Source organism: Oncorhynchus kisutch, linkage group LG8, assembly GCF_002021735.2.
Source record: "Oncorhynchus kisutch isolate 150728-3 linkage group LG8, Okis_V2, whole genome shotgun sequence".
Taxonomy (NCBI): domain Eukaryota; kingdom Metazoa; phylum Chordata; class Actinopteri; order Salmoniformes; family Salmonidae; genus Oncorhynchus; species Oncorhynchus kisutch.
Genome location: NC_034181.2, coordinates 33,859,980 through 33,968,811, shown reverse-complemented (window position 1 = coordinate 33,968,811; position 108,832 = coordinate 33,859,980). Strand labels below are relative to the sequence as shown.

Here is a 108,832-nt window from a genome sequence, read left to right as displayed (position 1 = left end):
CAAATACATTCATAATGTTAAATAAGTATTTTGCAAGATTTTCCAAAAATTCTGACACAAATCTACATTCAAAGAACAAGTGAGACAGATTCTCACCTTATTTTTCACAGAAAATGCAGATATCATCAATATCCACAAATTTGGACATCATAGAATTACATGGATATATCTTTTGTCAAATTTTAAAGTGCCCTTCCTTAACTTTGTTTCAATATATAATTTGTCTTATATATTTATTACAACAAGATTTCTCAAGTAAGCCCACTTCTTCTAATCTGAGTTCTGGATAAATTTTGTAATCATTACCAAAGCTAAAATGAGTTTTCATTAGTGTAGTTAGACCACTGGGAAAGGCTTTAATCACAGAAATAAACTCTCTGAAAGGTATTGGAAACTCTTTCAATGTTATAAATTGTTCATATGTGAGAACATTACCCTTGTTGTTGAAAACATCAAGTACAAAGTCAATATTGCTCTCATGCCAGCTGGGGTAGAACAATGACTTATTCCTTAAAATTATGTCTGAATTATTCCACAAAAGAGCTTTATGTGGGGAAAAATTGTGTGTGAAACATATTTTCCAGGGCATTAAAGTTTGTTGGTGAAACCTAGCCAATTTAGCAGGAAATCTTTCAGGAATATAATTACATTTCAGTAAAAATTGAAAACCTCCCAACTTATTAAATACATTATTTGGAATGAAATACCATATTGAATCAGTATTGATCAACCATCTTTTCAACCAGTCGATCTTGAAAGTATTATTTATGTCAACAAAATCCAACACTTCCAGACCGCCTTCAGCTCTTTGGTTAGAAAGGACTGACTTTTTTATTTTGTGAGACTTATTTTTCCAGATGAAGTCAAGAAAGGTCTTATTGATCTCTTTACAAGTAGCAGGATTTACACATAAAGATAATGAGGGGTACACAAAACGAGACAGTCCCTCTGCCTTGGACAGAAGTACTCTCCCAAGTATAGGAAGATCTCTTTGTAGCCAATTATTAACTATATTTTAGGTTTTCTTAATTTTAGGAGAGAAATTCAAATGTTGACTGACTGAGTGTTTTTTGACAGATGTATTCCTAAATATTTAACACAGTCTTTTACAGGAATATTTTCTATTTCTTTATCATCAGAGTCAAATAAACATAAGATTTCACATTTGGGTACCCTGCCTTAGTGTGCCCTGCCACTTCAATGGAGTGACGTCAGGGTTGGCCGCCCCGAGGATCCCTTATAGAAGTTTCAATCTATTCTTTGAAGAACCGGAAGCAGTTCCGTTTCAATGGATCTGAACGACCCTGGACCGAGGTTGATTGACAAGATTTTAAACCAATCAACAGTTTTAAATAAAATACGATCCTCTTTGTACATCAACAGAGAATAGAGGGAGAGTTTCTTAGTAAAGGCGCTTTCTAGTACCTCTATCAATGCTTATTCTAAAGTTTTTCAAAAAAACTAGCTATAGCCAATTGAGTATCTCTCATGCTTCTTTAAAATATTGAGTGTTTATATTCTTTATTCCCTAAAACCAAGTGTGAAACCTTTCTATGAGTCACACAATAATACTTAGTCATGAGCTATGACTATTCAAAATATCATAGTATATTTTATCTCTATCTCTACCTACTAATGCCTCACATCAAAACATGCCTCCTCTATACTGTAGATCTGCATTTGGTCAAATGTTCTGTGGAGCAGCTGGCGTGTGTAGGCTAGAGGACAACAGAAACATCCCACATAATGTAACATATATTTTAATCATTCTTACACAATATTCTCATATGAAACTGATTTTGGCAGCTCGGTTTTGGTGAACAAAAATAACATACAGTCAAAATAATTACAATATTTTGCAATATAATTGCAATATAATTATAATTTAATATTCAAAAGGTGCCTAGTCAAAAAGTAATTCGGAAAGCTGATACCATTTTCATTGAATGTAAAAACAGAAATAGGTTCATTCAAATGTATAGCCACAAGGCAGTCATAAAAAACGAAATATTAAAACCAACCACTCCACACAAAACAAACCCCCCAGATTTATACAAAATCTTACTAAAAATATAAAATACAGGACAGGTTTTCTGTACTGAAGTTGAACCTATTTCAGCCATTTATTTGCCTCATCCACAAGCCTATACATTACTGATCATTCACTAATATTTGTGCAAAAACAGACAAAAGCATGCAGCTCGATGTGGTGCTCGCTGAGTAAAATGACCATCTTGCTGGGAACACTGGGAAAGAGTGGCTTGAAATTTGACACTCTTTACAGAAGATTAAGATCTCGACAATACAGTAATGACATTCTCTGACAAGTTCCTAACAGTTTATGAATAAGTCTATCATAAATGTATTTGTGCTACAGTGGCTTGTCAAAAACATACACATTGCTAAAAGCAGTTTTTAAAAAAGACAGTCAAATAATCTGCTACAAATTGGCAATACTTGGTCTTCACTTTCTCTTACACAACTTTCCAACTCCCGAAAATGATGCATATTTTTGCCTCCAGTTTAAAGCTGCAATTTGTAACATTTTGGGCGAAGACCAAATTCACATAGAAATGTGTGTTATAGATCTGTCTGACGTTGTCATTGAAAGCAAGTTTAATACGCAGTAGATCTGTTCTATGTGTGCTATTCAGCCCGTTCTTAAGTTTCGTTTTTGTGTCTTTTACTTTTGGTTTTGTACACCAGCCTCAAACAGCTGAAAGTACAATATTTTTGGTTATGGAAAATATTTTTCACAGCAGTTTAAATAGTACAATGATTCTCTAGACTATACTTGCTTCTTTTATTCCATAAACTGAAATGGTGGAGCGATTTCTGCATAGTGCATCTTTAAATATAACACCAGCTGGTACCAAAGATATTTACCGAATTCCCTTCTATTATTGAGTGCCACCTTCTGTACATTAAATTACACTCTCAGACATCTATTTACTCTCAAACAACTATTTCAAGTAAAATGAGCTAATTTGAGATGAAAATAATAATTTTGTCCAGTGATGCCTGATAAATCCAGTAGATTAACAGTAACATAACACACACTGCTCTCAGAGTGGAGTCCGACAGAACCAAACCCACTCTTCTTCTCCTCTCTTCTGGTACTAAAAATGTTTAGTGCTAGGCTGTGGGTTGATAGCAGCCATATCAGTGGCCTTGTTACTGAGCATGTTCAGTTCAAAGTGCTTATGTGTGTCAACAGTCCAAGGAGCTCCATCTTCACATAGGACAGAGGGACATCAGAGGGACATCAGAGGTCTGGAGGTGCTCTAACCAAGCTCAGAGGTTCAGCTAATATTGTAGCTATAGTCCAAAAGCCTTAAGCTCAATCACACTGTGCAGTCTGCAGAGCAGAGAGGAGGCGTCTCTCAATACACTGTTTACCTGAGACCAAAACAAAGGGAGAAACACAGTGAGAGACATTCCTAATTCATATCTTCAAATAGATGTGTGTGTGTGCACATGTTGGCACGTGTGTGTGTGTGTGCGCGTGTGTATCTATAAGCTACTTACATTTACTTATGTTGTCGATGTCTACCTGCTCTGTGATGGTAAGGGACAAGCCCTCCATGAGCAGAAGGGCTTTATGGTATCTCTGTATGGGCGCCTGGCCACGGTGGAACATCTCATCTAGGGCTGCTGACTGCACCTGGAAAATAGCAACACACACACTCAGCTATTAACATTGCTCTTACAATATTATAACCACATCATAAATACTGCAGTAAAAGTAATGTCATAAAATGATATTTACTCTATCTAATATTCATCGTATATCATACAATATGCATGTCCAATGAGTATGTTACACAATACTGAAGACCACTAGACAGAGAAAGAATGGGAGCACATAGAGAGTACCAAAATGTACAGTACAGTGCAGTGAGAGAGAGGAGGCCTTACCATGGTCACGGTGTGACTGTAGATGAGTTTCTCTGCAGTGATGTTGCTCATGTGGTCCATCAGTCTCTGCTTGTTGAGGAGGAAGCTCTGCAGGCGGGCGTTGAGGGACCGACAGGACGTCACACTGCTCTTATACAGCTCATTCATCTTCTTCATCACTACATACAGGAGAAATGACTTTCATTTAATACACTTTATAAAGCATTAGCCTCCTACAGTCTAAACCCTGTCAAAGCTGGGGACTCAGTTTGTTCTGAGGTGTCTGTCCTATATCTGAGAATTCTAGGACACGATACATTTCTTGGGGGACATGTATTTATTAACCCTTTATTTTTGGCACTAAACTACCTCCATAAAAACTGGTACCAGGGGACCTTCAGACGAGTCTTGTGAGGCTTGTGGGCGTCCTAGAGCAAAACAACTGACATGGACGTGTTCGGGAGAGACTCACCTTTCCACAGAAGGTGTGTAGCCCAAATTGTTCGGACACTACAGACAGAAGTTGGAAGATCAGCTGTACCGATTTCAAAAGAATCCCAAGACGCTTGTGGGGGTCGTAGAGCAAAACGGAGAAACACCATCGTGATCGTGAGAGTCTCATCTTTCCAATAGCCTGTAGGCCAAACCATTTGAATGCTACAGACGTTTTCGTGAGAAGACCGATCATCTAGCTCTGCAGATGTGGAAGTGCAACATCTGCAGATGCGTTGGATTGAGACGCATCCAATGCAAAAAAAAACAGATATCTATTGCTTAAACTGACCGATTTTGATGGGGATGTAAAAAATTATGCTAATTAAATTTCCACGGGGCCGCGGGGAAATCGAAACTCTCGGGATTAACAGGATTTAATTGCCTTTTTTTTTGCACACATCAATGAGAAGAGGAAAATATGGTCCCGTGTCTCACCTTGCTTGACTGTAGAGGAGGGGAAGAGTCTGCCTTCTTTGATGTCCTCCATAGCAGTGTGTAATGCAGACGAAAGATATTCTGCAGCCTTCATGTACAGCACCAACTGCTCTGCATAGCTGCGATAAACACATTGTGAGTACCAACGTTAACTTACACAAAAAGATTACTCCCCAAAATAAAATAAATACATCTTGATGTACTAAAAATACATCATTACGCTGTGATTTTAAAAATAAATTGGTCCAATTTAAAGCTCAGGGAATAAATAACAGAAATGCATCCTCTCACCCCCACTCCCGACTTAGAAGACTGATCTGATCAGCCACCAGGCTTTGCTGCAGGAAAGACACATCAGGAGCATCCTCACTGGTCTCACTCTCAAGTCCAGTGTCTTTAGAACTGGCTATCTCCATGACACAGTGGACAAAGGCAAGAGTGAAGCGCAGGTTTCTCAGGCCATCCGTATGCCACTGCTGTGAAGGAGAGCCAGAAAGGATTGCATTTTGTCAACAGTCTAGTTTCTGGCAATGTGCAAACTGATGAATCCATTCATGTACAGAGATCTAATATATTATAAAGGAGTGTTTATGTGTTTACCCCCATCAGTGTCTCCTCTGGGAGCTCTGGAGGGTCAAAATCTATGGCCCTGTCTGGGCTGGCTGTCTTGGGGTGGGTAATATGCTGGTAGTTAGGTACATCTCTATGGGTTCCTCTGCTGATTGACCAGGATGGGCTGACATAGCTGGGGGAACCCACTGCTAAGAGGAAATATCAAATATGAAAAAGTTATTTAATAGGATTCAAAGCATTTCTCCCTCTGCACATCCCATTACATAGACCCTGATACCATGCTGGAATTCTGAATGTCTAATCAGACTATACTGATCTACTATGAGAACCAAATAAGAAACCCTTCTAAGGTAGTTGAAGATCCCTATGTACCTGAGAACGTCCTGGTGGGATTTGGTGGGGTCCCGGCATTTCCTCTGGATGGAGATCCCCCAGTGAACACGACTGAGGTGGGACTGCCTGAGGCTGAGGTTCCTGCAACCCTCAGAGCACCACTAGTTGGAGCTGTAGGAACACATCAGGGGGGGAAATGGTGTCTACTGGCTGAAATGCCATGGACATTGATCATGGACCTCCAATGCAAATGTATGGTCATATACCCACTGACTTGCAGTCAGGAACATTATCAAACATTTACTTTTCTTGTCAAGCCTCACATGGGTTATAGATAAGGCTTGTCCAGGATAGATTAAGACCCTACCTAATATATGAAAAGAGTGGGCAGTGGCACAATTACATAAAGTCTAACCCAAGGGCAATAACAGGCTTACACAATTAGAAACAAACAATATATTTTCCACAGCTCAAAATCCAATCCCCTTGGTTTGCCCATGGTGCCCTGGTACCTGTGGTGTCCATGGACCTCTCAGTGGGAAGGCTCTCGTTACTTCCTCCATCCAGCAGCTGAGCTCCAAAAGCAGCCTTTAGCATCATGTCAGACAGACGGCCTGCACTCAGAGACCTGGAGATAGGACACACACACACACAGATACCTTCAGAGGGCGTCAGCAGACACGTTTAATCATTAATCAATCATACCTTAAGATGGAGCCCACTACCCCACTTATGGATATCAGATAGCCAGTATCTGTAGAGCTGGTTTTAACCTTTTGAAGGGGCCCTTCCTCTTCCCTGCGGCCCTGCTGATGTGGCTCAAGTCTGATACCGTCCGTGTTCGGGTGGGAATGATGGGCAAATCCTCAAAGCTGGTGGGCCGGGGGAATTCATGTGGAGGCGTGGCCTAAGCAGGAATCAGGAAAATAACAACATGAGAATGTTGTATTATAGAGTAACGACTTCACTCTTGAGCTTGCAGAAGAGACCACTAAATGTGACATTGTTTAGTGGATGACCTGAGGGCTCTGTTGTCCTGTCCAGGTGCTGAAGAGGCCAGTCTGCTCTGGGGTCTCTGGGATAGTGCCCACTGTGGGAAGAGAAGTGAAGAAGCACATGTTACAGTGAGTATAGTAGTCATGCAGTAATGGAGGTCTGAGGGGATTCCTACTGTACCTTGTGGAGAGGGCTGGTAGGGTTTGGCCCCTCCAGCTGATAGCCTGCGGTGGATGAGCACTGCCCCCCCGGGGCCTGATGGGAGAAGGGAGGCTCCAGTCTTCCTACTCCCTGGGGAACTGCCACTACTACTATCAACACAGCAAAGGGTGGCCCTGAAACAGATGTGTAACGTGTCATCAACAATTTCCAGAATACACCCCCACGGTAGAAACGCCCCACAGAGAGAGAAGGGAGAGAGTGAGAGAGATAGAGATATGTACCTGGTTGAGCCATGCAGGCCAGCGGGGTGTAGGTTTTGTTCTATGCGCTGGTAGTTGTGGATCTGTGTTGGGACAGGAATGGGTACAGACTGGCTGTAGTTACTCCCATTGAACTCTGCAGGCCTGCTGCACAGACAAAAAAGGAGGGGTGAGAGGAAAAGGATGAATACACCTCAGTGATTTTGTAGGATTGAACACAGCGGGGGTTGAAGGGAAACACACACAGTAAATGCCTGTAAAAACACTACTTGTTCCCTCATAGATTTGTATCTCTAAGTTAGGACAGGTCCATTCTCCCACAATGTTTGTAGTATGACAAACACTAAAGGATGTTATTATTTGTTACCTATCAGCTAAACAGCAGTGTGCTTTATACTAAAGTCTGGTCAGATTAAATGAGGGTGAGATGGACAAATGCTGTGAAACTTCTAATAGCCCAGGTTTACTCCCCATCTGTCCCCCTCAGTCAGCCCTGCTCTTACCTAACAGGATTAGGGGGGCAGAGGGGTGAAGAGGGGGGTGGTGTCCTGCCTAGACTCCCAAGTACCCCAGCAGCCAGCAGAGAGCTCCTTTATCATCAAGATAAAGGTACAGGACAGAGTCAGTCAGTGTTACCCACTATCTACTTGCTGCTATAAGGACCTCTCATAACCATCTCCATTGTACAGATTTCTACAGTAGGACTATACATTTCCTGAAATTAAATACAACAGAGTATTATCATTCTCCTGTGCCCAACTTACCCACTGTACAACATGCTGCCCTGGACAGGTGACCCATCTCCCATGTCACATGTGATCTCACCTGGTGGTAACAAAACAGGATCCAGGGACATATCAGTCACATGCGTTTACAGCATTAATCAAACCCATATCAAGAACACAATGCTGGTAAAGTCAGAGCTAGAGAGACAAAGAGAGAGACAGAGACAGACAGAGACAGACAGACAGACAGACAGACAGACAGACAGACAGACAGACAGACAGACAGACAGACAGACAGACAGACAGACAGACAGACAGACAGACAGACAGACAGACAGACAGACAGACAGACAGACAGACAGACAGACAGACAGACAGACAGACAGACAGACAGACAGACAGACAGACAGACAGACAGACAGACAGACAGACAGACAGACAGACAGACAGACAGACAGACAGACAGACAGACAGACAGACAGACAGACAGACAGACAGACAGACAGACAGACAGACAGACAGACAGACAGACAGACAGACAGACAGACAGACAGACAGACAGACAGACAGACAGACAGACAGACAGACAGACAGACAGACAGACAGACAGACAGACAGACAGACAGACAGACAGACAGACAGACAGACAGACAGACAGACAGACAGACAGACAGACAGACAGACAGACAGACAGACAGACAGACAGACAGACAGACAGACAGACAGACAGACAGACAGACAGACAGACAGACAGACAGACAGAGAGATAGGGTGTCTTACTGGGGAACTGGGCAGGCACCATGACAAAGTCATCCATCTCAGAGGAGGTGTTCCTGCTGTAGTGGAGGGCTGTGTACCGGGAAGGGGTGGGCTCGGCCTTGGGCTGGAGTCTCTGCAGCACCGCATCGGAATGCTGAAGGGGAAAATATCTAATATTAGACCCTAGGTGACTGGTATTGGTAGCAGATCATTTCCCCTTCACATTATAAAGCATTGGGCTGAGCACTTGGAAAAGTGCTATATAAATCCTATTCATCATCGTTATCACTCCCCAGAGAGGAGGGGGGACTCACTTGAGGGGAGGAGGCCAGGTGAAAGGTGGAGGAGCTGCTAGAGGAGCTGGCAGACCCAGAGCTGGGGTAGGAGGGCATGGGCACCGGAGAGGCTGGAATGATGAAGGACACAGTCACTGTGGTACTAATCCCAACCTCATACTGGGGGCATGCCATGGCTTTGGTACTCTTTATTTAGGTACTAAATAACTTGAGTTGTACATTAGAACTCATTAATAATTCACACCCGTCTAAAATGCAGTTCTAATCCACAGAGCAATTTGCCTGTATGGCCTATAGGGATACTCACATTTCTTTGTGGATGAACTTGACTCCAGGAAAGAGTGATGGAAAAACTCATCTGTGTGGGTAAACAATGTCAAATAAATTGAAATAAGACTGACATTGCGAGGACTGATTGCAGTTCCATTCCAGTGAAAAAGGCATCATATCAGACAGGGCCACATTGTCTCCCAACCCCTCCTCTCTCAGCATCCAGTATTTATGCTGCAATAGTTTACAGTGAGGGGGAAAAGTATTTGATCCCCTGCTGAGTTTTTACATTTTCCCACTGACAAAGAAATGATCAGTCTATAATTTTAATGGTAGGTTTATTTGAACAGTGAGAGACATAATAACAACAACAAAATCCAGAAAAACGCACGTCAAAAATATTATAAATTGATTTGCATTTTAATGAGGGAAATAAGTATTTGACCCCCTCAATCAGAAAGATTTCTGGCTCCCATGTGTATTTTGTACAGGTAACGAGCTGAGATTAGGAGCACACTCTTAAAGGGAGTGCTCCTAATCTCAGTTTGTTACCTGTATAAAAGACACCTGTCCACAGAAGAAATCAATCAATCAGATTCCAAACTCTCCACCATGGCCAAGACCAAAGAGCTCTCCAAGGATGTCAGGGACAAGATTGTAGACCTACACAAGGCTGGAATGGACTACAAGACCATCGCCAATCAGCTTGGTGAGAAGGTGACAACAGTTGGTGCGACTATTCTCAAATAGTATTTCTCCTGTCTTAGCCGGTGTCCTGTGTGAATTTAAGTATGCTCCCTCTAATTCGCTCTCGTTTCTCTCTTTCTCCTCTGTCTTTCTTTCTCTCTTCTCTCGGAGGACCTGAGCCCTAGGACCATGCCTCAGGACTACCTGGCCTGATGACTCCTTGCTGTCCCCAGTCCACCTGGTCATGCTGCTGCTCCAGTTTCAACTGTTCTGCCTGTGGCTATGGAACCCTGACCTGTTCACCGGACGTGCTACCTTGTCCCGGACCTGCTGTTTTTGACTCTCTCTCTCTCTCTCTCTCTCTACCGCACCTGCTGTCTCTAACTCTGAATGATCGGCTATGAAAAGCCAACTGACATTTACTCCTGAGGTGCTGACCTGTTGCACCCTCGACAACCACTGTGATTATTATGACATCTTGGCCATGTTCTGTTATAATCTCCACCAGGTACAGCCAGAAGAGAACTGGCCACCCCTCAGAGCCTGGTTCCTCTCTAGGTTTCTTCCTAGGTTCTGGCCTTTCTATGGAGTTTTTCCTAGCCACCGTGCTTCTACATCTGCCTTGCTTGCCGTTTGGGGTTTCAGGCTGTGTTTCTGTACAGCACTTTGTGACATCGGCTGACATAAAAAGGGCTTTATAAATACATTTGATTGATTGAGACAGCAGTGCAAATGTTAGTGAGTGAGAGAGTGAGTGAGGCTAACCAAAGTCCATGCGCTCCTTATGGTTCCTTTGCAGCAGGCCCAGGAGCAGGTGTCTCAGGTGGACTGACGTCTCCCGTGGAATGCTGGGAGAAACACAGGTTTACAGGTTTCACTTTGAAAACATATCTTTAATGACCTTAAGACAAAACAAGCTGCGTGTTCAACAAGGACACAGAGTAATATCACACATTGGACTGTTTTGTGTTTGTGTGTATTGACTATTTATAAGATTATGTTTTGAGATAGTTTATAATAGCAATAAGGCCCGGGGGTTGTGGTATATGGCCAATATACCACGGCTAAGGGCTGTTCTTAAGCACGGCGCAATGCGGAGTGCCTGGATACAGCCCTTAGCCGTGCTATGCTGGCCATATACCACAAACCCCTGAAATGCCTTATTGCTATAATAAACTGGTTACCAATGGAATCAAAGCAGTAAAAATAAATGGTTTGTCGTACCCGTGGTATATGGTTTGATATACTAACGCTGTCAGCCAATCAGCATTCAGGGCTCGAACCACCCAGTTTCTAACGTGTCGTGGAACACACCTTCCACGTCATGCATTATTTTCCACAGAACGCATAGCCCTCATTGATTATCCCTTACTAAGCAATGTATCAGGTTGTTATGACACTCTGAGCTGTAATGTGGTGTGTGGTTGTGTTTTCCTAGCACTAAGAGCAAGACTGTGGGGTATGATACTGACTGAGTGTGGCCGTGTGCCTGTGTTTATGTTTGAGTGACTCAGGGCCTTTTGACACCCTGACCCTTACAATAAAAGGTTGCAGTTTTGAAAGTGCAGTAACTGCAGTCGACTGTGGTATTTTGGACGCAGTATTTGCAGCATACTGCAGTTAGACTGCACTCTGAACGCAATCTTTTTTGTAAGGGGAGCCGTGGTGTGTGTGTGTGTGTGATATATCTGGGTCATGTGGAAAGTGATAGCGGTGCAGTAGCAGGCAGCTAACAGCTGTTATAAATAGTGAAAAGCAAATACTAAACCCTGTAACCCACACAAACATCCACATCCTTATCACAGGCTTTATCAGAGACAGAGTTCTACTAAACTGGTATTCCCCTGAGTGACACAAATACACAAGCTCACAAAGTAAAAGATTAAAATATAACAAATGCATATGGCTGTTTTGCACTTCAAAGGGCATGGATAGGGGGATAATATTTGTGACCCTGAATAAGAGATACACAATTCTACAGCTGCACCATCAAGAGCATCTTGACCGGTTGCATCACTGCTTAGTATGGCAACTACACCGACCTCAATCGCATGGCACTACACAGGATGGTGCGGACAGCCCAGTAAATTACTAGGGCCGAGCTCCCTGCCACCCAGGACCTCTATATCAGGCAGTGTGAAAGGAAGGCCCGGAAAATCATTAGACTCCAGCCACCCAAACCATAGACTGTTCTCTCTGCAAATGCTCTAACCACTAGGCTACCCTGCCGCCCCAGCACCTGCCATTGTCTTCCAGCAATTTCTCCAACTGTCAACAATTTCAAATGAATAGAGGACATGTTCTCCGAGTCGCGTTGGTTGGGAATGTTGGCGAGGTGTACGTTTGGACTGTGCATCCCCCACAGATGTTGGTCTGAGAGCCGAGTAGCTATGTGTCACAATGGGATGCTGGACTATGGACTCTGCGTCTGTGGACTCCGAATTACGATTTAGTATGAATAATATGATTGTCATTTTTTTTTGCCCATCTTTATCAAGGGGGCCAATCATTTTGGAGGTGACTGGACATTATAGGGTTACCTAAAGTAATCTGCCAGTAAGCTGATTAGACACATAAGACAGATCTGCCTGTTTATGCTATCCTCACACCTAATCCTGTGTGTGTGTGTGTGTTTCGACTCTCAGAGCAGAGGCCTGCAGGTCTCACTACTAACCTGGGCTGGAGGTCCCTGTTTCTCTCATAGAAGAGGCGCAGCTCCTGGGGGCTACTGGCCTGCATGATGAACACACAACACAGGACACACACACACATCCTGTCAGTAACTGTCTGTTACAGCTGGAATACACACCTACCTGTTCACTTACAATCACATGCAATCACTTTATTTATGAAACGTTTAACGCTTTGCCGCAAAATGAAATGATGAATGAAAAACTATTTGCAATAAAGAAAATTGCCTTTAAGAAATCAACTGTGATTTTACACTTCGGGTCAGAGGACATACAAGTTGTCATTTTATTAGTTCTCTTTTGTGGTTGATTGTACACTGGATGTTTAGGACTTGTCAACTAAAACCAGGTGACATGGACAGTCTAAGTGAACACTACACCATCACATGATCACCCTGCCACTGACCCTGTCTGCTCTGAACTCACTGGCCTGTGCTGGCATGCTTCTCTGGGGGTAATTGCTATTCAAATAATTTAATGCAGGAATAGCCCTATACCAAGTACAAAGGTTCAAATCCTTGAATTTCAGACAGCTTCAACCTAAAGCTAAATCATTGCTGACTTCCTAATAAACAGGCAGATCACTTAGCCTTTCAAGGAAACATGAACATAAGTCAAACTATTCTCGCTTGGCAAACTTGCTGACAGCTCTCTAGAACTCTCTCAAAACATGATTCAGCACAGCATCAATCAACCCTAACCACATATGCCACAGTCCACCGCATAGAGTGGCCTCCTAGATGTTAGGGTGATAAACCCCCTGCCTGCCCTGGCTGTTGTGAAACAATGTTTACCCTGGTCTCAGCCATTTCCTCATCCACCTGGCAGCTTGGCTGTTTGTAAACAGGGATCTTTCGGAACAAGTGGACACACTGTTCAGACCCCCAGGGGTAACATAACAGCAGGGGAACACACAGAGAGGCACACAGTGTGCTGTGTGTGTGTGAACATGCTGTTTATCACAGGCTCGTGATGTGTTCTCGTACTTTATGCGAACAGCTGTCTTTCATATGATCTATGGTCAGTTCTTTCATAATATAACATGAACCACGGTAGTCAACCTGTTCAGAAAGGCATTAGAAATCGTAAAAGACCTATTAGAAGTTTCTTATGCAAGAGCATTCAGAGGTTTTAGAAAACATTTTAGATTAGCATGAGTAAGTAATGTAACTATAAAGAAAACTATAAGTTTCCTAACATTCTTGTTTCCTAAAATTGTGAGAGTGTGTGTTTATCACTCACCTGAAAGGGAGCTTTCCCAGTTAAACACTGGTACACTATGGTTCCTATGCTCCACAGGTCGGCCTTGGCATCATAGTTCTGGGACATGATCACCTCCGGGGCCTGAGCACAGACAGACACAGCACAGTGGGTTAGGGTCACATGTACAGTATTTGACCATAAGGTGGGTTAGGATGTGTACGTGTATGGGCAATAGGAGTTTCTCACCATATACATTGGGGAGCCACACAGAGTGGCTGCCATAGTGTTACACTGGAGGTGACGTGCAAAGCCAAAATCAGCTGGAGAGAGGGCAAAATCATCAGCCAAAAACACATCTCAAAACACATGTTTTCACTTATTTTCATTCTCTAAACCCACGATGAGAAATGTTTCTTTCTTTCAGAAGGGAAAACTGGAGGCTAAATTATGGACTGTTTCCAAGTGAATGATTTAAGAGACTAGGGTAGCTGTATCCTTTAAGTGGCAATATGACAACTAACCGTCAACAAACAAATCAGTTCTCGACCACACCCTGCAGCAAAAACTGTCCAGCTTCTCTTTTGTGTACTTAATGTGCAGTATATTACCCAAAACATCCCAAAACACAAACCTATCTTGATGCAGGTGTTGTTAGGGCTGGACTTGCGTCCCTCAGGGTGACAGAGGAGGATGTTCTGAGGTTTGAGGTCTCTGTGGAGGATGCCCTTTTCTTTCAGCACCTTCATGGCCCCAGCTATCTGCTGGAGGAAGATCCGGATGGTGTCCTCACTCAGAGTAGCCTTAGCTGCAGTCACGTCAGAGGCCAAACAGGAGAACATACACGGGAAATAAAGTTATTAGGACAAAGGTCATGAGATCTGACAGTAGTACGGTTACGAATATATAGCTAGCTGTAGGAACTTCTTCCAAAATGTGTAAAGGACAGGAATAACTAACTGACAGCATAATCCCTCAAGCACCTCGGCTGTATTTTTAGCCTCTGTGTTTTTCCACCCTAGGAGAGGAGATAAGTCAGCGACAGATGGATGAGGTCATGTTGGTACTACAGAAGCCTTGCAAGGCGTGTCTGGGTGTTGGATGTGCCAACCTAATGGCAAGGGCGAGCAGGCACAGGAGATGCAGGCAAATGTCTTGTCTGCAAAACAAGACAGCTTGCACGAAAGCAAAATCAGGCCACAACAGGCCTTCGATCTTTAAATAGACTCATCGACCTACGCACACATGGTAAATTTAGTCCATGAGACATCTGTATGCCCTCGGTCTAGTCACTGTTTCTGAAGGAGAGAGAGTGTAATAGAAGGAGGAGATTGTGCGTTGATATTCTGCTAAGAGTATGAGAGGAGAGAATTTTTAATTCTGTTGATTTATGATGGTGTCAGTGGGACAATTATTATCCATTTTGGCTATGAGAGAGCAGGCAAAATAGGGAGGTATATTCATTGCTCAATATTGTTATGTTACTCTAGGTCTGTGTGTGAAGGAGAGATATTTTCAGTGGCCTTGTGTTTCACAAGGAAATCACAAAGAAATCCTGTTCTCTATGTTGGGCTTAATTTGGGCCAAGCTCTAAGTATTTGTTGTACAGGCCTAGGCATTGTGTCAGCATGTAACATACATCTAAATTATATGTCACATTGTTTTGCCCAAAGATGATTATGGTTCTACTTTTCATGATCTTTTAAAATGATTACAAGTACTCAACAAAGGCCGCAACGAAGTCCTCAACAAAGTCTCTGGCAGATTTGATTACTATAACAACAATAGCTTATCACAATAACCTGCTACCAAATCTTTGTTAGGTTGGTCTTCGTTTGACCCTGTTTTCACACTAGCCAATGGTGTTTGGTTCTTCACTCTAAGCAATACAAATGGGTATTAATACAGGCACCTGAAACCCCTACAGTACAATCACAACGAAGGTGCTAGAATGCTTAAGATGTTAAGATGTTTCAATTCCTTTTGAAGTTCAAACATGAGTTAAGAGGAGAGACACATTTGTCAAAGCACTGATTGTGAGGTGACAGTATACTCACAGTGGAGGTATTCTGCCAAATCTCCTCCATTGCAGTACTGGGAGCAGAAAATAATGGAACATTTCATTAGATATAATTGAATTGTTTCTTTCTACAACCACTGTTAATCCACATACTGTATACAGTAGCCTATACATAAAGCAAACCAGACTTCATCTTACCTCCATGACCAGATACACACACCCAGCCATTTCCTGTTGGAGAAAACATAAAAATCATTGATTGTGGTGACATAATATATCCATATAGATTTTTAAGATCGCAAATGTTGACTAAAACTGTGTATGTTCAAAATATATTTACCCGGCAACAAGGGGAAAAAAACCTACAGCCTTTGCAATATATAATTATTACTTTTGTTCTGTTCATTTTCCCCCCAAGGCAAATTAATTCCATCCACGGTTGTTTTAAATTAGATATGCACTACAGTCCCAAGTGGGATGGGCACATGTAGTAGGTTTGAATAATGTATAAATGTAGAGACTATCCCATAAGAAACAAACGACACCACTTCATAATTTAGAGTGGGCTGGCTCCCATTTGGCCGATCATGCAGGGTTGAGCTGGCAGCAAGGAAGGTGAGAGGGTTAGGCTGTCAGTCCAAGCTGACTGCTATTGAATGGATTATAAGGGTGTGACTGGGAGGTGAGTGAAAAAGTGGATTCAGGTTTCACTTGAATTTATAAGGTTTTAGTAGAAACCAGTATCCTTTATCCTCACTGGGTACAGACATCAATTCAACATCTATTCCATGATGTTTCAACGTAATTTCATTGAAATGACATGGAAATAACGTTGATTCAACCAGTGTGTGCCCAGTGGGTCTTTTAATAATTAAACAAATATTGCTCAGTTACTCAAAGCAAATGGTCCCATTTAGAGATACAATACATTGTATCAATCAAATGTCACCCAAACAAAATGGAACTGAGATAAAATGGGCTGAGTAAATGTTAGATACATTACATGACAGCTAGCGACATTACAGTAGGACAAAAGCCCTTCCTTTCATGTCTCCATATCACCTAGCAGGTGTCAGGTCATTAATGATCATTACTCATTAAGTTGCTGAAGACTGTTCCTGGGGAGATTTCTGCTGACTGAGCTCCTTGTCTGTTGTCTTAAGCCATTATTTAGCTTGCAGGCCGGCTGCACCCTGCCATCTGTTTAAGACCAGTGAACCCAAACAGATCAGCAAACCATCTAATGTCTGTCTGGTGACGGGATCATTTTACAACCACATAGGGCCTTTAAGGGAGGACAGCCAAATACAGCTGCAGCTGAAGCCCCATACAATACCTGAGATGGAAACATTGAGATACTCACCTACACGCACATTTGATAAGTTGATTCATTAACCAGATGCCAACTGACAGTAACAGATATGTTATAACAATGTATCAGATTAGATGTCTCCCATTTACTGGAATTGGATTGGCTAGTAAAGAAATCTATAGATTTATTGTTCTGGTCCAACAGCTGGCTTCAGCAACAGCTCTTCTTCTAAGGCCAGCTGCCACTTGGGACAAGAAAGTCTTACCTACTGTACGGTACTGTAGCACTCAGCCATAAACTGGTCTACACGTGAAAGTTGTTCTTCTGCTTGGGAATGGGAATATTTTTTACAGAAACCTCTAGGCCCCTCAAACTCAACTTTGGACCTCAAAGCCAGTCCCACTGTGTTTAATCAATGTTCCCCTCTAATCAGGGACTGCTGATTTAGACCTGGGAAACAAGGTGTGTGCAATGAATGATCAGGTAGAACAGAAAACCATCAGGCTCTGGACCTCGTAGGGCAGGGATCATCAACTAGATTCAGCCGTGGGAAGATTTTTTCTTCAGTGGATGGTCGGGGGCGGAACATAATTACAAATCATTTGTAGATTGCAAATTGACTGCAAGAAGCCCAAACAGATACAATATTTCAAACCTTGCTTACATTTGTATATCCCTTCTCTCTGTAATGCGTGGGAATACTTGGGAACAGATTTCCAAAAGGAAAATCACTTGGAGATGATTTCCTGGTGTTTTTACAATATTTTATGTCCAAGAATAAATATACACTGCTCAAAAAAATAAAGGGAACACTTAAACAACACAATGTAACTCCAAGTCAATCACACTTCTGTGAAATAAAACTGTCGACTGTCGACTACATTTCACATGCAGTTGTGCAAATAGACAACAGGTGGAAATTATAGGCAATTAGCAAGACACCCCCAATAAAGGAGTGGTTCTGCAGGTGGTGACCACAGACCACTTCTCAGTTCCTATGCTTCCTGGCTGATGTTTTGGTCACTTTTGAATGCTGGCAGTGCTTTCACTCTAGTGGTAGCATGAGACGGAGTCTACAACCCACACAAGTGGCTCAGGTAGTGCAGCTCATCCAGGATGGCACATCAATGCGAGCTGTGGCAAGAAGGTTTGCTGTGTCTGTCAGCGTAGTGTCCAGAGCATGGAGGCGCTACCAGGAGACAGGCCAGTACATCAGGAGACGTGGAAGAGGCCATAGGACGGCAACAACCCAGCAGCAGGACCGCTACCTCCGCCTTTGTGCAAGGAGGAGCAGGAGGAGCACTGCCAGAGCCCTGAAAAATGACCTCCAGCAGGCCACAAATGTGCATGCATCTGCTCAAACGGTCAGAAACAGACTCCATGAGGGTGGTATGAGGGCCCGACATCCACAGGTGGGGGTTGTGCTTACTGCCCAACACCTTGCAGGATGTTTGGCATTTGCCAGAGAACACCAAGATTGGCAAATCCGCCACTGGCGCCCTGTGCTCTTCACAGGTGAAAGCAGGTTCACACTGAGCACATGTGACAGACGTGACAGAGTCTGGAGACGCCGTGGAGAACGTTCTGCTGCCTGCAACATCCTCCAGCATGACCGGTTTGGCGGTGGGACAGTCATGGTGTGGGGTGGCATTTCTTTGGGGGGCTGCACAGCCCTCCATGTGCTCGCCAGAGGTAGCCTGACTGCCATTAGGTACCGAGATGAGTTCCTCAGACCCCTTGTGAGACCATATGCTTTTGCGGTTGGCCCTGGGTTCCTCCTAATGCGGGAGGCATTGATGCTATGGACTGGCCCGCCTGTTCCCCAGACCTGAATCCAATTGAGCATATCTGGGACATCATGTCTCGCTCCATCCACCAACGCCACGTTGCACCACAGACTGTCCAGGAGTTGGCCACCTCATCAGGAGCATGCCCAGGCATTGTAGGGAGGTCATACAGGCACGTGGAGGCCCCACACACTACTGAGCCTCCTTTTGACTTGTTTTAAGGACATTACATCAAAGTTGGATCAGCCTGTAGTGTTGTTTTCCACTTTAATTTTGAGTGTGACTCCAAATCCAGACCTCCATGGGTTGATACATTTGATTTCCATTGATAACTTTTGTGTGATTTTGTTGTCAGCACATTCAACTATGTAAAGAAAAAAGTATTTAATAAGAATATTTCATTCATTCAGATCTAGGATGTGTTATTTTAGTGTTCCCTTTATTTTTCTGAGCAGTGTATTATATATAATAATACTAATTTGTAGACTGCAAATTGACTGCAAAAAGCCTAAACATATATAATATTTGACTAAAACAATCATTTCAAACCTTGTTTACATTTGTATCTCTATTATGCATGAGAATACTTGGGAACAGATTTCCAAAATTAAAATCACTTGGAGCTGATTTCCTGGTGTTTTTACAGTCTTTCATATCCAACAATGAATTATTATTATTATTAGAATTCTTTTTGCTCAGGAAACATGGGAGGACAAATTGGCCCACTGGCCTCCAGTTGGGAAACCACTGTCACGCCCTGACCGTAGATTGCTTTGTTTGTTTCAATTTTTTGTTTGGTCAGGGTGTGATGCGGGTGGGTATTCTATGTTGTAGGTCTAGGTTTTCTTTTTCTATGTGTTTGGCCTGGTATGGTTCTCAATCAGAGGCAGCTGTCTGTTGTTGTCTCTGATTGAGAGCCATACTTAGGTAACCTGTTTTCCCATTTTGAGTTGTGGGTGATTGTTTACCATTTCAGTGTTTTCACCATACGGGACTGTTTCGGTTTTCCTTTATTCTTTTGTTAGTTTGTATTCAGTGTTCAGTTTATTAAAATAATGATGAACACGTACCACGCTGCATCTTGGTCCTCACCTTCTTCTACCAACGGTCGTTACAGAACTACCCACCACCAAAGGACCAAGCAGCGTGATGAGGAGCAGCAGAGCTATCTGGAGAAATGGACATGGGAGGAGATACTGGAAGGCAAGGGACCCTGGGCACAGGCTTGGGAGTATCGCCGTCCACAGGAGGATTTGGAGGGAGCTAAGGCTGAGCGGAGAAGGTATGAATTAACACGGCTGGCAAGGAAGCCCGAGAGGCAGCCACAAAAATGTATTGGGGGGCACACGGGGGAGTGTGGCTAAGTCAGGTAGGAGACCTGAGCCAACTCCCAGTGCTTACCGGGGCGAGAGGTTGACCGGGCAGGCACCGTGTTATGCGGTGAGGCGCACGGTGTCCCCAGCGTTCACGCATAGCCCGATGCGCTACATCGCAGCTCCTCATATCGGCCGGGCTAGAGTGGGCATCGAGCCAGGAGGAATGAAGCCGGCTCAGCGCATCTGGTCTCCAGTGCGTCTCCTCGGCCCGGGTTATATGGCACCAGCCCTACGCACGGTGTCCCCGGTTCGCCAGCACAGCCCAGTGCGGTCTGTTCCACCCTGCCGCGCTTGCCGGGCTACAGGGGGTATCCAGCCAGGACAGGTTGTGCAGGCTCGGTGCTCGAGACCTCCAGTGCGCCTCCATGGTCCGGTCCATCCGGTGCCTCCTCCATGCACCAGGCCTCCTGTGGCAGCCCCACGCACCAGGCTGTCTCTCCGTCTCCTCCCTCCAGGTGCTCTCTCCTGTCCGGAGCTTCCAGAGCCTCCCTCCTGTCCGGAGCTGCCGGAGCCACCCGTCAGTCAGGAGCTGCCGGAGCTGCCCTTCACTCTGGCGCTGCCGGAGTCTCCCGTCTATTTGGGGCCCGCTGCAAGGGTCCCCAGTCCGAGGTCGGCGGCTTAGGTCGCCGCTCCAAAGGCGCCACTTAAGTGGGCCAAGACTATGGTGGAGTGGGGTCCATGTCCTGCGCCAGAGCCCCCACCGCGGACAGATGACCACCCAGACCCTCCCCTATGAGTTTAGATTTTGCGGCCGGAGTCCGCACCTTTGGGGGGGGGGGGGGGGGACTGTCACTGTATGTTTCTATTTTTATTTTGGTCATGGTGTGATGCGGGTGGTTATTCTATGTTGTAGGTCTAGGTTTTCTTTTTCTATGTGTTTGGCCTGGTATGGTTCTCAATCAGAGGCAGCTGTCTATCGTTGTCTCTGAGAGCCATACTTAGAGCCATACTCATTTTGAGTTATTTTCCATTTCAGTGTTTTCACCATACGGGACTGTTTCGGTTTTCCTTTATTCTTTTGTTCGTTTGTATTCAGTGTTCAGTTTATTAAAGGCATCATGAACACGTACCACGCTGCGCTTTGGTCTACTCCTTCTTCCACCAACGCAAAACCACGTTGTCACGTTCTGACCATAATTCTGTTATTTTATTCTTTGTTTTAGTATGGTCACGGCGTGAGTTCGGGTGGGCAGTCTATGTTGTTTTTCTATGTTGGGGTTTTGAGTTCGGCCGAGTATGGTTCTCAATCAGAAGCAGCTGTCAATGTCACGAACCCCGCTTCCTGAGTCTGTGTTTGCCTGTGTTTCTGTCCTGGAGTGTGTTTCCGGTGTCCTGGAACGCACCCTGTCTGGTTGCCGGGCAGATTAGCTTGTTGGGAGATCGATGTTCACCCGCACCTGTATCCCATCAGTAATCTGCACACCTGTCCTGATCATCACCTCTCCCCTTCAAAAGCTCTGACCTGACATCCATTCCCTGCCGGATCGTTAGCCATGAACAGTATGTTGTGCCATAGTATCAGCCTCAAGTTGGATAGAATTTGTTTTGTTGTTTTGTACGTCTTGCTTGCCTTCAACTTACCTCCGTTTGTTCTGTCTTCAGTTACTCACCCGGATCATTTACCCCATTCCCGCCTGGTCATCGGAGGATTCCGCTTCCCCATTGGATCCACCTATTTACTCCCATCAACTGGATGTATCTACCCACTCACATTCACTTGTAAATAAATACTCACCTTCTTCCTACTCTCCTTGTCCTGGTCTGCTTCTGGGTTCGATTTTGAAGAAACGTGACAGTCAATCGTTGTCCCTGATTGAGAATCATACTTAGGTAGCCTGGGTTTCACTTTTGGTTTGTGGGTGTTTGTTTCCGTGTGAGTGTTTGAGCCACACGGTACTGTTTCGGTTTTCGTTTTGTTCACATCGTTTATTGTTTTGTATTTCAGTGTTCAGTTCGTTTTGAATAAATCATCATGAACACTTACCACGCTTTGGTCCGTTCCTTCTTCCACCTCTGAATGCCGTTACACACGTTGCAGGTTAAGAGTTGAACAGCCCTGCTCTAAGCCAAAAGTACTCTCTGGATCTTGTAGTTTGTGGACGTAGGGTACGAGGGGGTAACGAACCCCCCTAAGAACAATTTCTAATTGCTGACACAAAAAGCAACGTTTAGAAAAAAATTGTATGTGGATCAAGGTCATGCTAAGGTGACGAAACTATAAAGAGAAATAAATGGCTACATTAGACTTTTTTTGGTTATTTAATGAAATGTTGTTTTTAGAAAAGGGGCTTTTTTTTTTAAGTCCCGGGGTAATTGGGGGTGCCAGTTACCCGAGTAGAAGATTATGGCATAGGGTTTCACACAAGTGTGTTAAAATCCATTTAATCCATTTTATTTAGAAATGTCTTTAAGTAATACTTAAAAGCTAAGTCTAGTTGTCTAATTGTAATTATTAAAATATGGTGGGTGGGAGGAGGTGTTGCACATGTGACCATTAATATCTGCACTATGAGGAGATTTTATGTAGTCCCTCTTAACTCTGCACATTCATTTCCTTTGTTCTTTGTTGTTCCTTTTCCATACAATCCATTATGTACAATTGCACTAAATATTATTTGAACAATGCAGGATTTTAAATCCCAGCAGTCTTTAAAATGACATTCAGGAGCAAAAAGTTTTCAATAGCTGTTTTTAATATAATATTGGAATGGAATATAACATTAAATAACATTGGAGTGTAACATTGATGTGGCAACTCTCTTATGCTCTGCTATTGCAAGATTCTAATCTGTACGTAGGTCACAAAAAAAGCTATCCCCAGTCAAATTGGAGCACAACTCACTAGCCCACCGACTGCACTGCTCACACCTACAGTAATCCAGTCCCCTCCTGTGACTGAAAACGGGGAGAGATGCTAATTTAAAAGCTCCCTCTTAAAAACGTAGCTAGCGATCCAGCAGTATGACATAAAATGCTGTGTAAAATAGCTAAAAGGCTATAAAGTAACATTAACTGTAAAGCTATCAGCCACTAGTGGAAACATTTACAACTGCAATTTAGTTACGTTATCTTTTATAATGTATTTTACCTCAGACGATCTGGTAGTAAGGTTGCCCCAACACACTCATCCGACATATGAATACTTAAAAAGTAAATACATTTTTCTCTCTAAACAGGTGGATTATTTATCTTAAGGCTTTCCTAATTGTATATATTTTTTAAACTTGGTGACATCTTGTGGTCTTTATGTCAATTACATGGGGGGGGGGGGGGGCAGCTACTCCAGTGGGCTAGTTACCCCCTAGTACCCTACGTGTTATCTATATCAGTTCTTAATAACATACACGCCTATCAACAGAGTATGAGCGAATGAGATGCAATGTTCTGCACATCGAATGTCAACAATTGCGCATGTGACAGCAGGTTTAGGAAAAGCTGTTAGTCAGCTTATTGTGTAGAACTAGAACAGTGTGTGATGATACCGACATGTACAGGTAGGCTCCATGTGTGTCAATAATACATAACGATGTTGAAAATCGACGCATACCTGGAAGTCAAGTAGTCCAACGATATTCTCATGTTTCAGTTCCTGTGTAGGGGAACAACAATTGAATTGTTCATTTGTCTAGGTCTGGACTTACAATAATTGCATAAAGTTTCGTCGTCAAATTATTACCTTTAATATTTTAATCTCTTTTCCTAACAGGGAATGGGATTTTGCCAAATTCTTCTTGTTAATACATTTCACAGCTACTTCCATGTCATGCCTCTGAAAAAGGCAAAGGGAAAGACAGAAGATGAACGGTTATACAATCTCTCAATAAAAAATGTATATAGGACTTATCTCACCCTGGTTATAACATATGTATAATAGCATACAAATTACCTCCTTATGTCTCCCTTTGAACACCACGGCAAAGGCACCATGTCCAATCAGGTCTTTCCTGTTGAACTCGAATTTCCCAATAGTCTCCATACTGTTCAATTATAATAACAACAGGTGCTGTGTATATCCAGGTGGAAGCAGGATGTTGAGGTTACCACCGGAACAATTTGGAAGTCGCCACCGTTCAACTCCAGACAGCAAGAGAGGTGTCTAGATCCTTCAAGTCTCTCCCCGATTAAAAACCCTAACACTTCTTGAATCATGACGGTTTCATTTAAAATATCAATATCCTATATTAGAAGTTGTTGTCACCATTATGCCTTTATATAAAAAGCAAAATGACAGATCTCATATAGACTTAAAACTGTTTACAAAAGAGAAGAGTAAATTTCCCGTCGTTAGTTGGATATAAGCTCCAAAGTAGTCTATATGAATTCTCAAAATGTACGTTTTCTTTACAGATAAGTCACCTTTATCCAGACACTGTCGGCTATACTGGTTACATTTGTTGCGAGTCTTCACCTATCACGAACAAACGATCCCACTGTAGTTATTCATATCCCTGGGTGTGAGCATGCGCAACAGGAGTTGTAGCAGTGTCCACCTAGTCAGAAACATGAGTGCCACTGGCGCGCAATAATAACTTGTCTAATCATCATGGCCACAGGTTGCTTAACCTAACGCAACGCAATATCAGTGTATGTGTATATGTCATTTTCACACATGAAATAATGCCTTGTCTACCACATCCTTTTCTTTATTTTAGCATTGCCACTTCTTAGGCCTACTGCAGTTTCAATACTTCCAATAGATAGCGCAGGTGAGACGGTATTCTTTTTATTCATTTTAACATACAGTAGGAAGGATACTGCGGTCTGTTGAGAGAGGAATTAATTACATACAATACGTTTTCATGTTTGTCTTTTTATTCAACAAACTTGAACACAGAAAGTACCTTAGAAAACAAGCAAAAGACACGCCATAAGATGATGGTCTGTTCTGAAATACTGAAAAAATACAAGTCATGGGAAGTGTTTTTAAATGATTTCATACAGCAAATCCTATTGTAGGAGACTAAGTGTTGGTACAGTGTCAGAACCATCAACATCTCATCAGACATTTCTCTCCAATCTCACAGTGAAACTCAACAAAATACAATTTGCTGTGCTCAATTCAAAGTCCCACTCTTGTGTTTGTGAAAGACATGAATATGCTAGCCTATAACTATGTATCCTCTACTCGAAGATAAAGCATAAAACATCTAACGATCTACGTAATTTGAAAAGTTAACTGGAACACTGATAAAAAAATTCACAGAATTGTGTCTAACACAATTAATAATTCTCTATTTTTCAAAAAAGCATGAAATACTGCAGCTTTACAGAGACATGATGTACATGATGAAATACCATTGTCAACTCATCTTCATCGTAAGATGAAACAACACACAAAGAAAACATAAAAGGAGAGACAGGTATCAAACATTGTGAGTATTTTGAGTGACTTTGCAAAAAAAAATAAGAATCACAAAATCCATAAATAAATACATTAAACTGTGTTTTTTTCTTCTTCATTTGATTACACTTTTTACATTAGTGAAAGTATTATTTATTGTATCAACTATCTCTACACTAAGGCACATGTTTTTTTGGGGCTAGATTTAATGTTCTGCACTTTCTGGAAATTAAATATTTCAAACAGAAAATAATTGTAATTGATTATTTTCATTGGTTCAACACATAATGCTTAGTGTGCCATGCAGCCAGGAGCCTGTGATAATCATGTATTAGAATAACCATTCTGAACCAGAAGTAACCAATTACCAGGCAGCTATTAGCCTCTTTGTCATAACCATAATACATACTGAAAGTAACTATAACACTCAACAAAGTAAAAGCTACACTATGTTTACATATCACAAAACATTGGATAGCCTCTGGTCAAATGGATCATTTGTCATCAAAAATACTTGGGTAGAAACATTTCAAGACATTATACACAATATGGTGGACAAAAACTATCTAAAACAGTCAATGGAATGCTTTAAATCCTCAAGGTTAACAGCCAATATAATCTCACTCTGTTCCCTAACCATGGGTCCCCTCAGAAATCCCTTCTCTAAATGGGTCTGGCCAGCTGTCTTTTATAAGAGAAAGGCACAGTCTGAGTCTGTTTGTCATCAGGGGGAGATTACATTATGTTCCATTTGGGGTTACAGCATTACATCAAATCATTGTATAGTGGAGGAGTAAGGGAGCGGGAGGCTGTGGGCTATGGAAGCTAAGCTCAGAGATGCCTGTAAGAATGGATACTCACTGTCATTGTGTATAGAGGTCTGAATGAAGACGCATGACATCCTGACTATGCAGCTGAACCACAGCATACCCCCTTATCTTTTCCTTCTGAGTCATATATCACATATAACAGTGCACAACAGCACAATGCTTTAGCCAGTGTCTGTCAATGAATCTACACTAGTCAACCACTGGTTGGCATGGCATCCTATTTCCGCCCTTACTCGAAGTGATGCCCTCCAGTTTTAGACAGCAGAGAGGTCGATCCGATTGGCTGAGTTGGTGCTTTTGTCCCATGTGTTCATCTTTGTGGGGCTCGCCCCTCCCCTGTTTCCATTCATCTACAAGAGAAAAAGGAGAGCACACACTTGATCTCACATTCAAAGTTATAAGTTGAATTCACTTCTTTCTTCTTAGCCAATTAGACACCTCTATCTTGGTACTCACAACGTCAGAATTGAAGGGTTTCACATTGATGTTGCGAATGGAGCTGCTGGTTAGAGACCACACCTTGGTTTTGTGCTTAAAGGCAGCTCTGACCTACCACAAAACAGCACAACCATGAGTAGGACCAATAACAGATGCAATGTTTCATAAACCTCCCCGGACATATTAGAAACAAAACAAACTATATCAACACTATAACAACATGAGGGGTGTGCCTTACCTCAGAGTTGAGAAGGCAATGGAACAGGAAGATAAAGAATCCCTTTAGAGAGAAAAATCCACATGATTGTATTCAATTACTGTAAATAAAGGCTATTGTTAAAGATATTTTATGAAATGTATTAGATTGCATAATGGCACATTTACAGTACGCTACTTACCTGTAATGAGTTGAAAACAGCAAACATGTACTGGAACATCAGTGCGTGATCGTTGATGGCCAGTACCCCAAAGATCCAGGAGATGCCCAGAATAGGAAGGAGCACAGCCACTGCCTTTGCAGTCAGCCTATACACACAGAGAGACACAGAAACACTAAATGTCAGCATTCTATAGTGTATTAATGTCAGTCTGACTGAGTCAGAGTTTGGATAGCGACATCACCATGATGGTTTCAGCCCTAAGAACAGAGATGATGACTCACTTGACTGCGTTGGCATCGCCATGAACCTTGTAATTCTCTGAACTAATACGAGAGATGATCCTCGTTACAGATATAAGAATCACAATATTCACCTAAGTAAGAGAGAAAACAACACATATCAGTTAATGTCTAAATATCACTTTCATGAACAAAAAGCTTGAGCTCCAGTGATTAATTAGCTGTAAATTGTAAAGTAAATAACAGAAATAAACAAACAGTTAGTGGTGATTTCTTCAGTTCTCTTACCACAATGACAAACAGTGCTGGTGCCACAAACGCCCAAATAGCCCCATTCTTCAAGGACAGCCAACAGCTGAGGGAGGGAGGAGAGAGATAACAAGCTTGGTCGACATCTCTCACATTATACTTCCCATCTCCGTTTACTCTGTAAACTACTTATACAGTACATAAATATGCCTAGATACATATCTCTTAATTCATGGCAGTTTCATGGCACCAGTATTGATATTTGAACTATATCCAATGGAACAAAGTGCTGCCAAGTGGTTTTGAATGTCCAGGTTGGAGTGTGTTGACTCAGTGACTTACTTCCCAACCTCTCCATAGCTGTCCAAGGCTGATGTCATAGAGACCACACATATCACCAATGGAGACCCTGGGAGAAGAGAGGACATGTTAGTTACAAGATAAAAAGATATCACACACATCATGACATCTCTAACATTACATTGTTTAGTATATGCTTCCTTATACAGTATTGACTTCAGTCTAATGTTTTCTAAATCAGGTTTGGCAAGGAGTATGAGATGAAAGTTAGCAAGACCGACATTAGAGGACACCGGATGTATTTTAATTCCCACCAACATGGTTCAAGTCTTGCTCATGCGTTCATCTGTTTTAATGAGTTGCTAAGTCCACAGCGATTTACAGACTTCCCCAGCAAAGAACAATTCAACTGTTACGCTAAAGGAGGAAATGAAGAATAAAGGGTCAGGAGCCTGATTTCACTGCTAACAACAGGAGCTGTAAATTACCAAATGGCAGTGTAAAAAAAAAAACTTAGGCTGGACACATCTACACTCCTTAATTTGCTGTTGGCCACAAATCGCAGCATTACTTTGGCCAACAACATAGGAAATGATAAAAATGGTAACTTATTTCTATGAATCACTCCAGCATGTGGAGGAGACGCAGTGTTCCCAGAAAGCTAAAAGAAACACACACACACACACACACATTCTCCTGTCTGTCTGTCCACTCTGGCTAACAGAGACCTGTGAAGTCTGAAGACCAATCTAGAGGTCTGCTAAAACCAGACCTTAAAGGTCAACATTTTAATTGTGGGAAACATTGTTCATGATTAGTCTTTTGAAGCACATTATGTAGCTGCAGGTGTACGTGGAAAACCGATTGATCCAGTTTGAGATGAATAAAAACATGTGGATCATTAAGACATTTGTGCCTAAAAAGGATCATTGATACAGTTACAAGATGTACCCCAGCCAATCCCGTAGTAGTAGAAATGCTTGCTGCCCTCTGAGCCGAAAACCTTGATGACCATGCTGTAGAGGTGCAGGCCCTCCACCAGCATCCAGGCAAACGCACTCAGGAAGAAGAAGTGGAGCAACACAGCCATCACCTTACAGGGTAGCTGGGAGAGGAGAGGGGTTAAAGGTTAAAACTAGGGCACAGGGTGCATCATTATCTCTGTTGGCACGCTCTGCCTCCTCTTCTTTATCATCACCATCATCATCATCATACAGTAAGTGCAAATCACTTCCTGCTTCTAGCCAATGAGATCCTCTGACTCTGTTTATGAGGTGCTTACCGTGCCTGGGTCAAAGCAGAAGCTGATGAGCAGCAGGATCTGGGCCACCAGGATGGCAAAGGACAGGTTGGCATGGATGTGGTAGCGTTGGTTACGGATAGTGCTCACTGACCTGCAAGGCCAAACACAAATAGAAACATTGAATATTACAAGAAATGTATAACATAAGTTTGATATAACATTTCATCATAATGGGGCGAATACCACTCACAAAGAGCATGTGTGACACACAGCACATGTGAGGTGCTTTGATACGTTTATTTTGATTGAGTCAGTGAACACTAAAGATGGAGGGATACTCACGACAAGATTGCAAATGTCACCAGTGTGATGGTCAGACAGAAGATAGATATAGAGCAGCCAATGTAACTGATGGTTGATAACGCCACCTGGTGGGCCTTGGTTAGCTGTGCAAACGTGAGAATCATCACAATTCAGTAAAACATTCCAGACACAAGTTTGATGTTTAGATTCATGTTCGGGCTGATTCATTTCAAAAGGATACAGACCAGAATACATTGCATTGAACACATTACTAGAGAAATAATGTAAAGCTGAACTGAGAAGAGCATTAAAACAAAGTAGTGATTCTCTAGAAGGGACACAGTGTTTAAACTGAGCTGAGGTTCACTATGAACCAACACTGCCCTCTGTGGGATATTTATGGTAAGTAGCCAAGTTTGTGGTCATACACACATCCTTTAAAAACGTAGGTGCTGGGCTAATAAAGAATACTTGTGAAGAACAGGAAAACCCGCACACTGTTTATGCTCCCAATTCACCGCGTTATTGACGACGTTTCGATCCAAAACGGATCTTTTTCAGGTCTAAAAGACGGAGCTCTGTTATACACATTTCACCACACATGACCATTACGCACATGGACGTGTGGAAACAATTCAATCAACTGTTGTGCACAGTCAATCATAATTAATCACGGAGGTACATATGGTCATAATGGATTATATACATACAAATTGGTCCGAGTTAAAAGCTAGGCAAAGGTTTAAAAAATATTACATTGGAAACTTTTGGAATACCATTACGCGCAGGACACCCGGTGGCCGTAGATATAAATACAGTGACCTATTTCAAAACTTGTGTACCTCTTAATAATTTAATATCAATGAGATGGGCACATGTAGTAGTTACAGAAAATCTAATAGATGCATATGTACAAAATTAACAAGTGGCGAACTGCATGTCAAGACTATTCAACGTAACATATCCGTGTAATAAATGGTCTGATATCAAATTCTTGGTTCAGACCTTCAGGAGACATGGTGGACAAACGGTGAATCCAATACAATTATATTTTCAGTGGAAGATTATCAGTATCTCCCTTTCCTAAGAGCCTTGACGTGTTCGATAACAGCGTATCCCAGAGAGATGATGTTGTGACTAGCCTCCATGAAATGCGCAGCCCTGAAATTACTCCTGTGTTCTGCTATCCTTGTTTTCAGAGCATAGCATAGCATAGACCACAAATACACTTGATCAGGTATACCATTTATTTTGTAGAACACGTAATGATGCCTTTGCCCGTGATGGGGTGATTGGACGTTGTGCATGTGTTCGTAAAGTTACAATGGGTACATCCGCCACATATGTATTTACCTTCCGGCACATTGTCGGAAGGTAACATTGTTACCGGCACATTGTGCGCGTCTGAAGACTACCTGCGGGTCAGTGATCATGATGTGAGAGTGTTTTTGAATGATATGGAGTTACACCGAGGTCTTCTGGAGAAATTCCAGACATTGGCAGAACGCCATGACTGTGCCTTGAATACATTGCTGGAGCAATTCCAGAGGATTATCTGTGAGGCTGCAGGCCATGACAGTAACCTCCCAGCCCCCCAGTAACACCGCTGTCAGCAGTGCGTCTCTCCAGGGCACCCGGGCTTCCCAAGAACCCCGCTTACCACCTCCGGAACGCTTCGCTGGAGGGTCAGGAACCTGTCAGGCATTTCTCTCTCAGTGTTCCTTTATCTTCGAGCTGCAGCCCTCGTCCTTCCCCTCGGACTACTCGAAGATAGTGTATCTCATAACGCTAATGTCCGGGAGGGCTCTCGCCTGGGCTACAGCAGTGTGGGAACCACAATCTGCCATGTGTTTCAGTTTGGAGGAGTTCGTGGCTGAGGTGAAAAAGGTTTTGGATTCTTCGTTGTCCGCGAGAGAGGCTGCCCGGAAGTTAGTCAAGCTTCGCCAAGACTCCCTACAGTGTGGCGGCCTATACAGTTGATATTTGCACATTGGCTGCCAAGAATGCCTGGAACCCGGAATCCCTGTTTGACACATTCCTTCATGGATTATCGGAGGAGGTTAAGGATGAGCTCGCAGCCTGGGAGCTGCCTACGGCTCTCGATTTGCTCATCGCCTTGACCATCTGGATCGATGGGCGGCTACAGGAACGTAGGAGGGAGAGGTCTGATTCTGGTTCCAATCGCTCGCCAAAGGATCCCACCTTGCCTCCGAGGAACTCCGGAAGTCCCCAGCGTCTATGTCCATGAGAGGATTCGAGTTCCCCCGAGAGTCTCAGAGGTCTGCCGACTCTCCTTTTTCGGAGCCAATGCAACTCGGCAGCACTAGGCTGTCACCAGCCGAGCTCTTACGCAGACATACCACCCAGAGTTGTCTGTATTGCGGAACTGTCGGTCATTGTGTCTACCTGTCCTTTAAAGAGGCCAGGCTCATCAGTAGGTATGAGTACTCTGGTGGGCCTCCCCTTACTTGCACCCCTCTTCATGTCATCCTACTGTGGGGCGACCAGTCTAAATCTCTCCGGGTTTTCGTTGACTCTGGGGCTGACAAGAGTTTCATGGATGCCACCCTGGTGTCTGAGCTGGGCATCCCCACTCAGCCCCTCTCCAGTTTCCTGGACGTTAGAGCCCTGGATGGACGCTCTATAGGCAGGGTTACCCACAATACTACTCTTATCTACTGGCGTGTGTCTGGGAACCACAGTGAGTCTATGCAGTTTATGCTCATCAAGTCTCCTCAGGTCCCTGTGGTATTGGGGTTGTCTTGGCTCCAGTTCCACAATCCCCTTATCAACTGGGCTGCTGGTACTATCGTGGACTAGAGCCTGTTCTGCCACGCCCATTGCCTGAAGTTCTCCCGGGCACTACACCACCCCGGGGACGGTTGTATTCACTGTCGGGTCTGGAGGCCAAGGCTATGGAGCCGTACATCGAGGACTCCCTGGCTGCAGGGGGTATCCGTCCATCTGCCTCCCCCACCGGTGCAGCGTTCTTCTATGTGGAGAAGAAGGACAAAACTCTACGCCTGTGCATCGACTACTTGGGGCCTCAATGACGTCACGGTTAAGAACCGCTATCCGCTACCACTCATCTCCTCGGCTTTTGAGCCTCTCCAGGGGGCCACTATCTTCTAAGTTAGACCTGTGGAACGCCTACAACCTGGTACGGATACGGGAAGGTGACGAGTGGAAGACAGCCTACATAACTGTTAGCGAACACTATGAATACCTGGTGATGCCATTCGGTTTGACCAATGCTCCTGCTGTATTCCAGGCCCTGGTTAATGACATTCTCCGGGATATGTTGAACCGGTTTCACCTACCTCGACAACATACTCATCTTTCCCTGCTCAGCCACTGGGCTCTCGTCCTTCGAGTGCTCCATGTGTTACAGTCCCCCGCTCTTCCCAGAGGAGGTCAACATACCCTCTGCCCAGATGTTCGTCCGCCACTGTTGGCGTACCTGGAAGAGAGCTCGGTCCGCTCTTCTCAAGACCACCTCCAGGTATCGTTGACAGGTGGATCACCACCGGATGCCGGCTCCCCGCTTTTGTCTTGGGCAGAGGGCATGGCTGTCTACTCGGGATCTGCCCGTTTGGGTAGAGTCCCGCAAGCTTTATCGGCCCTTTCCCTCTGCTGTTGCCGGCACCCTCCGTATACATACCACGTCTCATGTATCAAAGATTAAACCTCTGACTCACTGCACAATGTTTCCTCTTTCCAGGCCCACCCCTCCCCCGTCTCATCTCCTGAGTTTGGAGTTGGTCATTCTAGCAACTGGTTGACTGGTAGGGTTATGGTTCAGAGGAGAGGTGCAGGGTCCCCGCTAGGAACATCCTGGACCCAGCCCTCATCGCTAAGTTCCACCGCTGGCATCCCGATCAACCAGGTATGTGCCCGGGTAGGATGCCACACCCTGATCTGTTTCACCTGTCTCGTGCTTGTTTCCACCCCCCTCCAGGTGTTGCTCATTTTCCCCATTATCCCATGTGCATTTATACCTGTGTTTTCTGTTTGTCTGTTGCCAGTTCGCCTTGTCTCGTCAAGCCCACCAGCGTTTTTTCCCGTACTCCCGTTTTTCTCTCTAGTTCCTGTTTGGACCATTCTGCATGCCCTGACCCTGCCGTTCTATACCTTGTGACACTACCCTGGATTACTGACCTCTGGCTGCCCTTGACCTGTCGTTTACCTGCCCCGTTTTTGTAATGCACTTTTACTTCGAACGGTCTGCATCTGGGTTTTATCCTGAGGTCTGATAAATGTTGAATCCCTTCATACAAACATCACCCAGTTGTTTTCAAAATAGGTCAATGTAATTATACTGAAGAGAAAAATAACATTCAACGATTTCACAGTTCATATAAGAAAATCTGTCAATTTAAATAAATTCATTAATCTATGGATTTCACATGACTGGGCACCCCCACGGGTGATGAAGCCAGATGTGGAGGTCCTGGGCTGGCGTGGTTACAAGTGTTGAGGCCAGCTGAATGTACTGCCAAATTCTCTAAAATTACATTGGAGGCGGCTTATGGTAGAGAAATTAACATTAACTGATCTGGCAACAGCTCTGATGGACATTCCTGCAGTCAGCATGCCAATTGCACACTCCCTCAACTTGAGACTGTGGCATTGTGTTGCGACAACTTTTTAGTGGCCTTTTATTGTCCCCAGCACTTGGTGCACCTCTGTAATGATCATGCTGTTTAATCAGCTCCTTGATATGCCACACCTGCATGCATTCTTAGCACAGGATAGATGCTCACTAATAGCGATATAAACATGTGTGGACAAAATCTGAGAGAAATACGTTTTTTGTGTGCGTATGTAACATTTCTGGGATCTTTCATTTCCGCTCAGGAAACATGGGACCAACACTTTACATATTGCGGTTCCATTTTTGTTCAGTATAGATCTACAGCCAACGCACGTCCTGGATGTAATGGTCTTATGGGAGTGTATTCCAACAGTTTTTTATTTATTTTTACCGATTTTGTATGTACAGTATACAATCCTTTATGTCCATATGTACCTCTGTGATTAATTATGATTGACTTTGCGCAAAAGTATCTCTACGCACATCATCTTCTGATCATTTATCCCCCCAGTGTTAATCTGCTAAATTGTAATTCTTCGCTACTATGGCCTATTTATGGCCTACCTCCTCATGCCTTCTGCACACACTGTATATAGACTTTTTTTTTCTTCTACTGTGCCACTGACTTGTTTATTGTGTTATTGGCTTGTTTATTGTTTATTCCATGTGTAACTCTGTTGGTGTCTGTGTCACACTGCTTTGCTTTATCTTGGCCAGGTCACAGTTGTAAATGAGAACTTGTTCTCAACTAGCCTACCTGGTTAAATAAAGGTGTTCTCAACTAGCCTACCTGGTTAAATAAAGGTGTTCTCAACTAGCCTACCTGGTTAAATAAAGGTGTTCTCAACTGGCCTACCTGGTTAAATAAAGGTGTTCTCAACTAGCCTACCTGGTTAAATAAAGGTGAAATAAATAAAACCTTTGTTTCCACACCCACCATGCGTCGTGTGTGTGTGTGTGTGTGTATATGGTCATGTGAGGTGAAATGTGTATATTTTGGGATGTGAGAACTCGAAGATCCGTTTCGGAACGAAACGTTGTAATAAAAAACCCAATGTGCAGGCCTTCCTGTTCTTTACATGTTCATGGTAAGTGACATCGTTACATTTAAAAAATAAACGTCAGACACTCAGAAGATCCTGAGAGGCGCAGTGGTCTAAGGCACTGCATCTCAGTGCAAGAGGTGTCACTACAGTCCCTGGTTTAAATCCAGGCTGAATCACATCTGGCTGTGATTGGGAGTCCCATAGTTGGTACACAGTTGGCCGGGGTAGGCCGTCATTGTAAATTCGAATTTGTTCTTAACTGACTAGTTAAATAATAAAAAAATATCTTGCCCATACTTCTGATCATGCCACTCTTTTGGATGTCATTTTATGGCTTTTATTGCATGGCTAGCCTCTACGGCAGGAAGTTACTTCAATATGTCTGACCTCCTTAGTGCTTAGTGTCCTGTCCAACCTCCCTGGCCAGTGCCAGTCCCAGTGCCAGCCAGTAGAGTGGTGTGATGTCGAGTGCTGGGCTTTAACAGGGATCAGTGACCCTCATTACTAGTGTTCTCACTGGAGGACCTCTGTGCTGGACTGGACTGGGTAACACTGTCACCATTTTAAAGCTGCTGTGGCATGGTAAAGAGAATACCCCTGACCTGAATCTCAATGAGGTCCACTCTCAAACAATGGTGCTGCACATATGTCTTGTCCTTGACAATTGTATATCAAGGATGATTCCCCTTTTCTCTTCCTCTGTGTGTGTGTGTGTGTCTAGTTACAGGTAACTGCCGAAATAATGGAAACGCTTGAGCAAATTAGGGATACAATGTACTGTATATTGAAAGTAGGGGCTTCCACAGTGGTGTGGTTCCTGAGTTAATTAAGGAATTAACTAATAGGATGACAATGCCCCCATCCACAGGGCACAAGTGGTCACGGAATGGTTTGATGAGCATGAAAGTGATGTAAACTAAATGCCATGGCTGTCTCAGTCACCAGATCTCAACCCATCTGAACACTTATGGGAGATTCTTGAGCAGCACCTGAGCCAGCATTTACCACCACCATCAACAAAACACAAAATTATGGAATTTCTCAAGGAGGAATGGCGTCGCATCCCTCCAATATAGTTCCCCAAACTTGTAGAATCTATGCCAAGGTGCATTGATGCTGTTCTGGCTCATGGTGGCCCAACGCCCTATCAAGACACTTTATGTTGGTGTTTCCCTTATTTTGTCAGTTACATGTATATGACTGTGTGTGTGTTGTACAGCATGTTTCAGTTTTTTTATAGCTGAGGTTATTTCTAGACATTGAGGTTTGATTCTCCATTAACTGCAGCGTGTGCCTTGTCATTTGGCCAGTGGAGCAGTCACAGCCTTCCAGAATAGGGATGCGTGGGATGTTCCCATCCAGCTGAGGGATAAGGCTGCTGCCCACTAATTAGAGAGGGACTTGAGGAAAGTACAGCATCAAGGAGACGACTGCCTCAATACATTACTGAGTAACGCAACAAAAAGGATGGTTATCCTTTTCTATTTTGGGAATCTATTCAGGATGGATGGTCAGTCACCACACTCAGGGTGAATATTGCTGGCCTTTTGATAACAGAGGAGGGTTATTGTCTCTGGCCTCTATTGCCTTGGTTACCATTTAGGAGAATACAATGCACTAATGGTGATGAACTGTGATGTGATCTGGACTGTGTTCCAATAAAAGTTTGGGGTACAGGTTTATGAAGAAAGGGAGATTGTGGCCTTCATGGTATGATATTGACATGTAGTTGGTTAAGTAGTGTGCATACATCTATTACAAAGAGGGAGGTATGCACTCACCGGACAGTTTATTAGGTACCTAAAAGGTGTCGGAAACATTTGTATCGCGTTGGCATCAAGGGACCTAACGTGTGGCAGGAAAACATTCCCCACACCAGTACACCAACACCACCAGCCTGTACCAGACCGGATAGGTCCATAGACTCGTGCTGCTTACGCCAAATCCTGACTCTGTCATCATCATGATGCAACAGAAACCGGGATTCGTCGGACCAGGCAATGTTTTTCCACTCCTCAATTGTCCAGTGTTGGGGATCGTGTAAACACTGGAGCCGCTTCTTTTGAGTTTTTAGCTGATAGGAGTGGAACCTGGTGTTATCGTCTGCTGCAATAGCCCATCCGGGACAAGGATCGACAAGTTGTGCGCTCCGAGATGCCGTTCTGCATACCAATGTTGTACTGGAGCCGTTATTTGTCTGCCTGTTAGCTTGCACGATTCTTGCCATTCTTCTTCGACCTCTCTCATGACCGAGATGTTTTCGCCCACCTGGTCTGCCACTGGCTGGATATTTTTTGTTTGTATCACCATTCTCGGGAAAACTCTATCGACACTGTCATACGTGAAAATCCCAGGAGGGCAGACATTTCTGAGATCCTGGATCCGGAGCGCCTGGCACCGACGATCATACCAAGTCCCTTAGGTCACAAGTTTTGCCCATTCTAACGTTCAATCGAATAGTAACTGAATGCCTCAATACCTGTCTGCCTGCTTTATATAGCAAGCCATGGACACGTGACTCACTGTCTGTAGGAGCGACCCATTTTCGTGAACGGGGTGGTGTACCTAATAAACTGGCCAGTGAGTGTAGCTTGAGAATCCCTGAGCCAAACAGACTGTGGGAATAGATGGTCTTTGAGGCATGGACCATTGCCTCATGTCGAGACCCAAAGAAACCACACCTAATCATGGTAGTCTGCAGCAATGCCCTATTAAATCACTACAGAAAACAACGTTGTTACTTAGGTATGCTGAAAATTCAAGCAGAACCAGGACCTCTGAATGGGGAAACGTTACTGTGTGGTGAACCACAGACCCCTGTGCAAATATACTCACATAAATCACTGGTGCACTGATGGATAAACACACACACACACACACACACACACACACACACACACACACACACACACACACACACACACACACACACACACACACACACACACACACACACACACACACACACACAGACACACACAGCAAGGTTCTGCATGGGACTGCGTGTTGTGGAGGAGAGGAAAGGGATCTTACCTCCATGGGAACCACCTGCATGAGAATGGCGAAGTTGGTGAGATGGTTACACAGACACACCGAGTAGGAAATGTTCCCTCCGGAACGCACACAGCCCTCATTGGACCAAACACCCACCTTTGAACTGATGGAGGACAGACAGACAGACAGACAGACAGACAGACAGACAGACAGACAGACAGACAGACAGACAGACAGACAGACAGACAGACAGACAGACAGACGAGACAGTCAGTCAGAGAGAGGACAGACACACAGGAGACAGCCAATCAGGTAGAGGAAGGAGACACACACAGAGACACAGGAGTTGAGACAGAGAGATTGTCAGACACATATGCAAGCACACACATAAACATGCCTTTCAAAATAGCAGGGATAAATCTACAATGGCACATACTCCCTAAACCAGATTATATTCTAGGTAAAACGATTATGTGGGAGGCCCTTTAACACATATGTTTTGCAGAATTAGATTTTTAATAGCGCTGTCAAATATTTCATTTTTTTCATGAACCACAGAAGGAAGGGGACAGGAAGCATAATGAGTCCAAGTAAAACAGTCACAATTCACAATGATTTATAGCATTTAAACAGCCAAAACATTGGCTTATCAGATGGCAGTGTTTTTACTGAAGGTTGCACACTCCCTCCCTCAATATATATACTGTACCAAATGTATTAATGCTATGTATCAAGGATGTAATGTATATGATGATGATGTTTTGGGCAAAATGAGTTATTTCAGTGATAGACATGAAATAGACATATTTCAGTGTGGATATGTAAACCCAACCTGTAGTCGAGGAAGGCACAGTAGAGGAACACTTTGTTGCTTTGGTTTAAGGCTTGACCCTGCTGATCCCTGTTCTGAAAAAAGAAAACAATGTCCTAATTTCACAGTTACAGCTCTACTTCACAAACCTCTATTGTGAGATGGGCATGTGTGACATTTTGATATTCTTTGGCATTTGTATCTTGTCAAAATCAAATCCCAAAGAAGACCTCATTTTATATTTCTGAACAGAATTCAGTTGATGAACCAGAAGTCCAGGTCTCCCTTGAAAAACGGGTTGCTTTACCTCAAGGAGACAACCTGGTAAAATAAATAATTAAATAGAAAACAATTGACTTGATTGTATTAGTGAGTTGGAGTGATGGCCAACCCTGGCTTTTGTTTACTCCCATAAACCAGAGCAACCTGTTAGGAAAGTTACTGTAATCACCATGAGAGGGGCATGGGATCATTTGGAAGCTTTGGAAATGAGTAGCTCTCTCGAAGACGGCTTTCCATGACTCCAGTTGGCTCTCTCTTCATAAAATAAGCTTAACAACACCATTAGAGCTGGCTCGATGCGCTCCAAAAGTAGCAATCTCTTTTGAATTTGGAAGAATGAACCACCTTTTTTCTTTTTGTTTTGTGAAATCAAATAACAATGTCCCCTTCACTGGTGTTGAGAGACCAATAAACATCTGAAGAAGACATCAGCTTAACAAGCTAGAGCAGAGGTGTCAAACAAATTCTGCCCCGGGGGCCGCATTTGGTCTTCAATGAGGTCCGGAGGGCTGCAGTGAAAATTGGTAACATTTCCTTGTGCTAAAAATAGTCCTCTATCCATCGTTTTAGGAACTGTCAATGCTCCCTGACTGTCTAGCTGGACACAGTCAAGAAACTGTATGTCCATTATCATATCTACACAGTTTAGATTTGGTTTTAGCCATTTTAAAGTACAGTTGAAGTCAGAAGTTTACATACTGTACACCGTAGCCAAATATATTTAAACTCAGTTTTTCACAATTCCTGACATTTAATCCTACTAAAAAGTCCCTTTCTTGGTCAGTTAGGATCACCATTTTATTTTAAGAATGTGAAATGTCAGAATAATAGTAGAGAGAATGATTCATTTCAGCTTTATTTCTTTCATCACATTCCCAGTGGGTCAGAAGTTTACATACATTCAATTAGTATTTGGTAGCATTGCCTTTAAATTGTTTAACTTGGGTCAAACATTTCAGGTAGCCTTCCACAAGCTTCCCACAATAAGTTGGGTGAATTTTGACCCATTTCTCCTGATAGAGCTGGTGTAACTGAGTCAGGTTTGTAGGCCTCCATGCTCACACACGCCTTTTCAGTTCTGCCCACACATTTTCTATGGGATTGAGGTCAGGGCTTTGTGATTGAGGGAGTTGAAAGTTCGTGTTGCCCAGCAACAGCCCCAAAACATCACTGCTCTAGAGGAGATCTGCATGGAGGAATGGGCCAAAATACCATCAACAGTGTGTGAAAACCTTGTGAAGACTTACAGAAAACGTTTGACCTCTGTCATTGCCAACAAAGGGTATATAACAAAGTATTGAGATCAACTTTTGTGATTGACCAAATATTTATTCATTAAATTCATTAAAAATCCAAAAATTTTCAGGATTTTCTGGAATTTTTTTTCTCATTTTGTCTGTCATAGTTGAAGTGTACCTATGATGAAAATTACAGGCCTCTCTCATCTTTTTAAGTGGGAGAACTTGCACAATTGGTGGCTGACTAAATACTTTTTTTGTCCCACTGTATATTATTTTACATTATGATGAAGTGAAAACATGTTTTTAGACATTTTTGATAATTTATTGAAAATTAACTACAGAAATATCTATAAATCACACCTGGGTCAATACTTTGTAAAAGCACCGTTGGCAGCGATTACAGCTATGAGTCTTTCTTGGTAAGTCTCTGAGATTTCCACATCTGGATTGTGCAACATTTGCCCATTATTATTTTCTAAATTCTTCAAGCTCTGTCACATTGAATGTTGATCATTGCTAGACAACCATTTTAAGTTCTTGCCATAGATTTTCAAGTAGATTCAAGTCAAAACTGTCACTGGCCACTCAGGAACATTCACTGTCTTCTTGGTAAGCAACTCCAGTGTAGATTTGGCCTTGTGTTTTAGGTTATTGTTATTGTTACTGAAAGGTGACTTAATCTCCCAGTGTCTGGTGGAAAGCAGACTGAACCATGTTTTCCTCTAGGATTTTGCCTGTGCTTGACTCCATTCCATAAATTTTTTTATCCAGAAAAACTCCCCAGTCCTTAATGATTACAAGCATACCTATAACTTGATCCAGTCACCACTATGCTTGAAAATATCAAGAGTGGTACTCGTTAATGTGTTGTATTGGATTTGCCCCAAACATTATACTTTGTATTCAGGACAAAAAGTGACTTGCTTTGCCACATTTATTGCAGTATTACTTTAGTGCCGTGTTGCAAACGGGATGCATGTTTTTAATTATTTTTTATTCTGTACAGACTTCCCTTTTTTCACTCTGTCAATTAGGTTAGTATTGTGGAGTAACTACAATGTTATTGATCCATCCTCAGGTTTCTCCTATCACAGTCTTCAAACTGGAACTGTTTTAAAGTCACCATTGGCCTCATGCTGAAATCCCTGAGCAGTTTCTTTCCTCTCCGGCAACTGAGTTTGGAAGGACGCCTGTATCTTTGTAGTGACTGGGTGTATTGATACACCATCCAAAGTGTAATTAATAACTTCACCATGCTCAAAGGGATATTCAATGTCTGCTTTATTATATTTACCCATCTACCAATAGGTGCCCTTTTTGCGAGGCATTGGATAACCTCCCTGGTCTTTGTGGTTGAATATGTGTTTGAAATTCACTGCTTTACTGAGGACCTTACAGATAATTGTATGTGTGGGGTACAGAGATGAGGTAGTCATTCAAAAATCATGTTAAACACTTTAATTGCACACAGAGCAACTTATTATGTGACTTGTTAAGCACATTTTTACTCCTGAACTTATTCAGGCTTGCCATAACAAAGGGGTTGAGTACTTATCGATTCAAGACATTTCAGATTTGAATTTTTAATCCATTTGTAAAACATAAAAAAAAAAATAAAGAATTCCACTTTGACATTATGGGGTATTATGTGTACTGTGGGCCTGTCAGATAAATTCTCAATTTAAATACTTGAATACTTTCTGAAGGCTCTATACAGTATATATATATAAAAACAATTCTTACCCAAACCACCCAGGCCGTATTGGACACCCTGACTGACGGGTTTGACACCCCCGAGCTAGATCATAACAAAGGCTCAACCCCGCAGCAAAGGTGATTATTACATTGTGTGAGACTCCTTACTGTCATTTTATTTGATTATAACTCACTTTTTACATATAATTCCTTTAATCAGATTTAAATGGAGTCCCCAGAGACAGTGAGCTAATGGTTGAAGGAATGTGGTAATTAGGGCCTGGCTATGGTTTCAGGTTCACCCTAACGCTCCATCCAATCTTTCCTCAACACAAAACAAAGTATTCATAGGCTGGCATGGTGTAACATCTACAGCAGACCCACCTCTCCTTATTCCCTGGGCCTTAATGGAGAAATTAGATCAGAGTGTTGAGATGAACTGTCTCTATTCCCTTCTGGAAAAAGTGAGTGAGCGCGAGAGTGAATCTGACAGTGAGGCACGATGCCTTGTGCATGTGTCTGTTTCCTGGCCCTACCATACACTCTCTGTTTCATATTACCTTATAATGTTAGCTATGGGCCAAACTCTTGCCTTCATAGTATATATATTTTGTGTGTGATTTTCGCCTTACTCACACAATAGCTAAGTCTGTACTTTGATCAACCTGTGTAGAGCAGTGTGCTGCTCACCTGAACATTGTGCTTTATGTACAGAAAGGACTCATGTGTAGGACTGTGTGCTCCATAGACAGGCCTTGAGAGCAGCACACATGCAGCCCATCAGCATGGGAAACGTCTGTCTTTGACGAGGTGCGAGAGACCCTCTGGGAGAGTTTACAGGGCCCTGTGGGGTTTAATAACTCACTGGTTCTTGGTGGGTGTAAATAGAAGCAGATGGGAGGGTGAGGTACAACTAGGATCCATTCACAGTCCAGGAAGAGAAAGAACAATTATACACTGCCATCAGGCATTCCTTTACTCTGGAACATGTGTTCTCTTCTATCGCTGAAACTTTGATGCTATTATGTTAGTGAGAAAACTAGGGGACTAATTTTCCACATTGAGTGATTACGGAGAGGGAAAATGTTACAAGCTCTGACATGACCAGACCCCCTGATGAAAAGGACAGTCACAGATGGGAGATGTGGTATTATTCAGTCACAATGTCTCTGTGGCGACACAGTCGTTGTTGTTCTGACATGTCCGTTGGGTGTTTCTGAGCCCATATCTGGGGAGAGCGAGAGTAGGTAGAGTGATGTGGAGTTGAGTCTCTCCTCAGTGTTAGAATGCAGAAAGAAAGCGAGAGAGAGAGAGATGTCATCTGGTCTGTGTGTGTGTGTGTCTGTGCGTGTGTCTGTGTGTGCGCGTGTGTCTATGCGTGTGTGTCTGTGTGTGTCTGTCTGTGTGTGCGCGTGTGTCTATGCGTGTGTGTGTGTCTGTGTGTGTGCGTGTGTCTATGCGTGTGTGTGTGTGTGTGTGTCTGTGTGTGTCTATGCGTGTGTGTGTGTCTGTGTGTGTGTGTGTGTCTGTCTGTGTGTGTCTGTGTGTGTGTGTGTGTGTGTGTGTGTGTGTGTGTGTGTGTGTCTGTGTGTGTCTGTCTGTGTGTGTCTGTGTGTGTGTGCGCGTGTGTCTATGCGTGTGTGTGTGTGTGTGTGTGTCTGTGTGTGTGTCTGTCTGTGTGTGTCTGTGTGTGTGCGCCTGCCACTGCTCCCTCGTCTCCCTGGTGCCCTGCAGCCTCACCGTCTGCCAGGAAAGAGAGCTCCGCTCCATCAATTTATTAACAACAGAGGGCTAGCAAAATTAGCCTTGGAAATCACTTCAAACCTCATCTGAGGGAGAGAAAGAGAGCGGAGAGAGAAAGAGAGCGGAGAGAGAAAGACAGCGACAGAGAAACAGTCAGAGAGAAAGAGCCAGAGAACGGAGGATAGAGAGAAAGACAGAGACAGAGACTGGAAGGCAGATTGAGGGGAAAAAAGAAGAGAATGAGACTGCCAGAGGAAGGCAGAGAATAAGTGGCAGAGTGAGAGTGAGAGAAAGGGAGTAAGAGACACAGATAGTAGTAAACTACTGTAGTTCCCCTCTCTCTTTCCTCAGAGATCATTAAATGAGTAGCGAAGAAAGCAGTTCGTCTCAACTGTTCTGTCAACCCACTAGACCTACATCATATACAATGAGAGACCAGTGACATCCATCTAATCATTGAATCAGGGCATACAATAGAGTATGGATTGAGAATCCTGCAGCTCAGTAAGGAGTATAGTTAATGATTATGCAGCTCTTTAAGGGTGAACGGGGTATTTTTCAGCTGCCATGACATCATGACAACACGCCTATCATGTGGCAGCGTGTTGCATAACAACATTTGGGGGAGATTCGTAGGGAGTGTTATGCTTCAGGGATGAGTGGCATATGCTGGTGATTAACGAATAGCCCCCCCCCCCCATCTGTCGTCATGGTGAAAGAATGGCCTTCCACATCTGCCCTGCCAACAGGATAAATACCGGCTACATTCTGATATGTCTATTCTGGTCATATGAACAAATGTTGTGCTTTAGCTAGTTAATGTCAATGCAAAGCTTGACGTCTTTGAAGACAATCTCACAATGTCCATGGACAGAATGACAAGGTAAAAATACAAACTCTCACACATAACATCTGCTTATAAGCCCCCCCCCCCCCCTACACGACATACCCGCCAAACTCTTCGAGCTCCTCTCTGCACTGCGGCATCTTTCAGACCTCCCATGATTGCCAGAGTTGGATGTCAAGCCCTCTCTGTGGTTGAACTAACCTCCCCATCCACTGACAGGACATGCCTTCTCAAATCCAAAGACATCAGACTATTCCAGGCTAAATTGAATACTAGCTTTTGACAGCTGGTTCTAAGACAGAAAGAATAAAGTGCAAAAGATGGAAGGGCGTATGGATGGTGGCTCACTCTCATGTGGACCTCTTGTAGGCTTCAATGCAGTAATTCTGACACATTGATACAGGAATACTGTATATACTGTATAGCAACCATGACACTACCTATCCATCAAAACTAAGCCCAACACCACCATATGTTCTTTAACGTACAGACAAATAGCGGACTAACACACAAACTCCCTCTGCACACTGTCCAGCTCTACCACACTAACCCACATTCTCTGGGCTGGCATTGCTAGTCTGTAGTAAAGACTTATTTCAAATGCAATGCAGTCTATATATATATTATGGACAATACATTTACAGCCAATTTTTTATCTCAATATAATAATTTCTGGGTAACAATTGAGTACCTTACTGTGATTGTTTTAAATGAAAATGGTCACAAGCAAAGAACAATTTCTCAATAAATAATTTTGCTAGGACTGTCTGAGAGTGGTCTGAGTGGGGCGGGGAAATCTAAAACTAGCTGTTGTTAGCAGAGAGGCTTGAAACTCTCTTTCTTATTGGTCTATTAACTAATTTACCACCTGGTGATGTCACCAGGCAGGCCAAAACTCCATCCCACAAAAACAGGCTGAAATTTCAGGCGGTCTTATCAAACAGTTCTTACACTATAAGGACAACATCATTTTCAAAATGTTCACAGAATTATTCCAAAATCATAGTCAGGAAATATATATAAAACACAGAAAAATCACATTTTTGACAGCACTGAGCCTTGAAATTCATGTCTTATGTAAAACACAATTAATAAAAATAAAGTCACCAATATCTTTTCAATTTCCCCACGTTTCGACATAGCAATCTAATTGAGGGCATGGAGAGAGACAGGGTGTAATTTAGAATTACTCTGAGGTGTGTGGTGTGGGACAGATCGTCAGCCACTGAAAACTAGTCTAACAGCACAACTGTCTGCAGAGACAAGGAGAGCATTGAAACTCAAACTACATCAGCTACACCATTATACCAAAAACACATGAATGAACTTCCTTTGTTGCTTTAGTATTTTAATAAACAGGAGAGTTCAGGTAGAGCTAAACCCGGTGTCTGGTTCCACTATATAACACGTAGAAAGTGCAAACATATGCATCTCCCCATGGCAACACTTACTGTAGTTAAAATGAGCCAGAAAAGGAAGCACTTTATTGCTCTATGTCTGGGACAGGCACACAGAGGTGCAGTGAAACACTATCCAGTCCAGCAGGCACAATGGACCAAAGCACTCAGCACAGCAGGTTAGGATCACAGCAGAGCTTTAGTCACACATCACTGACTTGGGATCTGTTATGATATTATTTCAGACCGGGATCCACTTTTAATTGGTGGGTCTGAGCTAACCCCAGGACAGTTTGGGCTTAATAAACCGGTAATATTGCTATGATATAAAGCTCCATGGTGTCAGACACACCAACTCATTTAGAGGATGTGGAGGAACGGTTAGTGCCATCCGGGATCCTTGGGATGTCCCTATCCTAAACCCTAACCCCTACCATTACCCTAACCCCTACCCTAAACCCTAACCTTAACCCCTACCATTACCCTAACCCCTACCCTAAACCCTAACCTTAACCCCTACCATTACCCTAACCCCTACCCTAACCCCTAACATTACCCTAAACCCTAACCCCTACCCTTACTCTAACCATAACCTTAACCATTTTAAATGTCAACTTCAATGTGGTAGGGATGTCCCAAGGAGCCCGGATAGCAAGGACAGCGGAGGAAACATCTGAGCATAGCTTCACAACACAACTGGCCCAGAGCAGAGTGAGGTCATGATATCAGGGGAAATGTAAGGCTTGCAGCTGTGGTCTGAGTTGAGCCTCCAAGGTATACACACAAAACAACTATGTAAGTGTTGATAAGTGTGAAGAAAAGTGAAGCCAATTAAATGCTGGAAGTTGCCATTTTGTTTTGATAGGGCAGGAGGCCAAGATCTGGAAGTCTAACAATCTCACTCTAGTTATATTGCATTATCCTTGATTGCAAAATGATATGGCATTTTGTTGAAATTATATGCTGGCCTTGCTGGGATAAAACAGTCACACTACACCAAGCTTAATCTGAGATATTGGTATTTTCATTGAGTTGTGTTAATATGGGAGAATGTTACTTAAAGGAAAGATTCAGACATTTTCAATGTTATATAGTTTTGTGCATTTCTGAGCGATGTTCTATCGTTTCCCTGGGCCATTTCATGTGTTGCATCATGCAAAACTCATCACACTGGTTGTATTTGGAAACATGGAAACATGAAATTACCCCGGTAATCGATAGAACATCGCACAGAGATGCACAAAAACGATACAACATTGAAAATGGGTGAATCTTTCCTTGAAATATGCGCCACACTGTCACTTTCTCTTTTGCCCCAGGAAATGAAAAGGAAGTTCCATTTGAGTAACTTTGGGAAAGGGGAACAGCGCAAGGGGGAGAGAGAGAGAAAATAGGGCGGGGGAAAGAGAGACCCTCAATGCAAAGCTCCTGGCAAGAGGAGGATAGCAATCGCCAGACCTCCATCTGCGATTGATCAGCGAGCTGGCCCAAATGTGTAAGCAAGTCTGTGTGCGAGGGAGAAAGAGAGAGAGAGTGAGAGAAAGGGAAAAGAGAGAGAAAGAAAGAAAGAAGAAAAGGAGAGAGATAGAAAGAAAGAGAGAGACTCACCCACAGGGTTTGGGTTGGATGTGTACTGGGAGCTATAAAAACTGGCAATAAAGACTGCTTGTGGCAGAGACGACTGATACCATCTTTGGCTTACTTGTTTAAAAAATATTGGGTATCAGGGTTCTTAAAAAAGGTTTCGGTGGGTTTATTTTCTCAGTTTTTGATTAATAATTAATTCCACCCTTATTTGGAAGCTCCTGAAAGTCTACTAGACTTGCAATCCCTAGCCTGATCTCCCTTTCAAACACTCTCTCATCCTCACACCCCTTTTTTGTTTTTATTAAGCAGACATACAGCAGATGGATAAAAATCGGATCAATTACAGGGCAAAAGCAAGCTCTATAAAATGAAGTCAATATGACACCGAGCATTCATACTAGCTCTTTCATTCCAGCACCTGATAGAAGTGGCTGCTGCAGAAAAGTATGAATGTGAGGGTCAGTTCTGGGAGAGATGGACAGAGGCCACCAGCGCTCCTACACTACTTCCTGTCCATTCCTCCACTCCCCACAGTCTCTCTCATGGAGCTGCCGCCGCCACTCCGAAACACAGTTTTATTGGCCTGTAAACTCAAGTCCTGCTTGTCAAAACCTTTTTTTAATCCTTTCAATTTTGACACTGAGCAACACCGGCATTCGGTGAAATCACACTTTCCATTTCTTCACCTCATACCATCAGTGTGATGCTTTGAGCGAAGAGGAGGAGTGGGGTTTTTATGTATGTATTAATGTTTAACTACAGACCCCAGTGCCCCTCTCTCCTCTCCGCTGACCCTCCCACGCCAGACCCACATCAGACAGAGCTAATAAATCACGGTTGGAGCCAAGGCCCAATCAGCAAAAGCGCAGAATAGCGTGAGAAAGCTCATGGGTTTCTGGCAGACCTGATAACACCTTCGCTCCGTATCGGAGCTGCTCCCCAAAACCCTGTTGGCTGGCGTGGCGTCACCTTGGACCAGACAGATACGACACAGCCAGTTAGCTCTGGAATGACATGACCTCGCTAGATGTTTGATGAGGCTCTGAGCTCACAGGTTATCAATCATGGATGCAAGGTCAAATTCACTGGCCATCCGCTCAGACCTGTTTGGACTCCCTTGTGAACGATGCTAACAGCCATAACACAAGGTCATTATAGATCATTACGACTGGTCAGTGACACTGTCAATTAATTGCATATAGTTTTAGTCATTCACAGCAATAGGTTTCATGAAGTCACTTTTTCAGCCCATGAGACAGTTGTCCTCCATGTGAAATAAAGGATGTGGACACACACAGAGATGCATACAAAGCTCTTCCCCACCCTCCATTTGGCAAATCTGACCATAATTCTATCCTCCTGATTCATGCTTCCAAGCCAAGAAAGTATCAGTGACTCACTCAATACGGAAGTGGTCAGACACGGATGTTTTGCTAGCACAGACTGGAATATGTTCCGGGATTCATCCAATGGCATTGAGGAGTATACCACCTCAGTCATCGGCTTCATCAATAAGTGCATCGACGATGTCGTCCCCACAGTGACCGTACGTACATATCCCAATCAGAAGCCATGGATTATAGGCAACATCCGCATCGAGCTAAAGGCTAAATCTGCCGCTTTCAAGGAGCGGGACACTAGTCCGTACGCTTGTAAGAAATGTGTCAATACAGGATTAAGATTGAATACTACTACATTGGCTCTGATGCTCGTCGGATGTGGCAGGGATTGAAAACTATTACGGACTACAAAGGGAAACCCAGACGGGAGCTGCCCATTGACGCAAGCCTACCAGACGAGCTAAATGCCTTTTGTGCTCACTTCGAAGCAAGCAACACTGAAACATGCACAAGAAAACCAGCGGTTCTGGATGACTGTGTGATAACGCTCTTGGTAGCAGATGTGAGCAAGATCTTTAAACAGGTCAACATTCACAAAGCCGCGGGGCCAGACGGATTACCAGAACGTGTACTCAAAGCATGCGCGGACCAACTGGTAAGTGTCTTCACTGACATTTCCTCTCCCTGACCAAGTCTGTAAAACCTACATGTTTCAAGCAGACCACCATAGTCCCTGTGCCCAAGGAAGCGAAGGTAACCTGCCTAAATGTTTTACCGCCCGTAGCACCCACGTCGATAGCCATGAAGCGCTTTGAAAGGCTGGTTATGGCACATCAACAGCATCCTCCCGGACACCCTAGACCCACTCCAATTCGCATATCACCCCAACAGATCCACAGATGACGCAATCTCAATCGCACTCCACACTGCCCTTTCTCACCTGGACAAAAGGAACATGTGAGAATGCTGTTCATTGACTACAGCTCAGCGTTCAACACCATAGTGCCCTCAAAGCTCATCACTAAGCTAAGGAACCTGGGACTAAACACCACCCTCTGCAACTGGATCCTGGACTTCCTGACGGGCCACCCCCAGGTGGTAAGTGTAGGCAACAACAAGTCTGCCACGCTGATACTCAACACTGGGGACCCTTAGGGGTGTGTACTTAGTCCCCTCCTGTGCTCCCTTTTCATCCATGACTGCGTGGCCAAACATGACTCGAAGACCATCATTAAGTTTGCTGACAACACAAAAGTGGTAGGCCTGATCACTGACAATGATGAGAAAGCCTATAGGGAGGAAGTCAGAGAACTGGCAGTGTGGTGCCAGGACAACAACCACACCGTCAACGTGAGAAAGACAAAGGAGCTGATTGTGGAACTCAGGATAAGGCGGGTCGAACAGGCCACCATTAATATCGATGGGGCTGTAGTGGAGCGGGTCGAGAGTTTCAAGTTCCTTGGTGTCCACATCACCAATTAACTATCATGGTCCAAACTCACCAAGACAGTTGTGAAGAGGGCACAACAAAACCTGTTCCCCCTCAGGAGACTGAAAAGATTTGGCATGGGTCCCCAGATCCTCAAAGACTTTTACAGCTGCACCCTCGAGAGCATCCTGACCGGTTGCATCACCGACTGGTATGGCAACTGCTCGGCATCTGACCATAAGGCGCTACAGAGGGTAGTGCGTATGGCCCATGGCCCAGTACATTACTGGGGCCAAGCTTCCTGCCATCCAGGACCTATATAATAGGCGGTGTCAGAGGAAAGCCCATAAAATTGTCAGAGACTCCAGTCACCCAGTCATAGACTGTTCTCTCTTCTATCCCCAAGCCATAAGACCCATGAAAATTTATCAAATGACCATCGGACTATTTACATTGACACTCCTCCTTCCCCTCCATTTGTTTTGCACACTGCTGCTACTCGCTGTTTATTATCTATGCATAGTCACTTCACCCCTACCTACATGTACAAATTACCTCGACTAACCTGTACCCCCGCACATTGACTCGGTACCGGTACCCCCTGTATATAGCCTTGTTATTGTTGTTTTATTGTGCTACTTTTTATTCCTTTTTGGTTTATTTGGTAAATATTTTCTTAACTCTTCTTGAACTGCACTGTTGGTTAAGGGCTTGTAAGTAAGCGTTTCACGGTAAGGTATACACTTGTTGTATTTGGCGCATGTTACAAATAACATTTGATTTGATTTGAAACATGAGGTGATGGTGGAGGATGAATGGCACGACGATGGGCCTCAGGATCTCAGGATATCATCCCGGTATCTCTGTGCATTCAAATTTACATCGATAAAATTCTGTTTGTCGCCTGTAGCTTATGCCTTCTCATACCATAACCCCACTGCCACCATGAGGCACTCTGTTCACAACACTGACATCAGCAAACCACTTGCCCACACAAAGCACTACAAAGAGACGTGATCGTATACAAATGTAAACAAGGTTTGAAATGATTATGTTTTAGTCAAATATTATACCTGTTTGGACTTCTTGCAGTCAATTTTCAGTTTACATATGATTTGTAATTACAGTGCCTTGCGAAAGTATTCGGCCCCCTTGAACTTTGTGACCTTTTGCCACATTTCAGGCTTCAAACATAACGATATGAAACTGTATTTTTTTGTGAAGAATCAACAACAAGTGGGACACAATCATGAAGTGGAACGCTACAAAGTATTAACTTAAGGGGGCTGAATAATTTTGCACACCCAATTTTTCAGTTTTTGATTTGTTAAAAAAGTTTGAAATATCCAATAAATGTCGTTCCACTTCATGATTGTGTCCCACTTGTTGTTGATTCATCACAAAAAAATACAGTTTTATATCTTTATGTTTGAAGCCTGAAATGTGGCAAAAGGTCGTACAGTTCAAGGGGGCCGAATACTTTCGCAAGGCACTGTATGTTCCAGACCCTACCAAAAATCGGCCCGCGGCTGAATCTAGTTGATGATCCCTGTACTACAGTGTTACTAATACACAGGACCTGTTGTTACCATGGCACCATGACCAGGATGGTGAAATATGGTGGAGCTGACAGTACTATGTTGCTGCTGACACAATTACCCTGCTCAGACTTTAATAAAGTGACTAGATGTCTCTCTCTCTCTCCTCTTGCTGGCTAAAAGCGTTGGGAAAACAGAAGGGTCCATCACAAATCATTAAGCTACCCCTGAGCAATGGAGGCACGCCACGGGAAGTCATTAGGGAGTGGACTTGAGACAGGCAGTAAAAAGCGGAGTGAACAATGACGGGAAAGGTCTTCCACATAGTGGGTGAGCAGTTCTCCCTCTTTCCTAGTTCAGAGGGTGATAAGTATCCACCAGCTCGCAGAGACATAAAAATTCCCAAAATAGTCAGTCACTTTTGGCCTGAATCTATCCTCCGGCTCACAACAGACCAGTAATAGCATATGTACGTTTTTTTCTAGTTAAGGTTACAGCCAAAAAGTGATGTGTGAGGTATGCAACTTCCAAACATAAGTCTCAGCTATTGTCTTACGTTAGGTGTTGGCACTTGGGAGTACCCAAGTCAAAAAACAAAATCACATACTGTACGGTAATTTGTGTCACTGGAGTTGAGGTCCAAACTATTCCCGTCACATGACCAATGTTCATATCTGTGAAAACCATTGCTTTATCGCTACTTTATTTTGTCACCATAACAACAAGCGGTAAGGCAGTGTAAGTGAGTGTAAATAGAAACACCTTGAATCAAGATGAAAGAGCACTGAAATGCATCTCCAGCACTTCATAATACAGGAGACTCTCCCCTCTCTCGTGGTGTCTGCTAAAATCATGTCACAGGAACCCGGTCAGATCCTTGCAGCATAAACATTTATTTCCATGGGAAAATGGAGGCAAACAAAGCCCATTGCCATGGTTTCACAAAGCCGCATGGTTTTAATTTGTGCTCTTAAGAGAGACGGAAGGAAAAAAATACCTTTGATGGTGATTCACTTTAATAGCAAGTGAATATTTTCAACTGAGCAGCTCACATGGCAGGGGAAGCACATTCTCTACAAGTAAAATGGACTGGGGCTACTTATGTTAGCTGATGGAAAAATATCCCATCTTATTTTTGGTAAAAAATGATTGGATAAAATTACTATTGGATGATATCTTGTGGAGTTCATTTTGCCCTCCTCCAACTATTGAGTGTTTATGGAAAAACGTTTGACTTGAAGTGGGTGATTTAAGATCACTCTATGGATGGACTTTCGAGCTCTCCATTGCATTTCTGCATTTACAGTAGGACTAACAATTGCCATACACGTTTTCTAAATTAACTTTCATTATGGGTTTCAAATGCCATGGGAGAGGTCTAAAGAAGCTGGCAACACTTTCTCCACTAAATCCCTGCCACAAAGCAGAAAGGCTTGTTGTTCATAAACTCAAATGGTTGTTCCTTTCAAAGTGCACAAAGCTTACAGTTCAAATGTTGATAATCACTTTTCTTTTGGGAAGAATCATGCTTTGTTAAGGACAATGAAGAGGTTGGGACTAATGGAAACAAAAATAAATGTCCTTTGTCTTTGTGAGTACTGAGCTTTTACAATCCACTGTTCACAAGAAACAGTTCTTTTCACATACTGTGAGGGAAAACAGGGGGGGGGGGTATTTTTGAGTGCCTTTGGAATGATATAGATCAGGGATGGGAACTTTGATGGGGGGGGGGGCCACAAAAAGAGTGACTAACAAAATCAATGGGGGACCCCAGTTGGTAATTCGACCATGATTACTAGGTTAGATAGCAGGCTAGACTAACTTACCAATCAAAAAAGAAATAGCTGACATGGACTAATTGAGTGACTGTCCCCTACTGAGCCCCCCCCCCCCCAAAAAAAAGAAACAATATACAAAAGGGGATACTCCTTAGCCAAAATCACACCCTTCTTCAGATAAGGTAACAGTCCCGCAACCAGCAACTGTGATGTCCATTTCCGAAGAACCATTGCTAAACAGTTTTCCAGCACAATTTTTCAAGTCCCTTACTCGTAACAGAGATGGTTTCTTATGGCCAGTAAAATGGTAATCCCATCGTCATAGCTTGGTAATTCAATACACTCCTGGGCGGTGTGTGTTGGTATGTACTCTTACCAGGATGTGTGTGAGGACGATCTTGATGAGCGGAGCCCCAGACAGGTTGACGGACAGGGCAGGCGATGGCTCCACCTTCAGTGAGATGAGGAAACTAGCCACCTGGATCTTATGGTCTTTGAAATCAGCTGCCTCGTTGATCCTGAGAGAGATGGTTTGTCACTAACACCAATGAGAGGTGTTTTATGTACACAGTAGTGTCACAGAGGGCTCAGAACAGTAGCAGGAGAGTGGGACTCTGAAACACCTGTCATGTCATCAATCACAGTGAAAACACAGCATTACGTCAGGAGCTTTTCGAGGTCAACAGGTAAGTGACGGTAGGTTGTAGAGGCAACACCCCCGTATCATTCTCACCCACTGGGGAGTGAAACACAACCATTGGGAACTAACCTAATCATCAAATGTGGAGTAAATAAGTTATGCCTTCTAAAATGGTGGCTTACTTACACCAATTGGAATTTCCTGAATAAACTGCTTTTCTACTTTGTAAACATGGGTGTTTATTATTGTCATCCAGTTTTACTGAGAAACTCGTTTAGAAAAAAGTATATTGTAGCAGAAGCTGATTGATCCTAAGTGCCGTATCACTTACACATGGTACTTTTAGGCTGCGTTTACACAGTTTGCATAATTGTAATCTTTTGCCATTCATTGGTCTTTCAACCAATTAGAACAGATCTTTTGCCAATAATTGGGCAAAATATCAGAATTGAGCTGCCTGTGTAAATGGTGTAAACGCTGCTTTAGATTCTGGATTTCTGCAGAGGCAGTCAAAACTATTTGCTGTACTGAGGGCCACAACAGTCAGTCCAACTCCTTGAGCATAATAAGCTGTATTTCTAGACGCAATTATGCTATTGATGATGTCTGCCAGTAACTACATGTTAATCAAACAAGATTGTTTACGCTTAGACCACCAAATTACTTTAATCAAACTCATGTCAAATATTTATTTCACAGGATTATCGTAATATGCTTCCCCTATTACTGGGAAAAGAAGTGTGTGGCCAAGTTCCTGTATGAAGTTAACGGCAGGATGTATCAGCCAGTGGTGGTTAAGTGGTCAGATGAGAGATCGCCTGGTGGGAGGCTGATAAGGAATGGCCCCAGGCATGATCTGTTACGGACAACAGGAAACAGGGGCGCCACTCCGCCAGGGGACCACAGCGGACACACAGGAAGTGATCCTGTGCTGATGCTCAGAGCACTTATCGCCATAACATCCCTTAGATCCTCTGAGATCACTTCTTCTCAATGACTGTAATTCTTAATTGCAAGGCGTGCAAAGAAAACTATTTAGTTTATTGCGTACTTTTCTGATTGGTCCCCAAAGAGATGCTTTGACAACCTCAAGCGTCTTCTGAATGCTTGTAAATGAGAATATTATATTACTTTCTGCAGGCTCTAAACTTACTTTAAACAGTGCTGTCTACTGTACTGTGTTTGGTCAGGATAACTATATATCACACATTTAAGTGAATCATAATTCCTACATAGAGAGCATTTCTATTTGGTATGATCAGGGCTTTTTATGTGTCCTCCCATCCCCCTTACCTGGTCCTGAGTGGGCTGATCTCTCTGTAGTAGTTGTGCATGTTGTGGTAGAAAAGACCCACGATTGTGGTTTGGGCTGAGGTGGAAAGAGGGAAGGAGGGAGGGAGGGAGGGAGGGAGGGAGAGAGAGAGAGAGAGGGAGGGAGGGAGGGAGAGAGAGAGAGAGAGAGAGAGAGTGGTCAAAGGTGAAACAGACTCATAGCAGGGTTGAGAATGTGATGAGGAGTTGCTAAAATGCTCACAGTGAGGGGAACTTAATTAAGCAGCCTCGCTGCCTCAAGTTGGCACTCCCTGACTAATTGGAGAGCTGTATGCTCACACACGGGTGAGATGGAGGGGGACACCGGACCACGTGTGTGTTGGGAAATTATGCAAGTCACAGTGCCATGACTGAAACAGTACAGCAGGAGGCCTGTGCCCAACTCTTATACACTCTCACCACCACATAGGCAATCTACAACATGGTAACTACTAGAGAGGGATCTGAAACGCTTGACGGTAAAAGTACCGCTTTCATGAAATCAAATCTACCTCAATGAGTAAGAAAACAAACACTGGTGTTGAAAATACATTGTGTATGAAATAATCTGAGTTCATATCACAAGTCAAGGTTTTGAATCTAATGAACTTTGAATGTAATGACTGTAATGCCCCCTACCAGACCTTTGTAGGGATCAGTTGGTGGCCAGTTTGCCTATAAAGCTTTTCTAAGGAAGAAAGAAAATAATAGAAAAGGGCATAATCTGCATCTTTTTATGAATACTTGGAAGTATCTCAGTCCAAGAGAATTGTTCAAAATGTGTAACACTTTCTCTGCGCTTAATTGGCTTATAAAAGCGCCACTTGGTGCCTTTAATACAGTATGCCATGTGTCAGGACACACAACGCTACATTAACTAAATCTAGGAGCTAAGTTGCCAGCAGTAACATTTATATTCAATTTCTGATAATGAGGTTTTAACAGATGATTAAAATGGTTTATTTAAAAGTTAGTGTAGCAACGCAGTGTGTTTGAGGGCCAGGTGGAGCCAAATGGATCTGACCCTAACACAAGTCTAACAAACAGTTTTAATACTGCCGTAATTTCTGCCAAACCAGCATTCACATCGCCGCTAAGAATGGGCTAAGTAAATCAATTAGTTCACTGTGAGTGGAGGGGCTTCTTTTGAATGGAGAGTAAAGTGGATGAAACGTATCCCTCTCTCTGTCTGTGGTACATTGCCTCTCTGCATAGAAGTCATACAGTACTGTAGCTGTAATCCTGCACTTTAAAGTCTCACAAGCAGTTTCATGGTGGCTCTCTCACACACTACCATTGCTATGTTAAAGGTCTTTAACCCTATCATCATAATGAACTTCTGCCCAATAGCAAGACCTTACTGGTTAGGCAAATGTATCTTAGCAGAAACAGAGTGCAGAAACAATGGCCAGTATTTATTCACATTCAAGCCAATGAAGCTATGTGCTGAGGAGAAGTAAGAGCCAGACACAAAAGAAAGATGAGCATATGCTACATTCGAGCAATGTAATACACACACAAAATACGAATTGCTGTGAGAGAGTGAGTATTTCAATGTATTGTATGTTTTTAGAACATAGAGTGAAATGGGATGTAGGACACTCACACTGCATGGTGAACGCCTCGCCGGGCACTGAGATGTAGTTCTTTCCTTGCATGGGGAAGCGGTAATGGGGAAGATTGTAGTTCTGTGGAATCTTCATCAGAGAGTAATCTATTGGGGTCGGGGGTTGGAAACACAGAGAGAGGGAGCACTGTGAGTGGTTAACTAACTCCAACACCAGGCCAGGAGGGGTTCTGACAGGGAGCCAAAAGCACAGTGTTATCTGCTGGTGGTGATGATTCATGGGCGGATCAAAGATTTGACTGAGCCCCTGGGAGAGAGACAACGCAGGCTTGTCCACAGGAAAACTAAATATTGTGCCAAACTAACCCCTACCAGAGGGAAATTAGTTGCATGGAAAGGACCATGGTTATCTAAGCTTGGTCAGATCTCTATCTTCTGAGGGAAACATACTGTATGTAGCCAGTTAGTTCAAAACTCTCCTTGAACTTCCTTCTTAGAACTTCCTTCTTAGTACAGTAACTCTCAACCCTAACTTAACACCACAGTCTGTGAGTCATACAGAACAGTCAGGAGAGAGTTGCGTTGTCACGGTACTGACCTGCTACAAAGGACTTTCCTCCCAGTGAGATGAGAGATCGGGGGCTGGGGCTGGACTCCAGGCTGGACACCATCTGGACCATCACGTTGTCCACTGTCTCAATCAGCCCACTGACCACTGGGGTGGACTCCTGCTCCAAACGGTCCAATAACAACATTCACACTCATAGAGACACACTGGCAACTTACTGTATCTACTGTATTTTGAGAGTTGGTAAACTCTCCCTGATAGACCATAAAACCAAGTAGTAGCATGCGTTAAGAGTCTTATCAGCTGGGCCGATATTCACTGTATTACTGTGAATGACATCTGACTTCCTTTTGATGGTGCTCTCCATGTCCAAGTCCAAAGTTTTCATGCACTAAGAACGTCTGGTTCAGCTTGCTCACATGAAAACAAGCACGCCTGTTCAGTGTGTATAGAAATTGTAACGACAAACTCGCTCGAAATGTCTCTCTGCTCAGGAATTCCTGTGATCTCACGTGTGAGGGCGCTGAACTTGAGCCTGAACGAATGTGATCATATTCACAGTTCACTATCATATAGCTAGTTTGCTGTAAACTCACACAGTGACTTCACAGAGATATCATGAAATCGATATATTTCATATTTTTTATTTCTAATGTGTTCTTGTTCTACCGTGTGTTATGTTTAGTACTACATTGATATTGATTAGTGGGTTTAGAGCTGGCAAGAAAGGCATTTCACTGTACTTGTGCACGTGACATTAAAAACTTGAAACGTACTTACCTCATCTTCCCTGGCCACTTCAGAAGACAACACCTCCTCCACACTCTTCAGAAAAGCCTGGGCGGGACACAACAACACATCATGTCTGTGATCTGAAACAAACTATTACATCCTACTTTGGTGTGTGTGTTCGTGTGTGTGCCTTCGTGCACACTCGCATGTATATATCCGTGTGTTCCTGCACCTGTGTGAAGTTGTTGGCAGTGTCGTGGGGGATGGTCTTGTTGGGCAGGCTGAATGGCAGAGACTCCAGGAAGCCAAACATGGGCATGGGGTCCTGAGAGCTGTGGATCTCCTCACTCAGCTTGTTGATGATAGAATAGGACACATATGCAACTCCCTGAGGGAACAAAACACCAGGCATTACAGAAACTCTCCAAAGACCAGAATGGGACCAATATACACAGGAACACATTATGGTGACCATTACCTTTAGTAAGAACTCTTTCTGCATAGATGTCTGCTGTAAAAGACTGCTGGTCTTTTTCCAGCGTCATGCCCTACAGGGACCCATTTTGTGCTGTGTTGAACAGCTGTCTCTACTTTCTTCACTCTACGCCCACAACTGCCATTTAATAGGCAGGAGAGGTCTATTCACTTGTGTTCTCAATATCCCCCTTTCCAATTCCACAGTCTTAAAGGGAAGAAAATGGTTCCATAAGAAATGAATTGTTTGTGATTATTGCGGTTCAACCACCAGCCTTCTACCTAATTTCCTGCGAGGCTGCTGTGTGTCTGTTCTAGTAGTAAAACCCTGAAAACGGTTTAAAAATATCCACTTTCCCATGGTAAGACGTTAATCTGTATAAATCACCAAATTTCAAATTTCAAGTCAAAATCGTACTGGTCACATACACATGTTTAGCAGATGTTATTGCGGATGTAGCAAAATGCTAATGACTAGACCCCATTGTGTTGAGAAGTTGAGAACTCACCAGTGTTTGCATCGTAGAGGAGACTTCTTTAGGAACGCTTGTTGTGGAAGGGTAAGTCAAAGTATCACCTAGTTGGAGAAATACAAGAGTCCCATTAGCAGTGCTCTTCCACCGGTCATCAATAGCAACACAAGCTAGATGCCAAATAGAACGCTTAGAGAAGTGCTGGAATTGTTCAGGCCACAAAGATTCCTGATTCCTTGGAACATGTCTGATGATGGTGGACCTTCCCCCAGCCGGGGATAGATGAAAAGAAGTGCTGTGCTATTGTACCTGCTCTTTAGATAATCAACCGCCAGATACATCACTGAGGTACTGTACAAGCCAAAGAGATGTTAGAAGGAAGTCATGACATCATGCTGTCTGTAAATAACACACCAATTAGTGCACTTAGCAACAATAAATGACCATATATGGTTTTACATTAGGAACGTCCCTTCCAACAGTCTGCTCTTCTTTAGTCCCATTCATTATCTACAGGTATAACATATTAAAACACTTTTCATAACCATAACAACCTTCTTGTTCATGTCTGTTATGTCTGAGAAATTTAAGGCTACGCCTTCATGCAAACATGACCACCTGAGTCCTTCACAATGGGGTCTAGTCAGTAGACAAAAACCCAGGGAATGGGTGTCCAGACCCAAATTATTCCTATTTTCCATAAGCATGACAAGTGATTCATCCATTTTTACTATCTTATACACATTTCACCATGCTCTGAATAACATTTCTCGGACCATACAGAGGACATTGTCCATTTCTTTCGAGTTTCAGAATAATTCTAGACCACACAAGATACATCAAAGCAGCAATGAAAAAGGTCATTATGGTTTAAAATAACTTCAGTCACTCAGTTTAAAGTCAGTTGAGTCCTCGAATGTGAAACCAAACTTTTATGGTGTGTGAGATGTTGTTAAGATGAGGAGGTTTTGCACGGTTTAATATCTTGTTGTGTATTCCATGCGTCAGTACTGTGCACGGAATGTCAATGGCAATGACCAAGATGTAAATAGCTTTTTAACCCCAATCTCCCCACATAAATCAAGGGGAAAGAGTGAACATAGTGAACATTTCACATCACGGAAAAAAGAGTGGTCCATTCCAGACTGACGGTGACATCTGACATTACCTGTGGCAGCTTTGTAGTACATGAGGATCTCCTCTGGTGACAGGGCCCTCTCCCAGATGACAAACTCATCAAAGGCTCCTGTCACGTAGTGTCCATAGGACTGCTCATTTCCTGTCCCAATGACCAGGTCAGGGTAAGGGTCCCCATAGTTCATGGACACGTTGCCAGTGGGGTCGCTGGTGTTGAACGTCCCGTTGATATAGATGTTGAGACCGTCCGTCAGGGTCCAAGTGAACAGAATGTGGGTCCAGAAGGGCCCTGAAAGGGAAGAGAGAGGAGACATCATAATCAGGACTTCACCTTCCCTTCACCTAAAGTATTTATCTACTCTTTGTATGTGGGTATTATAGCCTACAGTATGTCACACAAATTTTAATTGTGCTTTTCCACTATATCCACCCAATATGTCCCCATATTCCACTCCAACCATTCAGTCAGCATCTCCATTCTATTCCTTCAAACGTTTCCGATAGACTTCTCCAAAGACGAAATAACATCTTCAGTTCTTCTGAGCTAAACGGACAATAAAGAGAATCCCAAAAGACAATATATTCAGTGTGAACACTTCCACCAGAAGAGGCTGGTTCAGTGTTAAAACACAGCTATCCTGTTGGGATTGGCTTAAACACAAACCAACAACTTCCCCATTCACACTTTCAATCTCTCTTTCCTTTTAATCTCTCCCGCTATTTTAGCTAGAAATGTTTCTGTCGCAGGTTAGGCAGGGACACATTGTGACAAGGTCTACTGAACCAGTCATGTCTCCTGGTACTGGCACAGGTCTCATAAGAGCTGGTTCAGTCATAGATCTGTTATGAGCCTAAGGCTAAACAACTGCATGGTGAAATATCATCATGTCAAATTATAAGAACCAGATGTTTGATATTCTGTAAGTAATAATCAAATAAATCAAAAGTACACATGAAGTCCTGACGCCTCATGTTCAAAACCTTAATTAATTGTAACAAAAACAAGACGACGGAGGACACTTGAGAATGTGAACATTTTTTGGTAAATGTTTCTTTCTTATTCAAAGAACCTGCAGTGCACAGAGCGACATGATATGTTTTCCTCCATAAATAGCAGATCTGAGATTGTAAGGGATGGAGAAATAGTTTTGCCCATGTAGTTTATGTTTATGTTATTTCAATTACTTAATTTAGAGTCTACTTGGACCTGTGAGTTTGAAATACAGTGCATTATGAAAGTATGCAGACCCCTTCCCCTTTTCTACATTTTGTAACCTTACAGCCTTATTCTAAAATGGATTAAATAACACATTTTCCTCATCAATCTACACACAATACCCGATAATGACAAAGCAAAAGCAGAATTTTTTGCAAATGTATTAAAAATGAAAAGCAGAAATACTTTATTTACTTAAGTATTCAGACACTTTGCTATGAGATTTGAAATTGAGCTCAGGTGCATCCTGTTTCCATTGATCATCCTTGAGATGTTTCTACAGCTTGATTGTAGTCCACCTGTGGTAAATTCAATCGATTGGACATTATTTGGAAAGGCACACACCTGTCTATATAAGGTCCCACAGTGCATGTCAGAGCAAAAACAATAACAGCCATGAGGTCAAAAGAATTGTCTGTAGAGCTCCGAGACAGGATTATGTCGAGGCAGATCTGGGGAAGGGTACCAAAAAATGTCTGCAGCATTGAAGGTCCCAAAGAACACAATGGCCTCCATCATTCTTAAATGTCAGAAGTTTGGAACCACCAAGACTCTTCCTAGAAACTACCAGAAGGACAACCACCTCTGCAGCACTCCACTAATAAGGCCTTTATATGGTAGAGTGGCCAGACGGAAGCCACTGCTCCGTAAAAGGCACATGACAGCCCGCTTGGAGTTTGTCAAAAGGCACCTAAAAGACTTTCAGACCATGAGAAATAAGATTCTCTGGTCTGATGAAACCAAGATTGAACTATTTGGCATGATTCATCCCTCCAGGGAACGTGTTTCCACTGCTCCAGAGTCCAATGGCGGCGAGCTTTACACCACTCCAGCCGACGCTTGGCATTGCACATGGTGATCTTAGGCTTGTGTGCGGCTGCTGGGCCATGGAACCCCATTTTATGAAGCTCCCAAAGAACAGTTATTGTGCTGATGTTGCATCCAGAGGCAGTTTTGAACTCAGTGGTGAGTGTTGCAACCGAGGACAGACGACTTTACGCACTACACACTTCAGCACTCGATGGTCCCCTTCTGTGAGCTTGTGTGGCCTACCTCTTGGTGGCTGAGCCGTTGTTGTTCCTAGACGTTTCTACTTCACAATAACAGCATTTACACTTGACCGGGGCAGGTCTAGCATGGCAGAAATTTGACGATCTGACTTGTTGGAAAGGTGGCATCCTATGACGTTGCCACATTTAAAGTCACTCAGTAAGGCCATTCTACTGCCAATGTTTGTCTATAAAGATTGCATGGCTGTGTGCTCAATTTTATACACCTGTCAGCAACGGGTGTGGCTGAAACAGCCGAATCCACTCATTTGAAGGGGTGTCGACATACTTTTGTATATGCTGTTCAGTATTTACTGTAGTTACACAACAATATGGAAACAGGCTTGCCAGTAAAAAGTAACACATTTATAGTTTTAGATAAAGAATTAATTGAGTCCATTATTGAATCCATAAAATCTCTCTGGGACCAACAGTATCTGCTGATGATTGTAGCTCCATCTACATACAATCAACCAAAACATTTACATTTATGGTTAAAAATGAAAACATTATTGAAAATCACAATACATTCCTCATGCATTCATATAAGAATATGTATAAAAATCACCCAAAATCCCCCCCAAAATATATACATTTTTCCTCCCACCACCCACATGGGAGGCCAGGAGGTTTATATAAAAAAGGTTTTAATTATTGTTTAGTATCATAATGAATTTGATCAACTTTTTCACCTTAATGGTTTTCCTTTTTTTAAAGGGATACTTTGGGATTTTGGCAGTGAAGCCGTTTATCTCCTTACCCAGAGTCAGATGAATTTGTGGATACCATTTGTATGTTTCTGTGTCCAGTATGAAGGTAGTTAGAGGTGGTTTCGTGAGCCAATGCTAACAAGCGTTAGCGCAATGGCTGGAAGTCTATGGGTATCTGCTAGCATTAGCGCAATGACTGGAGGTGCTAAAGCAAGCTAACAACTGAAAGCAGACATAAAAATGGAATCCACGAGTTCATCTGACTCTGTGGAAGTAGATAAAGGGCCTCTTTGCCAAAATCCCAAAGTATCCCTTTAAATACCTGGTATATTGATGTTAGCCCTCCACCTCTTCGAGTTGCCTCGTGTGTAGAACTCTACGTATCCAGCGTAGGCATTGGCATAGACAGAGAAGCCATTGGAGATGACTTTCCCTCCAGAGGCTATTGCAAAACGTGACTCTGCCTCCTGGTTCTTCCAAAAGAAGGAAAATGTAATCCCTGAAAAACCCGAACATAGATTTATTAAAGATTTAAAAATAGGGGAAATTGTTTCAGACCACAAATCATGCTAATTATAATACATTTAGATCTACATTAAATGCCATAAATTAGATTTTTGTGAGTTACCCCATTAGATAGTCACTTATGATTTGTGAAAATATTACACATCTACTGTGTAGAATGTTGGGGAGATGAGATCGAGGGAGGCAGAACTCACCCTCAGGACCACACAGAGTGGGGTCACTAATGCAGGAGTTCTGGTAGTTCCCAAAGTGGAGAAAGGTGCCGCCATTATCTCCATTCAGATAGATGCCCTTGTTGACCATCCCTTCAACTATGTCTACAGGAGGATGAAATAACAACATTATTTTGCCTGATGAGAAAAAGAGGTAGATTTGTCTCTGAAGTGGGCTTTTTATAGGCTAACAATTAGGCAAACCAGTATCATCGATTTATGAACAGGTTCTCTGAACTGCACCAAATGTTGGGTGTTTCCACTGCATAATGATCTACCATTTATGAATGGTAGCCAGCTACGACCCAAGGATTTATCTTTGATGTTCTCCTGCCTTAAATCATGTTATCAGACAAAATGAAATTGTCCTGATGTATTGAGGTTCAAAAGTCAAGCTCAACTTTACAGCACTCTAGAAACAGATCTGATAACCTCCATACTCAAAGCTTGTCTAATCACAATTTACACACTGCAGCCTCTGCTCTTTTTCCAGTGAAGAAAACAACTGTCTCTCCCTGACTACACACACCATCTTACACACACACACACACACACACACACACACACACACACACACACACACACACACACACACACACACACACACACACACACACACACACACACACACACACACACACACACACACACACACACTAGCAGTGTGTGGCACACTCATGGCAACTATTGGGTTGGTACACAATGTACAGAACAATGGCCACTGAATAAACTTAACATGATAGATAGCACTACAGTAACACCAACAGAACAGGGTGACTGACTATACACACAAATTAATTTCAGTGAGCAGTGATTTTCCTCACCTACTGTTGCAGAAATGTTAGTGTAGGCAGAGTCATTGGTATACACAGAGGAAGAGTTATGGGAGGAAGGGAGCACAGTGTGCTTGTGGATTTGGAGAGCTGGATGAAACATAGAAAACAAACAGACAAGGGAGAAAAAGGTGATTCACATACATACACATGAATAACACAAAACAACCAGAGGACACACCAGACCAGTGAGAGTCAAACGCAGACACTAGGCATTGTGAGGGATGTGGTGCGTGAGCAGGGATGAGATTAAGTGTGATGTTGGGCTCAGTAAACAGTGCTCAAGGAGGAACAGATCAATCATTCCCCCCTTTTTCTTTAGGATCAAATCACATTTTGTGTGGAAATATTCCAAAACCGTTCTAGACCTGATGCTTCACAATTATTGTCCCATTTAGGAATGTTATTGGTGCTTCCATAGTTAAAATAATACAGTAAGGTTTTTGGAAATCAGTTTAGCAAACAAGACAGTTCATTTAATAGTCTTAGCATTAATCTGGAAAGTGCATCAAATATACCTGGGGGTGAAGGATAAGCTTTTTATCCCATTTTGTTTATTATAACACCAGAGTGCTTTGATGTACATTAGCAAGGGTTAACAGTGGTGTAAGGTAGCCTTCAGACTTCTTGTCTTGACTCTCTACTTTGTTCATTTGTTTTTGTAAATTTGACTGTAATCAAATTTGAGCACTGCACACAGCTGCACCTTTTAAAGCAAGGACTTGGTGGCTGCAAGACAGACAAAAAGGTGAATTGAAAGTAGGAGTGAATAACAGCTGTAGACCATGCAGACAAAGAACATAAAAGACTGGGTATTCTACTCCTAAGTATAGGACTATGCACATACTTATATCACTTCCATTAACATGACCTGGTCTGTTTCCAATCTGGTCCCACAGTCCATGGATCCCGTCCACCGAATCCAGCGGCCAATAGTGTGAGGCCGTGGCCAAGACCTGCAGGCCTGGATGGAGAGTTCATGGGTGAACAAAGCTCCAGATGGGACTTCTCCCTAATCATGCTATTTCAATTAGTTATGTTCCTGGCGTTGCTCAGTGTGTCTTTTAGGATTAAAAAGATAAACGATGCAGCTCAATTGTTGATGTTTGGGTATCTCATTCAATAAACACATTTTGTATGGCTTAATAAACCACCATTACCATAAGTTACACTTATGGTAAACCATAACCAATAATTCATCATCCCAACATTGTATATATTTAGCTAAATTACCAATAATACTCATCATATGCTGTAGGTTAATTTCAGACACAATATAGAACATCACGCTAAGCGAATCCACATTTAACATGAAGTATAATTCGATTTACCTGGATGCTTGGATGGATTTGGCTTTACTTCACCATTAACCTGTAAATAAATCAAATGAACTCAACATTGCAACATTGCAGTAGTCTTCCTACACATAATGGTGAAGGACATAAAAAAACTGTTTAAATTACCCGAATCAACGTGACAAAAGTAGTTACAAACAGAATTTCGAATAATAGTTCCATGGCTTGATTACAACTACAACAAGATTCTATATATATACATATATATATATAGTGATTATTGTTGTTTAAATCCCCAATAAACGATCGATCCAGAAAGCATAAATCATTATTCCAAGATGCTGAAAAAAAAAGCAATCTTCTTCTCTGGGTATTTATTAGTCCACGTCTCCAGTAAAGAAAACTTTCCCCCAAAACTTAACATTTTGTAAAACTGCAATAAAACTAAGCGGTGGACATCATAATTATAAAGTGCGTGTCCATTCAAAATTTCCCCAAAAGTTGGTATTCCATGTCTCTCAATACAGAATAAGAAATATTGCACTATTTCAGCGACGGATTTGGGTACTTGTTGCTTGATGCGCTCTGCTGTCTGTCTATACTAGGTTTGCACTGAGTGGAGGAATTCTCCGGGCTGTTCGATTGGATGTGGGAATACAAAACGTGATGTCATTTTTTAGAGCATTGGAACCCAAGGTGGGGCCTAGTGTGCGTAAATAGCAAATATCAAGTGCGTAGCCTAATTAGAGATAATGGAGTGCGCATAGGCCTACTGTCCAAAATCTATTTAAAAAACATATAAAAACCAATACAGATTTAATCTACAAAATTACAGAGCTGTGTCCTTTTGACTTGTCCGAACATAACGGACAGTGATGCTGATGGACATGGATGGATGCTGACTGTATTTTAGGCTATTTATTTGGACTGTCATCTTTATGAAGGGAATAGAACAGGCACATATTCAGGTGCACTGATGTAAGCAGGTATGAAGCCCAATCGAATTCCTTAGATATACCTAAATTGGATTGAGTGAATTGAAAGTAGACATTCTCAGGAAAATCGGCATTAATTAGTCTAGTAACTTACTGGCAGGCCTATCTACTCTACTCATACCTGAATTCAAATCCATCGCTGTAGGATGCAGGATGCCTTCATCTAATTGTGACTCCTGTTTCATGTTCTTTATCCTCTGGGCCTATTGTAGACTAATGGCCTGAACATAGAAATGTAATTACTACAACTACAACCTAGTCTAAAATAAACTATTCTTACATGTTGGAAATTGGCTGGTAGATTTGGAATCATCTGCGTCCAGATGAATCATGGCGGGAAAAGGAAAGGAGATAACCGCACACGATACAGTATATTATTAAACATCGCCACTGTGTGGCCAATAACTTGAACAACAACTGCAGTCACAGGAGTAGTGCTGGGGGCGAGCCTCCTCTGGCAGAGGAGAGGCGTATCCCATTCCAACAAGCTTGTAGGAGCATCATGCGAATTATGTTGTCTGCCACAACCAGATAGTTAGCTAGCAAACTTGGACTACGTTTCCTTAGCTAATGATTGAAAGAGAATAAACTTTCCCCATGTCATGCCAAATCGAAATGGATGTTTGTTGAGCTCAGACCGAGCAAGCAAAGTTAGCTAGCCACTTGTACCAGAGCTAGATGCGATGGAGTTGATAGGTGCTTGCATTACTTAACTAACGTTAGCCAGTCAAAAACGCATCGAACATAGCGATGAAGGGCCGGTTGGGTGAATTAACCGCAATAAGTACATGTAGCCTACATGTAGCCATGTAGTACTAATATAATGTCACTGATCTAATCAGGCATTAATGTAGCCTTCTATTGTATTATTTTATATTCTCTAGGTCTAGGGAATGCAACCCTGGTTGACATCACGTGAGTCGCGTCAGCCAGGCTAATAATATGCCATGTCATTATAATATCATTGTCTTCAATATCTTGTCAACTTATTTGCCTCACATTTATGGGCAGGTGTGCAAGAGGCTTTACTCCCTAACAATGGACTGTTTCTTCACACTTTTGTCTTGACAGAGCAGAACACAAGCAGAGGAGGATGTCATTCAGAAGGGCAAGTCAGTACTGTTTGTTTTCAGATGAGCTAGATGATTACTGTAAAATATTGCAAGTGTCTGTGCATTGAAATAAGTCTGAAAATACTGTATGTGCATGACTCAGGTGGAAGAGGTTAGTAGGCAGATTGATAAAATATATTCTGAAGTGGATGAGGTGAGGAAGAGGCACCGCATGATCCTTTCTGCACCCAATCCAGATCAGAGTAAGTTGATCATCAATTAAAACCCTCTGTCAGACAGGCCTGCTGAGTGGCGCTGTGGTGTGCCACTAGAGATTCTGGGTTCGAGTCCAGGCTCTGTCGCAGCCAGGCCGTGACCGGGAGACCCATGGGGGGCGCACAATTGGCCCAGCGTCGTATGGGTTAGTGGAGAGTTTGGCGGCAGGGATGTCCTTGTCCCATCGCGCACTAATAACTCCTGGGCGGAGTGCACACTGACACGGTCGCCAGGTGTATGGTGTTTCCTCAGACACATTGGTGCAGCTTTCTTCCGGGTTAAGTGGGCATTGTGTCAAGAAGCACTGGGGCTTGGTTGGGTTGTGTTTCGGAGGAGGCACGGCACTCGACCTTCGCCTCTCCTGAGTCCGTACAGGAGTAGCAGCGATGAGGCCAATTGGATACCACGAATTTGGGGAGAAAAAGGGGTAAATAACTAAAGTGTATTAGGCTATTCCGCCACGTTCCCAAAGTGAAGAGGGTTTGAGATCTAGCTATGTTGTTCCTCCCCTATTTGTTTTCAACATTTATTTTCTCTGTACTACAAAAGTATGCCATTTAAAGTGTTGAATTTAAAACTTTTGCAAGACAAAATATAGGCCTTGGTATTTGCATGGTGACTTCTAAAGTCATAATAACAAAAATAAACAAACGTTCTTACTTCCTCTAACATCATTGCCCTCCTTCAGGAAGAAACACATGACTCAATACAAATAGATGGCTCGGTGTCTGGAAGCCTGTATAGAAATCAATGCCATGGCCCAGCCTTCGTAGACCAGTCTGTGGGTGGGCTTTGGCTGACCTCTAGCAGCAGCAGGGCCATTTTACTGAGTGCTTGGACAAGTTACGCTGTGCTTGTTCAGAGTTGATCCACTGTGGAGACTGAATAGGCATGAGGAGCTAATCAAGGCCTGCATGGACAAAGGCCCTCAGTTGACTCTATAATGCAACACAGCAGCATCAGTATTACCAGCAGAGTAACACAGTATCAACCATCTGCTACACAATAATACTAACTGGGAATGTTAGTCATTTCAATGTAATTATGTTGAACCAACATGGAACAGTCATTGGAATTGACTTCTGCCCAGTGGGTGGTAGGTGTAGTGTTTCTTATCTATATAAATATGAAGAATAGGTTACTATTGTTATAGAAGCGTTGCCAGGTGATATGATTAATGCTAATATTTTTCCAGGCCAATTTTGGAAATGTGCAATAATGCATTTATTTTCTGTCACTGATATTTCCTGAAGAGATGAAAGATGAACTTGACCGGTTGACCAATGAGATCACGAGCAATGCCAACTCTGTGAGAGTTCATCTAAAATGGAAGTTTATCACCACCACCACCACGTACAGCACATTTAAACAAATATTTTTTGTTGTCATTTTGTCATTATTATGACAGGATCAAATGCCTATCCCAAATGCTGCTCGCTAGATTTAGAAAGGTAGATGTGGGAGATTTGTCTGAGGTGTTATTATAGCTACTCTAATCACTGTTCTTTCTGTTCTCTGCTGCTATGGAGCAGAGCATGCCCAAGGATGATGTTTCTAACAGGGCCTCAGTTGATTTCCACATTCAAAAAACCCAGGTCAGGAAACAGTCTTCCTGAGACTCATTCGTCACATTTTTGCGAATTCTAAAAGGTTGTGATTAAGGGCAGAGAGATTATTGGAGGCTAACGTACCTGTATACCTGTATAAGTTTACCATGTCTGCCACTAGGGCTGGGCGATATGTCGATATATATCGTGTAAATATATTGTTTAATATTATGCTTTATTCTTAATTTCGTTGTGTCGCAAATCACACTTATATCGCTTATATCGCAAATCGCAATATTTTTTGTCAATTGGATGTTGCTTTGCGTTCACACGTGCCGTGTGGAAGGACATTTGCAACACAAACAAACATGGAGGAGAGTGAACGTGACACAGAGCTCGTACCTAAAATAGGGGCTACTTCGGTCGCATGGACGTGGTTTGGGTATGAAAAGTCTGACACAGACCTCTGCAAAAAATGCCGCAGGCCGGTCCTGACAACAGGCTCAAACACCACTAACCTTTTTTACCACCTACGCAAGAATCAAGTGAAACATTACGGAGAGAGTCTACGGATGAAACCCAAAAAAGTACAGTCGAGTGCTCAAAACAAACCCCCAACTCAGACATTGCAAGAGGATTTTGCCCGCGACACAGCATATGGCAAAGAATCACAAAGATGGAAGGAGATAACAGCTGTCGTTACAACTTACATCTGCAAAGACATGGCCCCAATTTACACGGTTGAGAAACTGGGGTTTTGTGAGTTGGTGATAACACTCTACCCAAAATACCTTTTATTTGATGAGTATAATTCAAAATGTAATAAAAAATAGGCCTTTACATGTGGTCATTTTATGTCAACTATTTATTCATTGAATTTACAGAAAATGTGTATATCGTTATCGTGAAGTGAAATGATCTACAGTTGAAGTCGGAAGTTTACATACACCTTAGCCAAATACATTTAACTCAGTTTTTCACAATTCCTGACATTTAATCCTAGTAAAGTTCCCTGTCTTAGGTCAGTTAGGATCACCACTTTATTTTAAGAATGTGAAATGTCAGAATAATAGTAGAGAGAATTATTTATTTCAGCTTTTATTTCTTTCATCACATTCCCAGTGGGTCAGAAGTTTACATACACTCAATTAGTATTTGGTAGCATTGCCTTTAAATAGTTTAACATGGGTCAAACGTTTCGGGGAGCCTTCCACAAGCATACCACAATAAGTTGTGTGAATTTTGGCCCATTCCCCGTGACAGAGTTGGTGTAACTGAGTCAGGTTTGTAGGCCTCCTTGCTTGCACACGCTTTTTCAGTTCTGCCCACAAATGTTCTATGGGATTGAGGTCAGGGCTTTGTGATGGCCACTCCAATACCTTGACTTTGATGTCCTTAAGCCATTTTGCCACATCTTTGGAAGTATGCGTGGGGTCAATGTCCATTTGGAAGACCCATTTGCGACCAAGCTTTAACTTCCTGCCTGATGTCTTCAATATATCCACATAAATTTCCTACCTTATGATGCCATCTATTTTGTGAAGTGCACCAGTCCCTGCTGCAGAAAAGCACCCCCACAACATGATGCTGCCACCCCCGTGCTCCACGATTGGGATCGTGTTCTTCGGCTTGCCAGCCTCCCCCTTTTTCCTCCAAACATAACGATGGTCATTATGGCCAAACAGTTCTATTTTTGTTTCATAAGACCAGAGGACATTTCTCCAAAAAGTACGATCTTTGTCCCCATGTGCAGTTGCAAACCGTAGTCTGGCTTTTTTTATGGCGGTTTTTGCAGTGGCTTCTTCCTTTCAGGTTATGTCGACATAGGACTCGTAGATAGATACTTTTGTACTTGTTTCCTCCAGCGTCTTCACAAGGTCCTTTGCTGTTGTTCTGGGATTGATTTGCACTTTTTTCACCAAAGTATGTTCATCTCTAGGAGACAGAACGCTTCCTTCCTGAGCGGTATGATGGCTGCCATGGTGTTTATACTTGCGTACTATTGCTTGTACAGATGAACGTGGTACCTTCAGGCATTTGGAAATTGGTCCCAAGGAAGAACCAGACTTGTGGAGGTCTACAATTTTTCTTCTGAGGTCTTGGCTGATTTCTTTTAATTTTCCCATGATGTCAAGCAAAGAGGCACTGAGTTTGAAGGTAGGCCTTGAAATACATCCACAGGTACACCTCCAATTGACTCAAATGATGTCAATTAGCCTATCAGAAGCTTCTAAAGCCATGACATCATTTTTGGGAATTTTCCAAGCTGTTTAGAACAGTCAGCTTAGTGTATGTAAACTTCTGACCCACTGGAATTGTGAATTATAAGTGAACTAAACAATTGTTGGAAAAAGTACTTGTGTCAAGCACAAAGTAGATGTCCTAACCGACTTGCCAAAACTACAGTTTGTTAACAAGGAATTTGTGGAGTGTTTGAAAAATGAGTTTTAATGACTCCAACCTAAGTGAATGTAAACTTCCGACTTCAACTGTATATGTATATGAGATTTTGGCCATATCACCCAGCCCTATCTGCCATCATATTTTGACATGGCTGTTTGACATCTCACCCTTTCAAAAGTTTGAGCCTTTATCCGCTTTACTGTTGCTAGTGGTTGAAGCTCTCTTTCCTCTATCCTCTCCTTACCTTACCTTCTCTAACCACACAGTGCTCTCCAGGAAGTCCAGGAAGTTTGTGGATGTCATGACTCAGTACAACGAGACTCAAGTGCCGTTTAGGGAGAGAAGCAATTGAAGGATCCAGAGACAGCTGGAGATAAGTGAGTCACAAACTGGGCCAGCAGCAGGGCAGACAGGAACACGGAAAGGAAACCGACCACACCAAGCAGCTTTCTTTCCCACAAATAATAACACATCGGCTACAGTGTTCACAATTCCAATCAAACTATCATATGATTGCCTATTGCCTATCGTCAGATAGCACAACGATTCCGGTTCCACTCTATGTTATTGTTTATTGTCATGGTATGGATAATGAGGCCATTAGACCAATCAGACTACGGCCACATAAAATATAGGATGATAGTCAAGGATTTGGCTTGAGATGCTAAAGAGACTAGCTGTAAAGAAACCATGGCAGAAACCCATGTACTGTTCATATGGAGTATTTGTCTTGAATGAGAATAATTGATGATGACAAAAATAGATGTAACCTCTCCAGTCCCTTATGAAAATCTCTACTACTGCAGACTCCAGATGGAAGAGAAGTGTATTAGTGTTGTCTCTACACCTGTCTATAGAGAAGCTGGTCACATGGCCAGTGGCGGGCTCATGGCTGTGCTGTATAGCAATCGTTGATCATAGGTTATATATACTGTATGCACTGGGGTGGAAGGGCTTACATGATCCCGGGTTGTTTGTAAGCCACTGTGGGGTTGACCATGTTAGGCAGTGAGGGTTGATTCCCTCTGAGGAATAGCCGCCCTAGATCATAACACTGGTTATGACTACAGAGACTATTCTCCCCATAGAAAAGAGAGAATATGTTTTTTTGTTTTCTGCTGATGCTTTAGCACCTGTCTGGTGAAAGTATTTTCTTTCCTGGTTCTAGCTGGGAGAGTGACTAGCAATGAGGAACTGGGCGACATGCTGGAGAGTGGAAACTCATCCATTTTTACATCTGATCTAAGTTCCTCCTCAATCTCCAGCTTTTGTTGTACTTCCTCATATCCATTATTTTCTTAGGACAAATCAGACAACTACCAACACTATCTAGTATACCAAGATAACTCAGGTGGTGGTTTGAACGTATTCCGTAATGCAACACCAATCATCCCATATGTATGTATTTGAATTAATTATACTGTCTCATTGGCTGTCGTCCTGTCTCCCAACCCCTCCCTCAGATTATTTTGGACTCTCAGATCACGCGGCAGGCCGAGAATGAGATTGAGTCACGGCACCAGGGTATCATCAACCTGGAGTCCAGCATCAGAGAGCTCCATGCCATGTTCATGGACATGGCCATGCTGGTGGAGAATCAGGTATTGTAGCGCAGTACTGTAAAGCTGTCCAGAATATTATTAGTTATGTTTTTTGTCAAAACTATATGGAACTCATGTGGTGTCTAAAAGGGGGATATGGTCAACAACATAGAGAAGAATGTCTCCAACGCAGCCGAGTACGTAGGCCGTGCCAAAGAGGAGACCAAAAAAGCTGTGAGATACTAGAAAAAATCCCAGAGGGTAAGTCTCCATTTCCCCAAACGGAAGGTCACATGGTGTATCTACTAATAATACTATATAATACTGCTCAAGTTAAGACTCTTTTAACCAATGCAATAGCTCTGAATGGTTTGGTCAGAAGAATAATATTATTTCAGTATTATATACTGATTAGATTTAAAATGCCAGACAGAATGTCTACATGCCATATTTACCAGGGCTGGGAATTGCCAAGGACCTCACGATATGACGATATTATCGCGATACTTAGGTGCCGATATGATATTTGTGTTTCTGTTCGAAGAGTGATGGGTGTGGAGTCAGGCGCAGAGAGCAGAGGATTCGGAAAAAACAATTTATTCCGTACAATCACAGTGCACAAAGAGGGTGATGCCGAACACAGGCGTAAAACACTCCAAAATGTGGTACATACGCTGTACAGCGGAAAATCCAAAAGACAGGAACACTCCTGGACCAAAGACAGCAAACAAGCCCGAACACAGGCGGGCTAACTGAACTTAAATAACCCCAACCCAAAACCCCAAACAAGCACGAACACAGGCGGGCTAACTGAACTTAAATAACCCCAACCCAAAACCGCAAACAAGGAACAGGTGAAACCAATTAGACCAAACAAAAGGAAAAGGGATCGGTAGCAGCTAGTAGACCGGCAACGACGACTGCCGAGCGCCACCCGAACGGGAAGAGGAGCCACCTTCGGTAATATTCGTGACAATTTGTGATTCAATACTATGATTTTATTGCTCACTATATACACGTAATAATACCCTGATATGTAACTATCAATTTTTTTCCCCCATCACTAATATCTAATGTCTAAATTGAATGTCAAAATGTCTCCATATCCCAAATCCACAGGCATTGACAGAATATTGTTTTCACTAAAATCAGTGTAGTGTTTTGGGTAATGCACTATCAACCTAATCTAACCACTTTGTTTCTGTCCTTGGCAGAAACTCTTCATCTTTGGCTTTGTTCTATTGATACTGCACGCTGTCATTGCACTAATCGTTGGGCTGTCTGTTGGACTAACCAATCCCCTGTATGAGTCCTGTCCTGCTATCTGTCTGAGGTAACTACTTCTGTAAATTTCATCAACATCACATTCAACACCTTTCATTTACGTTTTTTAACACAATGAGGTACTGTACTTGATAGAAGTTGATGTTAGGCTTGGGCAGTATCCAGATTTTAATATTATCATACCGTCCTTCTCTTATCCTGGCATTTACGGTATTACAGGCATAGCACACAAGGATTTGCTAAAAATGCAAGAAAACCCTATTGGACCTGTATTACCAGAATGCTAACACAATTAGCACAAACTAATAGCAAAATCACAATGACACTGTTAACTACGTGCTAACAAACTAATTGCAAAGACAGGCAAATCTGTCTCATAAAGTTATAAATTGTGCAAATAAACAAAGTTGTGATGAATGCTTTTCTGAAGGAAGAGCAGCATGTGTAGCAGAATAATGAAGGAGAACAAAAAACACTAGTAGGAAGCACAGGGATAAAATGAGCTCTTCCAGAGGTCTTTGACTTCTGGCAGAAAGTAATTATAAGATATCTGATGGCAAACATTTAGTAGTGAATTGCATACAAGTGTCACCACATGTGCTTTGCACAACAGAGACTCGTCGATTGATATAGAATGCTATGGACTCACCAGCTCCCGCTTTCTCCCGTTGTGCTATTTATAAACAAACACATGGCTGGCTCAACTGTACTGGGGAACTACGGAAACTTCATCACGTAAAATAATGTGACAGGTGATATGAAGAACGCAATCTTCTTTATATCCTAACGTATTGCACAAGTTGACTGCAGGTGTTAGCTTAAAAAGTAGCAACAAATATTCAAATTTATTGAAAAACTTTTAATAAATAGTTTTGACGGTATTGAAAAACCATCCCGTGGCTTTTTTCAAATACCCCGGTATACAGGTATATACGGTATACTTGTCATGGATTCCACCCGGTACAGCTGCTCATTCTGTTCACCAGTTCCGGAGGTCTATGTCACCGGCTTTCTAGGCTTCACTGAACGGGATTCATTATCATCAACCCCGGTCTTGTCTGATTACACACACCTGGTTCCCATTTCCTCTGATTAGTATGTTATATCTGTGCCCTCTGTTCCCTCTGTCGGTTATTGTTCCCATGTCCGTTGGTGGTGTGAGTACCTATGCGTTGGTGCAGCTGTTATGCGGCGTGCTTTATATATTGTGTATTACGGGTATCGTCCCGTGTCGTTCAACAAGGTTTACCCTCGCTCTTTTGTTTGTGTACAACCCAGTGTTTTTGTATATGTGTTTGTTTTGGGTTTATTAAAAATCCCTGCGCCTGTCTCCAAATCCTTTATACCAGAGCGACAATACTGCCCAAGCCTAGTTGATGTTGAATCACAGTAATGGGTCAGTTTCCCAAGTAAGCACTAATGGCCTACTAATTGGTTGATGATGACATTGGAAACAGATATCTTCCACAATTTTTTTTTAACGACAAAACATAGAAACGTGCCGTTTTCACATACTGTATGTTGATGATGGGGTAGTGCTGGAGAGGATGAATAAGTAGAAAGTAGGAAATTGCATGGATTTTGACCAGGTGGCCATTTCTCAAAAAAGGCTTTTCAAATTTAATATTTCATGGGTTTTAAAAAGGGCTCACAGAGCTTGTTTTTCCACACACTGCTGTCTCTCAGTATTAGTTATGAAGATGAGAATGTTATTGAAGAATTACAGACCAAATTGAAGTGTCTTGAGTTTTGTTTGCATGTTCTACAGTCTTGTAAAGATGGGGGACTGGGACAGGCAATGTAACATCCATAAGGTTTTACATTTTGGGGGGTAAAAATTGCACCTTTACATCAGATCATCTTGAAACTTTCTCTGTAAAGTAAAATTTCATCAAGATTTTATATTGTCTATAATTTGTTTCTCTCTTTTTGTCAGTGTCCTTTTTCAGCGTTATATCTCTAATATCCATAACGGTTGTGGATGTGATGGATAGTGATGTATCATAGATATCTTGTTTTCTGATGTATTCTTTGGACTTTTATTGAAGCAATTGTTGATATCTTGAGAAATTATGTGTTCTAGCTAAGATTCTCTTGGAAAATATATGCTGAAAGGCATTTCTCCTATATGGCAGTACTGTTTCTTTTAGAACTGAATAGTCCTGGAGTGTTTTTGTTCAAATGAAGGCCAGCATCCCAGAGTTGCCTCTTCATTGTTGACGTTGAGACTGGTGATTTGCGGGTACTATTTAATGAAGCTGCCAGTTGAGGACTTGTGAGGTGTCTGTTTCTCAAACTAGACACTCTAATGTACTTGTCCTCTTGCTCAGTTGTACACCGGGTCCTCGCACTCTTTCTATTCTGGTTAGGGCCAGTTTGCTCTGTTTTGTGAAGGGAGTAATACACAGGGGTGTATGAGATCTTCAGTTTCTTGTCAATTTTTCACATGGAATAGCCTTCATTTCTCAGAACAAGAATAGATTGACGAGTTTCAGAAGAAAGTCTTTGTTTCTGGCCATTTTGAGCCTGTAATCGAACCCACAAATGCTGACGATCCAGATACTCAACTAGTCTAAAGAAGGCCAGTTTTATTGCTTCTTTAATCAGAGCAACAGTTTTCAGCTGTGCTAACATAATTGCAAAAGGGTTTTCTAATGATCAATTAGCCTTTTAAAATGATAAACTTGGATTAGCTAACACAACGTGCCATTGGAACGTAGGAGTGATGGTTGCTGATGGGCCTCTGTACGCCTATGTAGATATTCCATAAAAAAATACAATAGTCATTTACAACATTAACAATGTCTACACTGTATTTCTGATCAATTTGTTGTTATTTTAATGTTTGTTTTGCTTTTCTTTCAAAAACAAGGACATTTGTAAGTGACCCCAAAATTCTGAATGGTAGTGTATATATTTTTGAAAATAATCTTTGGGATGGTAAAACGTTTTCAAGGTCAACCTAAACAACTAAAACCAGATATAAAGGTAATGGAGCTATATCTTTTTCAAATAAGATCAGCTTTGAGAACTAACAATCACCAAAATAAAAACTAGACTGTCCCTGACTATCTAAAATTCCCCAAGTGTCATGGCATGGGGCCCCCATGTTTGAGTCACTCAGATACAATAAGAACACGGCAAAAGCCATGGAAAAATTTGTGGAATTGCAGGAAATTAGCTTTAATACTGTAGAATTAAATCTCTGCCCATGGCAAATTGTGTAGAATCCAAGGGATTTTATGCTATGATATTTAAACCAAATACCATTAACCTATTGGATTTATAACCTGCCCTCGATTATGAAAAACTGTATTTCTATTATGGAACTTGTTTATTTTCCATTTATTGAGGAAACAAAAACTGTTGAAAATGCAAATTGCTGAAGAGAAAATGGAGAGAAAGGATGTGATGTTTACTTCTGGCCTAATGAGCAGTCTGCACAAAGTGCTTGACTTTTGTGTCATCAGGCAAACAGGATTAGTGAAGGAAGTGGAGGCAGGTCCCCAGAGGGTTTATACTTCTGCCTTTAAATGGGTGAATGGAAACTTCAGAGGTGGAACCAAAGCCAAATGTCAGTGAACTTCTACACAAGCTAAAGTATACAAATGCCATACACCAGATGTGGTTGCCAGTTTATTGAAATGAGAAGTGATCTTATGAACTCTAAAGATGGTCTGTCTGACCATCTATGTTTTTACATTCACAGTATGTCAATCAGATTCGTTAGACTGCACGTTGTAGATGTCCTTTGGTACAGGAACAATCTGAATCATATTTTTCTTGTGTTCAGAAAACTAAACACTTAGTTGCCACATCACGCTTACTCAATGATGCTTATTGGGTAGAATATTGTATTTTGCCATCCCATCATACTTGCTCTCTGTTCATGTGGATTTGCGATGAAATAATGAAACAAATATTGAACTCACCAAGAGCAATTCAACTAGCTGTGACAAAGTTGGGGAAGGTGCAAAGACTTGCACAAGGGCCTTCGTCTGCTAGACAAGGGGAATGTGAATGTGTCTGTCACGTTTGCTGGAATAATGATCGGACCAACGTGCAATGTGATCTGGGTTCCACATCTTTATTCAGTGAAATGCACAAAACAATAAAGCAAGAACGAAACGTGACGACAATGAAGTGCTGACCCATAAACAATATCCCCAAAGGGGCGGACCCCGGCCCCAAAACCTGAAACCAAAAGGGAGGGTTAGGGGTGGTGTCTAGTGTTGGTGGCGGCTCTGGTGCAGGACGAAGAACCCTCTCATCCCGTGGATCCGCCAGCATCGGGGGCGGCTCAGGTGTGGGCTGAAGAACCCGCTCACCCTGCGGATCCAGCCATGGACCCAGGCTGAACACTGTGCCTGGACTGGACCTAGATGCCTACTGTCTCAGGAGGTTCTGGACTGGGGACCGTCTCAGGAGGTTCCGGACTGGGAACCGTCGCCGGAAGCTCTGGACTGGGGACCGTCGCCGGAAGCTCTGGACTGGGGACCGTCGCCGGAAGCTCTGGACTGGGGACCGTCGCCTGAAGCTCTGGACTGGGGACTGTCGCCTGAAGCTCTGGACAAGGGAAGCGCACTGGAGGCCTAATGCGTGGGGCAGGCACAGGTGGCACCAGACTGGTGACACGCACCTCAGAGCGAGTGCGAGGAGCAGGCACAGGACGTACCGGACTGGGAAGGCGCACTTGAGGGAGAGTGCGAGGAGCAGGCACATAACGTACGGATGTTGAGCAGAACACACTTGCACAACATCCCTCTCATCTCACTCTCTCCCAACTTCGCCATTGCCTCCCTGACAGTCTCTGGCTCTTCCCTCTGCTCATCCGCCAGCTCCATGTCCCCCCCCCCAAAAAACTTGGGGTTGTCCTTGGGCTTTCTGTAGCCGCGAACCGTCATCGTCGCTCTCCTCCATTATCTCCTTCTGTCTGTTGCCAAGGAAGTGTTTCACATCTCCCCATCACTTCTTCCCATGTCCAGAAATCCTTCCCTCTTTAGGCACGCTGCTTGGTCCTGGTTTGATGGGATATTCTGTTACGTTCGCTGGAATAAGGATCTGGGTTCCACATCTTTATTTAGTGAAACGCACAAAACAATAAAGCAAGAACGAAACGTGACGCCAATGGAGTGCTGACATATAACTACCCATAAACAATATCCCACAAAACACAAGTGGAAAAATGCTAGTTAAATATGATCCCCAATTAGAGACAACAATAGCCAGCTGCCTCTAATTGGGAATCATACCTAATACCAACATAGAAAACAAATCTAGAACCCCACATAGAAAATATAAACTAGACTAACCCCCCAGTCACGCCCTGACATAGAAAATATGGACTCTCTGTTCAGGACGTGACAGTGTCCGTGCTGTTGAGAAACTTAATAGTTTCTTTATTGTGCCTTTATTGTGCCTTTTTCTGATGTTTTTCTTGCCAAGGATGGAAGAGGGTGAACATGAAAAACACAACATTCAGAATTTAATGGCAATAGCCAAAGGGGAAAGATACATAATGCAGAAGGCCATTGTGCCAGGAGGAGCAGAACAGCAACAGGAAGAAACCAAATGCACCTGACCTATGACTATATGCAACTGAAGATGAGACCAGAAAGCACTGGGCATTTCAATATGGTAAGTAAGGTAAGTTTCAGATAACAATCTGGATTGTAATGAGGGAAAATACTTAAAAGTCAGATTGGAGGTGACCTGTAATGTGCATTGTAATGACCAGGTGTGAGTCTGCCTGCAGCTCAATCAATTCTTCTCTGTCATCACCACGGCTGTTTACATCCAACCTCAACCCGAAACCTCGACGGCCCTCAAAGAACTTCACTGGACTTCACTGGAAACCACACATCCTGAGGCTGCATTTATTGTAGCTAATCTGAGGACTAGGCTGCCGAAATTCTATCAACATATTGACTGTCCCACTCGCGCTACTATGACTCTCGACCATTGCTATTCAAACTTCCGGGATGCTTACAAGGCCCTCCCCCGCCCTCCGTTCGGAAAATCTGACCACAATTTCATCTTGCTCCTCTGGTCCTATAGGCAGAAACTCAAACAGGAAGTGCCCGTGCTTCGTACTATTCAACGCTGGTCTGACCAATCGGAATCCACGCTTCAGGATTGTTTTGATCACATGGACTGGGATATGTTCTGGGTAGCGTGCGAAAATAATCTAGACGCATTCATGGATACTGTGACTGAGTTTATAAGGAAGTGTATAGGAGATGTAGTACCCACTGTAACTATTAAAACCTACCTTAACCAGAAACTGTGGATAGATGGTAGCATTCATGTGAAACTGAAAGCGCAAACCACCGCATTTAAGAATGGCAAGGCGACTGGTAATATGGCAGAATATAATCAGTGTAGTTATTCACTCCGCAAGGCAATCAAACCAGCTAAACGCCACTATAGAGAAGATAAAGTGGAGTCGCAATTCAACGGCTCAGACACGACACGTACAGTATTGTGCAAAAGTTTTAGGCAGGTGTGAAAAAATGCTGTAAAGTAAGAATTATTTCAAAAATAGACATGTTAATAGTTTGTATTTATCAATTAATAAAATGTAAAGTGAGTAAACAGAAGAAAAATCTACATCAAATCAATATTTGGTGTGACCACCCTTTGCCTTCAAAGCAGCATCAATTCTGCTAGGTATACTTGCACACAGTTTTTGAAGGAACTCGGCAAGTATGTTGGCCCAAACATCTTGGAGAACTAACCACAGTTCTTCTGTGGATTAAGGCAGCCTCAGGAGCTTCTCTCTCTTCATGTAATCCTAGACAGACTCGATGGTGTTGAGATCAGGGCTCTGTGGGGGCCGTACCATCACTCCCAGGACTCCTTGTTCTTCTTTACGCTGAAGATAGTTCCTTTTTTTATAAAAATTTCACCTTCATTTAACCAGGTAGGCAAGTTGAGAACAAGTTCTCATTTACAATTGCGACCTGGCCAAGATAAAGCAAAGCAGTTCGACACATACAACGACACAGAGTTACACATTGAGTAAAACAAACATACAGTCAATAATACAGTAGAAACAAGTCTATATACGATGTGAGCAAATGAGGTGAGATAAGGGAGGTAAAGGCAAAAAAAAGGCCATTGTGGCAAAGTAAATACAATATAGCAAGTAAAACACTGGAATGGTAGATTTGCAGTGGAAGAATGTGCAAAGTAGAAATAAAAAAAATGGGGTGCAAAGGAGCTAAATAAATAAATAAAATAAAATAAATACAGTAGGGAAAGAGGTAGTTGTTTGGGCTAAATTATAGGTTGGCTATGTACAGGTGCAGTAATCTGTGAGCTGCTCTGACAGCTGGTGCTTAAAGCTAGTGAGGGAGATGTGTTTCCAGTTTCAGAGATTTTTCCTAATGACTTTCATTGTATGTTTGGGGTCATTGTCATGCTGCAGAATACATTTGGGGCCAATCAGATGCCTCCCTGATGGTATTGCACGATGGATAAGTATCTGCCTGTACTTCTCAGCATTGAGGAGACCATTAATTCTGACCAAATCCCCTGCTCTATTTGCAGAAATGCAGCCCCAAACTTGCAAGGAACTTCCACCATGCTTCACTGTGCTTGCAGACACTCATTTGTGTACTGCTCTCCAGCCCTTCGGTGAACAAACTGACTTCTGCTACAGGCAATATTTCAAATTTTGACTCATCAGCCAGAGCACCTGCTGCCATTTTTCTGAAGCCCAGTTCCTGTGTTTTCGTGCATAGTTGAGTCCAGGGTCCCACTGTTTTCTGCCAATTATTTTTGGCCTTCCTGTGACATCGGGTGCTGTAGGTGTCATGGAGGGCAGGTAGTTTGCCCCCGGTGATGCGTTGTGCAGACCGCACTACCCTCTGGAGAGCCTTGCGGTTGAGTGCGGTGCAGTTGCCATACCAGGCGGTGATACAGCCCAACAGGATGCTCTCAATTGTGCATCTGTAAAATTTGTCAGGGTTTTGGGTGACAAGACAAATTTCCTCAGCCTCCTGAGGTTGAAGAGGCGCTGTTGCACCTTCTTTACCACACTGTCTGTGTGGGTGGACCATTTCAGTTTGTCTGTGATGTGTACACCTTCTCCACTGCTGTCCCTTCGGTGCATCAAAGCAGGGACCGAGAGACTGAAAAACAGCTTCTATGTCAAGGCCATCAGACTGTTAAACAGCCATCACTAACACTTTAGAGGCTACTGCCAACAGGCATAGACTAGGAATCACTCGACACTAAGGAATGGGACACTAGTCACTTTAATAATGTTTCCATATCTGGCATTACTCATCTCATATGTATATACTGTATTGTATACTATTCTACGGTATCTTAGTCACTTAATGTTTACATCTGGCATTACTCACCTCATGTCTATTATAATTGATTTTTTTAACCTTTATTTTACTAGGCAAGTCAGTTAAGAACTAATTCTTATTTTCAATGACGGCCTAGGAACAGTGGGTTAACTGCCTGTTCAGGGGCAGAACGTCAGCTCGGAGATTCGATCTTGCAACCTTTTGGTTACTAGTCCAACACTCTAACAGCAAGGCTCTCTGCTGCCCCATATATATACTGTTATATATATACTTATATTATAGTATATTATATATACTGTTTTCTATACTATTCTATGGTATCTCATTCACTTAATAATGCTTACATATCTTGCATTACTCATCTCAAATGTATATACTGTTTTTCTATACTATTCTACTGTATCTTAGTCCGTTCCGCATTGACATCGCTCGTCCATATGTACAGTATATAGTCTTAATTCATTCCTAGTTTGTTGTGTTTGTTAGATATTACTTGTTAGATATTACTGCACTGTCGGAGCTAGAAGCATTTTGCTACACCCAAAATAACATCTGCTAATCACGTGTATGTGACCAATGAAATTTGATTAGATCATGTGTGAGGTCATAGTGCCAGAGCGTTAAAGCAGCAGTTGTGCAATGGAGACTGTCAATTGGGATTGCAGAGAGGGTCCTGCTAGAGGAAGGGTGGGAGGGCACTAAACAGAAAAAGAGCTGCTGTGGTTGCTAGGCAGCCGAGCAGAGGAGAGAGAGCATATCTATCTGTTTTGGGCTCTGTTCATTCCCTCCCTTCCTCTCTAGTGCGCAGTACCATAGCCAGCCAGAGGTGGCAGCTTCAGCATGTGTTTTCTCCTCCTCTTCCCTCTATCTCCCAATAGGGGAAGAACCCAGGACGGCACAAATAATCTCCTTTAATACCCTTCTGCGCTTGATTTCCCCATCTGGGATTGGATGGTAATGTTCTTGCTCTTGTTTGGGGTAGCCGATTGGTCGTGTCCACTGTGCAGTGAGAGAGGGTTTGCCTGGTTGGGCCTTGGGGTATCCTCTTTAGAATAATGACCCATGAGGTGCCTGGGCAGAGTCCCAGTGTCAGTTTACAAAAACAATCATGGAGAAAGACTGCAACAGAGCAGGGAGGAATGAGCAGGGGGAGGCCACAGCCTAACAGAACCTCATTTGACCTTGTCACCTTCAATCATGGCTTCTCATCAGCTGTGGGGAGATTGGCTGGCTGTGTGGGGGGGGGGGGGGGGGGTGCTAAAAGGACATATGGACATATCCACTCTCTGTAATTGGAGAGAGTAAAGAGGAAGAGAGAGAAATGACAGTGATTTAAGGCAGCGACTGAGAGCCATCCTAGAGAGAGTCCTGCTGTGTACTGCACTGCCTCTGCACCCCTGCGTGCCTGTGTCTGTGTGAGTAAGCGTGTGTGTGAGAGAGAGCGAGAGAGGGAGCGAGGGGGGGCGTGTAGATGTGTGTGCTCTGCTGCACAGCCACGGTAGTGTGAGCCGAATGATGCTCTCTGGCTGTCTCTCTCCATGCTGCCTGGCTGTGCCGCTCTCTGCTGCCTGGCTGTGCCGCTCTCTGCTGCCGCGCAGCGCTGATGAAACATTTTAAGCTGCAGCGGACACACACAGCCTGACCAACCACCCGCTTCCCTGCCACGGCCATCGTCTTGGTTCTACCACCTGCTGATGGTCTGACACAGCAGGACACTGCTGCCTCTGCTCCTACAACAGGCCAATAAAGCGACAGGACTGCAGCTCGTGAGGTACTGTCAAGCCCCCTCTGTTTTTCTCTACAGGCTGCACTGTACTGGCGTTTTTTCTACTGCTGCTGATGTTGCTGCAGAAGCACTGTGCTGCTGGGGGTATGATGATCATAACATGCCTCTGTGTCACGGCTCAGCTGCTCTGCAGTGCTCTACATGGATCTTTGCTATATCTAGACCCAAGAAGAAGAAGGATGCAGAGTATTCCAGCAGGACCAAATAGAATGCTAGCAGTCAGAGGATGTACTGTAGACTAGCTTTAGCATGTTCGGAGAGGATCTGGAGGGATGTTCTATAAGATTCCTGTGCTCTGGAGTTGAAATGATTGGAGGACACTAGTGTTTGTGTCGTGTGGTAGTGAAGACTTTAGGGACTGTAGTGTTCGTGCTAGTAGTGTTTGGTGCTAATATGCAAGGGAAGACACATTGTGTTTGTGTGCTGGGGAAGTTGATTAGGAGACTGTGTGTATTAGTTGTGTTTATTTGTATGGGACATTTAGTGTGCGGATGATATGAATAGGAAACAGTCTAAGTGTGTAGGTGGAATCAACATGGGATATGACAATTAGGGGAAAGCCTATTGGTCAGTTTTAGTGGATTTAGAAATGCTTGTTTTATTAGTGGTCAATGTGTTAGTGTTCATCACTTGTGAGAAATCAGAGGATTCCTGGTATTACAGTTTGTGTTAAAGGGGTTGAATAATTAGCGGTTTGACGTTTGTCATGAATCTTTCCCTGGAGGCTGCAGAAGTGGGCGATTCCCGCTACATGTTCCGGGTGCAAATATGAATGAAAACAAAAAGGTATATTTTGGTCTTAATTTAAGGTTAGGGTTAGGCATTAAGGTTAGCAGTGTGGTTAAGGTTAGGATAAGGTTTAAAATTGTGTCTGTGCCAGCTAGTGAACACTCTGCAGAGATGCCTCCAGAACAATATTCATGACAATAAATACCACCCTGCGAATAATTAAGGGGTATGATGTCAGTGTTTCATTTGTACTTACTGAATTAGGGTACAACCTCGTTTGGTTGGTAAGTTGATTTTTAGGGGACCTAGCTTTAATGGGGTGGCACTGTGGCTGGCATTGGTCCCACTGGGAACACATTGGTCCCACTGGGAACACACGTAATTTCAATGAATTTATGTTGAGCCAACGTGGAATAGATGTGGGGTGTGTCTTCTCAGGGATTCATTCAGCGTCGAGCAGTACTTTTTTTTTGAGCGATAGCAGAGATGAGAGAAAAAGGAAAGAAGAACTCTATTTTAGTGTGTGCGATAGAGAGAATGTGCGTGTGTGTGTGAATGAGTTCTGTCTGCCTCCCAAGGTCGCTTCTCTGAAGAGGTCCCATAATTAGGGATGTCACTCTGCACCAATCACCTGGGGCGTGAGAGAGTAGCCCTCCACCCCTCAGCCTCATTCACAGCTCCACCTGCCCACTTTGACAAGGAAACATGATCATTTATCATCTCTGTTACTGTCCCTAAAATGCTATCAAGCTGGTTTTCATTACAGTGCATTCAGAAAGTATTCAGACCCCTTGACTTTTCTACATTTTGTTACATTACAGCCTTATTCTGAAATTGATTAAATAATATTTGTTTCTCATCAATTTACACACAATCTTTTGACATTTTTGCAAATGCATTAATTAAACAGAAATACCTTATTTACATAAGTATTCAGCCCCTTTGGTATGAGACTCGAAATTGAGCTCGGGTGCATCCTGTTTCCATAAATCATCCTTGAGATGTTTCTACAACTTAATTGGAGTCCACCTGTGGTACATTCAATTGATTGGACATGATTTGGAAAGGTAAGTACAGAGAGATCCTTGATGAAAACCTGCTCCAGAGTGCTCAGGACCTCAGACTGGGGCAAAGGTTCACCTTCCAACAGGCCAACAACCCTAAGCGCACAGCCAAGACAATGCAGGAGTGGCTTCGGGACAAGTCTCTGAATGTCTTTGTGTGGCACAACCAGAACCCGGACTTGAACCCGATCGAACATCTCTGAAGAGACCTGAAAATAGCTGTGTAGCAACGCTCCTTATCCAACCTGACAGAGCTTGAGAGGATCAGCAGAGAAGAATCAGCAGAGAAGAATGGGAGAAACTCCCCAAATACAGGTGTGTCAAGCTTATACATACACATACACATACACAAGAAGACTCGAGGCTGTAATCGCTGCCAAAGGTGCTTCAACAAAGTACAGACAAAAAAACAATTTAATCAATTTCAGAATAAGGCTGTAAAGTAACAGTGTGGAAAAAGTCAAGGGGTCTGACTACTTTCCGAAGGCACTGTATGTACTGTAGTACACACTGGTAGCCGTTTGATGACAGAAAGGACTTGTGATTTCCAAATAGACTCAAATAGAATTTTCCAGTTCCGATCACAACAAATGAGAATTTATGCCAACAACATGACATTGATTCAATGAACATTTTGTGGGAAGTATTTTTCCAGCTTCAATCCTATTAAAATGTTTAATATGCCCCTCTTTCAGTGATGAAACGACTGCATCGCTAGAGGCACGGTGGTGCTTCCAAGCTGACTGAAATAAAATGATTGACCGTGCCAGACCTACATCATGCAGCCTAATGCAGCTGGTGAAGCTAGCAGTGGTACAGCAGTACGTGTAGAGGTTTTGTCCTACTTCCTTCTTAGCGGTAGATGCATTATGTAAGCGGGTCAGTGCTCCTCCTGCACCGACGAGGATGCGGTGGTGGTGTGGTGTGCGGTAGTAACAGCTGGAGCAGTGCTGAGTGAGGCTGAGACTGATGCGGAGGCATGGGTCAGGACTGGCCCCTCAGTAGAGGAGAAAGGATGGGTTATGCAAGAGGAAGCGGAGCGTGGCCCTGTGCACTAAATGCTCACTCTCGTGACTGAGCTGAGGCTGTAGTAACAGCTGGATCCTTCTATTACTGCTGCTGCTGTGAGGGGCTGGCCTGTACTGGCTGCAGCACGTGACCAGCGCTAGCTACCACGGTGGGAGGTATCAGTGATATGAACAGCAGGGTCTGTGTCCAGGATTACGCAACAGCATCTTCTATGCCTGGGAAGGCAGGTCTGTAAAGATGCCAGTAGTAGACGGCCCAGTGACAGTGCGTCATCATCACCCCCGTCATTGTTGCCGTGAGCCTGTCCGGTGCATAAGACAAGCATGTGATTCTTCTCTTCCCTTCCGCCTGCTGCTGAAAAGCGATGTGTTTCAGGGCTTTTCCAAAGTATGCGAGCAGATTTAGTTGTACCATATATTTGCAAACCCAGTTCATCCATAATTTGTAATTCCTCTCTACACACTCGATCCTAAGCTTCCAGATACACAAGTGTGTCTGTTTGTACATTTACATATCACAGTGCACACACACACACACATTTGCGTTATGCTCTAGCTCCCCCGAGCATACAGCGTGTGTATTATTCATTTTTATTGAACCTTTATTTAACTAGGCAAGTCAGTTAAGAACAAACTCTTATTTACAATGACGGCCTACCCCGACCAAACCCTCCCCTAACCCGGACAACACTGGGCCAATTGTGCACCGCCCTATGGGACTCCCGATCAGGGCCGGTTGTGAGACCAGGATCGAACCCGAGTCTGTAGTGACGCCACTCAGGATCCCTCATGTAAATGGAATGTAAAGTGGAAATGTTGTGCCAACTGTAGGTCGTTGTAGCCACAGGGCTGCTGGGTTTGTGTGTGTGTGTGTGTTTGTGTGTTTGCTGCAGGCTCGAGGAGAGGCGGGGAGAGCCGCTAGTAAACTACCTCAGGGATTTGGCCTGAGCCCATTCATAATGGATTCGTTTGGAGTTAATCTGGGGGTATCCACTCAGTCAGAGGGCTACACTGATTGTGCTGTTGGGACAGACAATCTGATGGATGCTCTGTAAACTTCACGTGGAGGGTCATTTGTGTTTTCTTTTGATTAAAGGTGATTATGCAGCTCTGTGTTACTTTACCCAGTAATCAGGGGTCCTATTCAATCAAACCTGGTCTGGAATAAGTCAAATAACATCATTATTGTATTGCTAGAATGTGTTTAGATGCATATACTAAAAAAAGGTTAACAGCACAGTGTGATAGAAAAAGACAATCAAATGCATATCACTCATGTCTTCTACAAAGTCAGTATTGGGTTGAATTGTTTGGACTGTTCTGGTGGTGGTGTGGTTTGGCTGCTACTGATGCTGCTCTATCGCTGGCACTATGTCCTAGTCAGGCCATTGATTGTCTTAATTTGAGGCGGCAGGTAGCCTAGTGGTTAGAGCGTTGGGCCAGTAACCGAAAGGTTGCTGGATCGAGTCCCAGAGCTGGTAAAAAAAAGTACAAATCTGTTGTTCTGCCCCTGAACAAGGCAGTTAACCCACTGATCCTAGGCTGTCATTGTAAATAAGACTTTGTTCTTAACTGACTTGCCTAGTTAAATAAAACATTTGAAATGAATGAGGAGATGGGTGAAGAAGAGACTTCCCGGGAAGGAGAGGGCTCCTGAGGCAAGGCTGTGTAATGGTGAACAAGGGTTCAGTCAGAGGGAAAGCACAGGCAGCACCCACATTTTCATCTGCATTAGTAAGATATACAGTATGAAAATATGAAAATCACATTTAAACTGAAGATAGGGTGACTACAAACCAACATCTTGGTAATAGCAACAGCGTCTTTGGTGCTTGTCAAAGTGCAGGTGATCTTTTTTATTTAAAAAGGTTGGGGTTCAGTTCCATAGAGCTTCTGTCAGTCAGCAGTGTCGGCTCTTCCCTTAACTTTCAACAGATTAGTGAAGATTGTCACTGGTTGGAGAAGTCGGGTCTATCTGCTGGTCCGGTATGTCTGTCCAGGTCTCCAGTCACAACATACAGGATGAATGGGACAGCCTTAGTTTGGGCAGCCTGTCAGTGTTCACTAGAGATGGCACATCACTCCAGTCCAGATCAGGGGAGGTGCATGATTACGTTGGTCTCTAGGGTCTGGCCAAAATCCAGCGGAGGCATCGGCGATTAGAGCCAGGATTTGCATTGTAATGAAAAAGCTTATCTCTGCAGGTTCAATCTCTGTCCCCGGCCAGCTCGGTTTGGTGTATATTCTCCCTGATCTGATCACCCTCTGCTATGGTGTACTGTGTTAGAGCAACTATGAATGAAGTGGATCTGCATTTCTAACAGCGTCAAGTTAGCTTGGCATGTTTTCCTAGGCCTTTCTGATATGCATCCTGTATAACAATGTCTTGTTGGATGTTGCTTCCATATGCTTAGTTTCATATGCGTACAGTTATCTACACATCAACCAGACAGGTGCTTCTCATTTTTTTAGCAGGGGTCTGAATTCAGAAAGAATCTCTCAGATCCTTCTTCTAATACTTGTGGTATGAGACTGTAAGATTGGCCAGTGGAATCGATTGATATACCACTGCCTGCTTCCAATGGAAACCCACAAGAACATGATACACTAGACTAGAGCAAGTAAGGACATGTGTGACGTGAGAGACATAGGATCGAGTGTGTGCTATAGTTCTTCTGTCCATAGTGACATGCTGCAGCTCCTCTCAGTGTACGCTGTCCACCCTCCCCTGTCTGTCTGAGGTTAATGGGAGTAACTGGCCACTGATTACAGCATAGTATTGGCGGGAAGCAGAGCAGACACACACTGCCAGTCTGTCTTGTTGGATGTTGCATTCATATGCTTAGTTTCATATGCGTACAGTTATCTACACATCAACCAGACAGGTGCTTCCCAATAGATCAGCCAGTCGCGGACAGCAGACGGAACGTACAGACGCCCAGCTGGACACTGAGGGGGAGCGGGTTCTGCACGTGACACCCGCTCAATGTCCGCGTCCAGCTCCCACACTACCGGCGCCACCAAGCAAGAGGCGGGGAGTATGGGAGTGGGATCCATGGGCCGCTCCTCTGTGTCATACTGCCGGGACAGTGCGTCTGCCTTAACATTCTGGGAACCTGGTCTGTACGAAAGGGTGAAAACAAAAATGGTGAAAAACATGGCCCACCTTGCCTGGTGAGGGTTCAGTCTCCTCGCTGCCTGGATGTACTCAAGATTGCGGTGGTCAGTCCAGATGAGAAAAGGGTGTTTAGCCCCCTCAAGCCAATGTCTCCACGCCTTCAAGGCCTTGACTACAGCCAACAGCTCCCGGTCCCCCACGTCATAGTTTCGCTGCTTCGGTGGCGTACCCGAGTGCTGAGAGAGCACTGCTTCTATCCCAGCCTCGGACGCGTCCACCTCCACTATCAACGCCAAAGAGGGATCCGGATGGGCCAGCACGGGCGCCGAGATCAACAGAGCCCTTAGTTGCCCAAAAGCCCTGTCCGCCTCAACTGACCACTGCAGACATACAGGACCCCCCTTCAGCAGTGAGGTAATGGGAGCAGCCACCTGACCAAAACCCAGGATAAATCCCCGGTAGTAATTGGCAAACCCTAAAAATCGCTGCACCTCCTTTACCGTGGTGGGAGTCGGCCAATTACGTACGGCTGAAATGCGGTCACTCTCCATCTCCACCCCTGATGTGGAAATACGATACCCTAGGAAGGAGATGGCCTGCTGAAAGAACAGGCATTTCTCAGCCTTGACGTACAGGTCATGCTCCAACAGTCATCCAAGTACCCTGCACACCAAAGACACATGCTCGGCGCGTGTAGCGGAGTATATCAGGATGTCATCGATATACACCACGACACCCTGCCCATGCAGGTCCCTGAAAATCTCGTCTACAAAGGATTGGAAGACTGATGGAGCATTCATCAACCCATACGGCATGACGAGGTACTCATAATGCCCAGAGGTGGTACTAAACGCCATCTTCCACTCGTCTCCCTCCCGGATACGCACCAGGTGGTATGGGCACATGAGACCCAGTTTTGTGAAGAAGCGCGCCCAGTGCATTGACTCAATCGCCGTGGCGATAAGAGGTAGCGGGTAACTGTACCTCACTGTGATTTGATTGAGACCTCGACAATTAATGCACGGGCGCAGACCTCCATCCTTCTTCTTCACAAAAAAGAAACTCTTAAGAGACGGGTGAAGTGGAGGACCGAATATACCCCTGACGCAGGGATTCTGAGACATATGTCTCCATAGCCACCGTCTCCGCTTGCGACGGGATACACGTGACTCCTGGGAAGTGCAGCGTCTTCCAGGAGATTTATCGACGGTGGTAATTGAGTCGCCTTCTTTTTACAGAAGACAAGAGCAAAATCTGCATATTCAGGGGGATGCGCACAGTGGAGACCTGGTCTGGAGTTTCCACCGTAGTAGCACCAACGAAAACCCCTACACACCTCCACGAGCACTCTCGCAACCACCCCGTGAGAGCCCTCTGTTGCTATGAAATGGTGGGGTCATGATGAGCCAACCAGGGAAGGCCCAGTACCATGGGAAACGCAGGAGAGTCAATGAGAAAGAAACGGATTCTCTCCTCGTGACTCCCCTGCATCACCATGGCCAGGGAGTTAGTGACTTCCCTGATTAGCCCGGACCCCAATGGTCGACTATCCAGAGCGTGTACGGGGAAAGGTCTAACCACAGGAATAATGGGGATCGCTAAACTAAGAGCGAGCGCTCTGTCAATAAAATCATACTCTCCGGGAAGGGCGAGACGCATCCCACTGGGACCGGTCGCAGGAGGAGTGAGTAGTGGAGGTTCGGGTTGTGTTGTTGAAGGCGCTGGAGGACCTCCCTGTCTGTCCCAACGGTCTAGGGTCTGGATAACTAAATCCATGATGGCGCCAAGATGGTGGATTACTTTCACTTGCTTCTGGATGCGGTCCTCAAACCCTATACCAGGGGCACCTGTTCCTGCTGACTCCATAAGTGGTCGGGAATTCTGTAAGGGGTGCGTAACTGGTGGCAGGGAAGTCAAACGCAGGAGACCAGGACTTGGTGAATAGCCGGAGCAGTTTAATATACTGTATAAAACTAACTGCATACAAAACAACAAACACATGGGTATAAACCACACCCTTCCAACCCTTCACTCATATTGTCATTAATTACAAGTCATAGAAATCTGTAAACACTGGACAGTTACTTTAACCATTTGTTTGGTAGGCTCTTTTCAGGGATGCAGTGTCTGTAATGTGGAGTCTATGGGTTGGGTATAAGCCTCCTCTCCTGTCTCCAGTCTCCATGCACAAGTCATAATGAGCAGGGGCACAGGGTAATTTCATAAAGAATCTCTAATAAGATGGATTGAATCAGCCTTGTTCTGGCTAAAATGAATTAAAAAGATAGACATGACATACAGACTCCTAAATTGAGTCATTATACCTGCTGAACTCGAGCTAAATATGACGTGTTCCTATTTCAACAAGTAAATATTTACTAACCCTGGGCCACAGTCCAGGTTGAGCTCTGTACAAATGGTCCTCCACTGGAAATCAAATGGAGAATTTGATTGAGCCTGCCTGAGCCAGAAATGCATATACAGTGCTGCGTTAAAGTATAATTTTAAAAGTTTTTACCATGAAATCTTAATTTAATCAGAACCAGTCATTTTGATCTGACATAACAGGTTTATATTTACCAATACCATGTTGGTATAGAGGAAATCATGTTTGTAGTATAATTAAGTATACTCATGTTTGTAGTAAAACAATAAAGGAGTTAGTGCAGGTGCAAAAATAAGTGAACCCCAGGTTGCGTTGGTTAAATCAAGTAGGTTAGTAGAATCAGGTGGGTAAATAATTGGGTACCAAATGAACCAATCAAAGGAGAGATCGTTAGGAAAGTGTTTGGGCGGGACTCTGATAAATAGAGATAAGAAACCTGGTTAGTTTGGTGTGACCCATCCATGTGAATGCAAAGCACACCATGCCGAGAGGAAAGGAGATCTGAGGACATCAGGAGAGCACATCAGTAGTGAGAGTAGTGAGAGCACACCAGTAGTGAGAGTAGTGAGAGCACATCAGTCTGGGGAAGGCTATACAATCATCTCAAAAGGATTTGATCTCCATCCGTCCACTGTGAGGCAAATCATTTACATTTAACATGACAGCTACTTGGCCTGGAAGTGGACGCCCTTCCAAAATATCCCCAAGAACCACAAGAGCAATAATAAATGAGGTAAAAGCCAACCCAAACATAACATCTAGAGATTTGCAGTCCTCCCTTGCTGCACCTCAGGTAACTGTGCATGCTTCAACAACAAGAAGAACACTGAATCGAAATGCCATTCATGGGAGGGTTGCTAGGAAGAAGCCTCTGCTGTCAAAAAAGAACCAATCTGCCCATCTTAACTTTGCGAGAGACCACATGGACAAACCTGAAGGTTTGTGGAAGTCTATTCTCTGTACCGATGAGTCCAATATTGACCTTTTTGGTCACAATCAACACCGCTATTTTTGGCAAAAACCCAACACTGCCTACCACCATAATAACCTTTTCCCAACAGTCAAGCATGGTGATGGGAATGACAAGATCTGGGGCTGCTTTTCCTCCTCTGGACCTGGACGACTCCACACCATTAAGGGAACCATACATTCTGAGGTATACCAGGTGATTCTTGAACAGAACGTCAGGCCGTCAGTCAAGGAGCTAAAGCTGGGGATGAAAATGGGTCTTCCAACAAGACAACGACCCAAAAGATTCAAGAAAATCTACCAAACAATGGCTCAGGAAAAATAATATTGTGTTTTGGATTGGCCAAGTCAAAGTCCTGACCTAAATCCAATCGAGATGCTGCGGCAGGACCTGAAGCAGCCAGTTCATACCAGACATTCCTCCTATGAGGAGGAGTGGGCAAAAATCCCTCAAACAGATGTCAGAGACTGATTAGTGGCTATAGGAGACGTTTAATCCAAGTTATCACTGCTAATGGAGGTGCCACAAGCTATTGACTGAAGGGGTTCACACATTTTTGCACATATCAAATCTGAGTTTCTGTTAAACCACTTTCGTTAAATAAACAATGAAAATATATATATATATATTTTGTTTCTGTCATTTACTTGGAATGTCTTTATTACGAATTGGGGTTTAGATAAGGATTTAATGTTTATTTTAATATTTTTAGGCAAAATAATGACCAGGCCTGTAGAGATCACATAGTTTCAAGCAGCACTGTACATATTGATCTTGATATAGCGTGTCTTTGACTTAATGCATTCTGATTAAGGTATATAGGGAGACCTACCCTTCAGTCCTGGCAATCACAGTTGACAGAATCATTTTGGCCCAGAAATACAGCCCTTGCCTATTGCCTACACTTACAGTGAGTGAGTGCTACACTACTAATCTTTCCTGAACATATAAATGTTCTCAACCACATTTCAGGTTTTCCATGAATGTGGCTACTGACAAGCGTAAGTATCTGATGAAAAAACACAAGTCTGTGTTGCTCAAATTTATGGAGCATTTATAGAGCAGAAATATTTAATCTCAAGGCTATTGGACAGTTGCATGCGGCGGGGTAAGAACAACCTGGGTCCAGATGTCAGTTTGTGTTACGGAGGTAGGCGAGCTGCCTCCTGCCAAAAGAAACAAACACTAATTGCCCGTTGGCCTCTGATTGGAGATGTGCAGCTGGGGACGAGTGGTAAAAATATCCCTGCCTGTTCCATACCCATGAGCGGCAGGCAGGCATACAGCACCATTGCATTTGTATGTAGTGCCAGAGGATGGCACCAGCACAGACATCTTCCGGCCATTTCCACAAATGTCAGGGCAGAGGAGGGAGCGACACCAACACTGGGGCCGGTAAATTGCCAGCAACCCCTTAGGGTGAGCTGCTCCATATGGACTGGCCTACTGAACCATCGTCCTCTAAACACTGGGAGGGAATGTCACATATAAACAGCAAAGTTGCTGGTGTCATGACACAGTAGTGTTGTGTTTCTGTCCCCAGCTAGCTAAAGCCAGGGTGTGTTCCCATGATGCAGGCATTTCCCCCTCTCCCATGCAGAGATGGCCTTCCCCGGCTGGCCTGCCCTGGCTGAGTCGAGTTACAGCTCTTTCTCTAGTCTATGACATAGAAGCAGCATCTGGTTCCACCTGACTGAAATCATGAATAATTCAAGAGGGCTTTATTATTTTGAGCTAGCTTCACTGGCTTGGCAATAATAAGTAGTTTAGCTACTGCTATCATCACCGCCTGCTAAGTGGTCCAACATGGAGAGAGGATGTTATTTTACCACGTCGTTGGCAACTTATACTTGTGTGGGTTTGTAAGAATTAGGTTGAGTGAGTGTTGCGGTGCTTTGTTACCTAGATATATAGATGTTTCCTTTGCCTGGTGTTGGAATGGAAGGAATTGTATGTCAACAGTCTTGGGCCATCTGTGTGTTTGTGGTTTGCTTTCCTACCTTCATATCTCTGTCCCTGAGCTCAGTATTGTACAGTATGTTTCAGTTTATGTTTTATGGACAATATCTGCATGATGTTCCAAGCATGTTACAGACATGACCTAGTATTATCCATGATCAACAAATATGATTTTTTTCTTAGCCTGCAGTAGACCTACATCTATGTAGATTATGCCTTCATGGAAAATTGTCTCTGTGTGTGTGTGTGTTTGTCTGTCTGTCTGTCTGTCTGTGTGTGTGTGTTAGCATGTATAGTCCGATCTCTTTAGAGCTGTATGTTTGCTCAAGGCAACAGATGTGCAGCTGGTCTAGTCTACACTCAACCCTTTGTATCCTGTAACTGGAGCCTTACTGGAGCATCAGGGGGAAAAGTGCTCATAATTAACCCAGCAGCAGGACAGGTTGTTTTTCCACTCAGACCACCTGCTAGTCCTGTTCTGAATTACTCTATAACCCACTGGGCGGACACAGGGAAACTAACATGGTGAATAGTGTAGCTATATGTCAGCAACACTCGACTGTAACATCTTAGAAAAAGAACAGGAACTTCGCATAAATATGAACAGCGTGGTGTAACGGATGTGAAACGGCTAGCTTAGTTAGCGGTGCGCGCTAAATAGCATTTCAATCGGTGACGTCACTTGCTCTGAGACCTTGAAGTAGTAGTTCCCCTTGCTCTGCAAGAGCCGCGGCTTTTGTGGAGCGATGGGTAACCATGCTTCGAGGGTGACTGTTGTTGATGTGTGCAGAGGGTCCCTGGTTCGCGCCCGGGTATGGGCGAGGGGACGGTCTAAAGTTATACTGTTACATAGGCTATACTAAAATAGGGTAAAAACGACAATACATTTTGAACAGATTATGATAAAGACATTAGGTTTGGACCATTGGTTTTCTTAGGGTGTTATCTATCTACCCAATTGGTCAATAGATGTTTTTTGACTGGAAAACCTTAAACATTAGCAACGTTTTGTGTAAGTTGAATAGATGCTTATAGGCAGGTCATAACCTAGCTGAGGAATGCTCAACTCCGTTATCTTTTATTAAGGTGGGGGTGAGTATTGATAACTGGCCGCACAATTTGCTACCAACAACATTGAATCACCATCAGTCAATAAAAATGTCAATTCTGAACTTTTACCAATACATATGTTTGTCCTGTACATCTCTGGGCCTTCCACAGGGTTCTGAAATTCGTACTTTTAATAAAAACGTATAGAATACAACCACAAACTTTTTCCTAATTTTGTTGCTCAACTGGAGACGTTCTACAGCAGGGGGACACTCCTTCCATGGAGGGCCTAGTGTCTGCAAGTTTTTGATTTGAACTTTTAATTAAGCCCTAGACAACCAGGTGTGTGGAGTTACTTACTAATTAGTGACCTTAATTCATCAATGAAGTACAAGGGAGGAGCGAAAACCTGCAGACACTCTGCCCTCCGTGGAATGAGTTTGACAGCTGTGTTCTACAATATGTAAACTGAGATTAAATTGGTACAAGCGCATTTGCGCTGAGTTGAGCAACACAAATGAGGAAAAAGTCAGTAGCATTTGAAAAAAGTTTATATTAAAATAATTAATTTGAACACCCTGTGGAAGGACCGCAGTTACAAAGGGACAGGTTAGCGGTTTCAGATTATTATTATTATTTTTACAAGTATCAACTGATAGTGACTAAATGTTGTTGCTAGTAAATCGCGCGACCAGTTAATATAAAATATTATTAATATTAAACTTTGTCTCAAAATAAGAGAATGGAGTTGAGCGTTCCTCAGCTAGTCATAACCATTTCAGGTCACTGAAATAATTCAGATGACCATGACAGCATTTTAAACTTATCTTGTGTTTACTCCACAGTTGAGAAAGGAAGTTGTGCCCCTCCACTTCCCAGACGGAGCGCCCCAGTGTCAGCGGGGGGAGAGACTACGTCTTCTAGAGGACAACAATAGAGCCCTGAAACTGAAGCCTGGGGCTTTCAACCAACACAAGCTACAACATATACTGCTGGTGAGTCATTGACTCTCTATCTCTATCTATCTGAGGCTGTAGTGGTGGATATTATTTTCAGTGGCAAGAGGCTGGAGTCTTCTTGGAAGGGTAAGGCCGTCAGAAGCTGTATTTTCCCCCTTTGTTTCCCTGGACTGGACTGTGAACCATAAATAATTGTTCCTACAGCTAGACTGCTAAAGATTTAAATAAGTTGACTGTCTGTTCAGTTGTCTGTTTGGAGTAGTATGCTGACGGATTATTTGGGGACAGTTTGAATAGTTACTGGTGATGTCACTGCTGCTGATGGACAAAGCTTTAAGATGTTGTGGCTCCAGACCCAACCTCTGAAGCCGAATAAAAATCCTCTATGCAAAAACTAGTCTCAAGAAAGTGAAGGCTAAAGATCTGTTTGGAAGCCACAGTCTACTACTCTCCTTATTTAGCCAACAGTTTCCAGCCCTGACAAGTGGAAGCTGCAGTAGCCGACTACGCTAGCCATGCTACTGGCCTGGTATGCAGCAGGGCAATGGCATTGGGACTAAACAGGTTGTTGGAGGGGGGCAGGCATGTTATGTATCCTCCAGTCCTCAGGCTGATCCCAAGCTGTGTCTTCACAGCGGAGACTGCTTGTAATTTTGATTTCTCTGTTTGTAAGATTCCACCAATTGCGTGTGCTGAATGGAAATAGAGAAAAGGTCTAAACAGCTTTCAAGGTTATTCACAAACTTGAATAGTGTTGAGATATAATGAGATATTGTTGTGGCAGCTACAGTCTAAGGGTGTGAGGTCGGTGGTTCTGTGTGTTGTTTGCAAAGACAGGAAGGTGTTAAATTGTATTTTTCAATTCTCAGCTATGTGATACTTAGCCTTCAAAGAAATAGTCTGTCTTTTCACCATTCTTCTGTCAGCTATTTAATCCCACTGCCGAATCAAACGCAATTATTTTGAACACATTCTTGGCCCAAGACTCATGTAATATTCAGTTGAAACCTCATTCTCCTAGAGCTTCTCACGAGCTATGTAAATTTGGCCAATGTTATAAAACATGACTTTTACCCACAATATATAGCGCTAGAGAAAGCTGTCCAGCAGGCTATTAGCCGCCAGCCAGGTGTTGTCTTAATTTGTTCTGTGATTGTCTTGTTTCGGTGACATGGTTAGACGAGCTCTGGTTACACAAACCCCTGCCCCCTCTACCTGGAAGTCGCTATGAAACGAGTGCTTCTGAAGTCAACTTACATCCTATAATTTCATGAAGCTGTTTTGCATTTCTCAGTCAACAGAGAAATGGGATGGGAGGAACAGGAAAGAGACAAGGGGAGGGATGTTAGTCCCCTGAAGAGAGAGAACTGCAGATTATGGTTTCTGAAATGATTGTCGTGGCATCGGTAATTACTGATACTGGATGCTCCCATGGAAGACTGAGTGAAGTGGTGATGAAAAACTAACAGAGCGTGAGGTACTTCAGTAGCAAGCCCCATTAGCCTCCAACTCTGTTATCTTCTAATGGAGATACAATCAGCAAAGCCACAGACTCATGTTAGCAAAGGTACCACTTTTCATGTACATGGCCGTCTGCTGACATTAACATGTGACCACAACAAAACATTCCTGTCATGTTTAATGCTAGCTCGATAAGGAAGGATGTCTTGTGTATATTTTATTTTTTGGCAATAAACAAAAACGTACATAGACAAAAACAATAGACATTTACATACATACATTTCCAGAAACATGACATCACACTTGCTTACACCCACATGTTCCCACCGTATTCACACCCAATGTTATTTTTAATGCTTGTAAGACTGCCCCATATGATTTCAAACTGTGTTATGTTTGTCTATAGACAGATTTTTTTCCATATTTAAATTAAGCATTTGATTCTTCCATTCTCTACTCCAACGTTTAACTTCCAGTATTTAAGTAATAGCTTCTTTAATATTGTCCAACCCATTGCCATGTCTGGAAATAGACAGATTAAAGAATGTCTTTGGTGGGGTATTTCATATTTACAAAAATAAACATTTGGGAGCCATGCCATTCTGAAGAGATGTATTCTACCTGGAAGATTTATGGGGAGATTGTTTCATTTAGTTAGATCTGCTTTCATGTTGTTGAGTAATGGGAGAAAGTTATCTTAACATGTTTGTCACTTATTAAGCATCCTGTGTAGTTAATCTTTTTTTTGTGGTCCACTTAAACGATTGCTGTCGATCAAGTGTCAAACTCATTCCACGGAGGGCCAAGTGTCTATGGGTTTTCGCTCCACCCTTGTACTTGATTGAGGAATTAAAGTCACTAATTACTAAGGAACTCCCCTCACCTGGTTGTCTAAGTCTTAATTGAAAGGTAAAGATAAATAATAAATCAAACTTGCGGACGCTAAGCCCTCCATGGTATGAGGTTGACACCCCTGCTGTAGATCATGGGTTATTATTTGTGTTTTTCCCATTGCCTTCACGTTCATTTTATATCCTGAGATAAGAGAGTATTCACAAAATATTTTTAACAAGGGGGGCATTTGGGTTTTCTATTTTAGACGCTTGACGCGCTGCAAGCGCTCATTGGTTTTTATGAGCATACTAACCCACATGGGTGATTGAAAGATGAACAAAATCCACACTCCAGTCCAGTTGGTGGCGGTAATGCACGTTAAAGTTGGTTGCCAACTGCCATATAAAATCCACAGATGAAGAAGAAGAAGCAGGATGACCTAGGAGAGATGAATAAAAGAGATGAATGAAAGAAAACTAACTCAAATGTGGTCAAAGGACCACATTTGGGAAACCCTGAACTAGCTAGGTAGGTAGCTGTTTGGCTTTCAAGCATATTCACTCATTTGTTTTGTAAACAGTTAACTAGGTAGTTAGCTACCACATGTTCTTGACAAACTGTCAACAGAGTAGCTGGCAAACAACAAGATATACCAAATAATGGTCTAAAAACCACTTCAGGATAAATAAATCAGATTTGACCGTTCAGACAAGTCGCATGGCCAGGAATCAGATTTGTACCTGACTTCAAACCACCTACAAAGGTGGCTGGAAATGTGGCTTGAAAGATCTGATTTGAATCGGATAGGATTTGAATCGGATATGCCACAAATTGGATTTGAGTCACAACTGGCATTGTGAACAAGGCATAAGAGCATGTCAGTCTCACGGTAATCACACTACTACTACTGCTCACAATCATGTTCATCATCAACCTGAATAACTCCCCATGATAAAGCAACAGTTAGGAATGCAAAGGAAGGAGGATTCCTGTCTGAAAGGCACCCTGTTGTCTACAGTGGTTGTGTTTTAGAACAGGAGAACATGGTGAAAGCGCTGACACCACTACTCTACTCAAGCAGTGACGCAGCCTGAAGGTGTGAGTGTTTCTGCTCTTCCTGTTCCACGCTCCTCTGCATTTATTCCCTCTGATCTCTCTTTATTGCGGCATCAGAACTCGAACAAACACACACAGGAATATTCAGATGGGGGGTAGGGTGATGATGCTACACAATCCTCACAAAAACTGTGTGTGTGATGAAGCAGGGCAGGCTGCTGTACCGGGGGGCTGCCTCCCCATGCCCATGTTTACTTGAGTAGTAATGAAATTAGAGCGGCGTGGCGCCCACACTACAGGCCTCCACCGCTGCCGTAATTCAATTAGCCTTCTTATTAACGCTCTGGAGCAGCCGGCCAACCCAGCCAACCCGGGACCCAGGACTATACTGCTGCTCTGTGTCTGAAGATAAACACACCATTCACTCCTTAGTACTCCTCACTGACTCTAGAACCTTTACATTCACAACATTTCTTTTCACTCTAGAGTGTTCAGAATAGCGACTGCTTTGTATTCAGAACTGCCTTTGTATTCATTCATGCTTTGTGCTGTACTGGGCAGTATTAGCTGGTACTTTATGACTTTGGTTGGAACAAGGCCCATTCTTGTGTTGTAACAGGTTAAGTGCATTGCAGGAGTTGACATGTGTGCCATAGTTGTACTGTACAGGGAGATAAAAGGAGAGGTTGGAGTTGAGCCAGATAAAGAAAACACACATGTACACACACACACACACACACACACACACACACACACACACACACACTCAAACACACACAGCTAGTGCAAGAGCCTTTACCTGATTACAGTGAAGATGCTGAGATAACACTCCCCCAGGATCAGGTTCAGTTCGGCTGTGAAAGCCAACTGACATTTACTCCTGAGGTGCTTAACTGTTGCACCCTCTACAACCACTGTGATTATTATTTAACCCTGCTGATCTTCTATGAACATTTGAACATCTTGAAGAACGATCTGGCCTTAAATGGCCATGTAGTCTTATAATCTCAACCCGGCACAGCCTGAAGAGGACTACCCCTCAGAGCCTGGTTCCTCTCTAGATTTCTTCCTAGGTTCCTGCCTTTCTATGGTGTTTTCCTAGCCACCATGTGTTTACATCTGCATTGCTTGCTCTTTAGGGTTTTAGCCTGGGTTTCTGTATAAGCACTTTGTGACAACTGCTGATTTGAGTTCATTCCAGCCTGCTAATACTACAACACTGTCATGACCGTACCAGAATCATTAGCTATCTGATAAAACATACAATACTATCTATGTTGTACAATCAGTGGACGTATCAACGGTTCATGTAAAAATCTTTGGCTTTTATTTACCTTGTGTGTGTGTGTATTTGTTCTAGAGAGAGTGGACAAAGTCACCAGAGTGCTCATATAACTGGGTGGTAGAGTTAAAGCTCTGCTAAGTTTCTCAATCACTGTATTGAGGCTATTAAAATTCCAATCTGCTGGAGGCTCCCTTTCTTGCCTTCTCAGAATGAATGTGCCCTTTTAATAATGTAACTAGTTTTAACAAGATCGTATAACGTTCATCTAACTTTCATAAGCCTGTTAGCCCAGTGACGAATTCATGCCATGGCACCCGAGGCTATTACGGTGCCACACTTCCACAGAGAAGAGAGTGAGAAGCCCCTATGGAGGCTGGAGAGTTGTACTGTACATACTGTAGCGGTTTCAGGGGTTGCGTTGTGGATATGTGCCTGCGAGGTTTCTTTGTTTGTGGTTGCCAGGACCACGGACAGCAATGCGAAGTATTCCCCAGAGGCAGGACCACGGACAGCTCAGGGGAAACTTCTAGCCAAACTGATATATCTGGAATGCTGCCAAAGCCTGATGATGATGATAATAATAATAATAAAAACATCTTTAACCCTTTACTCAGACTGGTGTTGTGTGGCTGTATGTGTAAAACCTGCCTTACAAAGAACCCGGTACTGAAAACCCTACATTGGTGGAGAATGTGGGCAAGGCAGTGAGGATAATCACGCACCAATTCATTTTTTAAATTTGTTTGTAACAAGTGGAAACCAATCGCTTTTTATTGAAGGAACAAAGGGAGTGTCAACTGCAGATGAATATGGACATGCTGAAATCACTGTGGTGAAAATTGCTCAACAGACCGCTGGTTTACCCATCATGGCCACTCGGTATCTGCAGAAAATTATGCCAAATGATGACGTTGAGAGCGCACGGCAGAATGAGCGGCATGGCCACAGATAAAGTGGGCAGGAAAACTGGCTCCATTTCTTTGTGGGGAAGCACAACAGGCGTGGTCTGATCTGGAAGCAACAGAAGCCAATGACTATGACACACTGAAGAAGGAAATATTAGCACGGTCGGGAGTCACTGTCTCTTTGAGGGCACAGTGGTTCCATACTTGGACGTATAAACCCGAGAAGGCACCCAGGTCACAGATGTTTGACCTGGTCCACCTAGCAAAAAAAATGTCTGGAGCCTGCGACCCTCAGTACTGGGGCCATCGTGGAAAGAATAGTGATTGACCACTACATCCGGGGCTTACCTTACAAGCTAAAGAAGGTTGTCAGCCAGGGCAGTCCCACCACAGTGGGTGGAGTGGTGGACCTCATTGAGAGATGTCGAGCAACTGACGAACTGCTCAAACCCAGCCGCCTGGACAGAACCACCCAGGAAAAGGGAGGCCTCAAAGAAGGAGGAAGAAAGACATCCCAACTACAGACTCCCCAGGTTTGGAAAGAAAGAACCCAAAGGGCAGAGGGGGAACGTGGGCGCCCGGACCATGTTTTCCAACTTGAAGCAAAGATGAGGAATAGAGGGGTTGATATCGACACCCGGGAGTGCTACCGCTGTGGTGAAATAAGAGACATCGCATGGAACTGTCCCAAGAAGGAGGAACCCATGAAAGTCGACATTTCCAATCTACACCCCTGCCATTTAATTTCTGCCCATGTCCAAGCCCACCGCCACCCACCGCACCTGTTGGGTACAGGTCCAAGGGAAAGAAGTAGCTCTTTTAGACTCCGGGAGCATGGTCTCCCTCATCATGCCTTCACTACTAACCCAGCTGAGGAAAGACTGCCGCTCCAACCATGGACATCACCTGTGTACATAGGGACACCCGAAACGTGTCCAGCTGCAGATGTAGAGAGGTAACCTACTGTAGGGTTGAATGAAAATCTGCCATATCCTGTGCAAGTGGGTCACGACTGTCCATATTTTCAAGAATTGTGGAAAAGACTACAGGACAAAAGGAGATGGCTGTGCCAGTAATAGGACATGCCAGGTACCATTTACATTTTCCAGTGATAAGAAAATGAAACCGCTACCAAAGAACTCCCTGTCCTATGAAAGGAAAATTAACAAATTGGTACTTACCTGCCCAACTTCCGTAGCCGACATTCGAGTTCTCCTGGGAGAAGAAGGGGAAGGAAATTACGAAGAGACAGGAAACCCAGAAGGGATAAATGGAAGAGGAGGAACAGGAAGAGCAGGGCAAGGGGCCTGGAAATTCCTCCTGAGTTAACACAGTATATGGGAAAGTTTGGTACTGCTCAGCTGAAAGACCCCACACTACAGAACGCAAGACAGAATGTCAAGGTAGTAGATGGTAAGTCCTGCTAATATAGTCACCTTTCCTCATTTTTCCAAGATAAAAAATCTCTTATACCAGGTCACGAAGTCGAATGACATGACAGTGGAGCAGCTGTTGGTTCCAACCCTGTTTCGGCAAACAGTGCTGAGCCGGGCCCATAGCCATTTATTGGGAGGACATATACGGAGAGAAAAAACACAACAGGTGTTACAATGTTTCTTCTGGCTGGGGGTGCAGTTTTATGTGGGTATGCAGTTTTGGTAAGGTATTGCCAGGGGTGTCCTGACTGCCAGAGAACCTCATCCCTTCCTGAAATCCATTAATCCCGTTGCCAGTGATAGACATGCCATTCGATAGAATTGCTATGGATTTAATTGGACCATTACCGCAGTCTGCGAAAGGCTTTCAACATATATTGGTTGTGGTACATTATGCCACAAGATATCCCAAGGCCATTCCCCTGCGTAGTGCTAACACCAAGAGCCTCGCCAGAGAGCTGCTACAGATGCTCTCCCAGGTACCCCTAGAAATCCGGATGGACTAAGGTACGGTGTTCATGTCCAAGGTGATGGGGACTGGTCTGTTGTTCCCAGTTCTCCTTTGTCACATCTAACAATCCCCTGAGCCCATGGGAAACAATAGCTCAAATGGTGAAAAACCAGTGGATGCCTGCTCTCTTATGGCAAACATTAAAAAACGGCAGCCGCTGATCCCAGTTTCGCCCATCCCGCTCCATGATCCGTCTGAGCATGGATTTCAGGGTTCTATTAAATCTCTCGACTAGGCCATTGGTCTGGGGGTGATATACAGAAGTGTGCAGTTGTTTGATTTGAAGCAATTTACATACAGTGGGGCAAAAAAGTATTTAGTCAGCCACCAATTGTGCAAGTTCTCCCACTTAAAAAGATGAGAGAGGCCTGTAATTTTTTTTCAGAAAATGTTGGTTCTAGTCAGGATTCTAGCAGCCGTATTTAGCACTAACTGAAGTTTATTTAGTGCTTTATCCTGGTAGCTGGAAAGTAGAGCATTGCAGTAGTCTAACCTAGAAGTAACAAAAGCATGGATTAATTTTTCTGCATCATTTTTGGACAGAAAGTGTCTGATTTTTGCAATGTTACGTAGATGGAAAAAAAGCTGTCCTTGAAACAGTCTTGATGTGTTCGTCAAAAGAGAGATCAGGGTCCAGAGTAACGCCGAGGTCCTTCACAGTTTTATTTGAGACGACTGTACAACCATTAAGATTAATTGTCAGATTAAACAGAAGATCTCTTTGTTTCTTGGGACCTAGAACAAGCATCTCTGTTTTGTCCGAGTTTAAAAGTAGAAAGTTTGCAGCCATCCACTTCCTTATGTCTGACACACTGACTTCTAGCAAGGGCAATTTTGGGGCTTCACCATGTTTCATTGAAATGTACAGCTGTGTGTCATCCGCATAGCAGTGAAAGTTAACATTATGCTTTCGAATCACATCCCCAAGAGGTAAAATATATAGTGAAAACAATAGTGGTCCTAAAACGGAACCTTGAGGAACACCGAAATTTACAGTTGATTTGTCAGAGGACAAACCATTCACAGAGACAAACTGACATCTTTCCGACAGATAAGATCTAAACCAGGCCAGAACTTGTCCGTGTAGACCAATTTGGGTTTCCAATCTCTCCAAAATAATGTGGTGATCGATGGTATCAACAGCAGCACTAATGTCTAGGAGCACGAGGACAGATGCAGAGCCTCGGTCTGATGCCATTAAAAGGTCATTTACCACCTTCACAAGTGCAGTCTCAGTGCTATGATGGGGTCTAAAACCAGACTGAAGCATTTTGTATATATTGTTTGTCTTCAGGAAGGCATTGAGTTGCTGCGCAACAGCTTTTTCTAAAAATTGAGACAAATTTGAGATTCGATATAGCCCGATAGTTTTTAATATTTTCTGGGTCAAGGTTTGGCTTTTTCAAGAGAGGCTTTATTACTGCCACTTTTAGTGAGTTTGGTACACATCCGGTGGATAGAGAGCCGTTTATTATGTTCAACATAGGGCCAAGCACAGGAAGCAGCTCTTTCAGTAGTTAAGTTGGAATAGGGTCCAGTATGCAGCTTGAAGTTTTAAAGGCCATGATTATTTTCATCGTTGTGTCAAGAGATATAGTACTAAAACACATGAGTGTCTCTCTTGATCCTAGGTCCTGGCAGAGTTGTGCAGATTCAGGACAACTCCGCTTTGAAGGAATACGCAGATTTAAAGAGGAGTACGTAATTTGCTTTCTAACGATCATGATCTTTTCCTCAAAGAAGTTCATGAATTCATTACTGCCAAAGTGAAAGCCATCCTCACTTGGGGAATGCTGCTTTTTAGTTAGCTTTTCGACAGTATCAAAAAGAGATTTCGGATTGTTCTTATTTTCCTCAATTAAGTTTGAAAAATAGGATGATCGAGCAGCAGTGAGGGCTCTTCGATACTGCATGGTACTGTCTTTCCGAGCTAGTCGGAAGACGTCCAGTTTGGTGTGGCGATTTCCGTTCCAATTTTCTGGAAGCTTGCTTCAGAGCTCGGGTATTTTCTGTATACCAGGGAGCTAGTTTCTTACAAGAAATGTTTTTAGTTTTTAGAGGTACAACTACATCTAGGGTATTGCGCAAGGTTAAATTGAGTTCCTCAGTTAGGTGATTAACTGATTTTTGTCCTCTGACATCCTTGGGTAGGCAGAGGGAGTCTGGAAGGGCATCAAGGAATCTTTGTGTTGTCTGGGAATTTATAGCACGACTTT

At 43.2% G+C, this 108,832-nt stretch overlaps 3 protein-coding genes across 8 annotated transcripts in view; 1 reads left to right on the top strand and 2 right to left on the bottom strand.

Annotated features, from left to right (window-relative positions):
- Positions 1 to 1,744: 1,744 nt before the first annotated feature.
- Positions 1,745 to 24,723, bottom strand: ulk1a (unc-51 like autophagy activating kinase 1a). 5 transcript variants are annotated; one of them, XR_004210789.1, is made up of 27 exons: positions 24,160 to 24,720; positions 23,950 to 24,042; positions 23,821 to 23,862; positions 15,997 to 16,029; positions 15,836 to 15,872; positions 14,413 to 14,586; positions 14,028 to 14,101; positions 13,821 to 13,922; positions 12,563 to 12,621; positions 10,654 to 10,736; positions 9,239 to 9,289; positions 8,950 to 9,041; positions 8,657 to 8,789; positions 7,916 to 7,976; positions 7,655 to 7,741; positions 7,173 to 7,298; positions 6,910 to 7,064; positions 6,753 to 6,823; positions 6,507 to 6,640; positions 6,246 to 6,361; positions 5,773 to 5,904; positions 5,428 to 5,588; positions 5,119 to 5,303; positions 4,370 to 4,946; positions 3,919 to 4,076; positions 3,529 to 3,664; positions 1,745 to 3,399 (listed from the first exon to the last, which is right to left on the bottom strand). XR_004210789.1 is itself a non-coding variant. In XM_031830161.1 (27 exons), the coding sequence occupies exons 1-27, from the start codon at positions 24,247 to 24,249 to the stop codon at positions 3,341 to 3,343; spliced, it is 2,763 nt and encodes a 920-aa protein (XP_031686021.1). In that variant the 5' UTR covers positions 24,250 to 24,717; the 3' UTR covers positions 1,926 to 3,340. The 5 variants fall into 5 exon arrangements, 4 of the variants coding, with proteins under 4 accessions (XP_031686021.1, XP_031686022.1, XP_020345435.1 ...); XM_031830161.1 differs by having other exon boundaries at positions 1,926 to 3,399; positions 4,828 to 4,946; positions 24,160 to 24,717; XM_031830162.1 differs by having other exon boundaries at positions 1,926 to 3,399; positions 4,828 to 4,946; positions 5,428 to 5,585; positions 24,160 to 24,717.
- A 344-nt stretch (positions 24,724 to 25,067) lies between these two features.
- On the bottom strand, positions 25,068 to 67,278 carry LOC109895828 (adhesion G-protein coupled receptor D1). 2 transcript variants are annotated; one of them, XM_020489847.2, is made up of 26 exons: positions 66,829 to 67,255; positions 66,697 to 66,736; positions 66,213 to 66,329; positions 65,357 to 65,455; positions 64,515 to 64,637; positions 64,118 to 64,294; positions 60,852 to 61,109; positions 59,720 to 59,787; positions 58,969 to 59,124; positions 58,785 to 58,841; positions 58,035 to 58,164; positions 57,476 to 57,583; positions 55,852 to 55,927; positions 54,295 to 54,436; positions 39,063 to 39,136; positions 38,270 to 38,393; positions 29,636 to 29,739; positions 29,333 to 29,444; positions 29,002 to 29,155; positions 28,093 to 28,159; positions 27,790 to 27,856; positions 27,544 to 27,635; positions 27,281 to 27,407; positions 27,121 to 27,162; positions 26,901 to 26,993; positions 25,068 to 26,794 (listed from the first exon to the last, which is right to left on the bottom strand). In XM_020489847.2, the coding sequence occupies exons 1-26, from the start codon at positions 66,880 to 66,882 to the stop codon at positions 26,699 to 26,701; spliced, it is 2,757 nt and encodes a 918-aa protein (XP_020345436.2). In that variant the 5' UTR covers positions 66,883 to 67,255; the 3' UTR covers positions 25,068 to 26,698. The 2 variants fall into 2 exon arrangements, with proteins under 2 accessions (XP_020345436.2, XP_031686023.1); XM_031830163.1 differs by lacking the exon at positions 65,357 to 65,455 and having other exon boundaries at positions 66,829 to 67,278.
- A 31,740-nt stretch (positions 67,279 to 99,018) lies between these two features.
- LOC109895829 (RIMS-binding protein 2) overlaps positions 99,019 to 108,832 on the top strand; it is a 119,892-nt gene continuing 110,078 nt past the window's right edge. The window contains exon 1 of the mRNA XM_031830160.1: positions 99,019 to 99,164. The gene's annotated coding sequence lies outside the window, so the exon portion shown is untranslated. The remainder of the gene's footprint in view (positions 99,165 to 108,832) is intronic.

Coding starts and splice junctions, on each gene's coding strand:
- ulk1a (XM_031830161.1), bottom strand. CDS start 24,249: ATGGAGACTATTGGGAAATTCGAGTTCAACAGGAAAGACCTGATTGGA. Junction 12,622..13,820: donor CTGGGAAAGCTCCCTTTCAG/GTGAGTGATAAA, acceptor TTCATCATGCAG/GCCAGTAGCCCCCAGGAGCT. Junction 5,589..5,772: donor TCCCACCAGGACGTTCTCAG/GTACATAGGGAT, acceptor ATTTCCTCTTAG/CAGTGGGTTCCCCCAGCTAT.
- LOC109895828 (XM_020489847.2), bottom strand. CDS start 66,882: ATGGAACTATTATTCGAAATTCTGTTTGTAACTACTTTTGTCACGTTG. Junction 38,394..39,062: donor TGTGCCTTCCTCGACTACAG/GTTGGGTTTACA, acceptor GTCCTCCATCAG/TTCAAAGGTGGGTGTTTGGT. Junction 28,160..29,001: donor CTACTACGGGATTGGCTGGG/GTACATCTTGTA, acceptor CTCTTCTCCCAG/GGTCTCCATTGGTGATATGT.